This window comes from Falco peregrinus, chromosome 7 (genome assembly GCF_023634155.1).
Source record: "Falco peregrinus isolate bFalPer1 chromosome 7, bFalPer1.pri, whole genome shotgun sequence".
In the NCBI taxonomy this organism is placed as follows: domain Eukaryota; kingdom Metazoa; phylum Chordata; class Aves; order Falconiformes; family Falconidae; genus Falco; species Falco peregrinus.
The window spans coordinates 84833293-84977471 of record NC_073727.1 but is presented as its reverse complement, the minus strand read 5'-3'; the positions used below and the strand labels follow the sequence as shown (position 1 = coordinate 84977471).

At 41.2% G+C, this 144179-nt stretch overlaps 2 protein-coding genes across 9 annotated transcripts; one reads left to right on the top strand and one right to left on the bottom strand.

Moving 5' to 3' along the window:
- The first annotated feature begins 66982 nt into the window (after positions 1 to 66982).
- On the top strand, positions 66983 to 114051 carry CEP162 (centrosomal protein 162). 7 transcript variants are annotated; one of them, XM_055809883.1, is made up of 30 exons: positions 66983 to 67481; positions 67919 to 68004; positions 68841 to 68944; positions 73912 to 74050; positions 77605 to 77715; positions 79642 to 79791; positions 82486 to 82638; positions 82905 to 83091; positions 83986 to 84038; positions 86177 to 86292; positions 87212 to 87242; positions 87628 to 87750; positions 88476 to 88667; positions 88824 to 88905; positions 89768 to 90026; positions 91204 to 91471; positions 93175 to 93314; positions 94110 to 94337; positions 95035 to 95172; positions 96105 to 96217; positions 96976 to 97081; positions 98658 to 98784; positions 99636 to 99799; positions 101270 to 101374; positions 102412 to 102636; positions 103792 to 104462; positions 105095 to 105236; positions 107986 to 108084; positions 111030 to 111164; positions 113343 to 114051. In XM_055809883.1, the coding sequence occupies exons 3-30, from the start codon at positions 68885 to 68887 to the stop codon at positions 113559 to 113561; spliced, it is 4536 nt and encodes a 1511-aa protein (XP_055665858.1). In that variant the 5' UTR covers positions 66983 to 67481; positions 67919 to 68004; positions 68841 to 68884; the 3' UTR covers positions 113562 to 114051. The 7 variants fall into 7 exon arrangements, with proteins under 7 accessions (XP_055665858.1, XP_055665857.1, XP_055665859.1 ...); XM_055809882.1 differs by having other exon boundaries at positions 93172 to 93314; XM_055809884.1 differs by lacking the exon at positions 79642 to 79791 and having other exon boundaries at positions 93172 to 93314.
- A 3096-nt stretch (positions 114052 to 117147) lies between these two features.
- On the bottom strand, positions 117148 to 141282 carry MRAP2 (melanocortin 2 receptor accessory protein 2). Of its 2 annotated transcripts, none has more exons than XM_055809881.1 (5): positions 141021 to 141282; positions 131160 to 131263; positions 129870 to 130019; positions 125116 to 125215; positions 117148 to 119933 (listed from the first exon to the last, which is right to left on the bottom strand). In XM_055809881.1, the coding sequence occupies exons 3-5, from the start codon at positions 129994 to 129996 to the stop codon at positions 119540 to 119542; spliced, it is 621 nt and encodes a 206-aa protein (XP_055665856.1). In that variant the 5' UTR covers positions 129997 to 130019; positions 131160 to 131263; positions 141021 to 141282; the 3' UTR covers positions 117148 to 119539. The 2 variants fall into 2 exon arrangements, with proteins under 2 accessions (XP_055665856.1, XP_027637800.1); XM_027781999.2 differs by lacking the exon at positions 141021 to 141282 and adding an exon at positions 132195 to 132318.
- Positions 141283 to 144179: the final 2897 nt, after the last annotated feature.

Genomic DNA, 144179 nt, shown 5'->3' with positions numbered 1-144179 from the left:
AGAGTTCAATTGTCTGCTGTTTATACAGCAAAGGCAAAGCGAGTGTGAGCAATGGGACCCACATGCAAAGCAAAGGGATTGTGTGTGGTCCGAGTGGACTTTTTTTGTCATCCTGTTTGGGAACCAGTTCAGGATCTGTTTCTGTTGGCAGTTTCCTCCTGTTGTGAATATATTAGTGCATTTCTCAAGGCCTCCGAGCAGCTGAAAGGCTAGTAACTTAAGCCTGGAATATGACAGACAATCATCTTCCATCAGTTCAGACATGGGTGATGGGATGAAAAAGAAGAGATTACATCTCTGAAAACAAAGGAACTAATGCAGGCCAAGACCAGCCAGTAGGCTGTAATCTCTGTTTTACCATAAATGTACAAAAACATCTTATCTCTGGTTTTACAAAGTAGTGTGAGAGCAGTTGCAGCTCTTGGGTGCACCAGCCGGCTCTAAGTGGTGGCTCGGAAAAATGACAAAACTAAAAGAAGCAGTTTAGGGAATGAAAAAATGCACCTTGTAAAATTCCAAATAGAAAAAAAGTCTCTGACCATCATTGTTTGACAAGTTATTTTAAACATTTCACTTCACATTAAAAAGAGATTTATGCAAGACATGAGACCTTACAACACCCAGCCAGTAGAAACAGGCAGCATCACGTTCAAACACCCCATTTGCCACCTGTGCCAATGGATTATGAAGGTTTTAGATTTATGTTAATTCTTCAATGAGCAAAAGTCAAGTGCCAGTTCCTTAATGCAAACCGCATTGCAACGTGAATGTGCCACAAACCTCTCCCACAGTTCACATCTGCAAATACTATTTTATAGAGGAGAGGAAAGAAATCAACTCATACTGAATTTCCACCACGGAGGAGGGTGCTCTGCGTAGCTCTTCTGTTAGCAGATCACTCAGCGTCCCTGGGTTCAGGGGAATAATTTCCTGGCAAACATGGGGACAGTGTCTCACAGGTGCACGGTGAATGCTGCCCCAAGCAGCACGTTCCCTGTCTCTTGGTAGATGTCATCCCTCTGCTTCTCCTCCTCCCTTTTCTTTTGTTTCTTTCCAGTTTTCCAGATTCAGGACTGAAAATGAAGCGTAAATCTTACTGCCTAATAACCACGGCAGTTACTTCAATAAAATGTTACTTAAAAGTCAATGGACTGCACATGTTAAAGACATTAGAGCTGTTAACAGACCATTGTAAAGTAAGCAGAATCTTTAATAACCTGCACGTAACGCGTAGCCCCGCGATTTTCGGCGCAGGGCAGGCTGTGAGCCCGGGCTCTCTGCACTGGGGCTCCCAGCAGAAACCACTCCGGCATTCCTCGCTCCAAGGGCGAAACGGGGCTAGAGACGGTGCTGAACACCGAGGCCCCTGGGCAGGCTCTGAGCACAGCCAAAACCCTTATTTCCCCGAGGCTGGAGGGCTGGGCTGGCCGGAGGGCAACTCGCGTTGGAGGGGCAGCCAAAGATTCCTGACCCTCTCTAGAGCCCAGCCTCCAGAACAGGCACAGCGGACTGCTGCTCCCGCCTGAAGGCAGCACAGTCCTGGCGCTGCAGTGCTTCGCAGGGCATCTTCGGGGGAAACCTTGCCCAGGAACTTAACCGGGTGCAGGTAGCAGCAAAATGCTGCTGAGACCGGGGTGGGGGAGGCAGCCCCCACTGCTTTGCTCCTGCCCCACTTCCATCACCTCCACAGCAGCGGGAGGTGCTGTTAAAGGTGGCAAAGGAAACATCCTTTGAATCAGCGCTGTCCGTGCCGCTGGAGCCTTCTGTCCAGCAGGGAACGTGTGCGCTCACCGACCAGCTAAGCCTTGGACGTGCTACATCTTCAGTATTTTCTGTCTTCTCCCCTTTTTATTTTCAGCCAAACAGTCTTCATACTGCCCACCCCTCCAAAAAAAGACTGAAGCTGGAAAAGATAGCAAATGATTGTACTTTCAAAATTTTTTACAAAATGTGCTTAAGTGGAAACATTTATAAATAAGCCAGAAGAGGATTTATGCATCAGTCTGCGATGATCTGCATGTGTGAGCACAAGGCATGCAGCCAAATTTACACAAGCCAGAACATCCGCCTCCCCCCATCTCTCCACATGCGCATGCACGCATGCCCTTACCAGTGTAAAATGGATGCACTGGCCTCATAATTTACACCAGCACCTTCTTTGGCTCCTTCCAGATGCACATCGGCATTATGGAAATGTTGAAACTGAATGTGCCTAAGCTGTCATCTCAAACAGCCTTTGAAGGATGAGACAAGTATTTTGCTTTTTCTTTCCAACGAGTGCCTGATTACCATGGCTGCTGCTCTTAGCACACAGAAATAAGAGATATGAAGATGAGAGATCCGTTGGGACACCCCAGCTGTACAGAGCATCTCCAGCAAATTACTTTGCTCGCTGTCGTCTCTCATTCGAGTACTCTCCAGGCAGGAGCTCCTCCATTTTTTTTAAGACTACCTCTGTACGCTTCATATTTGGGAAACTGCCCTTATTTTCCACCTCAAGGTTTCCCAGTCAAATTTGGGCTTCTTGTCCCACCTGCAGCCCTGTGGTGTACCCCCAGTTCTGTCATCATATTGTCACATCTTCCAAACCACCTCATCCAATCCCTTAATTCAGGTGTAAGCATGGGTGACCTACCCTCATGTCTCAATCTTACCTCAATCACTTCTGCTGCTCTCCTCTGATGCCTTTCAGTCTGCAGCACATCTGTTCGATGGGAGACCTAGAAATGCACACAACAGATCAGAGTGCAGTTCCAAGGAGAGTATGAGATCTCTCTGTATATAAAATATGACGCTGGCTTTCACATGACCTGACTTTGCTACCTAACTGTGCGGGAAGTGCCGCTTTAATTAGATCTTTCTCAAGTTTTTGTCAGCCAGCATGTGTCTGTCTTAGAAGCTAAGGCAGCCTTCACCACCACCTTTTCGGTTTCTCCTTTAGGACGACCTAGCACAGCACCCATGGTAGGGGTCTTGGAACTGGCTGTGTTCCTGGCAGCCCCCTTACCCGCACCATGGCTGCATCCAGCCCTCTGTAGTATTAACACTTTCCAGGTTTCTCCCTTTCCAGATGATGCTGTTTTAAAGCAAAGCACTGTAAATATTTTTGAATTCTTTCATGAATATTTTGAAAGCTGTCTTTCCGATCTCAGGCAATTCTGAACTGATTTTGAGGCAAGGTTTTATAAAACCCTACATCAAATGCCTGAGTATTTATTATTTGTTATTTATTTTGCCAAATGTCTCAAATGCATCTATAGGCGACAGGCCAGTGCTCTGATGTATAAGCCAAATACCATAAAGCTGTCTCCATGCAATTTAGAGAACTCTTTGATTATGCATGCTTTGGCTATATTTTTTACTAAATAATGATAATTGCTCTAAAAGGTTCAGTATTTGTTGGTTTTAAGTACTTCAAGAGTCAATCCAGTAATTTTTCATGCTTACTTCTCCAGCCTGTGTGATCTGTAAGTGATGGCTACTGATTTCCTTCTCTTTCTCCTGTCCTCTGTCCCCCTCAAAGACTCTTTGTTGCCTTGATTTTGATAAAAACACACTTGTATAAATCCAAATGGAAGAGCTGGGAGCGCTAACAATTTTTTATATACTTGAAAGAATAGACTTCATGCCTTTCTACATCTGTATTTGTGCATATGTTGTATGTGTATACATACCTTTATGTATACTTCTGAACAGTAGTGCTCTAGTCCTGATTGAGGCCTCTGGGTCTCGTAACAAAACCGGTAAACCAATAATTTATAATAACTTATCAATAGTATGCCATGGACATCATCTATAATTCTGACAAATAATGCCTGATTTCAGTTTCTTTCACATTTTGACTGTCTTCTGTTGATTTTTTTCTAGCCCTTTTATGTGAGTTTAGAGTTTACAAAGGAATATGGGAGAATTTTTTTTAAATTAACTAAAAGCCTACATTTACTGTATATTAATTAAAGCACATTAATCACTGCATGGAAAACATTAATATAAATCTAAATTTTTTAGTTGGATTGACTTTCTTATGCACAGGGTCACCTTATTTCCCATAATATCTTATCAGCATGGGATGTGTTGTCATGTTACACGAAGTGTAAGCAGCAGCAGGACTGTCCCCACCTCAACGGCAGCTTCTCTACCAGCTGCAATAGCAGCTGGAGGATGAGGACAACATTGTTTAGCAACTTGTGAGCAACTTGTCCCTGTGACTAGCTCTGTTCAGTGTAGCACAGTTCTTGGTGAGTGTGATAAAATTTGAGGGAGGACTACAGTAAGGCAGTCCAGCAGGAGATGCAGATGTATCACACCCAAGGAGTCAGGCTGGGCCAGCTGCTGGTGCTGCACCAGGCAGACTTGACACCCCCTGCAAAAACACCTTTTGCCCAGGCAAGGTAACTGTCTCAGGCAAAACTGGCACCATATGGGTAGCTCTGAATAACTCTTTCCAACATTACTAGGGTATAATGGGTTATTTGGCCCCTATCACTCCTGATAAAGGAGCGTTACCTGTACTCATATGTGTTGTTGCTTGGGATTTTAGAGTTGTGGTTCCAATGTCTTCTTTACAGTCTATGTACTATTCCATGGAAATGTCAAAAATGCTACATAAGGATTTCAGGGTATATATTATGAAACTAATGTTTCATATATCTCTAAATCTTGCTGCATCTTACACAGACTTTTAAAAAAGGTGACTGCACTCTCATGTCTGGAAAATTATTTTTATATTGTAGTACTTGCATTTCTCAGATTTTGTTAAACATACTGTAATCATCTTGGAGCAAATTCTAGTCAAAAATGTGTAGGCAGCCACCAAAACCCCCTTCACTGCATGTGAACTTGGAACAACGCAAATACTTGACCCAATAGCAATGAACAGCTGAGATGAGGTTTTGACCAGGCTGGACTTGCTGTCCCGGTGCATGTTGCAGAGTCATTCTTTGCTGGACAGGATTTTTAGAAAGTTTTGAGAGTGGGTGACTAGCAAGGAGTTTAACGTTGGCAGGTGGATAGCAGATCCACACAAAGAGACACAGAAAGTACTTGAGTTTACAAAGGCAAACAAAGCCCAGGAGGAGAAGCTGTAATGTTATTTGTCAGTGTTGCTGGCCATGAAGGGTCAAGGTCTGGAAGGGCTTAAGCCTCTCTCTTGAAGAAAGCCCTAAGTTGCCTCCACCACCTTGTTAGAACTTTCATCAAGTCTTTTCTGTGGCGTGACATCCATTTTGTCACTCAGGCAGACAGGCAAAGCCTTCTGTGAAGCGGCTCTGTAAAATGCATTGTTCCATAGGCTCGCAAGCAAACTGCTCTTCTGACTGCATTACACCTTGGTGTAGTCTCATGATTACACAAGCTTTTTCTACATAACTCCTCCCAGAGGAGTTTACTGAGAAAATGAGATCTACCCCCGGGAATGCCAGGATAGAGCATGCCTTGCAGCATTTTGTTTTATGGCATTTTATGGCACGTTGCCTGTGAAAAATACTCCATAGCATGTGAAGGAACTACACTTCCAGCCAGGGAGTTGACCTAGCTATGACATGAACACCATGGGATGGTGCCTCCTTGTCACATTAGTCCACTAAAGGTGCCCTCAGGTTTATTATCAGATACTACTGTGAAAGCAAGTCATGTAAAAAGGGGTGCACAGCTGCAGTTTTGGGTGAAAAAAAATAAAGGAGGTGGCGGCTGAAAGGGGGAAGTCTGGGGACGGTTTCAGCCATGCTGAGGTAAGGCAATCTGGTCAATCTCATCTTCTTTCCAAAACCAGCGAGATCTCCCTTTTGAGCCTCTTTCTGCCCAGGACATGCTCGTAAATGGCAGTGGAGGGGATGAACTCAGTAAAGCTCCTACTTCACATCCGTACAAAACTGCTACAACCCACAGAACAGACTGAATGCCAGCTGCTTCCTTGGGTATTTAATATTACTTACTAATAAAAGGATTAAGTTTAATAGATTAGGGGATAATTTAATGGTGGGATAATTACTGGCCTCTCCCAAGAACTGCCAGTCTAGCAGCCTCACGGGCTGTGCTGCTGCACTGGAAGTAGACCCTGGCTTGCAGGAAAGAGTTTTAATGTCTGTGCCCACAGTGACCTCCCATGAGACCTATAGCCATGGTCTGGGAGACCAGCTGAAGACCACCCATACCATCTTGGCTTTCCTGCTCATCTGGAGCAATATTTGTGCAACTGACTGAGAGTGCTTAAGGCAACACAAAGGCATTTGGATGCCACCCTCCTCCTGGGAACACATATGCAGCGTTGTCCCAGTGTGTCAGCGTGTGTCCCACCGGATAGCATCTATCCATATCTCCCCTCAGTGTGACGTCAGTGCCTGTGTGCCCAGAGAGCTGCCCGATCTCACCCCACAGCCCAGCACACTGCTGGGGCACAGACCTCCTGCCAGGCAGCCAAACACCAGACTCTCACAGAAGAAATAATACGCAGCCACAGCCACAAAATATTTGAATGTAAGAATGTTATTACCTGCAGAAACTTCTTTGGCTTGTCTGATGCCATGTCATTTCATGGAACATATTCCCTCTTCTCTATTGACTTATGTAGGTAAACAAAAGTACCCATCTGCAGTGAAACAGACTTACCATCTTTTTAACATTTATTCTAAATTTTTTCAGAAGGCTAACATAACCTTTTCTTGACCAGATCCATGTTCACTAGTTGGCCATCTGCATAGTTTTCTTTCCATCTCCAATGAGTTTGCAGTCTATGTGAGAGAACAAATATCATTAATTTTGATGGTTTTCATTTTCTGTTCTAAGCAGTACTTTCTGAGCTGGGCACTTTTTTTTTTTTTTTTTTTTTTTTAAATGTTATCCGCCACTCCTACTTAAATGTGGAACTGTGGGAAGTTCCTTGCACTCTTCAAGATAGCTGTTTGATTTTCCTGGCAAAGCCAAGAAACTATAATTGCTTTTTTTCCCCTGGGCTATTCATTCATGAGAATATGCCCCTTATTCTGCAGTTTTCAGCCAGAATTCTTTCATTTTCTTATAAATTTCCAATAAGCCTCTCTTTATTCCTTTTTTATTTTTGCCCATCTGTTATAGATGCCATTGCTACCCCCATGAGCTTTCACGGTCCTTTTGAATCAATGTTAAATGGTCTTCAATACATTTCCCTTCTGTACTTTCTACAGCACCTTCTCTTTTTTTCCTGCTACATTTCTTTATCATTCCACTTTTTTTTGCCCCTGTCCTCCTTGTTTCTGAGTCTCCTGCCATTTGCATCCTTTGGCTTTCCTAGCGGTTTTGGTGGCATTTCAAAGCCTCCCAGTGTTACTTAAAAATGGAAAACATTTCTTTTTTTTTGTGCATATGGGGCCCTGGTAAAGTTCTTCCTGGGACAGGAGTGTCACACATGGCTTGTACCCCATTGACATGAGAAGTCGTTTTTTCCAGCAGGATAGCTCCTCACTTACTGGAAGTGTTTGGCCATGGGGATGTCTTAACAAGATCACAGCCTATTATTATTTCCTACTCCCTGCTCCCTGGGACCTGACCCATCCTCTTTGCTGACTGCACTGCAGCCCTAACAGACAGGGATGGACACGACCCAGGTTTCTAGAATGCAATCATTTATATGAACTTAATACTGACATTTGGAGAAGTGCCACAGCTGTTCTAAGGTAATCTTTGACTGTCTGAGACCTGACTGATCAGCGCCATGCAATTTCTGCAGTCCACTGGTTCTCCTGAGTCCCCTATGGTCTCTGATTTGGTCTATAATTTTTAAATTTCTCTGTTGCATGTAGTAAAGTTAAAAGACTTAATAAATCTTCTGACAGCTCCTAAAAACACCAAGTTAGGCTCTGAACATTGAGGTATTTCATTTAGTCGTAAGTTTTCTGGCTCCTTTTCCATGCTTTCTTCTACACCCTTGTTAAACCAAGTTCTTTTAAAATGCCTCAGCTAGAGAAATTCTTGCCTCTCCAGGCTCGTACACAGTTTTACATTGGTTGGGATAATTGGCAAGAGTTTTAACACATTCCTTATTTATAACTGCTAACAGTTTGTTAGGACAAATACCTAAAGCCTTTTAAAAAATCATTGATCTTTTAAATGCTTCTTTATAACGAATAATATCCCATGAACAGGACAGCATATTTCAGGCATATGAAATACTGCTGTGAGTATCATCTCCTCTTAGTAATTTTTTTGCTATACTGTGGTGGTTTTTTGAAGAACAGTATATACCATAACCAATAAAGGACTGCAAATATTTCTGCTGGTGGGGCTTCTCCATCTGCCTGTCCATCACTCTTCCAGTGGCTTTTGCATATGTGGGCCAGTTTGCAAATGGATAAGAGAGAAGACATGACTGCTTGGCTCCTCTCACCACTCTGGGCAAGGCAGGGACCCTGTGGCCCCATAGCCTAGCTCACGGTACAGCTTGAGGGTAAGGCAGAGAGGGTGCCCTGTGGGTGCTGGGGACACAAGGAGGAGCTCGGTCAGGGACATGGGGAAGAACTGGAAGCACTGCCAGGGGTAGGACCACGGGCACGTAGGGAAGATTCAACAGAGTTACGGGGGACACCTCGGGGTTATAGGGGACAGCTGAAAATATAGCAGTGGACACCAGCAAGCAAAATAGGAAGATGAGGGTAGCTGTTAAAACTACAGAAGGAGTATGTGGGCACATTAGATACAACATATAGGAAAGCAGGCTTGGTTATTTCTGCTCTCACAGAACAATTTTTTAATCTAAACCAGAAAGTAACGCAATAATGGGGTTAGCAAAAGCGAAATCAATAAAAACATGGGTGACTACGGCCTTGGAATCACCAGCTACATCAGAGCATCATGACTTTCTCCAGAGTTTTTCCTTTATTTTTTTAAAGCTTTGCAAACCAGTCATGTCTTTTGAAAGCCTAATCAGTTCAATCTTGGTGCTGCCTGGGGGGCAAAGCTCACATCTGAATACAAGGCTCATACTTTTCTCAAATTAGTGGGTATTTGGATTCAGTCAAGACTGAGACTGAGCTCATCTCTAGAAAATACATCAAACAGCCTGTGGAAAAGACAGTTCACACACCTCATATATTTTAAATGCTCTATCATCTGAGACTGTTAGGTTTTTCCCCCGTTACACTCTTACACCGTGACACTAAGTAGCAGATGGACAGTGGGTGTTGGTCTCTTCTCCCAGATAACAAGTGATAGGACAAGAGGAAATGGCCTCAAGTTGCACCAGGGGGGGATTAGATTGTATATCGGGAAAAATTTCTTCCCCGAAAGGTTTGTCAAGCATTGGAGCTGGCTGCCCAGGGACATGGTGGAGTCGCCATCCCTGGAGGTATTTAAAAGACGTGTAGATGTAGCACTTAGGGACGTGGTTTAGTGGTGGACTCAGCAGTGCTAGGTTAACGGTTGGACTCGATGATCTTAAAGGTCTTTTCCAACCTAAATGATTCTACGATTCTTTGACAGTAATCACCCAGCTATTAATGTTAACTAAAGCATGAACATAGCATTTCAGTTAGTTTTACATATTTATTAGAGTCTGGGAATCTTATTCATTAGGATTACGTCAAACCAGGAAGCAATTTGGTTTTAGTAGGTGAGATTTATCCTATCTAACATCAAAGGAGACTAATAACTCAGTCTAAAGCTGCTTGTGTAATCGGTATGGGAAGAAACAGACAGGTCTAGGGACAAAACAATCTTAGACCCCTGAGACCAAACACTTCTTGGAGCTCCCTCCTCTCTCAGCAGATAACAAAGGGAGCCCAAGTGAATACATCAAACATGATCTTTAAATATCTGAAGCTTGAAGAGATGAAGCTCATTTGTTTTAAGAAAATTTAGGAAACTATGAAATGAGATGACAGCTCATGATAAAGTTGATAAAGTTGCAAGTGAAGGAAACAATCGGGGAGAGTTAATGTATTTTTTAAAACAAGACACAAATTCATGGACCTCAAAGCACACAGACCCCTGGCTAGTACATGCAGCCATTTTGTCATGCCTATATATATATATATATATCTATATATATATATAAAATATGAAAAATTCATCAGAAGTTGAAAGGAAAAAGCAGTAAAGCTGTATGCATTTTCTAGGAATTATTGCATTCCTCTTTCTTCTTTCTCTTGTCCCTTCCCCTTTTTCTCCTTTTCTTTTTCTTCCGTTATTTTTTATTTTCTCTTTTACTTTTTCCCTTTTTCCTTGGCTCCTTTTTTCTTTTTCCCTTTTCCTTTTCTTCCTTTTGCCTTTTTTTTCTTTCTCATCTTTTCTTTTTTCTTTTTTCCTATTCTTTTTCCTTTTTCTTTTTTCCTTTTTCCTTTTCCCTTTTCTCTTTCTTTTTCCTTTTTTCTTTTTCTCCTTCCCTTTTCCCTTTTTCTTTTTTCTTTTAACAGAGCTGAAAGGAGCACCAAATGCACATTCCTCTTAGCATTTCAATGAATTCTGTGGGGGATGAATAGCAAGCATGTACATAACCACACACATATGTATGTATAAATTTACAAGCTACAATATCCAGACATCATGAAGCTCTGCTAATAATTTTCTCAACCTTGCCCAGACTGTAGCTACATTTATGATCTGGAGATTTATTGATTTTAGTTATTTTATCCCTCCCATAATAGGAAACTACCCTCTGGACCATTGACCTATTCTTGTTATAAATATACTTTAGCTTGCTCTCATCATAACACTATCCCAGGCATCTAAGGTGTTGTTATGAGGTGGTAGTGTTATAAGGAAGGTAAGCATAACAGAGTTTCAAAGTAAATCATTTAACTCTTTCAAATGAGTTTTCTTCTGCACCCATTAGCTATTGGCACAGATTTTGTTCTGCTGAGTGCATCAGGGCCCTGATCCATCACGAGGTTCGAGGCGGTTTGGTAGCACAAATAATGCATAACAATAACGGAAGCTGAAATTTATAGCAACAATACAAGCAGGACTAGCCTGAACTATGTGCACATGTGTGGTGCCAATCAGCAGCCTGTGTCTGAGAGGCTTTGCTAAGGCCGCATGCCCCTCGGACCTCCAGTTTCCAATGGCTTCCACAGACAAGGAATCCGGACCCCATCCTTCCCTCTGGCCAAATCGCTCCAGGGTCAGAGCCCCTGCAGGTGGGCAGTGCTCTCCCTCTTGGTTTGGTTAATAGCATAGCCATGAAGAGCACGTATCAGTTCTTTCCATCTCCGAACAGCAACACCTAAAATACTTGCTGTTTAGTATATGATAGTATACAACACCACAGGTTATTCTGTGACCTGTATGGCACTGAGTCGAATGACGAAGCTTAAACACCATCCTGCTCACAGACTTGACAGTGATGTCTCGGTGTCTGTCAGGAGCATGACAACTGTGGGTGGTCAAGAACAGAGAGAGTCCTGCAGTCTCTTAGACAGTTGTCCACATACAACGCTGAAGTTCAGTTTTGGAGCAACAGACAATTACAAATACCAAGTGATGCTCTGGCTAGCCTGTGTAAGGGGTGACTTTGGAAGTCTGTTATCTGCTGGCTGTGCTGAGAAGCTGACTGAAGCTGCATGTGATCAAAGTGGGAAAGTCAGCCTTTAGGCCAATTGCATTTGAGTAACTGGAGCTAAAGACCATGGCTAGGAGGGTCAGTGTGGCCAGGCCAACACCAGACATGCCTTGGAGTCCAGCACGGAGCGTCTGAGACAGTTACAGCTGCTCGAGCATCAGCACCAGGGAGCTGCAGGCTACCCAAGAGAAAGTAATGAGCTAGGCACACATATTCTCATTCTACACTGATGTTATGGCCACTGTTCAAAGTATTTTCCTCTTCCCATAACCTGCATGCCAGTTTTACACAAGTTTTGAGCAACAGCTTTTCAGCCCCGTTATGAGAGCAGTCACGGTTACACATTCACCATGCTAATGCTTTGTTGCTTCATCTTTCTAGATCTTTTATTTCCCGTAGTGAGTAACCCAGCCCCACTTACACTGTTGTGTTTACCCAGCCCCACTTACACTGTTGTGTTTGTAGTTTCACGGTAGTGCAACTACCTCTTCAGTGCAAGAGCACTGCATGTCAGCAATGCATTATAACAGCCAACAAAGCCAACAATCCGCACCAAACAAGAATTTTGATTAAATTAGCAAACTTCTCCCCTTGGGAGAGTAGCAAAGGAGTTTCATTTCCATCTAACACTGTCTTTTCTGAAGGTGCACATCCCACAGCCATAAAGAATTCTTCATTCCTCCTCCTTCCCAACATGACCTGGCTTGATCAGGCTACATCAGTGTAACTGATTAACATTTTGTTGGCTGAGCCTGAGCAGGAATTTATCACCCATCACAAATTCACTGTGCCCCTGTCCTGTGGGTTAACGCACCTGAATTAACATCTGAAGATTAAAATTCTGTGCCGTCAGAGTCCAGACGAGAACAACATCCAGACAAAAGGTAAATTAGCCCTGGGAAACGGGAGGATGGGGCATTCCTGATTTTTCTTCTTTCCCCACCCCCACCCCCCCTTCAATGAAACAAGAATAAACAAGGTATTCCTAGCAGTCACAGTATGAACATGTAAATAGAGAAGAATATAAGGACTGTAAAGAAAACACCTGCCTGGTTTGGGGACAGAGTTTTAGAAGTATATTGACCCAGATTCCAGTCTTGGTTCTGAATGCAATATTGTAGTTGAAGGGTCAATTTGATCTCTGCCATTTGTAGCAGTGTGACAGTTTAGAAGTGGAAAGAATCAAATCCTTTGAATTTACTGCGATTTCTGCTATGCCTTTGTTCTGTTCAGTGGCTTTTATATATTTTCAGAAGTAAATTTAAATCTACCCACGTCCTGCTGAGCACAAAGCATGGAAAGTCCGCTCATCCACCACCTACCAGACTCAAGCCCGGCCAAGTCACTGCACCACTGCTTCCAAGATGCTTATGAAAAAGCTGTGTAATCATCTAATTTATTTTAGAAGGTGTTAGAATAGCAAAGGTAAAACAAATATTATGCTTGGCAGCTACACAGAATAGGGCATTATCATCACCCATGGATAGTAATAATCTTCTATTGATTCAATATATTTGTGGTTTAAAAGTCTAATGAATAGGTCTAGGCTATATTACCTAGTGTAGTGATATTTGTAGGAAAGGGGGGGGGGGGAAAAAGCTGTTTCAACAGAAGAGACCATCAATGAACTCAGAGAAGCATTAAAGCAGATTTTGTCATGTTCTTAACTGTAAAAAACCGGGGTTTAGATAAAAATCATGTTTTAGAATGTGTATGTGGAACTAGTGACTGCACTTCCCCCTTTTAAGGTTAGCTATAATAATATTTTGGAATTATTTTAGCTTGAAAATTTGAAGGTTTAGTGCAAAACGGAAGTTAAGAGAACAAATTACTTCATTAGTTCTTGCCTTAAAAATTTGTTTATACTTGGTGGTATTATTGTTACTTCCAAATTGAGACTTTTGGAATTTCTGTAATGTTATTAGAACACATCTGAATCTTGAAAGATTGACATTTCAGAATTATTTCATCATCCTTTGGGTCTTGTTTGTATTACTTAGGGAAATAACTTTTGATTGAGCCAATTACAGTATGCTGAATGGTTAAATATATTAAGAGCAGTAACTGAAATCTGACATTCCATTGTTTGCACTCTTCCAAAAATACATGAGCCATTTTTACTTGAAAAGTGCAAAAAGGGTTTGAGAACATGCTTTAAAAGAATACTGTCCGTTTACATCTGGCCTAAAACAAGCTTATACCAGACATAGTCTGAAAATAAATGTTTCTGTGGGGCTTAAAAGTTCCCTCCCTTCTTTCTAAGATATGAAAAAAAGGAAAAAAAGAAATCTGAAAATAGTTTAAAATAACATATGAGTCCCTTGAATAAAACTTGCCACTGAGTATGTGAAAAAATCTCCATAATGCACTAAGTAGGAGAGAAAAAATATACACTAAAAATTTAAACATGGATAGGGAATGGCTGGCATCTCACGGTGGGTACATTGAGGAATGAAGATGCAGAGCTGTGGCAATTAGGTCTGCATTAAGCACAACGCAAGAGCATTAAGGGGTGTGCCTTGATATGGTGGCACCAGGGTGGGAGGGGGCTGAGGTCTTGGTAGTCATAGCATGGGGAACTTGGTGTGTTGCATGGTCTCTGCCAAGTGCTGCCTGCTCAGCTTCCCCCACCACACTTCCCAGCTGTGTGCGGGTCTACATTAAATGGAGGATGAGCCTTCCTATCCCTTCCCCAACCCTCATTTTAACAATCTTTTGGAAATCCTGCCCAAATTTAACCTTTTGGATGCCATACTGAAATACCTTGTTGCCTTGACAAAGGCAAAATCAACAGTGCCCAAGTTTCTGAAGATCCTCCGCAACATGTAGAAGCAATGGAGGAAAAACTATAAGGGCTTTTTTTTTTTTTTTCACCCCCTTTTATTCACCTTTCCACACCAGGCATTCTGGACCCAGCAGAATTGTACTTACTGGGTACAGAAATGCCAGCAGCCACCATGCTACCGTGAGCCTCCTAAGGGTGTCTGTGGAGCCCTTCATTATTCAAATATCAACTAGCTTTCTAAAAAAGCAAAGGTTCTAGCTCTTGTGGCTGCAAGGGAAAGCCTGAAAATAAGAATCCTTATTTTGGATGCGTGTGCAAAAGCTTCTTAGCTATTATCCCTTTCCAGCCCCATAATTTTTCTTAATCAAATGGTTTCGGGTATTTGATTGGAGGTTGGGGTTTTTTTCAAAACATTAGAGTTGGTAACATTATTTTCTATTTAAGTATACATTTATTGCCTCCCTATAGATGATACAAAGCACGTTATTCAGCCCAGAGTCTGCTGAATTTAGCAATTCATTTGAAATTCAGTGCCAAATCAGGGAAGCACTGAAAGATCATGCAATTACCTTGCAGAAGGTACCAACGTACCAGCTTTTCATGCAAGATTTCTGCCCTCCTGAGCCCATCTGATTGCATCTGAAAGCAGTTACTGTTTAGCTGAAGAGCCCCAAGGAAAACCAGAGGAAGCTGTACAGCTAGGATTCGGTTTGGCACACATCTCTGCTTTCACAGAGCATCTATTAACATTTGACTCTCATTGTAATAATGGACCACGAGTGGCTTTGGATTCAGATCTGAACAGCAGCTCGACGATACATGGCACCTATGTTATTTAATAAAAACCACTGCAAGGTAAAAGACAGAAAATAAATCATTAGCGCGTTTCTACTCCATTTTGTGCACTTTTCAAGCCAGGCTGTAGTTTTCACATCTGCTTTTGTTAGCCATGCAGTTTTCCTGCAGTTTTCCCTGCACTGGACCATCTTTTGCCATGATGCAATGCAGCTAAAACTCGAGTAGGTGAATAAACAAGTTGCAATTCCAAACTAGGTCACTAGGTGGTACATAACCGGAGAGGCAGTGACGTTAGGATAGGCAAGCGGTGATTAGCGCAATGTAATCATCTGCGCAAGGGCTCCGTTTCATTAAAGATGTGTTAGAGCACACATCCATGGCCATCTGTTTCTGTTTTGCCAGCCCACTTGATTGGCCATCACAAGCATTCCCATGTGTGCTGAAGCATTGTTGAGCACAACATCTGGCAACAACCAACACCGCCGTTAAAAAAACATGATAACAACAGAGGCATTAAAGCAAATATATGTACAATAATTTCATTGTTGAAACCTTTACCAAGGCAGGCCTGTCGTCCAACAAAGTGAACACTGAAAATGCTCCTTTCCTAAAGTTTTGCTTTACTGGGCAAACACTTCAGTAGGAAGACACTTCAGTGGAATAGCTTTTTTTTTTTTTTTCTTGGTCCTGGCTTTTGACATTGCTCAGAAGGCAATCAAAAAAAAATTAAAGCATTTACAAGGGAATGAAAAGCATTAAAGCAAGACTGAACTTTTGACTAATTTTCCTGTATTTAATAGAACATATTTATGCCATATGTTGTCAGAACATAGAACAACTGCATTTTAGAAATGAAACTGAAAAATCAAAACATCTGAATCTTTATCTTGGCAAAATAAAGAATAAGTGTTGAAGGAACCTAATGATCTTTTGGGAGTGAGAAAAGTTGCTGTCACTGAAAATAGATGGAATGCCTCCAGATTTACGCTGATGTAGCTTCAAGAAAAATTTGACCAAAGTTTAGTCAGCAAGTAAATAAATGACTCTATTTACAGCTGCTTTTTGCCATAGATTTAAGTGTAGTGAATAAGCCACTGTTTTTCCCATTTACATTTCTGAGGATAACTTTTAATGAATTATGAAGCACCTCATGCTGAAAAAAACACACAGCTTAGAAAAAGCAGGATATCCTCAGGCCTCCTATCTTTCTTGATCCCTGAGTCTGTCTATTTTCTTTTCCTTCACATAATTTAAGCCCTTCCAGACTAGCCAGGCATCTACAAGAAGACAGACGAAAAGATGGACAAGAGATATATCTGTCCTTAGAAACTGAGCTATGCTTAACATCCTTAAGCAAACACAGCTGACACACTTGCAGTTTGTTTATGCGTTTAAGCATTCACTGCAGAAACCAAGCTAATATCATTGATCTCACTTCTTACATCGTAGTGTGTAACAAAAAGCTAAAAAGCAAGATGTGTGTGCGCAGGCCTGACATCTCCAAGCCCACAGAACAGGAGCAAAGTAAATAATGCCAAAAAAAGTCTTTCTCAGTGAGGCCACCAACAGTATCTTTCAACGAGTTACTTTTAAGTGGAAATGCTGAGGCTGCAGGGTGAAGGACCTGCCTCTGTATGCTGACCAGCTCCATTGGACTGTGATGTTTTACCAACAATTCCTGTTACATGGAACACAAGAAGAAAGAAATGTTCTGCTTCTGCATATTGCTGAAAAGAAGATAATGCAAGGTTTCTACCGTCTTTCTTCTGGACAATACAAGAATAGCTTGAGTACTGCCTTTTCCTGTCCTCAGCGCCTGAGGATGGTCCATTTAATTTGCTAACAGCAACGTAGTTTAGGCTGGCAGCCAGCTGTGAGGAGGGCTTAGGGGAAGGAGAAGGGAAAAGTACCAAGATGCTTCTGCTTATTAACTCTCAGTGCTGGAAGACAGGGAACAGAGTTGTCTTGTACTTGCTGCTGGGGACTGTTACATTAATCATATATGTGCACTGTTGCTGGTCCTCTCCTCCCCTAGCAAAATCCTTTCACAGAAATACAGAATGGTCAGGGTAGGAAGGGACCTCCAGAGATCATCTCGTCCAGCCCCCTGCTAAAGTAGCTTCACCTGGAGCAGGTTGCACAGAGTCACCTCCAGGCAGGTTTTGAATGTCTGCAGAGAAGGAGACCCCACAGCCTCTCTGGGCAGCCTGTCCCAGTGCTCTGTCACCATCAAGGTACAGAAGTTCTTCCTTATATTCAGGTGGAACCTCTTGTGTTGCCATTTGTGCCTGTTGCCCCTTGTCCTGTCCTGGGCACCACTGCAAGGAGCCTGGCCCCGTCCTCTGGACACTCGCCCTTAAGGTATCTGTAGACATTGACCAGATCCCCTCCCAGTCTTCTCCTCTCCAGGCTACACAGCCCCGGCTCTCTCAGCCTTCCCTCACAAGGGAGATGCTCCAGTCCCCTCACCATCTTCATATCCCCCCGCTGGGCCCTCTCCAGCAGTTCCCTGTCTCTCTTGAACTGGGGAGCCCAGAACTGGACACAGCACCCCAGGTGTGGCCTCACCAGGGCAGAGCAGAGGGGGACAATAACCTCCCTCAAAACCTCCCTCGACCTGCTGGCCACGCTGCTCCTAATCCCCCCCAGCGTCCCATGGGCCTTCTTGGCCACCAGGACACACAGCTGGCTCGTGGGCAGCTTGCTGTCCCCCAGAACCCCCAGGCAGTCTCCGCAGAGCTGCCTTCCAGCAGGTCAGCCCCCAGCCTGTTCATCCTACACCAGATCAGTAGCGAGGTCAGACTTTGCACAGGTGCCAGGCTAAGTTACTCTCTGTTCTCAGATAAGCTGGTTGACATGGTTGGCTGGTTTTCAGAGGATATGTCCAAGCTGGTTTAGGGATCCTTGCCAGATCTCCACTGGTATAGACTGGGTCACGTGCCTGCTGCCACTCTGGGGGGAGAGGACCTTGGCATGAGCCATCTGCTCGTCTGTGTTTTGGCTGCTTCTTGGAGGAGATGGTTTAGTTTGTTCCCATAGTTGAGCCTCAGAGCAAGCTACCAGTTATACAGAGGCCCTGAAGTTAAAACAGGGTAGGAATAAAGCTGATGGAGCCATCACACCCACTTCAGACTACCCCAGCTGCTTGGACCCAGCCCCTGTTACTACTTTACAACCTCTGGCTGAAGGATTAGGCAGAGATGGTTTTACTGGCAAGAACAATATATGGTTGTAAAGGAACATTACTGATGCACAAGGAAGAATGGACGGCTGCACTAAAAATACAGTGGTCACAACGCAACTGTTAATAACCTCGGTGAATGTGACCACATTTGCCCTACAACTACCTCCGCTGCCTGAGCACCCAAATCGCTCATCCCTTCCCCTGGTGCTGGAGGCGCAAGTTGCTGGTATCAGCATCCCCCCTTTGCTGAGAACTGCGGTGCCCATGTCTGCCCAGCTGATTACAGGTTGGATCCACCCCTTGAGCAGACAGGAATATTTGCTTCAGAAACATTAATTTGCTACTGGAATAAATGGTTTGCCAAGGTATTTATTCCCAGATCGGTTAGAAATGTTGGACTCTGACCTGTTGCCCTGACTGCAGTGTCCTTCAAGCTCCTCCAGAGGTAAACAGATGCCCTCCTTCTCCCCCTTTGGCTCCTCTGCGCGGCTGAGGTTCCCACATCATTTCTAGTATTGAGTTCCCACATCTTTTTTAGTGCTGAGTTTTGGATCAAGGCCCCTAGTCTTCCTGCAGCTGTAACAACAGCAGCAATTTAGTGGTAAATTCTGTCAGAAGGATTATGAAATTCATTGACAAATGTTCCTTTATAGTGTGTCAGATTTGAAGCATAACTGAATGGGAAAAATAGTCTTACTCCAAAAAGAGTTTTTTAAAAAATATGCAGTATATTGCACAACTTTTTGCTCTTTTTTTTTGCCCAAGGAACCACTTTTGGTTATATTCACATTTCTTTTGTCACTGGCTTGTTGGGCTGGGTCTGGTGGTGGCTGATGGATCTGTTTTTATGACATTGCCAAGGGAGAACAGAGGTGTGAGGTAGGAGTTCTGGCACTGTGGTCTAATAAAAATGAGGGAAAATGCATTTAAAAAATGAATGTAGAAGGCCTAATATGAGTTTGAGAGATGCAATGGGGCTACTTTCTTTTTCTCTTCCCCCTAAGAAACTCCTGTTTATCATGGCCCTTGGGATGGCAAACAGCCCTAGCCACATGATTGTACCCTTTCTCTTTCGTAATTAAGATTTTGGTGTTTTGCTATATTTGTGATCGGCAATGGTTGATTTAAAAAAAAAAACACCAACAAACCAAAACACCACAAAACAACAAAAGAATTCACTCTTTAGTATGTGGAATCTGGCTGTGCCTGCCCCTGAAGTGGGAAGAAGCGATAGAGAGCGTTTCTCTGTATGAAGGCAGAAGAGTAGCTTTCCCAATATGCTGCCAGGGTAGAAGGACCTACAGACACTCTCAAGTTCCACAGCACATTCAAGAAACTGTTTATTTTTGCCTATCTGTTTTTAGGATTTTTTTTTAAGTGCTCAGATTTGGCTTAACTCTGATCCCACTGACTTCAAAAAGAACAGAAATAATCCACTGCTGAGTTCTTCTGCAAACCTCACTCTTAATTGTCATGCAAGAAGGAAAAATGCAGCCTAGGAGAGCAATGGGCCACATAAAGAAGTTGAAATGGAGGATCTCTAGAATCCTAGTTTTTCATTTAGAAAGTACTTAGATCCAACGGTGAGTCAAAGGCATTATAGCAGCAGAGCCTGGTATCATGTACACATTATCGATGCCAACTAATTTTCAGCCAGGGTAAACTGGGAATAGCTAAGATTTCTTATTTGGGAAAGAGAGATCAAGGACTCAGGAGCAGGTCATATTTCACAGAATGGAAATATGCACTTCTGGGAGCAGGCTGCTTTTTCTTTACTGCAGGCAGCTGAATAAAAAAGCTGAAAAAGAAACAGGAGTGGCCAACCTATGACTCTTGCAGCACGTGTAGCTCACAAGCAGTGCAGGGGTTTTTTCCTAAGCTGAGACTGGTGTGCTTGAGCAGCAGCAGCAATGTTTTGGTGGGTAACTATGCTCAGGGATAGGAAGAAGGGCTCCACCAGGCTACAGTAGCTGGTGGTCACCGAGTCTGCTGGGACCCTGTTTGCTTCCTTCCCAGCGGAATGGTTGGACACCTGCAAAGCATCTGCCATCTTGCAGTGTCCTTTCTCCCCTTGGCTTTTTGACTTACATGGTACATACCTATACAAAATTGGGCTTTCCAACTAGCTGAAGAGCTTGATATTCTTACTGGGTCATCAAGGAATGTAGGCAATTCCCATCTGATATAAATCCAACCACCTTGTGGGAACAGCAGGCATAGTAACACCCAGCTGGTCCCCCACTCACCCTACTGAAGACAGTAGCTCCTGCCCTACTTACTGCCCCCTAATACAGATGTCTCCTTGGTGGCGATGTTCATGGCAATACAGGATTCCTGCGCAGGGAGTATATCATGACAGACTAGCAGACTTAACCCCCGCAGGTATATATTCTCCAATGCTTAGAAGAGAGGTCTCCTACATTAGGATACCTCAGACAGAGAAACGTGTGAAAGTGCTTGGAAGAAGAGAAGTACAGGTCTTTCCCTATTCCATCATGCACATTAGACAAATTGACCATAACCTACCGCCTCTCACCTCTGTTTGCTTTCTTCTCAGACAAGCATGATCCAGATGAATAAAGTTTGGAATGGGTATTTGGACCAATATGGAATGGCAGAGTCAAGCACACTGTCTCACTCCTTGATACATCACCATGTATTTTACATCTATAATGATCCTGAGATGTTTTTACCAAACCATGTAGTTGCTGTCAGTAAACTTATCAGGTGAAAATTGTGGGAATTTAGAAATAAAAGAATCAAAATCTCCTTCAGAAAGGTCTTCTTAGGGCTGTGTTAAATTACTTTGCCCTTGTGAACTGTCATTGAAATCAATGCGTTTTTTGGTGGGATGAAAAGGCATACACTACAAATTGTGCAAGCTGATCCAATACATCAGAAACAGAATTTGATTTGGTCCTCAGCATGCCAGCTGTATCTGGGGGCATTAGTCAGGATGTCCCCTGGCTCAGCTGCTTCCAAGTATTCCCTGCAGGTCTGGGAAGTCTTGCTGTTTGATCCCATTATTGTTCCCTTGTAGAAGGTGCATCAGAAGTGGTCTGAGATTCCATTACAAGTCACTTATCCATGAGTCCTTTGGATTGAACTCTATTACTATACTCTTCCTGTTTCACTTGTGAAGGCCCTGAAAGAGAAATCAGAAGCACTCTGTCACCTCCTCCAGCAGGCATATTCCCACCCCATTCCAGCAAGTTGCTCCTGGCTTCCACACCTACCCCCACGTACAATGGGTGCTTTTCATGAATGTTGTCCAAGTTGTCTTTTGATAGGTACAGCACTGCTTTGTGTACTGCGAATGCTTAAGTAAATATATTAACTTCAGATCTGTAACTTCACAAAGCCTCATTATAGTTTGTATACTTCACTGAAACCTTACCCTGTAGTACTTAACATCTGTGATTCAGGGTGTCAAAGTGTTAATTGGCTGGCATGATCAAGATTAAACGAGTAGATTATTTTTATATTCTTCAGTAATATATTAAAAGTGAAACATGATCCATTGGCCCTTGAGGTTCAAGTCTCAGCACATGCAATTATACAAGGAGTTCCCTGTGAAAGTGGTCTGGAGAGATGAAAAAAGTGAGCCCTTCCCAGATGTGGTCTTAGCAGTGGTCCATAATACATGACATCAATGAGTTAAACTAAGGAAACTAGTGAAGGCCAACATCTCGGTTTTACGTTTCAGATGAGGTTTTTGCTTATGCCCACCTCAGGAAATGAATATTGCATTCATAAATTGTTTTTCTTATCCAGGAGATGAACCTTAACATTTTCATTCAGCCCCAGAGTATTAGATTTCTTTAACACTTTGCCACATTAGAATATGTTTTCCATCTGAATCTGATGATGCAATATCTGAAGAAAAAGTTGGCTGAGTGGCATTCCATAACAAGCAATAAAAGTTTATGATGCACAGAGTATGATAATTGGCACAATATGAATTGAATGCTTCCTTATGGATAATATTTGATAAGATATAGCATGTGTAGCTATCATAACATTTCAATCAACCCACGATTGCTACTTTAAACTGTATTTATTTTATTGTCTCCATAATGGATTTTACAGTGCCAAAAATTGGTCTGACTTCACTAGAAAGATGAAAAGTCAGTGTGTTGTTTTCCCTGGTGCATTTATTTCCCACTGAAATCCTTTTCTCTTATTTTCTTCTCATTTTTTTCAACCCACCTCCTTGCCATGAGCTGTTGACATATGATTTGTTGAAAGTCGAAGCTAGTGGACACCAGTGTTTTATTCCCCCCACTCCCCACCCCCCATTGTGGCATTATTTTTGCATAGGGGCTTTTACAAGGTTAATTAAACCATAATGGGGAAATCATTCACGGACAATGTCCTTTCCCAGTTTCCAGATTTTATAAACCTCACACCTGTTTTACTTAGGTTTTTGTGCTACATCAGCCTATAAATCCTCCTGTATTTCCCAGTGTAGTTTCTTATGAAATAAAACTTTTTTCCCTCCATTTGCTCAACTGTTTTCAATACTTGCAGTCATGCCTGAAGTTGTCAATCAAGGAACAGCTTATCAGTCTGAGCTTTTCCTTTTCAAGCTTATGCTCAGTGACTTTTGAGACCTGTCAACACCCAGTTGATTTTAGCCTTAACAATAAAGTCACACTCTATCTCCCACCTAGTAGCTTTAGATTAAATTCTGATGTCATATACGTCATATTTACATAGTTAAAACTCATAACAAAGCAACCCACAGGCAATAGGATGTAATAACCATGCAACAGAGCCATTTCCTGTCCCCTTTTTTCTCTCACACTATGTTTCGTGTAGTTTATTGGATGTGAATGTTTTGAAAATGAAAATCGTCTGGGAGAAAACTGCTAGCCAGGCGTGAGGTTTAGAAGAATTCAACTAAAAGAATATATAGAGTTGTAAATGCTTGGCCACCTCTGGTATTGTAAAATAGAAACTCTTTCAATATTTCTTTCATTTCCACAAGAAGAATAGATGGGAGGCCACAATTATGTGCTCCAGCAGTCGATTTTTAATATCTTTAATTCTGCTCATATTAAAGGAAAACAATTAACTTGGAGTCAGAAAGCCTTAAACACCAAAAGTTTTACAGTTTTCATTTTAAAGCACAAAGGACCTACTTCAAATACAATGCAACGGGAACTTTAACCACGGGCTATGTTTAAAAGACAAATCCACCATGGTACTTTAAACAATCAATTAAGGCAAGTTTAACAATTTTTTTTCTGCCTCACAAAACAGCCCCATTAAAAATAAGAAAATAAAAACCGCTGTTGCTTCTCTCTCTCTCACACACACATGCACACACGGAGTAATCTTTAACCACAGTCATATCAAGAGATTGTGTTTTACCTAAAAATACAGAAAAGAGTGAGCCTTAACCAGTGAACTCGATGTAGAACTGTGCAGTACCTTCTGCAAACCATTTTTTCAAACTGAGGACAACTGAAATGCTCCCATTGATTTGGCTACTGCTAGCACTCTAAGTGAAAAATAAAATATCACTTCAAGCTATTTAATGGGGGTGGGGGGTGGGGGGGTGTTCTTTCACTAGTATTGATTTATTTTATAATTTGAACATAATGCCCAAACAAGAGAATACAAAGAGTGAAGAAAAAAGGCATCAGTTTCTGCTGGAAAGCCAAAGAGGACCCTTCTGGCATAAAGACTCTGTAATTCTTCCCTTCTACCCTAGGCATGCCCTTCTCTGTGATGTTCCAGCATGGATATAAATGGTCCTTTAGTGCTGAAGCGGGGGGCGCTCCAGGGGATGCTCCAACTGCTGAAAACTTACAGGTAGGCTGGGCTTAAACGCACATGTCTGTCTGCATAGAGCAGGGCTTGCATCATGGGTTGTGTGCAGTGGGCTTGCCCAGATGTATGGCCGCCATCCAGTTCTTCCAAACCTCGCTGCTTCTGTTTGCCTTGCTGCTATGGCTGCTACTATTGTTCCAACAGTTTTCTTTGCTACAAAAGCCTGGCCAGCAGAGGTTAAATCAGACTGGACTTGGGGCCAGACAGCTCTTTAGACTTGGGAGAACAGTTTGTTTGTGCTGAGTTCTCCAGTTCTTGCTCAGTAAATAATGGTCCGTTTCAAAATGAACCAACCATGTGTCAAAGCACTGGCTTTCCAGTTTGTCCTGAGAGCCCTTTATTCGTCAGCAACTGGCAGCCTAACTCCCTCAGGAGGGACAGCTTGTTACACAGCAGGCCCCATGGAAACAGGACCCTAATGGTGACCCTGGCTTAGACATCAAATGTGAGCTATTGGTGCTGGGGACTGCAGAAAAAGTGGATGCTGGGGCTATAAACAGGAGCGACATTTGTGAGACATCCTTTGGCTCGCTTGGAGGACTGAGTCCTGAGTCTGGCCTTGGATGCGGCAGTTCAAAATGATGTGAAGGGAGAGACTCAGAGAAAGACAGTAAGAACAAGCAGAGACCAAGGAAACAAGGAGAGAGAAGGAAATTTTCCTGCTTCGCCTAGAAAAAAAAAAGAAAACTGAGATAAGATACGTAATAGGCTTTGAATGCTTTGAATGATAGCTGCCAAAGGGGAAGGACCTACTCTTCTCTTTTCATCTCCTTTTAGATGTGACAAGCAGTAACATGCTTAAATTGGAGCAGGGAAGAATGAGGTCAGGCATTAGGAAAATCTTCTAGCCATAACGATCCTTAAGCACTGGAAGGTGCTTCTGAGGGATGTTGTGCAATTTCTAGTGCTGGCAGTCATCAGATATGGTTTCAGCACAGAGAATCCTGTCTTGAATCAAGGAGATGGGGTAATGACCTCCCACAGCATCTCACACCCTTGTTATCTCTAAGTCTATGCTTGGCCTTTGTCTCTTTTCCTGACTAATTTCATATCAACACCTGTCCCTCCTCCTAAGCCATCCTGCTCAACCCCGCAGCCCCTCCTAAGCAAAGTTAACCATCAGCAGGCAGTAGCACTCACTGGAAATAGCGACCTCTATTCCCCCAGCTCCTGCTGGTGTTTCCTGACAGAAGCTTACCACTGCAGGGAGTGGATGACCAACAGCAGTAGCAGAACAGGAAAGTCACCCAAGGTCAAGCTACTGGTCAGCAGCTCAGCAGTCATCTTGGGCTTCCTGCACCCATAGACTTGTGTATCCAGTGGATCATGTTATGTCTGTCAGTCAACTGGCCTTCAGTACCAGGGTTTGGCTATCTCTACAGAAGGAAAAAATATATGGGTATAGTTAACATGTGTAACTCTAATGCATAACACATGTAGCCATGTATGTAGCCAGAAGGTGTTCATTGTGCTTGCTGGAGTGATGATTGCCTCAGCTTGCACCACATTTTTTGTGCCACTGCTGCATTTCCCCCATCAATTGCCTGTTTGGCCACAGAGCATGAGTGCTTTTTTCTTCTCACATACTGAAACAGCCGGTCACATGCCAGCATCAAACCCACTGTGGACCTCCCTGTACCGCAGGAGACTTCAGGATGTTGTGCAGCCAGTTTGACATTCAGTGTTCCTGAGCTCTTGCTGAGATTTTGCACCATGCACTGAAGTCAACAAGAACAACAGATGTTCAGCAACTTTGGAAATCAAGCCAAAAGCCTTTGCTGGGGTTGATCTGATGGCAAAAGGACCCAATTCTGTGTATGTGATATAAAGCCCAAACTGTAGACTACCTGCTCCTCAAATGGACATGCCATATACAGTGAAATTGCACTCTAAGTCTTCTGACTGCTTCGTTGCATAGCAAGGAGGTTCCTATGAAGCCTTCAGAGAAAATATGAAGCCTACATAATGGAAGACTTGATTAAGTGGACATAGACTGCTCAGGCCCATAGCTGGAAAATTTTTAAGGACATGAGGCAGTCTGCTTTCCTTTCCTAGAGATTATGTGTGCCCACAGAAACACATGAGATGCTGCTCATTAGCTACTGAGCAGCATCTGTATCCACTCCTCGCGGGCTGAGATTAGTGAAAGCAGGATGCAGGAGCTGGTGCCCTTCACAGACACCCCTTTTTATGATACTGTGCTTCCCATCTTCAGGCCTTGCACCAGCCCTGCTGCGTGTCAGCCACAACATTCTGAGTGCCAGCTTTGGCACTGGGGTGGAGGGTGTTGACCACCTGGCGTAAGTTACCTAGAGGTTACCACCCAGTTGCTTTAAGGACTCAGTGGGAGAGCTTTTCAGCTGACCTGAAGTAGCATACATGTATATGTGAGAAACAGCTACTGTCTTTCTCTGTTTTTGATCATTGTATAGGGCAATGAATCTGACAAAAGAGCTGAGTGAGACTCCATGTTAGTGTCTGTGTATTTCAGTCCGTAAAGGCAATCAGTCCCTTTCAGCTTTGTACACAGAATGATGATGCTGAGGGATGCGGTCTCTGCTGCCCTCACAGCTAACAGTGACCTCTCCAGCAGCTGAGGCACTGGCCATGGCTCTGCAGCCCTGACTTTCAGCTCTCAAAAGGCCCTTTTGCACTGCCTTCTCTTCTTACTAGCAAAGCTTTGTCATAATTTTTCAGAGAAAGTATATGTTTCTTATTCACTTTCCTTACCTTTTTGTTTATTTAATCAGAACATTTCGCCTTCTCATTTACCGAGATTTTCATTTGTCTAGGATAGAAGCACTTTCTTTTAACCTGTCACTCCTTTGTACAGTGGCTGACACAATATTGCTCTGAACCACTACTATTCTTTAAATAATAATAATAGCTGTGATGATAAGAATAATAAAACCTTAAAGGCTTTGTATCTCGGAAACATGAATTGGGAGCCCCATGCTTGCAGGAGATGTTGGGAAAAGGAAGCTAGACGTGACTTGTTTAGTAAATGTATCCACACATTTTCTTCTGCGAGTGTTGCATCATACATTAGGCTTTCTGATTCCTTGGTGAATGAAGTGTAATGTGTATAATATGGAAAGAAGACAATGCTCATGAGAAGTATATGATTACAAAGGTAGAAACCAGGGTGCAGTGTGAGTTTCCTTCAACTAGATTTCTACCAGACAATTTAACAGGGAGGAAATACAGGGCTAATAAAGCAAGTAAGAGAGAGGAGTAACTAAATTAGTTGGAGGAACAAAGCAGACTGACATTCAGCTTGCCCAGCTTGTCACTATTAGATGTGCAAGTGATAAATTAATCAGATGAACAGAATTGCCCTAGATACTGCAAACTGTTACACAAGTCAACTCTGTGTGTCACATTAATGAGTATTTATGAAAATTAATATGAAACAATGGAAAAGTTCAGTTGTTAAAATATGACCTGCCAACTGCTTCTACCATTGTTTTCACTGTACCCCATGAAACAAAGAACGTTTGGAGTCCAGGCCTCTGCTTCATTTTCAGCTTGTCCCTAGCTTGTGATTTGTTGTTGCAATTTTGTCAAGATGCAAGAAAACAGTGGCTGTTTCCACCACCAGCATCTTCCAGCGGGCTCTACAAGGCCTTTGCTATGCAGCAACTGCCACACTGAAGTGAACTGTCTCTTCTCAGAAGAGCACTGCATTCTCTTTTGTGGAGCTAAGGGCATTCTCCTGCCCTCAGTTATGCAGGACAAATCCTTGGGGTTTTCCATTGGGAGCTGGGCCCACAGGGCTGGAGCAGACACCCATGTTATGAAATGGCAGAGCAAACGGTTGCAAACCAAAATGAGAGCTCAAGTGCTGCCTCCCTACTGAAGCAAACCAAACCTAAGGACCTCACTCAGTTTCATCAGCACATCATCACAGATCTAGAATTCACACACGAGGATATCTGAGATTAATATGTTTCTTCTTTACACTTTGGCTAAAAGATATCTGTGGTCACAGTGAGGTAATGACTGGCAGACGCTGATTTTCCAGTGACCTGTAAGGATGCTTGCTCTTGATCTCAGTTCAGCACTCCTGCTGGTATGTTTTCTTACCCTTTTTTAACTTAGAGTCTTGGACTGGCTCCCACACATCCAGGCAGGCTTAGTTCTCTCAGGCTACATGTAGCAAACGCTGTCTTCTTTCTGCAAGAGCCTTTTTTCTAAATTACTTTCTGGTCTTCAACATGTTTTACTCTCTTTTTTGTTCACTTCCTTTCTCCCCTGCATAAATCGGCTTTCCCTGCTGAACTGACAGGTTTCAACTTTCCATTCAGCCTTCACTTCTACCTTGGGTTTTCTGCACTCGTTATGCTCTGCCACCCCTTGTCTTTGGCTGGAGAGATCCTCTTGCCTTTGCTGTGCCCTATTCAGGTCATGGAAGGCAACCTCTGAGCTGTGCCGATTCCTCCATACCAGCCCTTTTGCTGTTTTGGACCCCAACCCTCCTCCTTTCCAGAGCAAAGGATGGAAAAATAAAGTAATGAATCATTTTTGTGACTTGGGGGTTTACACATGGGTCCGTATTTGGTCCTGGCATCATCTTATCCATAGTTCCTCCTTATGCCATTTCGGAAGTGAAATAAAATATACAACATATAATGCTTCTTTCCCTTGCTTCCTGTTCTTATCGGCTTCCTTGCTTTTGGAACCCGAAGTGCCAGTGCTCTCTTTTAATCTCTGGATCTCATTTTTCTTGATGCCTCTCTTGGATTTAAAATTTTTGGATGTGCTGTCTCCTCTTTGCCTATTTGATGTAACTTGCAGACACCGCTTGCCCCTCTGAAGATAAACTCCTAGTACAAATACAGAACAAACAACTGAGACGAATACCTGGGCAACTGTGACCAAGTGAGAAAACTGATCATTTGAGAAAAATAATACCCAACACTTTTAAGAACATTTGGCAAAAAAAAATGCTTTGCTTTTTACATAGCTCTTCCTTGCAAAGACAGCTGCGAAGGACAGCTGCAAAGAGAGTGGGGTTATTTTTGTTTGTTTCCCTGGCTCAAATGGTAGATTCATGTGGTCACATGAAAAAAGTTCATCTTGGCTTTAGGTACATTCAGTTGTCCCTTACAGTTATTTCCAGAGATAAACCAGTAACGCAAGCACAGCTCTGAACACAGGTGGGGTCTGAACATAAATCAGACTGCCCAACAATCTCAACACCAGCTCTCCCCCATCTTGAGATCCCATTGGCATCCCCATCACAGGCAATGACTGGGGCTGAAACAAAACCAAGCAGGTTGGAGCCAGCCCTGGGTATTTCAAGAACCTGTTCATATTGCCTTGTCCAAGCTCACTGTCCTTCATAATTGCCATCATATGTTTCTACGTGCAACGTGACTGAAAGATAGCTTTATATCCGTTCCACTGTTTGCTTATGCTGCATCACAGTATATACAGCGGGAGTCTCTCACAGCTGTACAAAAGTCGGGACCAAAGTGTTCATAAACAAGCACAATCAGTAGCCTGGACTAATTTTCACTAATGTGTCTTGTGATGGAAAGTAGCTAAAATCAACTCTCTACTTCTACTGATATTAACTGAAGATACTATTTCCCCTGCTGTAATTGTGTCTCTTCCTTTAACTGTAGTTTGTTTAAAGCAAAAGCAGACTGTATTACATTTTAAAGTAACTTTTCTTTATTTTTGCTCAAATGTAGCAATAATATTAACTTAATATGGCAAAAATAATACATTATTTAATTCTTTAACAGTCTAGCATGAAATTTGATCTATGTACACAATTTGTCTCAAATTGTTTCACACTTTACTGCCAATACTGCTTTGCTTTTTTTTTCAAGTGTTTGTTCGTTTTTAACACTCCCTAACCCCAAAATTGCCACGAGGAAAATTTCACAATTCTGTGTACTCAAGGAAATTTGAAAATGTTACTTCACCAAAGACATTCCTATTTGGAAGCTAAAATGAAACAATTCTGTATGGATGGCAGGACTAAGTCATAAAATGAAAGACAGTGTTGCAAACCTCACAGCCCCATTATAAGTCAGGATTTTTCAATCTCTTAAGTCACAAGATCATCATGGTTCCCTATTTCCTCCACAAATTAAGAATATCCATGAAACTACAAATCTTTCCATTGAAAGGGAGGATTGTCTCCAGGCTCAGTAAATATATATCCAATTACAGAAATGCAGTAATATCAAGAAGATCCAGTGCATAGACAGAGATTAAAAGTATCCCACATTCTTTCATCATTTTACACAGTATCACCCAGACAAAAGAAAATCATCTGAAATCAAAGGACTTGAATTTAGATGGAATCATTTGGAGAAGAATAGTGCATTCAGCTGGGGGATTGGGGACTTGGGGTGCCACCAAAACATTCATAATGCCTATGACCACAAGCATGGCTAATTGTCACTAGCATGCTCCATTAGACAGAGATTTTCATGGGTTAAACAATTATTTTGTTTAACATGTCTACCCAGATCTCCATCTGCCTCTCTTGGTCACCACTTTCTAGATTTCAGCAGAATTGTGTTTTCTTTCTGCATCAAACCATCAAAGGAGGCCAAATACAGTCCAGGAATACATTATAAACCTCAAACCTTGGTCCAACCTGCTAAATATTTATTGAATTTGGAAAAAATGTGAGACAAATTTAGATTGAACTTGCGCTGATTTATTGTGTTTGGCAAAACATGGTTGTTTCGTATGATTATGACTCTCAAACCAGACAAAGCTAAGTGGTTTCATTTGAATGAAACTAAAGCTTAAATCAAAGCTGGAGAGACATTACTGGAACAAAAGTTGTTGGGGGTTTTGTCTTTTTTTTTTTTTTTTTTTGTTTTGTTTTAACAGCAACAAAAGTTATTTTGGTTTGGTTCTTTATTCATCTTAAGCCAGACTCCATAAAATATTTTATCTGGGCCTTTAGTCTGCCTGCACATATACAAATGGAAAATCATGCTGATTTTCAGTACAAATTTTTTTCCTGATCATTAACTACCTATCTTTACCAGAACAAAGGAAGTCCTCACAGTTTTCTTGAAGCTGATTTCTTCACAACAAATACATTCTTCCAGAACAGAGAACTCTTTTTGCCTAAAACATGCAGAGACTTTCAACGAAAAAGAGAGAGAGAAACTAACATTTTTACTGGAGAGTTTAAAACAAATAACTATTCCAAATATTAAATTACAGGGAATAGGCATGTGAAAGCAACAATAAAATAGCAACAGAAAGATGCAAAAAAGATGCTAATTTTGCTATTCTGAAATTCTCATGCATTGCAAAATTTATGGTACTTTCTTATATCATCATCATCATTATTTGGAATCATCAAGTGGAGTGTTGTTTTCCAGACAGACGTTTTTGACAATGTAAGTTGCAAACAGTTTTCTCATTGTTTCATTGATATTTTTACATAGACTTAATTTTTATCTACTGAAATAATTAATTTGAAAATAAAATATGTTCTTATCTTAAAGTTAGAGCAGATACATAGCAAACTCTTCACAAAAATGGATATTAAACAACAAAATCTAAAGAACTTGGGCAGGTAGCACTATGTTTTTTCCTCATATGCTTATAGAAAATAATTTCCTTTCAGGTTTGAATTATAAATTCACTAAAGCAAACAAAATTTTTGCTTTGAATTGCAGATGTTTTCCTTGACAGAAGAATGCGTTTAATTTAATTTGCAATGCAGCTGATGCTGGAGTAAACATAGCAGCAGTTGGACTGCGATTCGTCTTAAGATAGAATTAAAATATATTTAATATTTTCATCACTGAAGGCTAAAGAAGAATATTTTGCTATCACCATGGCCACATAAAGCAGAACATGATGTAATTACAAGTTCATTTGCACAGATACTCTGGCAACAGAAGGTGGAATCAAGGCCTTTTGGGTGTAATTCAAGAAAATACAAAGGTGACAATTAAACCTGAGCAAAACGCAAAAGGACGGCACAGAGGCCTTTAGCACAGAAGATGAACAAAGGTGAGAAAACAAAGTTTAAAAATAAATAGTTTTTTTACGTAGATACCAAGACTACCTACTGTTGTGGTTTAACCCTGGATGGTAATGAAGCACCACGCAGCTGCTCACTCACTCCCCATCAGCCAGAGGGATGGGGAGGAGAATTGGAACGGGATGTAAAACTCAAGGGTTGAGGTAAGAACAGTTTAATAATTGAAATAGAATAAAAATGCAAGAACAATAATAACAATGATGACAATAACAGTTGTAATGAAAAGGGGGAGGGAATGAATGACATCCAGAGGAAAAGGCAGAAGGGAACACGCCGGCTGACTGATGCCCGGCCAGTCCCCAGCAACGACCCACCTGCCCCGGCCAACCCCCCGGGTATATATACCTGGCATGGCGACCCATGGCACGGAATATCCCTTTGGATAGTTCGGGTCAGCTGTCCTGGCTGTGTCCCCTCCCAATCCCTTGTGCCCCTCCAGCCTTTTTGCTAGTGGGGCCTGAGGAACTGACAAGTCTCACATCAAAGCCAAAACACAGCACCGCACCAGCTCCTGAGAAGGTAATTAACTCCATCCCAGCTGAAACCAGGACACCTAGAAAGGCAATGGGTAATGCTTAGGAAAGAGGTAGTGAGAAGCATGCACCTCAGAGGTTCATCCTGGGATTGTTTATCCCTCCAACACCCCATGACCAGAGCATGCCCTTTGCAGAGCTGGACCCTTGCTCTTGGACACAAGCTGGCTGTGCTGCCCCCCCTCCCTGTCCTGCCGTCCAAGACAGATGAGGAGCACCGGCAAGGCACGGTGCTGGGGCAAGGGAAACAGCAGCTGCTCGGTACCAACAAATTAAAGACAACAGTGTGGTAGTAGGGCCGTGCAAAGACCAATGTATAGAAAAATTCTGCAGAGTTTCAGTACAGGAGATGCAGCAACTGCATCTGCTCTGCGGGCAGCTGCTGGCTAACAGCTAGCCCAGCCGGGGGTCTCCCCCTCGCCTTCCCCATTGCCTTGTGTGATGCCATGCTGCTCGGCCTGAGCAACGTTTCACAGCCTGGCCTTTCACAGAGTTGCCCCGAATTAACTGTTCACAGAATAACACAGCAGAAAGGTAAAGTGTGGCAATTTTATACAGCACAAGCACATCTAAAATAATACCCACTCCCACTGTGGTGTGAGAAAAAGGCTAGCTGCAATTAAGCTGCTGAAGTATAGCGCTTTCATTCATTAAAAACAATTCGTTGATTTAGCACACAACACAAAACACCCACAGACCACAGGAAATCTCTGGGCTAATTCTCCTGCCCTTTCACCTCTCACACATTCGAGCTTTCTGCTTTCTTCCTCCTGTCCATCTGCTTTAATCATTAGCAACAGCCTTGTGCAACAGCTCTAGCAAGTAAAGTCAGCTGTCATCAGAGCATATTTAAACTCTGACTGTTAGTTTCCACTAAATCAGCTCTATGCCCACAGGCCCCATTAAGCTCAGAGAAGGGCAGTGGTGCAGGTCCCAAAAAGCTCTAGGGGGAACCAGCATTTCCCAGATGAAATTGTGGTCCTCAGACCAGGTTTATTCTTTCCTGAATTTTCCAATAGCTTTCAAGTCGAAACATGACTGGTGCAGAAAACAGTCGCTGTGTGACCAGCGCAGTAGGGTAGGTCTAAGGATGGTGAGTTTGCATTGCAGTGTGCATTTGAGTGCCAAAATATACTATTGTTAAGAGGGAAAAATAAGCGCGGCTCTTGAGAGTGGTCTGACAGGACAAGTACAGGGAGGACTGCAGTACCAGAGCTGGGGAGGATTTGATTTTGCTTAGGAAATGAGCTTTCCCTTTCGTAACATGCTGGCTTCCCCACAGAGCCATGGCTGAAGGAAGAGAATGAGGGCAATGGCAGGGGAAGCTCTTGATGTCAGCAGCACCTTAAAAGCAGCAATGTCATTCAAAATTAATCCAATAAAATGAAGATGCAGTCTTGCTTTGTAAAATACATTTATCCATTTGGATTACCTCTGCTGGAGAACAGTGTAGGAAATTCGGAGGTGCAATTGAAAGTACCAAGTTAGGCCAATAAAAAACGGGCAACAGGTACTGAGGCAAGCTGAAGGGATACCAGGGCACTTTAGTTTCCATTGTCCTTAGAAGAAGCTTTGGGGTTTTTTTTTTGCTGTGCTCCTAACTGTACATACGCTATCTGCTTTGTATGTATACTATCCATTAGAGTGTTACATCAACCATTAGGTAGACCTAGAGACCAACACATCGCAGGAATAGATTCAACTAAAAAGTTGAGGCATTAGTCCTGAATATCCATGTTAAATGTATGGTTAAGTACCTGTCTTTGGACCACACCCTCAACTGGTGTGAATCTGTGTACTAGAATCAAAGAAAATACAAAGACAGACAACCAGGACAATCGCTCATAGAATCACAGAATGGTTTGGGTTGGAAGAGACCATCTAGTCCAGGGGTCCTCAAACTTTTTAAACAGGGGGCCAGCATGTGGATGAAGTGGCAGGAGGTCATCTGCGGCTGCTTGGTTTCCCCCCCCCCAGCCCCCAGCAGGGTGTGTGTGTGTGTCTGTAAATACTGGGGGCTGGACTGAGGACCCTGGGGGGCTGTATCCGGCCCATGGGCCGTAGTTTGAGGACCCCTGATCTAGTCCAACCCTTCTGCAATGAGCAGGGACATTTTCAACTAGATCAGGTTGCCCAGAGACCCATCCAACCTGACCTTGAATGTTTCCAGGGATGGGACATCTACTGCCTCTCTGGGCAACCTGTTCCAGTGTTGTAACACCCTCATCATAAAAAATTTCTTTCTTGTACCCTCTTTTAGTTTAAAACCATTCCCCCTTGTCCTATCACTACAGGCCCTACTAAAAAGTCTGTTCCCATCTTTCTTATAAGCCTCCTTTAAGTATTGAAAAGCTGCAATAAGGTCTCCCCAGAGCCCTCTCTTCTCAAGACTAGACAACCCCAACTCTTTCAGCCTGCCCTCATAGGAGAGGTGTTCTACCCTTTTGACCATTTTTATACTCCTCCTCTGGACCTTCTCCAACGGGTCCGTGTCTTTCCCGTGCTAAGGGCTCCAGAGCTGGGTGCAGTACTGCAGGTGGGGTCTCACCAGAGTGGAGTAAAGGGGCAGAGTCACTCCCTCGACCTGCTGGCCATGCTCCTTTTGATGCAGCCCAAGATACAGTTGGCTTTCTGAGCACATTGTTGGCTTACGTCCAGTTTTTCATCCATCAGTCCTTCTCTGCAGGACTCTCTCAATCCCTTCCTGCCCCAGCCTGTATTGATACTGGGGGCTGCACCAACCCCAGTGCAGGACCTTGGTCTTGGCCATGTCAAACTTCATGAGGTCCACATGAGCCCACTTCTCGAGCTTGTCCAGGTGCCTCTGAATGGCATCCCATTCCTCAGGCGTGTCAACCGCACCACTCAGCTTACACAGCACCTGCCATTCAAAGAATACTTAGGTTAGGTGTCCTTGGTTCAGAAAAGTGACAGCAGGAAAGTAACGTTACAGAGCAACCAACAGAATTGTAAGTGGCATGGCAAAGATAAGTAAGAAATCATTATTCACTGTTCAGAGGTAGCTGTACTGTCTTTGGACCTACCCTTTACCCTGTGCAACCTGTGAAATTTTTGGGTCCTTAAAATGCCTGTACAGAAGTAGTTTTTAACACTGCATGCACTTAAGTGATGGAAGCCAAAAAGAATCAGATTTATGGGAGGTAGGTCTGTCTAAGGTTATTAACCATAGTGGATATCACTAAGCCACTGATATCTAGAGGCTGGGAAGATGGGTGAAGCTCTGCATGCCTTGCGTTAGTATTCTGTCACTTCATGCCTGCTTGCAGTCACTGTTAGAAACAAGATACTGGGTTTGAGTGATATTCAGGTTTTCACAGTGACATGAATATGTCTGTTCTCCAGAAAGCTTAACAACTCATAGGACATCTTGCCAGGTATTGCATTCAAACATTAAAGTTACAGACTGAAACACTACAAAGCAAACAAATGAATAAGGAGTGAAAACTCACGTTGCCATTGCAGGATTTCCAAATTATCACCTAGTATCTTGAATAGTGGTTTTAATCTCCAGCATACTTTACTTATTAGCTGGTGGAAGGGTGACAAGTCTACAGAGGAAATTACCCTGAGCTTCGGAAAATAAGGTATGCTCTGCTTTAGGGCAGCAACAGATTCAGGTTACCCCAACCATACACTCTTTAAATGACTATATTTAATGAAGTAAGTTCAAATGTTTCAACAAAGCTGAATCACTAGCATTAATAGAAGCATAATTAAAGTTATATCAGCACCTTTGTTCTGAAATTGCATCTTATCTGGTCCGTTTCAAAAGTGTATTTTGGACAGAAGTTTCATCAGGTAAAAACCAAAAATCTGTGCTGAGGTTGGTCCTAGAAAGGCAGCTCCAGAGGGTGCCGCTACACTCGGAGCTCCTGACTTGGGGCTCCAGGGTCCTGCTCTCCACCTCCCTCCCTCCAGAGGATCCTGGAGCTCTCAGAGTGGTTAGAGAGGGAGGGAGTGCCTTGGACCAGCCTCCCAACTAAGGCACCCTTCCACATGTCTGCTGAAATGCATCTGGCTGTTTTCCGCCTTCTTACACCTCTCTAAACGGCCACATTTTAAAATGCACACATCCACAGCGCACACGAGAACATTTCGCATTTGGTTTTTGCAATGTAATGGTTTTGCTTGCTTTGTTATGGTTTCTTGCACCAGATGTAGGAATGCTGAGACATATGGAAAAGAAAATCAGCTACAGCAAGGGCAAGCTACCAGTCGTTGTTGCAGGTTCCTCAGAGACAGGTGAATAGGATTAAAGACAATGTCAACCAACTGGCAGAACGACTTAGAAAACCACTAGCATTTCCTCTTTCCTTATCAACTCCCTCAGCCCAGAACTGTAATGCTGAGCTGTGCTTGTTCAGTTCTTCAAAGAAAGTAATTCTGGAAAAAATCCTATGATGATAGTCATTAAAGATCCTGTTGTAAATGTTGCAAGATGATAGCAATTAAAAGAAATTTAAGCCTCTTCACAGCCTGATTCAGGTCTCTTCACCAAACACTTAGGGAGGTTCAACTGACCTTTAATGAGCAGTCCAGCCTTAGAGATGTTACACAGGACAAACATCACCAAAGTTTTAAGATCTCGACACTGAGGGAAAACTTGGACGTAGGATGGAAAGGCGAGTGAGGATCTGCTTACACCTAGTTTACAATCTAGCCCTCCACTCCACCACAGCCTTATAAAATGTCACGAGTTCTTCACCCCTGTCTGCCTGGGAGCCTCAACAGGGACAACATAGACACACTTGAACTGGCTGTAACCTCACCAGCCTGCTGGACCTGTGGCTGGGGACTGGCACTGCCACAGTAACGGCTGCAGAGAGCTGCATGGGGTGCAGAAAACACCCACAGCTCTGACCTCTGCCCTCCTCGGCTACTGCCGTCCCTGAAGCGACAACATGTGGGGCAATGCCTCTTGCTGAGACAGCTGGCCAGAGCCTTTATGCAGCACACCCCTGGTTCTCCTCCTCCTCTTCTTCCTCCGTGTAGCAGCAGTGCTGCGTTGTACTGCTGAGGAGCTTGGAGGCGGCACGACGTGCACGAGCGGCCGTGGTGGTGCAGAGCGTGAGGTGGCTGACTGCCCGTGGGCTTAGCCAGCCTCTCAGCTCGGTTTCACAGCCCCGGCTGCTGGCCACCTTCCAGTACCTTGTTTCCCAGTACCACCTTGGTTAAAACTAGCTGAAGTCTGTCTGCACTGCACCACGCTTCCAGCTGCACTCGTCCTCCCAACAGCGCCACAGGCAATCTTGGCTCTGGACATAACCCATTGCCTGCATGTCCACGCACAGAAAACCGGTTTTCAAAAGCATTGACTCAACTGTTCAAGCAGACATTAGGATCACTTACAGAAGCATACAGAATACTTTGTTTCAGCGCTCAATGGTCTGTTTGTGTGTTTACCAACTGGAGGGGGTTGTAACATGCAATTTTGCCAAGGCAAAAAGGTGTTCCAAGAAGAGCAGCAGCAGCTGTAAGCAGGCTCTGGGAATTAAATAATGGCATCTTATAAAACTTCACAAATTGAGCCAATAAGTGTGCAATAAGTCAGTTTTGAAATTACTGTCTTATATCAAGTTTCTCTAATAAAAGTCAAATTTGTGCTTAGAAAAGCTTAAAGCCCATATGTAGGAAAACTTTATAACTCTAATGGGAGCCATGATAGAGCAGCATGTTAGTAAATACATGTGTAAGCAGCACAGTACAAAGAGAAAAGTAGCAATATGTTAATTATCTCCCTCCTGTATTATTTTTGGTTGTCACTATGGATGCAACTGCAGCGAAACACATGCACATTCCTGACAGCTGCTCTGTTCCACAAGGAATAAAACGGCAGGAAGACTGGCAATGCGAAAGAGAGAAAACAGAGGCTTTTCTTCTATAAAAATTCATTATGTGTCCATTCAGAGATAGAAATAACCTTTTCCATGTTCTTGGTGACTGATTCAGAGGCAACATTTTTGAAGGAGATATATGGGTTGGAAAAGAAAGCTGTCTGTTGCTGGAGAACTAGTCCGTAGGGACAGGCTCCTTATTAACAGCCATAGGTTCTCACTTAGCTTGAAGTGTTGCAAACAGTCGTGCCAGCACTGACAGAGGGGTAGTCTCTCACATCCCAAAGGCCTGCATGGCCTCTGGCAGGCTCACCCAGTGAGCGCAGAGCCAGCCTGGAATCCAGTTCACCACCAGACAAGAGGTGAGCAAGGCTGTTGCTGCTTTGCGGGTGTGAGACTTGGACACTGTGCAGAAGACGTATCCCACTGCTGGAGAGGTTCCAGCCATGCCGTGCAGAGCACCGCGGAGTGACGGCAACACAACCAGTGGCTAACTGCATTTGCCAAATGGGCAAACATTCTATTGCCCTAAATAAAAGTGGACAAACTCTTTTCGCTTGCATTTTTCCTCAGCCACAGTACAAAGCAGCAACACTTTGTCCCATCCAAATGAGGTAACCATTGCTCTCTATAGGTTGAGGTATAATAATAAAGGTTCAGCTGAAATGAACCGGGCAAAGGCTTCAAGAACAGATACTGGTCCTCTCACTTGAGCTTTTAGAGAAAAAAATCATCGAAGAGAGCGCCAAGATGAAGGACACTGTAGGCCTTTTTCACTGAAAGAGCATACCCTTAAACAGGAAGGGCAGAAAGACAAAGGATTGAGTAGTTTGACAAGGTGGTTGAGTTAATCCAGGAGATTCTGGGATAAAAAGAGTACATTAGACATGCAGTCACCCCAGCATCCTCCAAACCTCACTAATCTATCACCCACAGAATCAGCTTCTCACCTAGAAGACATTAACCATAATGGGGCAAATAAATAGAAACATTACCAGAGTTATCAAACACTATTTTGGCCAATCCACAAAGGTGTGGATAAGTAAACTGAAGATGTTGCGTGGAAAGGGTGACAGTGTACCTAACTCCAAAAGGACATTCAAGGCTACAAGTCTCAAGGAGTCCAGAGTTAATAATCTAATTCCACAGTAGGATGGGTCTTTAAGATACACCTTTCTCTTCATTTCTTTGTTTACATGACTGCAGTTCAACCTATTGGGTTTTGTAGTTTCCATTCTTAGGCACTTGGCCCATGCACTGCACAGCTTAAGCACCAATCCTAACATCTTTATTAGATAATGCCTAAAACTTTGGCATTACAATGCATTCTCCTTTTTATGGAGTTACACTTGGGCTTAATGTAACAGACCTGTTTACATTTACGTTTTTAATAATTTTGAGTTATTAGGCAATGCCACTTCAAAGATTTCCTTTGCCTTTTAGAACAAAAATGTAGCTTCTATAACCTTTCCTTATCACCAGGTCTCCTTGAGACCTACTGTTCTTCAGATTACTGCATGCTGTGCTTTTAGAAATAGACAAATTATATCCTCTTCCTGTGATATGGTGACTAAAACTGTATAAACAAGCATTTCAGATAGCAATGTGTAAACAACGCACCAGGTCATCCCAGTCTGCAAATATAACAGGAACACAAAATTTCCTGGGCAACAGTGAGGGTATGAGCAAAGTCACTCCCCAAATATGCAGGGGCTCTGGCCTCGAAAGCCAGAAAAATCGCTTTACCTGTTGTATTCCACATGACTTTGGTCATCACAAGAGTATGCAAGTATGGAAGCCTCTTTCCTTAGTATGGTATCTGTTATATACTGCTGGTTGTCTGGACAAGAGTTGTCTATATGGCAGTGGTTTGTTTTGCTTGGGCTTTTCCTTTTGTGTTTTGCTTTTTGGGTATACAGGGAGGTTGGGTGTTTTGGGGAGTAGGGGTCACGGATGCACACCCTGCTCATCAGTCAGGTGGTCCTCTTTTCTCATGATAGGTTATCCCATGGACATGGATGGTCCCTGTCTCTGCCATACTCTTCAAGGTGAAGGCAGGCAGCCATCCACAGTTTTCCCTCCCAGACTTCTTAGCCAGTCCTCTGGAAAACCTGAGCTCAGGTCCTGCCTCGTTTTGAAAAGCAGCATCAACACCTTGAACTTGATTCATAATTCAGGGAAAAAACAGTTTTCTTTTACATCCTTGAGAGAGAAGACCTGCTTAGGGCTCCTTGGTCCAGATTTTGGGCAGCCTAATTCCACACAAATCCCTGTGCTTAGGATTTCCTGTGGCTGGCTCTAGGCCTTCATGCATCCAAGGCAATATAAAAACACTAAAAAAGGGGTTTCAGAAGGAAAGTGAGGCTGGCTGAACCTAGGCCTACAGGTTTCCACTCTTGAAGGTAAAGTTTTTTTCCCATGTTTTATTCTACAGTATGACCAAGATGGGCAGAAAGTGTCTGGCTGAGAGCAAATTACACAACAACCTGCTGCAAACAGCCTGAGCTAAAACACTTCACGTTCAATAGGGCTTTCAACTCTAGCGCTCTGGATCCAGCTGCTGGTCTTCAATTTTGGCTGCAACACAGGGGCAGGAAGCTGCAGCCTCCGTTGAGTGCAACAACAGGAGCACCCAGAGATATGTTTGTCAGATGTTGTAAGAAGGGCTAAGGGAAATTAACAGAGTCCCAAAATCCAGTACTTGAAATAGCAACTCTCACCTGCACCTTCCCGGCATTTTATCTGGGATCTTGCAGATTTTTCACTCATCTTTTTGATTTTTTATGTGTTTGCCTGTATACAATGAAATGGATGAAAGTGCTGGAACAACTAGTAGTTTAGTTTCATATAATGATTCATGAAAATCCATAAAGCTGTAGTAGGATTTAACTTGCATTCTATTACATATAGATACAATATACACATATATAATAAATATATGTATATATTATATATATAAAAATAGACAGTGCCTTCAAAACTTGTATTTTCCCATGAAAAGAATACAGTCTAACCCTAGCTTTTGAAGCTCTTTTGCCTTTGAGATAAGAATGCACAAATGTGTAGCCATTTTTCCTAGAATGTCACAACATGCTCTGCTCCTAAATTGGAAAATATCACTGTCTCCATATTTCACTATATCTGGGGAATACAAAGTGAGCTCTTCTGTGGACTAGGGGACAGAGGGGCATTGGAACAGCATGTGCAGGAAGACACAGTGCAACCACTGGGGATACAGTGAGATGCAAAAACCTCACATTTCTACTTACAGTGATATCTGGGAAGCAATTTCACAATAATATAAGAAGATATATGGATAGCCTGACCTATTTTTTTGTAGAGACTCACTGCAGCTGAGTATTTCCTGTACTGACCTGGATCCAATATCATAGAACCTAATAAATCAGTTAATATTTCAGGTAACTAAAATATTAAAAGATGCCTTAAAGATTTAAAATTTTTCCACACATCATACTCCAGCTTAACAAAAAAGGTAATGTGAAACATGTAAAAATTCCCCTCCTTTATTAATTTTTCTTTTTTTTTTTTTTTTAACTTGAAAGCTTTCCAACTAAGCAAGGGGAAGCCATGACCTTAGAAAGCGCTTTTCTCTTTACCAGAGTGTTCAGAGACAATGTGTGTGGCACATTTAAGTGATACACAATCCCCAGTTCTTCCCCTCAGTCTCTAGGGAATAAAGACAGAATATCTTGTTGCAGTAAGAACTATTCCCCAGAATACAGATGTCATCTATTTGGTGCATCTAATGATGTTCAGTTATTAAACATCCTGTTTAGTTCTGATCTGTCCCCAAATATGGGATTTTCTTAGAATCACAGAATCATAGAATCATTTATGTTGGAAAGGACCTTTAAGATGATCAGGTCCAACCGTTAACCCAGGACTGCCAAATCTACCACTAAGCCATGTCCCTAAGCACCGCATCTATGCATCTTTTAAACAAGAACCCAAATTTTCATCTGTGACACATGGGCTCCATGGTGACCCCTCCTACGTATGGAGACTCCTTATAACCACACCAGAAATAAATATACTTGGAATAGACCCAACTCCTTTCACTTTGTTGGACTCTGCTGACCATGATGTAACTGCACAGGCATCATGCTGCTTAGCCCAGGAGAATCTGTCTATTAAAAATGAAAATGAAAAAAAAAAAAAAAAAAAAAAAAGGATTGTTTTTCTAAAACAAAAGGATCCCAGTTTCCTAAAGCCAAGGCTTTTGTATTAATCAGAGAACCTGTTGATCTTCGCCAGCCACTGCATTTCCTGGAAGTTCAAGGAGCTGAAACAGTTAATTCAACACAATCTCTTAGGAAGAGCCTAGTAGCAGAAAAGGGTTGGCTGAAAGCATTTTCCTGTACTCAGGGTTTTAGTTAATTTTATACACAACAACTAGCATGACACACTATTTTGGAAAAGGTCATAATTCATTCCAGTCCACTTGCAAACCAGGAATTCTAGGCTTTGTATAAGTCTTTTGTAAAATGGCCAATTTTATGTAGATCATGCAAACACTCAGAAGTGCAACTGTCAGGAGACAAAATTCACCAACAGCCGAATGGAATTAAACTCAAAAACATCTTGGTTATTGTCTTCTGTACTAAATAAGCACAAGTCAAAATCTAAAAAAAATATGGTTGACACCAAAATAATATTTTGTCACTGATCCATAGGTATGAAGTCAATCCAAAAACTACAAAACTCAAGGCTTCACATTTTTCATGAACCTCTGACGCAGGCTTCTATGCTTTTCAAGTTACTCTGTCTCTCCCAGCTCTGCAGAGAAACATGCAAACTAAAAGCCTTTGGTGTAGCCATAGCTAACAGCCTAGTTACTGGTTTTAGTTGATTTTTCTATTTGCAAATATTCTATGAACAGGTTTTAATTTGCTTATTTCTTTAATGTAAAGTAATTTCATTTTCAGGTTACAGACTGGGCACACAGTATCCACTGCATATATGAAGCAAAAACCATCTAAGATTTGAGCTAAGATATCTGGTAGGTCATCACTGATGAAGCAGTAGACAAAGATGTAACTTTGTGTTTCCATGCTGAAACCTAACTACATCATGTCATTATGTTTACACATATACCTAATGCTAGAAGTTAGATAGTTAATCTCTTAGCTGGATTAAGGGACTTGTCACAGGAGGAACGTCAAAATGCTCTTTGGCATTGCCTTTACTTTAGAATAAAATATAAAAGGGGGGGTTATTTCATTTAGTTAGTTGATTATTATTTTTGTTAATAAACATGGACCTGAAATGTCAGGTTTATGAATGCATAGTTTATGAGCACATTTTACTTCTAACAAATGTCTTATATAGTGGGAAATGTTAAAAAAAAAACCAACCCAAATGCTAACTGTTCATAGTGACATTTTCTAACAAATAATTTTATGTTTCCTAATTAAAATAGATTTAATTTCAAAATATCCTTTCATTTTGTGTTTAAAAAACGCTTTTAAATAAAAGTCCTCAGACCTATAGGTGTCCCTAATGTTTTAGGATTTTAACTGTGTCATCCACCAAAAATCTCCGAATGTTCTAGGTTTGGGTTAACTTGATTTCCCCTCCCCGCTGATGTGCAAACAAATCAGCCATCCTGGAGGAGCTCAACAGAAAGACAAAACAGCCACAAACTTCAGTTTGAAATTGGCCCAAGTTTCAACCCCCCTCAGTGCCGTAAGCAGGGCAGGAGCTGCCCGCAGGCTGGTGGTGGTACCTTCGACTGGCCGCAGCACATGGCTGGGGGCAGGAACCCCTTCAGCCACCCAGTATTAGTCCATTGCCACATGTGAGTCAGAACCTGAAGACTCCCCAGGGCAGAACTGTCATTTCATAGCAACCTTTCTCAGTACGCTCTACATTTGGCCAAGTCAAGCAGCTGCAATCCTACCTTAGTCATTTAGCAGGCAGGTTGGTCCTGAAATTTGTCGAGCACACATAGCAGTCCTTTAATGTAGCCCATTAAACAAACCCTGATGCATGTCAGCAGTTCTCAAATTCAGTGGGAATGCTTCAGCAGCTGAGACATTTTGGGTTTGAGGGTCCCATCCTGGCCAGTACGTGGGAATTTTGCCATTGAATTCCACTGGTGTGGGGGGATACTCCAGGACCAGGCCAACTCTAACAATACAGAGGAAAAAATGCTTTTAGGCATCATGTGTGGTTTCACCCAGCATTGTTCTGCTACAGAAAAGTTTTCTGCATGCAAAATCTGCATTTTCACTTTGTAATGTTACAATTAGAGTCTTTGCAAGTGTCTCCTTGGATCCACTATGAAAGTGGGAGTAAAACTGAAACTACTCAAATTAAAGCTGTTGTATGTTTGCAAAGGCTTAAAATGCCTTTTTTTTCCTAACTCCACACAACACACATCCTCCTGGCTAATCCCTTGAACCCAGGGAACAAAAAGCTGCTTCACACAGTCTGGCTCATCTAGATAATGAAATATCCAGAGGACTTAGGTCTGGGGAAATGCTCTGATTTGCAGTTGTTTAAAGGCAGGACAAGTTAATAGTGTCGCTGGTGAAGATAATCTAAGGAATTTCAACAATAAACAGGAGCTGAAATGTCCCTGGTTTAATGCACAGTTGATGTCACGACTTGGTTGCTTTAAAAAAAAAGAAAAAAAAAAGTCTGCACTTACACTGTCAACAGCAATGGATAAAGCGGACTTGAGCCTCTTCATATCCACCAGACAATCTTATTCTTACCTGACTATCATATATTCTTTGCCTTGCAGTTACTTTTCAATGTATGCTGCTACACATCAGTGCTGATGTACCTGAACTCCGGTGCATGTGGCTCTCGCTGTTCCCAGAGCACTGATAGCTGGCTGGAGGCTCCACTGCGGAGCAGAAGAAAAGGTCACTACTGAAACAGATTTCCAACTACAGGTCCTGTCTGCAGGGGCAGATGCATCTTCTCACACACACCCGGTATCTCCCTGCAGTCAAGGGGCTCCAGGAGGAGCGGACAGGTCTACCTGTATGGAGAAACAGCAAAAAAAAGCACAGATACACACCTGATAGGAGAAATGGGTCAAAAGAAGGGGAAATAAAAGCGCACTGGAATAAAGCCTTGCTCATTACAAGGGTCTGGAAACCAGTTTGGGTGATTTTTTAACTCTGACCTGTAAATGTCTCTTTGAAAAGAAGACATATAAACTGTTTAGTAAAAGTGTATTTTAAGGAAGTAGTTAAAAGAAAAGAATTTGAAGGCAGAACCAGCCAGTCACTCCAGGCAAAGGAGAATGTATTCACCAAACTTGTTTTAATAGCAGAAGAAAACATACCTATGTTGGTCAAGTGATTTTTTCCTGCTGAAGATGGCAAATATATTAATCGAACAACTTACTTGACAAAAAACTCTGGCTATTATTTAGTCAGCTGTAGTTACAGCCTAATTTATGTCTGTTGCTGTCCTCATTGTTATGAGTATCCCTCAGGAGCTAACAGTGTGAGATAGTACAAAATGTTTTTTTTTTATTTTATTTTATTGCCTACACCCAAATGCTTGGTAATTGTACCAGGTTTTCTCAATGTGACAAGAGGAGGAAATGCTGAGTGAGAATTTTAATAGCAAAAATTATTTAAGAAACAAGAAGTCTTGTTTCCCTCAACTCCCACCCTCTTGGGCACCAGTAAATAACTGAGTAGGAAAATGTTACCCAGAAAGAAGTATTTGTGACCCAGCTGGTGCATTAGCTGGCTGTAAGGAGATGACAAAGTACCTTGAGTTCAGCTGTCTACAGCAAATCTTCCAGATCATCAAGGTGGGAGTACTTCCAAGTCATCAAAGTAGTCCAGAATCCATACAGCAAGCTCCGAGATCTCCATTGCAAAGAATCTCTACAACCTCCACTGTGCACGTACACGCAAGGCACACACATAGTTTTTAAAACACCCGGAAAAGCAATCACAGTATGAAACAAAAAAATGCAACAAAGCCAGCAGGTGTTTGAGGACACTGGAGTATTTCCTCCCTTTATTCTTTTGCTTTTTCCTTCTGCTTTTACCCTCCCTCTCCTGGCAGCAGCACTTTCTTTGCTCAGCCCTTAGCCGTGTTACCCCTCTGCTGCATCCCTCCTGTCCCCAGCATGTTCCCATACATCCCCATATGTCCTGCAGTGACCAGCAATGCCAACAAATACTCAGCGGCTGGCCATGGCCTGCCCACCCGAAAGGAGAGGGAGTGATTGAAAAATCCTGCAGGGTATCCCTTAAGCATCACCATCAGGAAACTGGCTGCTGACAAAGGCACGGTGCCGACCCCAGGAATCAAACACTGGCCTGAAGAGCAGGGGCTCTCGCTGTAGCCCAAACACAACTTAACTGTAATCCCTCGCTGCCTCCTGTGCTTATACAATACAGACCTTCTTGGGTTACAAGACACTTTGAAGATCTCACCTTCTCCCATTACTTGTCTTTTACATAAAATGTCCACAGATGTGAGTCTGCTAGCGTGTCGGAGGACTGCGGTTAATAATTTATAAACCAATACTTCCTATAGGGCGTATTGTTTAAGGCAGGGCTGTGTGGCAGAGGGAGGGGGCTGCCTTGCTGCAGGAGCACCCTCTGCTGACTCCCGTGTGGGCCGGCAGCCCTGAGGTGGGGTGACGGCCACCATGGGGACCTGCTGGGGGCCAGCCCCTGGCTGCAAGGGACACTGCGTCTCAGCTTCTCCAGGGTCATGGAGACTGTTAAACCCCTCGCTCTGCAACAAGTAGCAAGGCAAATAGCAAAGCACAAATGAAGTGGAAATCCGCTGATGCACAGTTCTTGGGAACCCCATGTGGTGCACCCCCAACTCGTGAAGCATCGCTTGCAGACAGCCCAGCACTCTTCCTGTGTGCCTGCTCCAGCAATCACACTGAAAGGGCTCCTCTTGAGCCAAAGCCACACGGAAATGGTCCGTACAGCTACACCCGAAAATAGGCCCTTGTGTGTGATGGTGTTTGCCCTGTACTCCTAAGTCAGCCCAGGTCTGAGCGGAGCACAGGAGAAGATGTGGGCAGATATATTTGCCAGGTCAAAAATGACTCTCTGCAGGTGGGACTGATGCTCTGGCCCAGCAGTTGCAGCCTGAGAAGAAGGGTCCTCCTGAGGAGTGTGCACTGGGTGGATCTTCAGCTCCTTATCCGCGGCAGCTCTGGAGCTGGAAATGGCAGTAACAGTGGTGAGAACAGTCAAATGGCATCTTCCTGCAGGGGTGTGTGGACCAGATCATTGTAAATAACCAACGTGGCATAAACAATGCCTGCTCAATAAAGAACCAGTGAGTAGCTCAAGAGCACCGCTGGCGAGTGCTTGCCCTTCTGACTTCTACCACGCCTATCTCTATCAACAGTAAGTCTATTTACTGTATCACTTTTGAAAAATATTTTTGGACGTTTCTAAACACTTTTTAAGTATTTTTTAATGAGTGAACTAATGGTTTTTCACATCATCAGGAATCCTTGAGGGATTTTAAACTGATGATTCCCAAAATGCAGTAAAGAAGTGGTTATAAATGTTTCAGAAAAGCTTTCCAGGGTACTGTGCAATTTCAGCTTGCTTGCAGTTTTGCTTATGTCTTAGGCCATTCTTTTACCAGAAAAGTGATTACAAAACCAAAACATTCACGGCTCTCTAGGCATACCTTTACCAACCTGAGGAAGAGTTTGTCTGCTGTCTGCTGAAAGCTGGTCTGCTTTTTCAAACGAGTGTAATAAAAGATATTGCCTCCTCTTACAAATCTTGCCTTGTTGACTGATCAAAATGTTGCAAATGTTATTTCCAGCAGTGTTTTATTATTCAGTCTAGAAGGGCAGGTTTAAAAACTTATGGTAAAGGCATGTCCTCATTTAGCTAGAAACCAAACTGACATCCTCCTGCCTGAAACTTTTGGCTGCTTATCTCCGGCCTGTGGCACAGGAGCCCATTTTTGCACCACTGGGAAACACAAATGGCTGTTGGCGGCTCTGTGCTGGACACTCTTCATGGTGGGATGGAGGCTGAGGCTTCAGTGTCATCTCACCATGCACCGAAGATCCCGCCTGGGCTATTCCACCCCTCACACCGGTGCCTGCAAGCCCCAGACTGCCCTTTTCTGCTGTCATCATGCCGGGATTGCTGTTGGTAGATGCATAGCAGGAGGCATCACCGGGCAGCCTGGACAAGTGGTGGGACACACGGAAGCTGCTGTGTTGATACTCACGCAGAGGACTGTCACAGACCCCTTCACATGCACAGCATGGGTCCTCACCTGAGATAAGGGCTATCTGTCTTCACATGCGGCTGCACCTCCAGGAACACCTGCAGGGACTGCTGCTACCAAATTTCATTACACTCTGCTTTCTCGGACAGAAATATGTAAATGCCTCTTTCTCATACGACCTGGAATTCGTCTTGGTGGTCTGCTGTTAACAGGGCAGGGATACAGGCAGAGGTGATGTGGTGGGGAAAGCTAAATTCTTTCCCATTCACTCACCCAGGGGGAACCAACACCTTCACAGAGGACAGACCTGAACTGTTGCAAGCACAGACAGTAAACCAAGAGCAACCTCTATCAGAAACACTGTGCGTGTTATACTGGCATGGAGGTGCAATGTATTGAGCTCTGTTTCTGCGTATCAAGACATTTTACATTTTTAAAGGAGGTGAAAAAAATACAGAGAGCCTCCTTCTGCAAAAATGTACCTGGGAAGCGACCCTGGGCTATATTTAATTGGAAAATTGTTCTGGTTGAACTGGCTTTTGGATTTTACTTCCAATTCTGTTAGAATTAGTGCATCAAAAGCACACATACCCTCTCTCTTTCCTCTTGGTGGCCTCCTTTTGTCTCTTTTCCTTGTCATATCTGTATTTTTCTCTTCTGTTCCATAGGGGGGAGGAGTTTCCTCCAAAGAGCCATTCATGACATGGACAGAAGCTTGGCTCTACAAAATACCAGCCTTAAACAGGTGGCTGTAATGTCACTGGGTGGACCACGTTCCTATGAAAAGGCTCAGCATCAGACCCTCACTTCTGTCTGGCAGCAACAGATAAAAGATTGTCAGTAGCAATCTTGAGCATCTTGAATGTCACCCAGTTGCACATGTCTGCACACAGTGACTTTCAGCCTGTTCTTTTACTTGGCTGCTCTTAACACAGCCTTGGGCCAAGGCAATCCTCTAGTAAAATCAGTGGGAGTTCATTTCACTGGAAACCAGGTATATCTTCCTGGGAGGTACCACATTTTTCCACTGCATATAGGGTTCAGTTTTGTCTTCTAGGTGCCTCCTACCTCACAGACTCATCTGTATTTTTACCAGGTTTTGGATCAGAAATAGTTTGTTGTTATGTGTGTGCTTGGTATTCATCCTCATTGTGGACAGTCACTTATCAGGTACAGATATAAAGCAGTTTTAACTACACGTTGTTTCAATAGTGTTTGTTACAAAGCAGCATCTAATAAACCCCTCGGTTTACTCAGCGCAGCATACAAAGAATAAGGCATACGCTGTCTAACAGAGCAACCCCCTTGCAACAGCAATAAGAGGATTTGTTCTGAAGGTCTTTTATTTAGGAAGAGGAGCAAAATGTTAAGAAGTGCCAAGATTTTTCTTTTGTGTATAAATCCCCTCACTTTTTATTTCAGGGGTCATGCACCGCTGAGGTATGTGGTAAGGAAATAGCATCTTGAACTTGCCTTATACTGAAAAATGAAACAGATCTTCAATATTCCAAGGAGAAGAGGGTGTGCATCGTTTCTTGAGAATAAGCCCTTTGTGTCTCCATTATTTTTACAATGCACTTTAATGACCTGAAAGCATGTGTGTGCCTTCTTAAATCATCACATACAAAACTACATTTTGACTGTAAAATATATTAAGACTCTTATAGAGGAAGTTATGCCATGTGTGGGGTTTTTTTTCTGTTTTCAAAGATAGGATGAGTCTTGCCCTTATAACAAGGACAGCTCCAAGAATGAAAAAAATAAGGTGGGAAGGGGAAGGTTGTTTTTTTTTTTAAAGAGTAAATCCTAGCTCTAGACATCAGTGTCAGAAAAGTCACCCTCACCAGATGGCTAATACAGACAAGGGAAAATAGCCAACTTGATTTCAAATGTGAGGGTGATTTTTAAAATGAATGATAGAAACTACTTCAGATTCATTATTTTAAGCAGGGAAACTCATGTGTTTAGCTTATGGGTCTGGTTTGAATAAAAGTTTGTCTTTCTTGAATAGAAATCATATGTGATTCCAGGCAGTGGCCTGGACCATTTGCTAATACTAATTGTTGCTGGTTGAAAGTAGGGTAGAAGATTGTTAAAGTCTTCCCTGGCAGTAACTTGATCTGTGGAAATGTACTTTACAGGAACTGTGATGAGGTTTACAGCTGGCAGAAGCTTGTGACAGGATGGCCACATGACTTTACATCTCCCTTTTAATAACAGAATAAAAGTTTGCATGACACAAGTTTGGTAGGTAAAGGATGGCAGGGGTTGTATAAACTGTAGCAGAGATATATATTTTTATAAACATGTCACATTTTGAAAGATACTTGATGAAGTGGCTATTTTGAAATAATATTATCACAATATGCTGAAGTAAAGCTGGCAAGTTAGAAAACCACCAACTGAGGACAGATGGGCTGTTGAAGTTCTCACATGAAGAATCAGTGGTGAAAAAAAAAAAAAAAGTGTCAGATTATAATCATGTCAGTTTGCCCTTGCCCAGTCTCAACAGAAACCTGGTCAGTTGGTAAATACTTCATTTGCTGATAAAGAAGAGCTCTAACCTTAGATAAATAGATAAAATGTGATTATTCTGCATAATTTACATGTTAGCATCAGTATCCTGGCAAATTCCATAGTGAAACCTTATCTTCCACTTCTGAAATGCCAGGGTTACACTATTTTCAACCTTCAGCCATAACCCATAGTACAGCATTGCTTTTCACGTTAACATCCAAGCTGGCTGCACCTTGCTGCTGCATGAAACACCCAGAGCACGATTCAGCCACCCAAAAATAGGTCTTAGTGCCCTTCAAATTGCCCTTACATGTCTGAGACACCCCCAGTGGGCTGGCAGATGTAGTGAACAACCCACTGCACGCCACGTCCCTGGCCACGTCCCTGCGTCCCTTCCCAGAGCGGCAGCCAGCTGCCTCGGGGAGACACCTTGCGCATTGCAAACAGCACCGAACCCCAAAGGCTGAAGCACTGAATCAGATCCCCTAGGTGTGTGGTGTAAACCTGCTAAACCACCTTGGGATCAGGCTGTACAGGGACTTGTAACAGAGCTGTGGCTAGGAAGCGTAAAGGAGCTGTGGGTATGATGCTCAGGTGGGATGCCACGGCTCCTTCCTGACAGGGAGCGTGCCGGAACTGTAAGAAAAGCTTGTCCCCAGCTGAAGGGATGAGTGACATTTTGTTGGTGTTCATACCGATGCCATGTCACTTGTGAGCTCATCCAGAAGAATTTCAGCCTGCAGTTCCAGTCAGAGAATCACACACTTGTTTTCATTGTACATCCAACCAGTATCAATGTGTTTTTTGAAGCTTTGTCATGCTCGGGTAGACAGAAAGTATTCTTTTCACTAATATTTGTATTGTTCCACATCTGGTTCATAATAATTCTCATGCTATTGTCAGTGGAATTGCTCTGCCATTTCCTTTCATGATGTGCTTGATGGCTGCTCTGGAAAACAGTTTATTTACAGGTTCAAGAAGATGCCGTTGGGTGTATTTTCCATTTGGCAAACTACAAAAGCAACATATACAGTTATAAACACCTGCATAGACTAACAGATATGTTATGTAATTTACTTCACAGAGAGGTGTACAGTGTAAATATCACGTAAACAGCTTTCCACAAGTCAAAATGAATGCAGAAAAACCCGAGACTCTTAGGGAAATAAAAAAATAGAGAAGTGCAATTTTTTTAAAACATTTTCACATTCCTTCCTTCCCAATCCCAGTCATAGTTACTTCACATTTTTCCAGTGACTCTCCTCTGGAAGTAGTGAATATTGTGTACTTGTTCTATATTCTATCGAAAAAATCAAAAACCTTCGCAAACATTGCTTATTTTTATTCATGATTTTACTTCTCTACCCGTTTGCAGAGTAGCAGCTGGCTGTGAAAATGCTCTGTATTGTGTCCTGTTCTGTGTGGTCCTATGAGAAGTTTCAGTAGGCTCCTGGGGCAAAGCTGAGCTCTTCGGTTGAGTCACATCCATGGCAAAGGCTGGCATTAAGTCCTTTCACCTTTTGCTGGCTCTGACCTGAGCATCCTCTGGCATTTTTAGGTAGCACAATGTTCTTGCCCTAAACGGAGCTAGTCAGTTTTCAGACCCACTGCTCAGCTGCAGAGCAGATATATAAATCTTATAATTAATATTCTTGACATTAAAATGTGGACTTCAGTCATGCTGTTGTCTGGGCTAACTTCCTTGTCCTTGATGGTTTGTTTGGGGATTCTTGGCAACCTCTTGTGACGATGACGATAACCTTACAAGTATAGCTCTAAGAGCAGACTCTTCTAATGTTTTCACGGTTGTAAGGTGGAAATAAAGGATGTGGGGTAGGATGTAGAGGAAAGCCAGTATTTCCATTGTTCTGACATGTTTTGAGCAATATATTGCAGCATCGGGTGTGTCTTTCATGGACCAGCCTGCAACGCTGCCCATATAAATACTATGTTTGGGTATGTAATGGTCACTTGGGCATGAAGACTGCAGCTTCCCTGATTGTGGAGCTTCCAGAAGGTTGTAAAAAACTCACAGCTGCCCATGGCAAAAATACCTGGGAGACAATTCAGCTCTTACCCTCATAAACCTGATGCAACTGACTGAAACTCGCTTCTTATCTGCATCTCTCTCAAAAGGAATGGAGATGGCTGTAGGACAGACCTTCTCTGATTCAAAAACCAATGCAGCATCTCACTTACTTTCCTGGCCCTCATGTTCCTGAGGAAGCACACACTTTTTTCTCGATGCCCCTTCTATGTCCCTTAGTACGCTTTCAGCAGAGGACACGGGGGAATCAGGCACAAAAGGTGCAACAAAACTCATTTCGGTGCCTGTGGGTGGGTGGAGCCTCTCCTGCTGCTGCTCCTGCACACTTCAAGGAGGTGCAAAGCACCCCCAGGGGTGTGGGGAAACAGATGGAAGCACCAGCAGTTCACAGCTGTTCACTACGGGCAAGACCGCAGCACAGACCCCTGGGCAGGTTCTTGGAAAGGACTGATTTAACTTAGCTGGGCTTCCAGAACTGCCAAGATTATGCAGAGGAGCACTGAGGCCACCGAAAATGGAGAACAAGATGGACTGGAGCCACCAGAGACCCACACTTCCTAAGCCATGCCTCAGAGAGTTTCTGCACGTGTCAGCCTTTCACAAGCAGTTTGGTGCAAACACTGAGCAAATGTTGGCCTTTGCCGGGGACACACTTCAGAGAACACCATGGGCAAAGGCTAAGAAAAAGGAAAAGCTTTCCCAAAAGGCACAGAAAACAGGAATTAATGGAATCCCTTCCCCAGCTGTAATTCACGTGTATTTTAAGTACTATTAACGCAGACAAAAACAAGTTCTCGGATAGTTCCTGTAATAGCAAAAGCAGTTGCTATTGTAACAGGTTATGAGTCAATGTTTCATTTTCTTTTATGCATTATAATCTACCTCCAGCCATCTTTTAGCTGACTCTTTCACCAAGTTCTGACTCCCTGTTAAGCCGCAATCTCTGGCACTCATAACTAAAGCAGCGAGACCAAGTCCTTAAACTTATCCACTAAATGTGTTGGCTCTGAGAGCGTTTTCCAGAATTATGTCAGCCCTCCACTTAGCACTTATCTTCCTACCTCCTGCAAGTGCCCCTATTCACAGCACTTTGTACGTAGCCTGGGACTTCCAGAGACCGTCATGCAACATATTAAAACCATTCTAATCTGCTGCTTCACACATAACCCCTCAATCACAGCTCATACTGATTCCAACCATCAGGCTCATAATCTTTGTAGCACATTATCCAAAAAAAAAAAAAAAAAAAAAAAGGGGAAAATCCATTTTCATTCTATCTTATCCACAACATGTGCAAATATTACCTCATCCATCCTTGAGCTGGCTCCAGAGATTAACCCAAAGCTGACATGATAGATGTCTAATTTAAAAAATAGTCTGTTTCCTGGCAGTTGATTTTATTGTCAGTTTTGTTTTAAACTTCAACTTTGGGTGTGACATTGCTACCAGAATTTCATATTTTTAAATACCATTTCACTTTCAAAGGCTGAAGCCAAGGATGATGTCATGTGCGCTAGTAGCTTAGCACATACCTGCAGTGGGAGCTTGGAGATTAAAAAGAAAGTTTTCCTTGCAAAAACAAGAGCGGGACACATTGGAAAAAGATTTTTGTAGGAAAGCAATGTGACACTATTTAACCTTCTGATTAGGTAAAGCATTACATGAGCCTTTTTAATTGGGGGAATGTCACTGCAGCAGTTCCCCGGGCAGGAAGTGGCGGCTGATGCCTGTGGAAAGCAGGCTGCATGAGGTTTGAAGCAGCACCCTTTGAAGTGAATGGAAAGAGTTTTACTGAGCTCAGCGGAGGTACTCTGCATTTGTACTAATGCAATTCTGAGTACAATTTGACCCATGGGGATGAAGGGCACTGGCTAAATGAAAAAATAGCATGAATCCTTTGTTTATGTTACAGAAAAGCCCATATTGTATGCAATATTACTAAGAAATAAAATATCCTTTGCAGTGAAACAGTTTGTTCTTCCTAATCCAGTATTATTGTTACGCATGTGTTAAATCATAGGATACACATGGTTGTAAAAGCTGATTTATTAACTAACTAAAAATCAGAGGCATCCACCCAAGCGCCACCCAGCATCTGCTGGGACTAATGTCCCTCAAAAACGTCCCATATGTCAAAGGAGGGTATAGGCTCAGAAAAAACACTAATCCCAGCTGGTCAAAAGGAGCAAAAGAAAAACAGGTTTTGCTTTATAGACTACAGTATTTTGTTTGTTTTCATTAAACACTCTTACTGATTTTAAACATCTGTATTTGTTAACTTGTTTAGCTCTTTCAAACTTAAGAGTACAAACAGGGCCATATGTGCTCACTGCTGGCATTTCTGTTCCCCACGCTAACATTGGCCTCCAGAGCCAGGCTTATCTCTGACAACTCGGTAAACATGGCTCACGATGAAATCTGAACTATGCGAGGTAGTTTCTGCCTGCAGAAGGCAGAAGGGACACGTGGAAACCTCCCTCTTAAAACCGGCAGCACCCGCTGCGGCAATGCCGGCTGGGCTGAAGCAAGGCTGACATATGGGGGGCTGCATGGGGCCGGCTCCACTGTCTCTGGTCGTTAGGTTTCTCATCGTTTGCATTTGCTGGTTGGAGTCCGCGCAAGCAGGTGGAAGGGTAAACTCCAGTGACTTGCACATCCCGCTGTTACATTGTCGTAGAGGCTGGTCTGGAATAAAACGAGTAGCTTCCCGCGGCTGCATGAAGCAAGTCTGCTTGCCTCCAGTCACAGCTGGTCAAGAAGAAGATTAAGAAGTGGTTTGGCTTCAATGTATTAGTACTTTCACAGAGATGAAATAGAGTGCACTCCAGGGCTCTTTAATCTAGCAGAGGATGGTCTCACAAGTGGAAGGTTCAAGCCAAACACATTTAAGTGATGAATTAGATAGGTTTTTAACAAAAGGAGGAATCACCATTACAGACCGGAACCAGTTACTCAGGAAAGCGATGTCTTTATGGCTGCTTTCCTAGAGGGCAGGTCACAGTCGGATGAGTTACCAGCCCCAGTCCCACAATACCTCCGATGGACGGGAGATCGGACTACACAGCCTGTAGTCATCTTCACCCTGTATACTTTGGGAACCCATGGAGCTGTGGATGTGTCACTTGCACTCCCCAGAAGTGCAGGGAAATTACAGTCATGCTTCATCTTCCACTATGGGAGAAAAAAATTAATCCCTTATATTCTTCTAATTTTTGGCAATTGACAGCTATGCTTAGGAAAAAAAAAAAAAAAAGACTCATTTAAGGCATATCCCAGAGAGTGCTCTCACTTTGAATATTCAGGTCACTTTTTGCAACTACTCATCTAATTTCAGGCCAATCCAGAATAACTTTCCCAGAATATTTTTACTTCGGCTTTTTCCTCCTATGATTGCCCTGTCAAGTATAATTCCAGTTTCTAATATATGCCTTTGCAGTAGGTGTATAATCTTGGAACCTGGTCTGGAATTATCCAACCTAATTTTTGACACCCAAGTTGCCTGTTGAATTCTTAATACAAATGGGCCTCTCTTTAGCAACGATTCTTAGTTTCTTTTCCTCGGGTAGTTTGCCCCTTCACACAGACACCATAGATACTGTCATTAAACATTCATCTATATTTAGAATTACAGAAACATGTATCTCTTTTGTCCTCAAACCCTGTCCCCTTTGCCTTCAAGACCTATATTTCATTCTCGGTCCTTCTCTAAGGCTTTGCACCCAGCCCGTGCTCCATGCTATAGAGGTATGAGTCCATGCTCACTTCTCCTGGCTTATTCTCCATAAGCCAGGCATCCATTCGGTCCTTGAGACAGGGGCGCACCCACACACAAGAGCATGTGCACGCACATACGTGTGTTCACACACATACACTCATTTTTTAAATACATGCAGCAACTCTGCCTGCCCCTTTGCAGCAGATAACATGGGAAATACTGATACTATATGAAAGCTAGGGGAGCAGAAGCAGGGAGAGAAGGTGGTAGGTACATGTATGCATACATTTCTTCAAAGGAGAAGAGGAACGGTTAGTGGAATACATACATGTGTGTGTTTAAATGGGAAATGAGGGGGGAGAAGCAAAGGAATGGCAAAGCTTATTTGTCAAAGGCTACAGAAGGCAGAAGACAGACAAATTTGGTTTGTGGATACAGGAGAACAGAGGACAGTCTCTGCTGTTCATGTGCAAGTGTGTACACATGTTGGGGTGAGGGAGAATCATGCTGTGAACTGAGGAAAAGTTCTCCTGATCCTCTCTGGACACAGCCCATGTGAGCCTGACTGCAGCTGTATGAGACTACTAACAGAAGATAAGGGCAGGCAAGAGCTACGGTGGTCTTGGTTCATTGAACACTTCCAAAGGCAGGAATCCAGCATTAGGAGAGGTGCATTACAGTCCTGCAGAAGTCTCGTAAACAATCTGAGCCACTGAATGCCACCACTAGTCCTAGAGACTTTCGGAAGCCTCTCTCAACATTTCACTAACAAAAGTGTGTAAAATTGTCTGTTCAGCCCTTGTACACTTCCCTACAGGAGGCACCAGCAATATGAGCTGCTCAGAGAACACACAGGTTTCTGGACATGAAACTGATGATACCTTTTTACTTGTTCCTCTTTTCCCTGCAACATCCCTTTCACTCCATTCTTTAATATGTATCTTTTTTGATTATTAACATTGGCCCCCAGGACAGCTGACTCTTGTCACACCTGTAAGAATACACATGTTAATCTGACTAGACTCAAAGTCCCCTAAGAAGGCAAAAAAGCATCCGAGAGGGTTATCAAAAGCTTCTAGACAATGGAATATCTCAAGAAAACTGGCTTTACTCTCCTGGGTGTGGACTGTGGCTTGTACACATTTTTGAAATCAAGGGCAGGTGTCTGGGAACGCTACCGCAAAGAAAATACACAGGGGGGTCTAATTCATATGGCTTCACATCCCCTTCTAAATTTGCACATCTTTCCGTGTCCAACTATTGGGTGATTTTTATCTCTTACTACGTTTTGACCTCGACAACGTGAAGATCAAATAAGCAGCCCATCATCAATTAACTTTCCAAAGCAAATACTTCAATATTCACAACACATATGCATCACAGGCATAGATGCCGGGCTGTGTGCGCCTTGGTGGGTGTGTGTGCACACGCAGAAGGAGCCAGGGGAATGGGCTGCTCAGTTAACACACAAGTTTCGGAACATGTGGATTATACGCTCTCCTTGTACCTCTTCTCCCCACAACATCTCTTTCACTCCGAATGCAGGCAGATACACATACACACACATGCTCACCTTTGATATAAAATTGGGCCTGGCTCTTGCTGTGAATGTAATTTTCATCTGCTTAATGTCTCTCTTAACGCTCTTCTGTAAGTGGTCTGAGGGGGCCACCATGTCAGGAGAATTTTGGCCCACAATGTTTTAAACCTCATCACACATTAGGGCCAGAAACAGCAATAGCTTCTCATTGTAAATTGTGCCTGTTATTGTAATTTATCAGGATCAAACAGTTGCTGGCAGCCCTTTCCATAAGATCCGGTTGCAGTGTCTATATCAGCATCAAGCAAAATCAAACATGGCTTGCGAACAGAGGTTTAGCGATAAATAAATCACTCAGGGAGCTTTAGAGAAACAAGTCTTCACACACACCAATGTTATGGTACTTGTCTTTATTTCTCTTCCAGCTTTCCTTTCTTTTCTTTTCTTTTTTTTTTTTTTTTTTTTTAATTTGATTCACAGTGTTCGGATGACATGTGTTTTGCCTTATTCAGCCATTTGGAGTACAGGTGCATGACTGTGTTTTTGATGGAGTGTTGCTATTCTGGAGTGCTCCATCCAAAACACAATCCCACACATGTAATCCAAACTGCCGAAGATGAGTCAACCATCTTCCCTTTGCCATGATAATTAGACACTTCTTTTCATTCAAAGTCTCATAGCCTTTATTATTAGTTGCAGATGCCATGCTTGAACAATATTGTTGAATCTTAAAAGGCTTTCACACCGGGCTATTTTATCCCTCAGAGTGGAGGAAATTAACAAAAAGCCCAGGCTTATCCAAACTTAAATTAAATCAAATCAAATATTATGACACTGCAAGAAAACAGTGACACCTAAATACCTTTAGCACACATGTAAAAATCATAGCTTAATATTCTAGTAAGTAAATACAGCAGCTTGCTGGCTTTGTCATAATTAGGGGATTCACGGAACAGCAGCTTCCAGCCTTACTAATCCAGGCAGGCCACACATTCAAGTGTCTTTTCCTTGAAAACATTTCAGTTTCTTATCACATTAAGAAAATGACCACTTCCCAGAAGCCTGAAACAACAAAGAACCTCAGTAGGTTTAAAATCCTTAAGCTAGGTATTATTTTCCAGACAAATGCTTGCAAAAGGCAGTTTTCACAAGTCTTAATATATGCTGTCTGAACCTTGGGACTGCTGGTGTTTATTTCTGGTACCTTAGGAGCTAAGAGGCGATTAGTGGGGTAGATATGGAGAGAAAGAAGACATGGGAAAGCAGGTGACATAGTCCTTCAAGACTAAGCTTTAAGGACTATTTTAGTCCTCTGACAAGCCGATCTCCTGGTGGCATTTTTGGTACTAGGTGGGTGGCAGACAGACACCAAATGTTCAGCTGCTGGAAAACTAAGTAATGACAGGTTGTATCCCTACCTAAAGAACTGTTTATGGGGGGGGAAAAATATCTTCTGCCTGTCCACATTTGTGAGATTCAGAGAGGTGAGGTTTCCCTTTCCATAGTACCTGTCCAGCTGGCTTTTGTTTTCTGTACTTAAAACATCAGATTAGATTATCTTTATTTCCAGGTGTGAAAAAATAAACCAAAAAAGGAGGACACGTGCTGACGCCAGAAAGCTTGCTTTACCTGATGGAGGATGAGACCTCCTTGTCAAGTGCTGCCAGCACAGGGCAACAAAGGCAGCGTGCTACAAATGTGCTGTAGGTGAGGGATCTGCACCGAGCTGAAATGGCCCAAGCAATGCTGGAGATGTGGCAGTAGAGGAGACCTCAGATTTCTCTGACTTCCCCACCCCCCGGCTCTGTACTAACAGCATCTGTACAAACAGCATGGGACCGGGCCCTGCATCTCCACGAGCAAGGATGACGAGTGAGACAGCTAAATTAAATCGACAAACACATGAACTTGCTTCACACAGAGAACAGACTTGTAGTAGTCACCCTGTTCCCCCATCGATACCAGTTAACACATCCCAGGGTTTTTGTTACTACATGTGAACCTGAATTCTGGGGGGTTTATTCCTTAACTGGCCAAAGACAAAAAAGGGTATCCATGTGCACTCATCTACTTTTTTTTTCACTTATTGGAGGAAAAGGGCTTCCTACACATTCACCTTGGCAGTCCGTGAATCAGCTGGCGGAGCAGAACTTGCACAGGCAACAATTCCTGGCAAGGATCTGATTTTGTCCCCCCAGCTTTTAAGACCTGATGCTCAGTTCCCTGTGCAGGAATGTAAGACTAAACCTCACAGCACGATTTCAAAGAAAATAAAATATGTGGAGCAGATTATCTTAGGATAAAATTATAATGAGAAAAAAAGCTTGAGGAAAAAGGTAACTGGAGTAAATTTTACACTCCAGCTCTCCTGTCCAAAGGTACACTGTCACTACCTTTAGCCTACTGAAAATGCCATAGGAATACCACTAACAAGCCGCTTGGTTCACAGCAATACTGTTTACAGCAGACATGAAGTCAGGAAAACTGTGCAATACATTATTGGTTGAAAAGTTAAATCAAACTCCTGGCAAATAAATGAATGCTCATTCCAAATTTTCTTTCTAAAAATGTAGGCTAGTAGACGGCAAAGTGAGTGATCCATTAACAAAGTAATGACCTTTCAAGCCAGAAGACGATCTTGCCCAGTAACTAACTGCTTAATGAAATTACTACCTCAGCAGCATAATTACACGTCCTTTGACAGAAGCCGCAGAAAGTCGAGTAGACCGTGCCCATCGAGCTTGAACTCCGGTGCTTACAGCTGCGCTGCTCCATTTCAGTGCAAGGAGCCACGCAAGCATGCTGAGCGCCCTCAGCCCGGCACGGGGAGCTGAACCACCTGAGCAATCCAAACTGGAGTCGGAATACCATTAGTTATCACGTGTATGCACCTGCCACTACGCCCCACGTGTGTCCCAGGGCAGACAGACCTAGAGTTAGCAGAGAAATGCCAGCAGTTACACACAGGTGAAGAACAGGTTGGAGGGGCTGTTCTCATACACCTCCAGATGAAGAACAAGCACCACGCTGCCCGCCTGTAGCCATCACCGGTGGTGTGGGGCATACCTAGCGGGGGGCTTCAAACAGAGAAGGGTGCTGGCCTCTGACAGAGGCAAATCTCAGCAACATTTTGACTGATTTCCCTGAGAAGATGCACAAATCTTTCTACCTTTTCACTTCGGCAGAGACTCCAACCCAGAATAAGCATCCTGTGCTGAAAGCAGGGAAGCACGATCCTTGGCCAAGTGGGTGTTCCAGGTTCCCCCCACTCCAGTAACAGGTCATTTTTAAATCAATCCCCCCCAAAACCTGAAGACCTCCCAGTTGCACTAAGCACAACAGTTTGATAATTTTTCAGACAGTAGGATAAATGTGATATAATGACTAGCTGTATTTTAGGGAGAAATCTCCTCTGGCAATCCTAAAACTACCTTACTTTCAGAGGAAAATGCTGAAAATTGCAAATCTATCACTTAAGAGTTTACGCTGTGTCTGTACCAACAAATGTAATCGCACTTGCCATATGGTGCTTTCTCAGATACTTATCTGCAGAGAAATGATGTTCCCCTAAAGTAGCTTTTTAAGATAAACACACATCCATGTGCTGTTTATTGTACTTTAAAAATACACACACACAAAAAAAAAAAAAAAAAAAAAAAAGGTTGAGCACAGAGAAATTTCTTCAAACTGCATTTGGAGAGTGACCCAAGATGTGGGAAAGTTGTCTATTGCTTATGTTATTTTTTCACCCACTTTTGAGTGCTTTGAGGCTACATTTCCCCTGAGTTATGACAGATATTGCCACCCACCTTAGTTCTTCCTGCCTCTGCCCTAACAGAACCTCTTTGTTGTTTTATCTAATCAGATTCAGAGGCCCTGCTAGAGTTGGCTCTTTCAGACTGTTCAAAGCGGTTATATTTCTTATTTCCCAGGCTTCAGAAGAACTAAAAATAACCAAGTGAAAATCTGAAATGCAAAGCTAATATTCTTGCCAGTGTTAGGCAGATATGTCGTCAGGACTAACGAGAGATTTTACAGATCTGAAAAATTTTAATAAATCAGGACACTTAGTTTTTGGAGTTTTCTGAGTTTAACCTTTCCAAAGCCACTAAGAATTTTTTGTAAAAATATTTACCTTTTTTTCTGAACAGAAGATATGCAGTGTGTCTTCATGCAAAGAGATAAACTTATTATAAAACTTCCTACATACAAAGAAGAATATTCATGGCAGATGACAGTTTACAGTTCAAATGACTTCGGGGTGAATGTAACCCAAGTTGTTTCTCAGTCCCTGTGTAGAGTAGGAGTCGTAGGTGTGTCGCCTGATGCCAAGTACTGAGAATTTTCACTGGCAAAGGAGCTGCAGCAGGCATAGGGCAGGGCAGTTAGGCTAGTTCAAAAGTGCTACAGTTGTTAAACCAGCCCTGTCTTTGCCCAGTAATTTTTCCAGGATTTGTCAAAAGCGAAAGCTCCTAACAGGAGGGATCTTACTCCGCTGGCTGGATTATGTAGTAGAGGAATGCTTCCCAACAAGTTTATAGAGAATCAGCAAATGGAAGAAAAAGCAGCATTAATTGCTGGCAAATGCACTTCTTTTGAGAGAGTGAGAAGCAGCTATAATTATTGACTGCAAACATTCACCCTCTTAAAGGAACTTCTAACTGCTTACATTTCCTGGTGATAGTTTTCTCTATGATGGGGAAGGGTTTACTCCTGCAGCAGTAACTACAGCAACGTTGCGCTCCCCGTCTTCCAGAGGAACTGGAAAGTTGGCAGCACAGGGCACAACATCAAGGCAACTAAGCACTTACACAAATGAGCCAAAGGGAGGATCTGTTTTCCAAAGGTCTGAGAGCTGGTGCATGTTTGCTAACTTCCAGAAACTGGGAAATAGACAGCAATGTGACAGCCCAGCTTCCAAACCCCCAGCTCCGTCCAAGGGATGCAAGCTTCAAGCAGAAATAAAATCAGTGACTGGCCTAAGCCTCTGGAATAATTTGAAACACAACACAGAATTTTGTTCTCAGCCCATGCAGAAACTGCAAGAGGGAAAAGGTGGGTGAGATGCTAAGCTGAGCTCAGGCTAGCTACCGTAACACAGTCAACCATAAATCTGGCCCTTGAGATCTGAGGACTATGGTTAATCAGTGGCGAAACAAAATAAGACCTGCAGTGAAACAAAAGTGAAAGCATATAAAAAAAGTTTTTTTAAACTGAAATTATAGTTGAGTGAACTATTTTATAACTAATCCTAATTTAACAATGCCAGACTACTGTTTTCTCTTGCATAAAATACAGTTCCACCTCATTTTTCCATTTTCTATGCAACTTGTACTTTTATGGAAGGCTCTTCCTTTTTCTGATGCATATACTGGAAAGGGATTTTATTGCATAGTCATGTAAGGAAGCATTATCACAGTGGGCATGCCCAGAGAATGCAGTTTTAACTTCTTAATTCACCACTGTTTGTTTGCTTTTCATTCAGTATGAAACTGTTAACCTTTAAAAAAACAAAACCAAGAATATGGCTAAATATTTATTATCATAATCTCGTATTTCACATATTTGCAAGTTCAGTACTGAAATACTATCTAATGCAATGCCTCAGCCAAAGTGGATGTGGCAGACGTTTTGTTTCTTTTTTATTTGATGTCTTTCTCCCCATTGACATTTATGGATGATACGAATCTGAAATCAGATGTGCAAAAACAAAAGTATGGATATTTTATCCCTTTTAATATTACCATTAATTGTTTGAAATTATTATACTAATACGTGAAGCCTTATATTTTAGCAATTTTATCACGAAAAAAATATGTGTTAAGTGTACACGACACACATTTAAATGAGACGCCAATGACTACAGCGGCAAAATCTGGTTTCATAGAAGTCAGCAAAGGATTCCCACCCATGTCAGCAGAGACAGAATTTTACTTTATAATTTGGGGCTCTGTCCAGCAGGACCTATTTCAGAACTTGTGACCGCTCTTTTGCTTTATCAGTGCCGACACCCAAATTGCCATGTTTCTGGCTGAAATTCATGGCTAGCCCTGCTCTCCGTTTTTGAAGCTCCACTGTTAAGAGCTCTTGAGAAAACTGCTCCAACTGGTTGGCATTAAAAGGAAATGAAAATCTTTTAAGTGGCTATTGTGCATGTTATTTGAATGCACTGGATGACATTTCAACACCAGGCAATGCCTCCACCACCACAGTCATCAAGAGTGGTTTGGGTTTTTTTTCCTTCCCATATGGGCACTGAGGTTTCCAACAGCATTGATCCCTCTGCACATTTTTCTATACTTTGTACAAGCCTCTTTGAACATATTTCTGCAAACAGAAATGGGCAACAGTCTTTTAGCAGCTTGCAGGACTCAGCCCTTGATGTGATTATTTGATTATATATAAAGTAACTCTCGTGATCAATGAATGATGTCACAGCTATCACTTTGAAGTTAGCAGCAAAACTTGCATTGGCTTAAATCTGAGCGGGATCAAGGCACGCAGCATCAGACTGACACCCCTTAATTAATTTCCATATTTCTCTCTAAATGCTCATGCCTCACTCGACGCTTTTTCATGAGATGAGAGAAAAGAGCAAACGCTGGAAACTGATGTTTTCACCAGCAGCAAGCTGTCACGCTTAACAAATCGTTCTAGTGTATTAGTTTATGTGGGCATCCTGTCCTTGATCAGCTCCCACATTTCCCATAGGCAGCAGCAGAAGTTGTGCACAAGGACAAAAGAAATGACCCATGCTTTGCAAATGGAAAAATAATACTCCATCTGCAGACAAAAGGCCTGATTGACAGAATTGCTGCAGCACCTTTAGCAAAGTAATTCCTATTGAATTGGGTGGAAAATAGAGAGCCCGTATTTCTTTGCTTCTTTGAATTTAACTGTAATTTATACTCGCATAAAAAAATCTGGGATACATAAAGGCCATATTGGAAGCATGGTCTTTATCTCTCAAGCTAACAGGAAATGAGAGCCCATAATAGGGTTTTAACTAGTTTCTCACTTGTGATGAGCATCCAACACTCGCCGAAGAAAACTTCCTTTCAAAATCTTTTCATTCCAAGTCAGCTCAACAGAGAATCAAAATGTGTGTGCGCATGTGTGTGTGTGAACAATGTTCATTTGTATTCTTAAGTGAGCTTGTTTTATTTTGCCATTTACTAAATGCTGGTGTAAAAATTCCTAAAGCAACGTGACTCTCACAACAAACACAACTGACAGACCCTAGCTGGAGAGCACATGCAAGCACAGACTGCAATTGTTCTGTGGTTATTTGAGAGACAGTGGTCAGGGAAACAGGGGTCATTAATTTCTCTGTGTATTTTAAACATTTCCAGAGATGTGCTAAAATGTATTAAAAGCACAGCAGCAGACATCTAAGGCTGAAACATTAGAAAAGCTTTAGAAGGGGATTTCTGCGCGAGAGCAGAAGGGATGGTTTGGGTTTGACCTTTGCATCAGGGAAGGCAACGCGCTTTAACCCTTCCCATCTTGCTTTTCCAGAGGATCAGCTGGGCGACTTCTGGAGGAGCGCATCCCTCAGGAACCTGAGGAAGAGCTCTTGGCTGCAGGTGGCAACAGCGCTGGCCCCACGGGCTGCGTGAACAGGGCCACAGGTGGTCCCCTGCACGGGCCCGGCGCCACCGAACGGGGACACGAGCTGCACTCGGCCTGCGCGCCCGCGCCTCGCCCCGGGGCTCCCGCGCGGCGCAACAAGGCGGGCACGGGAGACCAGGGAGCCGCAAGCTCGGCACCGACGGCGGGGAGGAGGCCACGGCCGCGGCCCTATCTCTGCCCCGCCGCCGCCAGCCCGGGGGCAGGCGGCCAGGGGGCCTCAAGCCCGTCCCCGTCCCTGCGGGGCCGGCACCCGCCTCCCCCCGCTCACAGCCCCCGCTCGCCGCAGGCAGGTGCGCCGGCAGGCCTCGGCCAGGGGCTGCCGCGTTATCCTGGCGTGACCCCTCACGGTGCGAGCGCCGAGCGGCGGGGCCCGGCCTGGCCGCGCTCACCCGCGCCCGTCTCCACCGCTGCCGCCGCCCAGCAGGCGGCGCCGTTCCGCACGCCCGGCAAGCGACGCCGGGGTACGTCACCGCGCGGCGACTTCCGCCTCCAGCCGCGCGGGCCGCGCCGGGCCCAGGCGACTTCAGCCGCCGTAGCCATGGCGGCGGGCGCGCTGCTCGCCCGTCACGTGGCCTCCACGCGCGGCGGCGCGGGGCGGGGGCGGCGCCCAGCCGGCGGATGTGGCGGCACCACGTGACGCGGCGCCCCGCGGGCAGTTTTGGCGGGCGCGGCGGCGGCTGCGGGGGTTGCCTGGGCAAGCGCGCCGCCTGCGGGGAGGGCCGCGGCCGGGGGGCGGCCCGGGTGCGCTCCCGGCGCCCCGAGGCAGGGCAGCGGGCGGGCCGCCCGCCCTCAGCGCAGCGCTCGGCTCTCAGCCGCTTTCCGGAGCGCGCCCCCGGCCCGCGGAGCCCAGCCCTGCCCGCCGGCCCGGCCTGGCTGTGCCTCGTCGGGGGCGGCTCTCCTCCCGTCCGGCCGCTTGCCTCCGACCCCCGAGCTGCCGGGGGCCGTCGCGGCCTGTCGCCAGCGGTCGCTGGGCCCGGGGCGGGAGAGGAGGGGCTGGCGGTGGGGAGCACGGCCCCCCGGCCCGGGCCCTGCCTCTGCTTCAGGGGAAGCCGGAGGAGGAGGCGGCACAGGTCACGGCTGGGATGATTAAAAGATTACGTGAAAGGTGTTAGGCTCTGTAAGCTTTCCTTCATCCCTGCAGTCTAGCCATACCTTCCCAAAACCTGCTTTCTGCGCTGTGTTGCAGCATCTATCCCAGCAAGTGACTGCTTTGGTTTATGTGCAGCCATTTGTGAGCCTCCAGTGCTAAAGGTATGGCTGTAAAGTATATTTGCTAAGGGTGATGTTTGTAATCTTCTGGTATGGAAATTGTCTGGCATATTTGTTGCCCTTTGGAAAAATAAAGTTTTATATTGTTTTATGAAAGCTGTAACTGGAAGCTGGAAGTACAGATAATGTCAGAAGAATAAGTTTGTTTTTTCTGGTAGAGGCTGGAATTATGTATTCTCCACTTGCTGAAGTGGTTGGCACAGCTCGTAAACCGTTAGAGCATCTAATGTTTAACATCTAGTGTTCTTTGATGTAAAAGTATAAAAGGATACTGGATTATGTGTGTCATGAGAGGTAACATTCTTAATCTTCTTACCATGTTTTTGGAGTTATTGTCCAAGAGCTTACATAAGGATATCTTACTCAACTCAGTCTGGGCAGTCTGCTATAATTTCTTTTTTTTTTTTTAACTTCCAAAGCCAAAGAGTCGGGTGGTCTATGGATGAATAAGGAGTGAAAGCAGGAAGCAGTTGTCACAACTTGCCTGTCAAAATCAATTTACTAGGTAGGTAACAGTCCTGTGTACTGAGAGGGCTTCATATTGGGAGAAGTTTTATTTAATGGTAAAAGCATTTCTGCAAATGTTTAGCCCTTTTATACATTACATACCAGTTCTCAGCCTGGAAGATGCTAGGGTAGTTTAATGCTGCTCTACATAGGCAGTTTTGGAAGTAGCATATGTGTTGAGCAGTGTGATATACAAAGGCTTTGTTGCATTTTGAGTGTGGGGTATATTTTATACCTGAGAAGTTCACACACGCGTTAGGGAATGGGAGAGGGCAAGTGCCATTGGCTTTCTGTCTCAGGGCAGACCAAACCTAATGTCATCCTGTAATCTTAAAGACTTTCATGTATTTATTGTTTACTGAGTCCTAAGCACAGCAGAGGTGATGAAACAACTTATAATGCCAGATGTCTCCCGTTTTGGGGAAGAAACACAGAAAGGAATAAAAGCTCTTAAAATGGCTGAGAAGTATTACTGCAGTGGATTCTTGTTTGATCATTGACAAAATGCTTAATTGTGGGTAACTGAGAGCTGTCTTTTGGAAAAAAAAATGAAGAGAATAATATTTTATTTATCCCTGAAAGTTTTTAAATGCTGAAACTGTTATTTTGGCAATGCGTATTTTGATGATAAGAAATCTGGGTAATCCAGGTATGTTTGCATGGATTGTCTTCATCCTGTAAGTAATTTAGATTAAAGGTGGGAGGAATGAAATCTGGCATCTCTCAAAGTTTGGATTATTTTTGCTTATAGCTCTCTATGAAAGCAGCAAATCGCTAGGTTACCTCTACTTTCAGAATGCCTTTAATTAACTTTATTTTTATTTTAAATCTTAGTCTTTAAACTCAGTTGTTTGGAAGGTAACACCCAGCTGGAGATTATGGCTCATCGATTTTCAAAAGAAGAGTTAGATGAGCAGTTTGAAGAGTTTCTGAAAGAGGTATGTTTCAGACCAAGGTCACATCCCTTTATTAAAATACAGGGGGGGAATTAAGCATGGAAGAACATGAAATGGAAGATGCAGCTGTGCTTTTATCACATTCACATAGCTGTCTTATGTGTGGGTCTTTGCAAGGTTTTAACTTCTTCGCTATACTTAATTCCTACTAATCTGCTCTATTGAAGTCAAGAGAACAATTTTGTGATCAAATATTTTGTCACTGCTAGCTTATATCTTCAGAAAGAGCACTTGCTTCTTGACTGTGTTTCAGTTTGTGTGTTATTTAGTAGCAAAAGCTTCAAATTGATATATAATTGAAAATGAGATTAAAATTTTTTCCTGTATGTAGACACAAGTTACATTATAAGAATTCCCTTATTTTTCTGTGTAATATCTAATTTGACTGAATTCTATTTAAAAATTCTTGTATTAATCCTAACAAAATGATGTATGTTGTAGTGATTACAAAATTTTTATTTGATTCCTTTTTATTCCTCGGGGTGCTTGATGATTTTGAGTACTGGCAAAATCATGCAAGTCTGTGGGTAACGACTTAAGCTAACAATTATTGGATGTGGTCAAAATGCCCTAACTTGGTATGTTTTTGTCACTGCATGTAGACCTGTAATTTCAAAATTTACCCTCTGGTCTGTCAGACACACAGTGTAGTAACCCTAAGATATAAATACTGCATACATAAGACCTTTAATAGGTTATATGACTGTATATAAGTGTAGCTAATGATGGCCGAGGATATTCTTGGGATCTGTTATATGTAATATATGCTTAAAGTTTTTTTTAATGTAGAGATTGTGCTACAGTTTACTTACAAAAAATGTAGGTGCTCAATTCTATAAAAATTGCCACTTGTACTATGTGGTAAAGATCTGTAGTAACCAGAGGCTTCTTTGTAAAGAAGATTTAGCTTCCCCAGGTGAGTCTGTTACACTGCCTCGACTGTGCAGCTTGTGTGTTATTTTTGCAGATGGAGAATAAATGTAACTTCACAGAGCAATACTAAATTGAGAGTACAGAAAACTGAAATGCCATCTGAAAGTTAAGATTCACAGATAACTTAAAGGTAGATTTTGGCCTTTAATTTGGTGATGTACTTGAGTTAGCATTCTTGAATTACAGAAATTGTTCATGTTAGTAAAAATAGAAAATTGGGCTCTGCATTTCTGTCAAATTCTTTACTTTCTATTGTTATGAAGGGAGTTGCTCTGGGGAAGAAGAGGAAGAGGTTTATTATTTTATTTATTTTGTGAATCTTGTCAAAATTCCGCATATGGTTGCTTCTAGTATTTTGTTCCTCATTGGATATGCTGTTCTTACTCCTCAGCTATTGCCCGTGTTGAGAATGTTTGAGTTAGGAGGAAAAAAAATAAGAAAATAGCTGTATTGAATTATTATAAGTGGTATTTGGCACGTTCCAGATAATGTAACTTCTAACAACTCATGTCTTTCATGTTTTTTATAATTTCAAACTGAAACTTTTGGAAAGTTTTAAGCTTTCTTAGACGCATATACTGCCAATCTAGTCATTAAAAATATGCGTTCTTTTATGTTTTGCTAGCTAGATACAGACCCAAGTAACAATGACGTTATATACTTTCTATTACTTTATATGTGTGCATCTTCTGTTATGTCCCTCCCTTTATTTTTGTTGTTCATTAAAGGTGTGTACCCTTATAATGTTTGAAAAATGAGAAACTGTTGTGCTCTGTTCTTTGAAATAACTGTGTAGGTGATGTTTGTGTTGAGAGTATAACAGTGGGGGTGGGTGGGGGAATAGCAAAAAATTCATTAGCTTGAGAAGACAATATTGCTTAAGAAAATCTTTCAAAGAAGAAATGGAACAGGATGGTTAAATAACTCAGTGAAACTGCCTTTGGGGCAGCGTATCTATGTTTGCAATTAAAACATACAAAGTTGAAAGATTGTATATACAGTTGGATGATGCAGGTCTAATATGAGGATTAAACCAAAGTATTTTGGCATATGTGCTAAACTTTAAAAGCTATCGGCAGAGGATTTTCTAGGCTTTTATCATACAGAAGGAAACACAAATGTGTAATAACAATTACTCCATGTAGGATAGGTCTTTTAATGATTCCCTCTGCCTGGTCAGGCTTATTCCCAACGCCTTGCCAGAACTGCCTGTTGTCATCCATGATTATTCTCTTCCTCCTCCATTGTCTTTGTGTCTGTGATCTTTCTGCTCCCCACCACCCGTATCTTGCTTTAGCATGCTTCCCTTATTGTCACTTTAATTTCCCTTAAGCATCATCTGTTATATTGGTATAGCTCCTAGGTTTTCAGAGTAGTGGCTGTAAAACTCCACTGCAGTGTGAGGAGCTCTTTCTAATACACAGTGCTTCAATTAGTTGTTTTTTTAAATGACACTTCAAGCAAAGCAAAGTTATGAAAAAGCCATTGTCTGCTTCTAGTCTTCTAGGTTGACTTTTATTCTACTTGTTCATGGACAGCTGAGAGGGAAGGCTTTCAAAAGGAAAGGCTATACCATATTTATTAGAAAATCTGTATAATGGTACCTGGAAGAATAACACTACACCTTAAACCACATTTGAAAAACTTTGTAAATTTTTATTAAAAGATAAAATGTATTAAAATACTATTTCGTACTGAAAATGTAATCTGGATTAGGCTTTACTTACTGAAAAATACTTGTTTCATGAAACAATTACAATGACTAGTCATGAAAGTCCTGAGTGTTTTAGATCCAATCCTCTATTACTTACCTACTTTAAGTTCTTTCATGTGTATAGGAGGTGGTAAGCTGATTATATGCCATGCAGTTGTCTCAGTTCTTAAAGCTGACTTTTTTGACTTTTATTTAAGTTGAGATTAAATAACTGACACTTTTTTTTTAATTATTATTTTGGTTTGGGGTTTTTTTGTGTCTTTTCCTGAGAGGCTGACAGGCTGTTTTGTAAAAGGAAGAAATCAGTGCTACTTCCTGGTACTAAAAAGCCATTGCAGGTCCAAAAAGTTGATAGATGTCTATTTACTTTTTTTCCAAAGGAATTAAAAACCTGTAAGTTTCACTTTTGAGACAACTGACATGTTGGGAAAAATGCACTAATATTTTTATGTCAGCATTTCTTTCCCAGCTGCTGCAACTTCACTGTCTGCAGTTGACAAGATGGCTGAACGTAGAAGGTTTCCAGAACTCAAGAACAACCTGTGGGAGTTGCAGTTTCTTTAGTTACAATACTCTAAGGAGTATGAGCATCACTGAAGTTCTGCTTGCAGAGTAGAGGATACTGTTAGTCATAAAAGAAACAGCAAGCGATAACAGAGCTTGCATCAAGCCTGTCAGTACTTCTAGCTAGCAGGAGGCAGCCCACCCTTCAGGGACAATGGCACTAGTACTTGTGTTGTAAGGAAGTTGTTATTTATAGGAAATTTATTATGAATGTGAAAGTTTTGTTCTGTGTCACTGAGCCAACTTAAAGAAATTGCGATACATCCTGTTGCCTAGCAGCTTCATAATTCATTAAAATTGTGTCTTATTGAAGTGCAAGGCACAGAGCACTTAAACATTCTTTTTGAGACTGTATGACAGGCATTTAGTTTTCTCAAGTGAAACTGTAAGCTCTAAAGTTGTTGGTCAGAGATACTTGTAAGAATATTTTTTTTTTTTTTAAATGGTCGTTTTGGATAATTGGCATTTGATTTATGGATGTTCTTGTTAGGCCTGTGTAAATTAAAGTGTTAGATATATAGTAAAGGTAAGCTTTTATGGTAGTGCTTTTTAAGCAATAGGAATCAGGTAGTAGACTGCAAAGGCTTGTTTTAATATAACATCCTCTTGTGTTTTACATATTAAATACCCACAGTCCTGTTGTCTCTAGTATTTTAATACTATCACATTTTCTTATTTGTGTCTATTATAAAAGTGAAGCTTTTGAAATTGTCCCATATGATGTGTTTTGTATGTGAATTCTTTGTTTCTTACGCTTTATGGTTTTTGCTAACTGTTCACTGTGTTCTTTGGGACACTTTGGGACAATTGGTTTCAACAGTTATGGCTAAAAGATAAAAATAAAAGTATGCCACTACCCTTAACCCAATGTTTACTGAGTTCAAGCACAAAGAATACGTAGTACATGAGGTTGCAGTGCACTAGCTTAATGAATATATTTCCTTGTTCAGTGTCTGGACAGCTAATTGTGGCTTTGAGCCTGCTGTAAGCCAGAAAGAGCTTTATTAAAGGAAAACAGCAGAGATTTGTTTGTTTTTTAAAAAAGCTGCATCACTTAAAAAAAAAGTTGTTGTCTTATGAAGTATCTTTAGGTCTTTTCCTTCCTGTTACTCTTCAGTAACTTCAATTCATAGAATGTTCATATTCGTAGACTTTTTTTCCTCCATTGATTTAAGCCATCAGTCAAAATTGGCATGGATGACTAACACACACAGAAGCTTAATGCACAGAGTTGGGTAGGAATGGCTCTGACATTTCTACTAATTTCCATAAATGCAAAGTATAAAATTAATTTCTAAAGTCTGATTTCCTGGGAGCTAGAATGTTGCTTGTGAAGGTTTATTTTTAGAATTTTAATAATGTTGTTCATGTACAAAGCAAGGCCAAGGCTAAACTTTCTGCTGTACTTCATTATCTTCAGGGATGTAGTTGGGATTTTGGTTCTTACATTTTGTAGCTAATTGAAAAAGGATTGATTATGCTGTTCCTTTGTACATATACTCTAACAAGTAGTTAACTTTTAACATACCCAAATTCTGGCAGTGGGGTTATTATATTATGCCACATTAATATAGTTATTGTTTCTTAGTCAACTTTGACATGCATGTACAAAAAAGGCAGGCAGTGGGGAGTGAAGAGAGGCATCTGAACTCAGAAGTCTAGAACTCAGTGGCTGAAAGACAGTTGAACAATGCGAATATGTAAAAGCTGTCTTTAATGTTGTATGCAATTGACTCAGTCTCTTTCAGATGATTCACTTGGAAATTCGAAGAAAAAATCCAGCGTTCTTGAGACATTGGGACAGCCCAGGAAAAAAGAAACGAAGAAAAAGAATTCAGTGCCATGGTGGATATCTGAGGAAGATTCAGACGATGGTGGTAAAATAATGCAGTTTTGCAATTTTTTGGCCACAGGGGGTCAGGCTAGTACTTTCTTAGACTTCATACAGGCCTGGTTTCAGGTTAAGTTGGTGCCACTCAAGTCTAGAAGATTACAGTGCGAGTTTGTAAAGCATTAAAACCCAAATGTAATTGTTGGGGTTGTTTTTTTTAAAGGATCATACTCAAGCTGTAAGCAAGCTTTCTGCTGCTTTTTCTGTAGCTTTCGAGTTATTAAAACTTGTGAAGAGTAAACACGTCATTAATAGGAAGATAATTAGAAAATCAAAACCATGAATTCTGCTGAAATATTTGTGGGTGTGTTTTGTTACCAGCATGTTCCTTACACTGACCTTTTATAGATTTCTTTTGTCAAAACTGGAGAGGAAAAAGACCCATTTGTGTAATCTTACGCAAATTAAGTATTTGTAATAGGTTAGGGAAACGCATAAAAAGTTTTCAACAGCAGCTGATTCAAAGATGTGTGTCTGTCAATATTCTCAACATTTCCCTTGGCAAGAACTCAAGGGGAAAAGGACTGTGATTACATGATTGCTAGGCCAGTATTGACTTAGTCACATAGTTCTGAAAGAAAATACATTATTGTTTGTAAGGTTTCCACCCCTAGTTTTCCATGTCTTCGTTGCTTTCTTATTGGGTAGTAAAGCCTATGAGTAGTTTCCACAGAGTGATTGCCTCTTGTGCTTATAGTAATTGGTGAAGTCTTATTTTCATGATTTGTATGATTTATAACTGAAGCTTAACAGAAGGTTCCAGAATCAGTTTTTCACTTGTCAGAGTTAAGATACTGCTGGTAATCTCCAGTTTTAAGCGTAGCTCTGTCCTGTCAATGTTGTCATAGTTAGGAGTCGAATCTTAGTCAGCATTTGTGCCATTTAGGCATAACCCTAACAGGTGTTGTCTGGACGGCTTATCTGTCTCTAACCTTTTAAGATGTTGTTGGAAAACTCAAATGGATATGAGAGAGTTCCTATCATGTAGTTATGAGATACTACGATTTCCTTACAGCTTTTCAAAAACTGGAAGGACAGAGTGTTCTTGCTGGGCAAAGTGCGCGAATTAAGCTGTTAGCATGACCTCATTTTTCTACATAATATCAAAGTTTTCAGGTGTCTTCAGAAGTTAAGCATTCTTCCATGGTTTTTCTGAGATGCTTGAGGCAACCCATAAAGCACTTTGATGCTTCTCATGCTGCTTAAACCAGAACACACTGGAATAGGTACTTAAAAGACAGGGTGATTACAAATTTTAGAGGACAATGCTTGTGTGGGTTAAGTACAATGCAGAGCAGAATTAGAAGAAATAATGGGATTATATCAAGTTGTTCCAATTCTATCACTTTTATTTTTTCAATTAAAAATATCTTATCAGCTGTGTAATTTAACTAGAAGTAAAGCTATTAGGACTGAAACATACTTGATCTGCAGTTTATTGACGTATAAAATAAAAAGAGTTCTGGTAAACTTCTTAAGGTCTCAAAAAATGCTTCTCCTTTTAATAGGAAAACATTCTGAAGGTGAGCCTACCCAGTTTTGCTGGTATGGAATACATTTACTTGGAAAAGAAGCTAACCTGTTCATATTCATATTCTAGATGAAGGGGCTGGATTTTTTGGAGGAAGTTGAAAGTAATCTGTGTGTAATGCTTTTTGAATCAAAGCAAAGGTCCAATGTGTCTTGGCAGTTGGACATAATAAAACTCAGAATACGAACGTGGGGCAGATATGCTACATCTGTGTGCTGAATTCTTCCCCATGCACCATTTTTGCCAGTCAGATTGTTAGGATCTGTACCTCTGTTACCAGTTTCTGCATAGAATTCTGTGCTTGTGTGACATACACAGTAAGCCATATCCCACCACCCATATGCCACCTAGGAACAAGTATTGCCAAGCAGAGGGGCCTTAAAATTTTACCAGAGGGCTTTCCAGGCTCTGTCTTGGCAAGAAGAGGACAGCTGGGTGGTGTGAAGCAGAGCTCCTGGTTGTATCATCCCATCAGGAAAGGGCTGTATTTGTCACACCGGACACTTGGAAACGGTAGCAGCTGTATTAACGTTTACTGTGATAGATGAGGAGCTGCCTAGCACAGAAGCAATCTGTGTTATGATGAATGCCATTCTGCTAACTAGTTGTAGGGCAATTAACTTCCAGTCAGAAAACAGTCATTGGCAGAGGCCAGCTTGGCCACCTTCAGTATAAACTTGAGTTTTCCTCTGCGGTTGTGAAAGTACATAACTTTTATGTGGCTATAACTGAGAATGATGAATCCCACGCATAAAGGGTACACCCTACAAACTATGCTATGATTTTGGTTCATGTAGATACACTTGCAATATTTTAAAATGACAGGTCAGGTGACCTTAAGGAGCTTGGTATGGATAGGCTTCTAGAACTGCTCGTTTTTTCCTCTCTGTGTGTCTGTTTGTATTTGACATAGTACTTGGAAGCATGCAAGACAATCTAATGTTTTCCAAGAGATGTATGTTGTGTAGTACGTTGTTCAGATGTATTAATAGTGGATAAAGGCACAGAAGCATTGCAATATTAGTTACTGCACAGGGTGACTAAGAAGATTATTTAGATTTGTAGCTTTGTAATGTTATTAAGTGTGCCCTAAATAGTAAAATAATTGTCCTGCAGGAAAAAAATAATATTGCTGTGATGATAATAAAGAAATCAGCTGAATTTAATTTCTGAGAAGTGTAATGCTGACATGCTTTGTAATTTTATGGAGATCCTTGTATATTCTTCTAGGCTTGAACCTTCATGTTGGTTGGAGTTAGGACTTCATTAACAGGCTGTCAGCTAATAAAATTATTATTTTTGAAGTGTTTTGTCATCATGGACCAAATTTATGTAAATGTGTAAGTCTTACCTCCACCCACAGTGAAGCACTGCGTTACAAATTTGTGTTCCGTATATATGAATTGATGTGTTTGGCACTGTATAGAGATATTGTTATATTAACAAAGTATGAAGTCTGGGTAATCAGCTTGAGTAATACACCAAGCTGATAAATTGTTTCTGATTTGAGGTTTTCATTTTTAGTTACTTCATTATCTATCTATACCATGCTTTCTCGGAAAGGCACAAAGAGAGATGACTGGAAGACTAAATACACGCTATGCATTTTTTTGTTGTTGTTGTCTGATTGTTTTTTCCAAGGCATCTTGTTACAGAAGTGCCAGGAAATAGAGATTTAAACCAATATCCGATTTTCACTTGGTTTTGTAGATTAATGGTAAGCAGCATAGACTATTTCTGTTTGTTGGGCTGAGAAGTATAAAGTATATTTTAAAATATCTCAGCTTGTTATTCTAGGCACGTTGGAACTCCTTGTGCTTCAGCTTTAAACTGAAATGTGCAAATATGATTCAAGATACTGTCTTCCATATTTGACAGGTTAAAGACCTACCTCTAATGTCCTTTCTATTTGCTTTTGTCATTTAAATGCTGAAAAGAAATTGGATAATAAGAATTCTTGTCTTGTCTTTCTTGCCTGTCTGTTTTTGCTGTTTGTCTTACTCTTCAAGATTTTCAAACAAGATTTGTTAAACTGGGAAAAGAGAAGACACTGATGGAAAGCCATGCTGAAATAGTGGAAAATAGTGAACAAAAGAGTCCCTATTCAGATTCACAGTCTGGTATTTGATTAAATATGTCTTGTTATATTTATTCAATATCAGCTTTGTATCACTAGTGCGTTTTCTATAGAAAATCCTTTGCAAATTGTCCATTTGACCATAGCGCTGTCACTGAAAGCAAGCTGCCACTTACTTCATTTGTCATTTCCAGAAGAAAATAACAACGGTGTGAGCTTCTGCTCAGTTGTCATTAATGTCATTAATCACTACATATCTGATGTGGGACAGACAGTATTGAATGTAAGCCGTGGGGGAGAATAACTCTGAAGATCTGAACAAGTCAGAACGTTTAGTAAACAGAAAATCTCTTACACTTTTCTATTTCATACTCAAGAAATATTAATATTCACTGTCCTACTTTTTTTTTATTGATGTGATTCTTTTTCCCCCTGCTGACCAGTAGGCTGTCTGGTACAGGCTGCTCCTGGAACAGAAAAAATACAGTTGGTGTAATAATGACAAACAAAGTTTAATCTACAAGATTATTTTAGTCAGTGTCACTTCAGATTCAACCTTTTATGTGAAGTCACTTTTTATGCTATCTGAAGAGATACTCTGGAGCTTAATTAAGAATTATAAACATAGATCATGAAATACTTTTGTGTACAGAACAATAGCAGTTACCTTGTATCTACTAGTTGAAATGTGGCTTTGGTGTTAAATTCAAGCAGATCAATAATATTTTGGAGAGCAATGACAAAGAAATATTTGGCACCTGGTCTTTAGGTCACGTTGGTTTCTGCTATGTAGCCTGTAGAGCATTTCTCTGTGTTAGCTTTCTAGAGCATATATGCTGACCTGTTTTCATAAGCCTCCTTTGCATAGAAATAGCTATAAAGCATCTTGGTCTGGGAAATAAACACTAATACTGAATCTGTTTCTCGAATTAGGCTTAATATTTGAAATAGGAGCAATAGGAGGACTTCGGTAGTTATTTCAAATTACTGTTTTAAAAGGCATCAGGTGTTTGCATTAGTTATAACAGAAGGCATGCTGTCAACAGTTTTAGTTTCCCAGTAAATGTGGAAGAATATAAATCCAGAGAAGTGATGTCTCACTAGTGGACTTGGATGTCAGTTGAGGGAATAAAGGACCCAGGTGTTGTATTGGAACGGATATCTCATCACATATCCTCATAGTCCTGTTTCTGGATAGCAGAAGTATTTGGCCCAATCCCCTAGATGACTCTTGCTCTCTCTTGTGTCAAGGTAAATTCAGAAGACCTGTAACTAAGAGTTTTCTCTGAATTAGCCAGTTTAGAAGCACCTTCCACCCTGGACAATTTGAACAAGGAAAAGTCTTAACAAGTGCATCTGGGTAGCTTAAGGGGTGTAAAGTGTGCAGTGTGACTATCACGTAAGTACCATGAGAGAGCACAGTTTTCAGCATAGGTACTGTTATTTAAACTTAATTCTACTAATGTGAATGGAAGGTGTTTGGTTGTATTTGCTGCTAAGCGAGTCCTCACAAGGGTCTGAGCGAAGAACATGCAGTTCTTGTACCTGACAGTGATAAATTCACACTTACGTACCTATGTTTTTCTACTTTTCTTTGAACCAATCTAGATAATCTTTCAAAACTTGTAGTACAGAACTTCTCATATTGTTTAAGTAGTTTTACTAGTTTTCTTTGATTTCAGGTATTATATTGAGGCACTAGAGCCGTGTATTTGAATGCTAGGTACATGTAGAGTAAGAAGGAATTTGTCTTTTTTTAAAAAATAAGGGGGGGAAAGAGTTTTATTCTCAGAAGTTAATACTTGTAACTCTAGTTGTAGATTGAATTATCTATAATTTTCTAGCTATAAGAAACTGAACTGCATTACTTTTTTCAGAAGTGTCAGTCTGAATTCTCGCATCTTGTTTTCCTCTTTATTCCCTGTCTGTTTTGTGTAAAAACTTATAAATGTTTGTGTACACTTAAAAGTAGTTCCCCCTAAACCTTCTTCCAGTGCATCTTGCAGCAAGGCTTTATCTAAATTCAAAATGCTGGAAAAATTTCATAAGGACAAGAAAGATTCATATTTAAACAAAGAAGAAGGAAGCCTCACTTCTGACAGTCCAGGCAGTTCTGAGGGTAACAATTTTACTGTGTTTTGTATGATGTTAGAAAGGTAAAATGGCTCAATTCTAACAGTCCTGGACAGATTAAGGAGAAAAGAAGTTACTTTTTTAAATAGATATTTATCGTTGTAGGTTTGAGTACTTTGTATTTATGTTTTTAAACTTTTTCCTGGAAGTGTGGTAGTTAGAAATGTTTTTCTAAGTGAAACTCAGGCTCTTACTTAAATTAATTTTGAGTGGCAGAACTTCAAAAAAGAATATTATATATCGTTAGCCTTACAAAATATTGCATATGAAGATATAGGAGTTCAAGAAGACTGCTACTTCAAGAAATTTGTATGAAAAGTAACACCACACCCCACTCCCCCATGCCCCCCAAATAAATCACTTCTGCAAGACCCACACAAATCAGTAGGACTGTTCAAACAACCAAAAAACACACTGAAAAGAGACTTTGAAGTCCATCCAAGTGGATATTTTTTCCAAGTTTGATAGGTTTCTCAGAGTTCAGATTGTGTAGGGTGAATAAAAAAGACATTCTTGCCTTCATTAGCAATGGTAGTATCCCCTGTAATCTGGGGTGTGTGGCTGGGAATTGGAGTGGCAGAATTGCAAAACTCAATGACTGAAAAACAGTATTTGACTTTCAGATTATTATGGGACATGCTTTTTAAAAAAAAGCTCTGGTCTGGTTTGACAAACTTAACAAAAACTTAGGAAATATTAGAAAGCTTGCATAAATCCCATGAAGCCTTCAAGATCAATGCAAGTCTGTTCAGAAAGTTCATTGAGCTTGAGATGATTTAAATAAAGCAACTCAGGAAAACATTTTTCTCGAAAATTTTGTTCTGTTAAATGTTCTAATTGTCTTTTTCCCATCTCCTTTGTTAAATATCTTACATAGGAGGGCAGTGACAGTTTATCTTTGATTATGATAGCATAGTGCCATTGAAAAATAGGGTGTGGGAGGTCTGGTGAGATTATGGCTAATCTAAAGCTTTGGGGGGAAAAAAAAATAAAATTGTGACCCAACTGCAAACAGTCCTGTTGGCTGTCTTGGTAACTAGGATAGGGTGCCATCTGGGTAAATTACCTTAAATTACTGCATTAAGTTACCAGAGAAATGGACTATTCATATTTGTTCACTCCTGTTTAGTGTTTTGAGCTTTCCATTTTATACTTTTCAATGCAGTAGCAAAATGTATTTATTCAGGTGTTAACTTTGTATACGTGTGGAGCTTGACCTTTAGTTGATGTCTCTGACATTTATTTCTCCCATATAAGGCAAGTCAGTCAGATCTCTGTATTGAGGATGGAGTTCAAGTTAGATACAGGAGTGTGGAAGTAATTTCCAAGATGTAGGGTGCTTAGCCTCCCGATAAAATGTGCAAGGGGACTTTTGCCCCACGTTACATTTGCCCCATGATGAACTTTAGGTTTGTATGTTCTACTTCTTAACAGGGAGTCTCTTATAATCAGAATGCACGTGCTAAGGGCTGCCTGTAGGGAAGGAGGAGGTGTTCAGGCCCTTACTTTCTGCACCCTGCCTCACCCTGGGTACATTTTCAGTACTGAAGGGAGAAGATTCTCCATTGTCATGATATAGGCAAGTATGGCTTTTCTTAGAAAGGGCTTGCTTGGACCTGTGTAGAGGACAGAGTAACAGCCCAGAGCTGAAGCACTTGCTCAGCACATGGAAGACTGGTTTAGTGTTCTTGGTCTGAAGGGTTGTTGATGTACGCATCTCCTGCAGTCTCCTGCCAGCAGGAAATGAGTGTTGTCGGTGCTTCACCCCTCCCGCTATGTGCGCTACAAGGGCACAGCTACAGTCTAAACATCATTTGGCCAGACAGAACAAAAAATTCTGCGTTTATTTTACCAACTGGAGATTCATGTTGGAAAAGACAGACATGGTTTCTGTTCCCTTCTGTGAGAACTGTTAAATCATTTCATATGTCATTGGATTAAATGCATTAGCAGCTTTTCTCCTAGCCCTTCTCCTAAGAGAACCTCTGAAGAATCTAAATATAAATGTGTGTGCTTTAGGGGCAAGAAGGGACTTGGCACTGCTTTTTAACTAGTAATGTCCTGCAATATTTGGGTTTTAGTTTTCCATAAGGAAGTTAATAAGGCAGCATTCTATCCAAGAGCAGAAGTCACACAGAAAGTTGGGTAAGGTGATGTTGAACCCTCACAACAATGAAATTACAGTAAGGAGAGCAGCTGCATGTTGTAGTTGCATAAACATACAGAATGAAAGAACTGGGTGTTCATCGATGGCATTTCAGTAACTTTGGTTACTGTTTTTTACCTCAAAGCATTTAATTTGCAACAAATGAAATGTAGCTGGCTAAACTGATGGCTACTATTTTCAAAAATTTGCCGTGCTTTCTCTGGGGCTGGTAGATCAAACAATACGAACAAACTTTTAACAAAGAAGTGTTCTGTATATGGTTTTGTCTGCGTGATTGTTTTCTGTGAGTAATGTGACAGTAAGTCAGTTTTTACAAGCCTATTTAACTAATTAAACAAGATCTACATACCTCATAATAGAAATGGAAGTTAAATGAATGTGATTTGTGAGACCGTATCTTTGCTGTTGCAATATGAGATTAAAATTGGTGGTTGTGGAAGATGACTGGAAGACTGAAATACCGTACAAACAGCTTTTAGATGATAGTCAAGCATATTGCAACTTTTTTCCTAGGAATGTTTGGAGCCAATGGAAGCTTTGTCAAGATACGGAACACTTCACAGCCTATGGGAGAAAGTAATGAGAATATGCATGTGGAAAAGATGCAGCTTCAGGAGAGTAACGGGGTTGCTGTATCCTTAAGTAGAGACAGCCTGGAGACAAATGGTGAGAACAGAGAGCACAACCTTTTCATTAATTTAGCTAGAGCTAAATAAATTACTATTACAAGCAGTTTACCTTAATTCATTGCAAATCGGGATTCTTCACTTCTGTCAGTTGCATCTCGTGAACTGAAAGCTCCTAGTACTAGTTTGTGATGATATGATACTATTAATACGTTATGAGTCTGTAGTTGTTGTTACTTATTATGACTATTCTACATGGACATACAGCACAGACACAGTTAGTTTAATCTTTGTTTTGAAATTTAGATTCAGTTTTAGCTTCTGGGCCTAATCACAGTATCATGGGAGTTGGATTGGATACCTTGGAAGAACAAAAAGAAAAAGAGATCTTCTTTGCCAAACTTGAACAAGAAGCTTCCTCTACTATTGATTATTCAAGATTAAATAAAGAGCTGGATTCCAGTGATTCTGTCATACTAGCACCATTTGTACGGTAATTTAGAGGGAAGAAAAGTTGTGGACTGTTAGTGGTAATGGGCACGTGATGGATGTATGATTTCAATCAGGTTTCTGTTTGTTGTGGTTTGGGTTTTTATGAAGGCAAGGACAGAAACGAGCTTATTAAATGAAAGTAAGATGAGAACATGACTTTGTTTTAAGTGGACATAGCTACAGTCTTGTGCATAGCTTAATAGTAACTAGGATTTAACATTCTTAATTGTAAGGTGGAACTAAATAAAGAGTTAACAACTGATATAGATCAGGAAAGGTTCCGTGTCCCCTTAGACATGGTGTTACAAATGAATCTAGAGGAGAGATACAAAATTTTCATAGACTAGGGCAATCCATTTCTAATTAGTTATGTGAAAATAGGTTCAAACATGTATGAGAGAAATGGGTGAAGGGGGATTTCAGGCTGCTGCTGCTAAATATGCTGAGTGCAGAGGAAAATTCCAATATGAAAGCAGTTGGAGGGTCAGAATTCTGGAGAGTTTTCTGTAAGGACAAAACTTTACAAGAAAAGGGGAAAGCAATTTGTTTGTGGTTTGGTTTTTTTTTTTTGTTAACACAGAATGAGAAGGTCGGAAGACAAAGCAGACCTGATGATAAAAAGCTGTTCGAGAAACTAATGTAGATATTGGAGGGAATGCAGAAAGGGAGTGATTTAAGAGTTAGATTGAGACTTTTAACTATGAACAGTTGTAAACTTAAATCTTTAATAATTGCTAACATTTATCTGCCTTTCTTACCTATGATTTGATACGATGGATGGATTCAGGTTTTTAATTCTATTGCTAATTGTAAGAAGTATTGAAGTTTGGAGTTAGGAAAAAGTATGTTTGTTTGCTGTCCAAGAAGAGATTAAAATTTTCATTTTGTTTCTCAGAAATGAACAAACTGGAAAAGGAGCAGAGGAGCCCGCACATGAAGAGAAATCTGGTAATACCATCTTTCTAAATTGTTAATTTGAAAATTCTTACCTTTCTTGGTTTGTCGTGGTGGTTTGTTTTTTGTTTTTTAATTGCTGTATGTACACTAAGAAATGCAAGAACTTCATTAAGAAGATTAATAGAAATGGAAGTGTGGATTAGTGCTCCAGTTCAAATGCAGAGTCTTCAGAAGATGTCATAGCAGGGTGTCAAGAGGATGGCGCAGGATCTTCATGTTTGTAGTGGGATGTAATTTAAAGGTCTGGAAGTAGGAAACTGTACTACAGTCTCATAGTTTCTTCTAGACTATGTGTTGCCTTTGGAGCTAGTCAGAAAACTTGACTTTTTTTAAGTTTCAGATTCATAAGATGGTCCAGCATCCTCACTGAACCTTTTTGTTTTGAGTAATATGTAAACCAGTTGACTTCTGTTCCCTTATCACCACTGTTGTGGGTAAAGCTTTTTTTATCTGAAAAAAATATTTTATCTGTAGTTCTTACATCAAGCCTTTTAGGCTGCCTTTGCATTATGACTGTGCAGCTGTTATTCAAACAGAGGGCTTTGTTTGCTTTTAGTTTTGTGCCCTTTTTTTAAAAAAGTGGATTTGTAATCTAGTGTGATATAAAAGACAAACAGGAAAAACAGAAAAACCTGAAACCCAACTATCAATCAAAAAATGAAGAAAAAATTACCCTAACAGTGAAATGTGTTAATGTTTGAGTTACTCCAGTGTCTTAACTATCATCTGTATTTTTGTACCATCTTTTCATGCCTGAGTTTAACCTCTGTAATCTGCAATATTACTCTTACTTGATTTTTTTCCCCAAAAATTTCCATGCTGCACTCCTTTCATCTTCCTTTCACTTTGTCATTTCTCTTTATTTCACTCTTCATTGCTAGCATATGATAAAGAGTGTATTCCTGTAATTTAATCAACAGATTGTATTTTCAAATTTATATATTTAGCTGAACTTTAGAGCTGTCCTGTTGTCAGTCTGGAATTTCCCAGACATAAAGAGGCCGTTTTGTAAACCTTATCCCAGGAAATCTTTTCTCCTTTTTTCTCCTTGAAAGCTTGATTACTCTGTAGACTGCAACAGATCACAATAGTTGCAGCAGAGATGCTATAATATTTTAGCTTTATTCCTAACTAAGGGGTTGAAAATGCCTAATTGTTATGGTCAGGTTTATGAAATTGACACTTCTAATTTTTAGGAAACCTGTTTCTGTGGAATAGCTGGAAATAACCAAGCTCTGTGTTGTGTGTGTTTTGGTTTCAAACTGCTATTTCATCAAATAGCAAATGAAATAACATCTAATACATGTTCAGGAATAGCATAAGCACTTTGTGTGTCTTAAGTCAGAATGAGAAAGCTATTTTCAGCTGATCTCACTTCTCATGGTCCAAACCCAAAGAGAATGCTGAAATAGTGACTTCTTTTCATAGAGTAGTTTTTACATATGAGTTAAACCGTGTGTCAGTTGTATTGGTGACAAAATACAGAGAGAACACTATATAAACCAGTATTTTGCAATTCTTCTACATTTAAGCGTTACAAGTGATGCAGACATTGAAGCCTCTCGCCACAGGAGCTGAGTGGGGGAGATGTGCAATAGGGAATCAGAACTTGTGGAAGGATCTAGGTAACTGAAGAAAAAACATACGGCTTGCTTGTAAAATTCATTCTTTTTGACACACTTGTGTTTTTAAATAATGCTTACTCTTGAAAGTAGCCGTTGGGCCCCCAGAGCAGGTCAGAGGAAGCAGAATTACAGGTTGTGAGCCTAAAAACTGCTGGAGCTGTCAAAGTGGATATGCAGAGTACTTTGCCGACTAGGGGGGAATTAACACCGTTTCACCCCTCAGTGACAGAAAATTATTTAATTCAAGTATGCCTGGAGGAGACAGAGGTAAAGTATAATTGATCGTAAGAAAAACTTCATTTGAATTTAGAGATAATAAGTGTGACTTTGACTGTGGTTTTATTACAACACCCAGTCTTGAAACCTTTCTGTTGCTTTTGTGAAAGGAGTAATAGTGGCAGTACCTGTTCTTAGACAATAGATCGGGGAAAAGGAAATGGCTTTCCCTTACTGCTTTGTCTTCCTTGAATATTCGTTGTATTTGATGTTTATTTTACTGTTCAGGCAGCTACAGTGAAGACTTTGAAGAAGAAACAGATGCTAATCCTGCCTTTAAAACTGAAGGAAGCCAGATGAATGAGAACATCATGTCAGGATTTGATTTAAGTCCCCAAGAACAGGTATACCTTACCAAATGTTTATATTACTTGCATGATTTGTAAAAACTCTGCAATATATAACTGCAGATATAGTAAAACTTTATATAATATGTACTATCTTAAAGAAAAGAATATAGTCATCCTGCGACTGGTTTGTTCTATTAAGGATACACGCTTTCCTATGATAAATCACTGAAAGGATTGAGTTCTTCACAGGGTTTCGTGTTTACTCCTCCTTCGAATTAAGAACTGTGGATGAGCTCAGGTTGGAGCCTCAGCTTCAGAATACCTACTGGTTAATATCTTTCATGGAGCTATTAAGGTGGTGTCTTCACCAGCAAGTGACACAGACTGAGGGAAGTAGTTCTGTGAAACAGTTTGGACAGAAGACCCAAAATCTACACTGTCTGAACTTTGAGGGTATTTACTGTCAACTAGCTTAGTCAGATTTTTTGATGTGGAGCACGTGTTCTGATTTGGTGTTTTATATGAAAGGATTCCGTAGAGCAACCCCGTGTTCATTGGTAATGGGTAACTGTGGGGTTTTTTTATTCTTTTTAAGTAAATTTATTAAAGTAATATTTCTAATAAATGTTTGAAAAAGACAAATAGAATGGAAGTGTAATGTGCTTACTGCTACATTATTTTCTTTTCTCAAATTATGATTTAAGAGAACCAGGAAGGTGCAAAAATATTATTCCATTTATGCGGAGTAGCATTTACTTCCTAGTCACTTGTGAGTGGAGAGTACAGAATGCTGAGGACTTTCTGGCATCCTAAGGAGAGTTTTAGAGAAGTGCATATTCTTGAAGCATGAAGAATTGTTAATTCTAACTTCCAAGAACTATTCTTAGGTTTTAGGCCAACTTTTAAAGTTCACCTAGATTTTTTTTCCTGTGAAATTCAAACAGTAATATTGTTTTCTCTTTATTTTTGTTAGAAAGAAGCAAATGCTGGCATGCTGGCTAAAGGTAAAATATACTTTGATTAGTAGGAGAATATTAAATGTAACTCTGAAACTTGCTTACCTGATTTTTACTATTTTGATATTTTTGACCTGGTTTTATTATGTTCTGCTGAAAGTGTGGTGGACTGAAATGGTTAAAAGTTAATTTACATATTAGCACTTCAAAGTGATCATCAGTGTAATTCTTTATTTTACTACCTCTAGTCAGTACTCAGATTTTGATGCTTGCAATCAGAGTTTACAGTTTTTACCTTTAATGGTGTTAGAATATATAGCTTTTTTTGCATGTTTAGGACATCAAGATAAGCTTTGGTGTACTTCTAATTCTAGTGTACCCAGTATAAATAAGAGAATTGTGTTTTCTTTAATACCTGTCTTCTTGGGTTTAGTTGTATTACTTGATTCACAAGATTCAACTACAGAAGTTCAAAAGGCTGTTGGAACATCAGGCGTAGCTCTAGTTGAACATCATCTGCCTGAAGAAGTCAATAGAATTGAAATGAATGAAGCAGGTAAGAGTTGGGTTTTTTAAAAAAAATAAACAAACCAAAAAGCAGCAACAACAACAACAAAACCACAACAAAACACAACCCCCAGAATCTTTCTTTAGTAGATTTAGGTGGCTTTGATGTCTGTCTTCATTTGTTCGTAGGTTATCAGTGAATATGAAGGCCTTGGCTTTTAGTAACAGATTGTGAAAGGAGGAGGAAATATTTCAGAAAAAAGTCATGTTTCTGCTAAAAAGACACCTTTTTACGCTTGTTTTTTGTAAAGGTGCTTTTGATGTTGCAGTTTGATTTTTAAATACTATCTCCTTTTGTTACTCGTTGTAGCCAAAATTCTTCTGTGACAGCATTGAACACAGTTAAAACATACATTCTTTTATCAAACTTAGTACAACAGTGTATGCTACTTATATCTAGAGTATGGCTCTGATGGCATCTGTTAAAATAGTTATATATGCTGTTAGTGTTAGTACTGATAAAATAGTAAGGTGGGCAAGGGGGGTGGAGAGGCATGCAAACTGTAGATGAGACTGTTTAGTATGTACTAATGAACTTGGCAACTATTTATTTTTATTGTAAAATTGAGATTAAGTTGGGTTTTTTTTCATAACTGAAATCACTGTTCTCAGCACATGACAGACCAAGCTAGTAACTGAAACACGGGCTCCTTTGGGATGTTGCCCAAAATAGATAATCCTGTAGTGTCTCTTACGAGCTTGCATTTTTCACAGGCACTTCCTATGGACAAACCACCAGTGACATCGAAGCATTACACCAAGCATACCAACATATTGATCAGTCTTTGGGTGACACTGATGAGCAAAAACTGCACGATTCTGCAATGGCAATCTCAGAATGCTTAGTGCAAGGTGTTTCACAAAATAGTGACATCTGTTCAAAAAACATGTCAACTATTGAATCAGGTAAATACTAAAGGCAGGCATGTATTGTACAAGCATGTAAAATGAGTGAAGTAGTAATATGTTTAATACTTCATTTATGAAACATTTTAAAATGTTGTCCTTTTTAAAAATACTTTTTTTCTAAGGTTCTGTTTTGTTTTATTTTGCACTAATTAGATTTACCTACTGTCGAAGAATTGATGAAACCAATTAAAGGACATTCATGTAATGTCAGAGGGTTTGATGTGGAGCCTGAAAGGTACTTATTTCAGAATGCATTGTAAAAATTGCTCTAACTTAAGTCCAATAATTATTTGTGAGAAACAACTTACTAAATAACTCATCACTCTTTTTCCTTAATTAAATACTGAAATTTCTTTGTCTTGCACCAGCATTATGGCATTTGCAGCGAGTTTGTACAATGCAGGCATTTGTAAAATGAAGATACAGAGCTAATTGGTTTAGACCAAGGATTCCCAAACTTGGAGTGAGAAGCGTTGATGTTGATGTTTGTCAATCATTTGGAGCAGCGTTCCTCGCTCACAGCTACCGCAGGATCTCTTCTTTCCCAGTCTTCTGCTGTTTCCCTTCCCCCGTACATGGATTTCAGCCTACGTCCTATCCTAACTCTCCAGCCTCTGTAATCTAAGATCAAATCCTCTTATTCTGCTTACTCTTGTGATTTTTACTAACCTGCGCTCCATACCTCTTTCTGAGTTGCTCCAGCTGTCGTGTCTAGAGCAGAAAACATAGGCCCTGGAACTGTCAGAAATAGGTTATGATTAGCAAATGAGTTTTGGGAGCTTATCGTGTACCTACACTCAGCGGAAATTACCATTCGTTGTTTTATTAGCATTAATTGCATGCTGCAGATGTTCATCTTGTAGCTGAGTTCGGTACCTCCACAAAAACAGTCACTACTGGGAAATAGCTTTTTGTTCCGCAGTGTGGGCGTGAATCTGTTTACATCTGCAGGGTTGCTCTTAAAAGGGGCCTAGTGGCGCTTTCAGATTCAAGCAGTCTTTACAGCTGATACCTAAAGGAGTATCACTTTTCCAGAGCGACAGAAAAGCAAAGGGCAAAAGTCTTGTTATGTGTGATTTTATTCCTTTCTCTTGTAGTCCTGTGAAACTGTTAAGCAGCGCAGCAAATGACCTTGTCAGCCACTCGCCCTTTGAAGAGCACCAGGATAATACAGTTTGGGAGACAAACTTACTTGAAAACAGAGAAGAGGGCATCTTTCTGCAGACAGGTGTGAATGGTGATAACTTTCAGAGGGTGGCTGAGAAAGAAATTCAGACCAGTGAAGTACGGCCTGATGTACTAAGAGAAAAAATAGTACGAGACTTTTTGCTTTCAGAAGGCAGCAAAACTAAACAAGTAAGTAATATCAATCAGATTTTTATTATATGGAAATATATTTAAAATGTGTATGTTTTTACACTGTCTTTCATTTGATTATGCTGTGACGTTTAGAAATTGAGGCTGTTTTTGTTTTTCTTGAAACTCTCACGTTACCATTGCTGCTGTTAAAGGTCAGGCAAATCCACTGGACTTTGGGACCAGTGGGATTCTTCCTATCCCAGCCCAGTATGTGCAAGACAGCTGCAGTTCCGTGTCCCCAGCTCGAGCTGGTAGTGGGTCTAGGCACATGTTCCTATTGAGGGAGCACACATAGGCTCAGAACAGAGAGCATATCTACAGAGGACAGTCAGAAATACAGTTCAATAAGAATATAGGAGACACTGCAATGATCGGTGTTGGGCTTTGTCAGACAAATGTACTGACCAGCAACCCGGTCATGTCACCACCTTCTTTAATCTTATTTTCCCTCTTTATTTCCCAGACTTGTTCATACTTGATCCACCTTAATTTCTCCCTTTATCTAGTTTTTATCCTTTCAATAAACATCCTGTATGTTTTGCACATTCTCACAATCCTCTCAAACACTGCATAACACGATTTGCGCAATTCCAGATCTTCTCCCTGCATCCCCATATTCTCTTCTCCCCTGCATCCCTTAAATTAGCCCCACACTTCTTTAGGCAACCACCTCTTCTATCTGCAAGGCGTTGCAAGGAGAGAGAGTTGTTTGTCTGATTTCTCCTGGTGGATTTCCCACCAGGGCCAGAGCTCAGCTTTCTTGTTTGCTGGTCTGAGGAGTTGGGTGCTCTGTTTTTGATGATCGAGTTTGGCAGGGTTCCTCTGCCTGCCACTGTTCCTTTCTTCATCGCTGGGCTTCTGTGTGCACTGTGACTAGCCTTTAGTCACAAGCTGTGCTTTTGGTAAGCTAAAGATCCTGTAATGTAGTAATAACTTCCCAGAACAATTAAACAGAACCAGTACAAAATACCTGCGTTTCATATATTTCTGAAGTAGTAAAATTCTGCAAAATTACATACTATTAATTCAGTTTAAAATAATGCTTCCCACTGCCCCAAGTCTTACAGCTGTGTAATTCTTGTAACTGCTTCTGTGTTCTTTTCAGTAATGGAAGCTACCTTCAGATTACACTAGAGCCTAACACTTGTTCTAAACGCGTGCGCTCTTGTCACAGGCTCTTCAGTCTGGTTCCTTGAAGAATGAAAGATCAGAGTCAATGACTACTAAACCAATGTTACACAAGAATATCAGAAGTCCAGCACCTTTACATAAAAAGAAATCTTCATATGGTCCACATGGAGTGGTTAGAAGTTCTGGGTATGGGAGACTCACTTCAGTCTCAAAACAGTCTTCTCCAGTTAATGAAAAGAAATCACCAAAAGAAACTTTCAAAAAGACGAGCATGAAAGCCAAAAGTCCTGCAGACAGAGCAAGATCTAAAGGTAATTCTGTTGCAAGAAGTATTGAGTTTTAAGAGCCAGAGAGCTTTGCTGTTCATTCTTCACATTAAAAAAAACAAAAACAAAACCCAAAATGTTGGAGAAAAAATCTAAACCCAAACACAATTAAGTACTGAGTTTTCTTCAATATCAGCACAAAGTTGCTGGAAGAGACTTTTAAATAAAGCTTTGCACTGTTGTCTTGTTTCATTTCTACTCCCGTATACCACCACTATGTTTGACACTTACCTATTGTTCACCAGTAGGACCAAAATAATAGAAGAAGCTGGTGTTCAAAGTATCTACAAATTACATTTTTCATTACAGTAAATGCAGGGATTTGCTGACACACTAACTTCTGTGTGTGATGCCGAATTTCTATTCTCAGCTGCTTTTTTTTATCTTTCCTAGACTACAAAGAAAGCACTAAAAAGAAAATCTTATTTTCTGTTCATGTCTCTTGTAATGCTAAGGAAGGGAGAATAATAGCATTGTAGTCCTGTGGAAGCTGAGTTGCAAGTGAAGGACTGAACGTACTTATTTTGGGGTGAAGCCTGAAGAGTTTCATGAGATAGTTCAGCATCTTTCCAGATATGTTTGCTGTCTCTCAGGGAAGCAAAAATAACTACAGATGCCCAGGTTTTAGCACACTTCTAGCATGTAATGCTTTAAAAAAACATACAAGTAGTGTTGGGAAAAGCAATTTAGGATTATGTTGCCCGTCTTGGGGAGATGCTTTAGTGGCAGCTGTCAGACTAAGGGAGCTCAGTTCCTCAGCGCGTTGCTGTGGCACTCCCTGGAGAAGAGAAGGGTGTACAGCCAGATGGAGGTGAAGTGAATGAGAGTCCTGAGAGTCCACTAGCCTCATTCAAACATGTTCTTCCTTCTCTAGCTGTAACCATTCTCCATAGCAATTTCAGATGACTTCAGAAGTTAATCCACCAGGATGCATTCTGCAGGGACCTCTAGCTACAAAGAGAATGGCATTGAATCAAGCAATGCCCTAGTCGTCAGTGCTAAGGGAGTACCTTTGTGGGGGGATAGTTTTGAGAAATGTAAAAAGTATTAAATTCAGAAAATTATCATTGCCTGCTTGATTTCCGGTATAAGATTCTGAAGCAGGAGCTCTCAGCTTAAACTGCTGTAGGCAGAAGGGAAATGTCAGTTGTAGTTACTGTCTGTTTTCCAGAAGACTAAGATGTGAATAGTTCCATGTATGTTAGTTACTTTCGAGGGGGAGCTTCCCTGATTTTTAGTTTCCAGTCATGTTGCTATTTGATGCAATAAGTAAATGTGTGTCTTTATGTGCTGTCTGTACTCCAAAGTCCATCTTGAAAATTGCGGTGGCTTGGCTTCACCATAGCTTGAAATACATTGTATTTCTGTATACTTGGGTAACCGGTCACAAGTCAAGTAGAGACCTGAGGTTAACCTTATTTCATGAAGGGTTTATTATCCACCTACTTGTTTCAGTTGTTCCCTTGGGTTTTGTTTTATTTTGTCATCAGTTCCTTACTTAAAAAAAAATACATTTTCTGTAATGTTTCATTGCTCTTAAGTTTTTGTATTTAATTCAAAATTCAGGTTGTAGAATACTTAATTTATCTGCCTAAGAGGTAAATCACGTGAATAGATTATTTTTTTTAAAGGACATTACATTCTGAATTTAATTTTGTTCTATTTTACTTTCTGCCTAAACGAAGTAGCCTTATTTGCTACTAGGATAATAAGATCTGCAACAAATGAACCAACTTTGGAGGGAAGTGTTAACAGAGTTACATCTGGCCACTCAGTTGTTAACAATCTTGGACACCAGGCTGTGGACTATGGCAGACAATATCAGCATGTAAGTAATAATCACTGATGCTCCTAATTATAGTATGTACAACTTGGTTTGCAAGCTTATTTTGACAAGCTTTTTAATAATTTTATTATTAAAATTAATTAAAATCACAAGATTGGCAAATGCTGAAACATTGAATAGACTTTCCTTTACTGAAATACTAGGTTTTGCTCTTAAAATATACAGGTATAATTATATTGCTTTTCAGTTGCTTGGATAATTCTGTTGCTGGGTGGTTCTGTGTACTTTAAAGTTGGAATGCTTATTGATTTCTGAAAATTACTACTTTGTGATAGAGGGGAAAATCTAAAATAAAATTATTCTGTTATGAATGTTTAGTGCTACTACTGGTTGGGATTTATTTTTTTCTACTTGTATTGCATTATATATTTAATAGTATTTTCTGATTTCTCCAATATGACTGAATTTGCAGTACTATGATGGATTTTCCTTCTTCCTTATCAACTGTATAAAAAATTTATTCGTTCAACACCTAAATTACTACTGCTTTTCAAAAAGTAAGAAGCATAATAGAATAATTCTGGTGGCTGTTATATGAGAGGTGTTTGTTTCTTGTTGTTTTTGGGCTTTTTTTCCTCCCACATACTTCAGAAATGAGAAAGTAGCTCATTAAAGTAAATGCAGGATGTTTTGCTGTGAGAATGGTGGGGTTTTTTTCTTGTCAAGTGCCTTATGTGGTTGCTGAGAGCCAGACAAGCCAGTTAAAATTGATGAGTGGAATTTTTTGTAAACAGTCAGCTCAGTGTAATGTTTCCCTGAATTTCTTCTCTTCACTAGGATTTGTCATTGTCTCCTATCAGAAGTTGTGATAGAGAACTGTATTTGCTGAAACGAGTACAAGTTGCAGAGGAGGACCTGAATGCAGCTCGTGATTTGATTCAACAGCTGACAAGCACAGTTTCACAAAAAGAGAAAGAAATAGAGACAAAGATGGGAGAATTGAAAACACAGCATGAAAAAGAGCTTTCTCGGCTGGGTCAGGAAAACTATGTTCTTCAGAGTAAGGTACTTTATCATCTTGTATCCCATTACTATAGAATAGGAAAAACATTGCTTCTGAAAATTAAATTAATGCTGTTTTACATGAGTTGTTAATGAAATCCAGATTTACACACACTGCTAGTTTGTAAAAGCATACCTGCTGTTACATTTATTGCCCATAAGCCATGATCTTTTTTTTCTACAGAGATAAACTGTTACCCTCATTTCCATTAGTCTATTTTGAGACTTCTGCATCATTTTACAAAAATTTAACTTGCTCTTATGTTAAAAAAAAAAAAAGCGTAAGAGATTAACAGATACACTTGTTAGAGATAATTACTTAGCTGTTGAGATATTGCTTATTTTAGAGATAATTACTTAGCTGTTGAGATATTGCTTATTTTTTTGATGCATTGAAAAATGTAGTGTTTTGTCTGTATGGCATATTTCCAGGGTTATTCCACTACGCCCTCCTGTCTAGATACATAAGAACAGAACAGGGAGGGTAAAACTCTGTTAACTTTTCCCAAACTTTTTTATACTTTGTTCCCATTTTGTGATGCTTCTGTAAAACTCCAATAACAAGATTGGCTCATTGGTCTGCTTTCATATCATAATGAAATGTTGATCTATTTACATTGTAAAAGTGTAGTGTTGTAGAGAATTCCATGTTGCTAACAAAACTTTCTTATTAGTTTTGTGTCTTTTTTCTTTCTGAAAGTTAAGAAGTATGGAAGAACTGACTCAAGAGAAGAGATGGACCCATCATACAGCAATAGCTCCTGTCACCGAAGAAAAACTGGCACAAATACAAAAAGAAATTGAAGATCAAGAAGTCATTATTCAAGGTTATCAACAGGTATACCACGCAGCATATTGAGCTGTGTTCTAGCCAGTTTCAGAAACAAAATTTTTTAATGGTTTCTGCTTTTCTGTTGAAAACTTGTTTCTTGCTACCTAAAAAGCGGATGAAATTTAGATGTGAAGGGCAAACATGTATTGCACGTTTTAGAAGTACTTCACACATCTAGTTTGGGTTGTTTGTCCATGATTCCTTGTAACTGTTCTAAATTGTCTGACAGTGACTTGTCAGTTGAGAACTGGGAAAATACTTTATGGCCAATAAAGAACCACAGACTTTTTGCCCCAAATCCAAAAGAAAACTAGTATTTTTAAGCATTGTTAGAAATCTGGGGGGTTCTATCTTGCAGATGTTTTTCACAGGATCTAAGCAGCTGAGTTCAAGGAAACCTTATTAGTGTGCCTGATTTTTATTACTTAGTCAAACGTAGAAACAGATAATGCAAGCTCAATAATCCTTTTGAATGCTTGCAGCTATAAAACCAAATGGGTTAGTTTAGCCAGCTTCCAGCTGGTGCTCAGTGGCCTTTCTTGGTATGGGCGCACTGTCTTGCCGGAATGGCTGTGAGCATCTCAGATTAGTGATGATTTGTGTCCACAGTATTGGAGCATGGGCAGGCTGAGCTCTGATCTGTCGGCACCCATCCACATATGCAGTTTTAGAATATAGTTGGGGTAGCTTTGCAGAGGAACTGGCCTAGGATTTCCAGAGTGAGCAGGCACTTGGGCAAGATTGTAGAAGTCACTGTAAACTACTCTAGCATAAAGATAATGAAAGTATATATCTATTTTAGAACCTTAGTAATAAAACAGCTAATGTTTTCTTCCACTGTTGCAGTATGCAAACCATGCAAGGCGTAGACAATTGTTTTTGAACTGGACAAAACAGAAATTTATGAACATTCTTTAACTTTGTGTGTCTCAACTTAGGAAAATGAGAGGTTGTACAAACAAATGAAAGAGCTACAAATCCAAAACAAAAAAAATGAGGAACGGATGTTTAAGGAAAATCAGTGTTTAATGTCTGAATTAGTAGCCCTAAGGTAGGCTCATTTAAACATCTGACCTAAAATCTCTGGAATTTTCAGCTGTGTTTATTATTTTATTTGTGAAGAATCACTGCAGAGTCTTATCAGGTGCATGTTTTCCAGTGCTTCTTGGGTTTGTGGTTTTGTTTTTTCTTTTGAGAATTGATTTTTGTTGGTGGAAACTTAATTTAGTCGTCTTGCTGATGTTGCAGACCTGTGGGAAGACTGGAGCCTTCCATTTGGGGAATAGTCCAATGCTAAAATTCAAATATTTTTATTCATATCAGAATGTGATGTATACTACATTGTATACTACACTTGTTCTGGTATTACGGCTCTGCTCATGGGTCAGAATGTTTTGATACTGTTGTAAGATACACAGTGGATCAGGAGCCACAAGAGATCCTGGTAGTGGTGGAACCATTAGATTCACTGCAGTGTACGTATCCTTTGCTACTAATGAGGAAAAAACCTAGCAATTGCATGTACTCCTATTTTACAAATCTTTGCTTGGGAGAGACCTGTACATGAGTTCCACTGATGCAGAGTAGGTTTTGTTTCACTCCCTTTTGTAGTCCCAACAAACAAGTTTGTGCAAGGTGAGAAGGTTTTGCCTTACAGGTGGAATTTTTTTGGTGTAAAGATGTACTGCATAGTTGCTTCTTTCTTTATTTTGAGACTGCACGGATTGACTTCATGGTACTGGGTGGGGGCTTTTTTTTTAGTATGCCAGGTCACCACATTGCATAACTGGTTTTGCTGTTGTCATTTAGAGAAAAGATAGAGAAGATTAATACCCAATCACAAATCGTGCAGGATTCTGAACCAGCCAGAAATCAGAGTTTCACAGAATTGATTTCAGAGCTTCGAGCAGCACAGGTAGGTATATACCAACCTTTTTTCATGTGTTCTTACAAAAAACACATAACCATCCATATTGTAGACTAATAATGTAAATCTAGTGGATCATGCTTATTTGCCACACTTTCATATCACAAATGTCTCATCAAATGAACTTTCAGAAGTAATCCCCTGAGACATGCGCTGAAAGAAGTGCAACATTGCCCTGTTTACTGGCAATTCTGAAATGTCTTGTGAGAGCTTGCAGGAAGTAGTGATACCTCTATCACTTTCCTGCATAAGACAAATCCAGAAGGAAGTTTATCCCTGCTCTTACAGAGTAAGTTCTAGAAAAGAATGCCAGAGTGAGAAGAATCTTCTGTTGACTCATGTAACTCTTTTTGTGTTCCTGCAAATGCTTGTGGTTTTGAGGGTGGATGTTTAGTAAGCTTCATGTTAAAATTAAAGGTTTTCAGGTACTTCCATTGCTCTGCTTACTGCAAGTAGGTTGACTGTTCTGGTACATACTTCCTCTGATAGCTAGACCAGAAATTAAAAGATGCTTCTTCTGGTTTAGTTTTTGTGGTGGTGGTGGTGTGTGTGTTTCTTTGTTTTTAAAAAAAAAAAAGACAACAACTGGTTAGGTAGGTCATAAGGAAGATCTGGATCCAGGGAGCTTCAGGACCAGCGGAGGTGTTCCTGGTATTCCTGGTCTGATAGTGCTGACTTAGAGCTCATAAGACTCCAGGGCCATCCCTAGTTGCAGCCTCATAGGTGCTGTTGCTACACTTCCCAGCCCTTGGGACCAGCCAAGTAATGAGACTGGACACAAGATCCAAGGATGGAGAGGGACACACACACCACACTAACATGGTCAGGCACACAGATAGCAGGGAGAGTAGCGCCTTTGCTCGCGCCGCAGAAATGCAAGCAATACTGTTGGAAACACAAGAAGCTTCTGTGGCCTGATGCTGTTCAGCAGATCAGGACAGGAGTTTGCTAGCAGTAACACACATCTGTGTGCATGCTGGCCCTAGGTACTTGGCCTGTTTACTGGCTGGCCCCAAAATCTCGGTCCCCCAGTTGTGCTTCCTGTTGTGTCCCTAGGACAAGGGCCTCCATCTCCAGAGGTGGCACTGGCACTGAGACCTTTCATCCTACTTAGACTTGAAGTGTGCTACTGATGATATATAAACAAACAAAACAGAGAGTGCATGCAGAAAATGGTGAGAAATAGAATTTAGTAAGATGAACTGTTGGACAATATATCTGTTCATTTAAGCTACAGTCTTGAGTCTTAGAAATAAGTAAAGCTATTTTCTTTATTGACCCTTTCAAAAGGCAGATGTTTTCTACTTCGAAGACAGTTATGTAAGACTTACTAAAAAAAGTAATTTTCTAATGTTAAGCTAAGTTTTCCCATGCTGTGCTATAGCAAGGCCTGGAAATAATAGCAACATTAGGAAACCTCATTGCTGGTGTGGTCTGACGCAACTGTTGTGATTTAATCGTTTCATGGTGAAAGAGCCTATTCATTTCTTTTGCATGACAATGTCTGTTCAGTTTTACTAAACAGTTTAGTTTTAGTTGTCTTACTGTTTTCTCTAAAACTCAGAAGGAAGAAACTAAATTACAAGAAGAGATAAGACTTCTCAAACAAGATAAGCAAGCTCTTGAGGTAGACTTGGGACAAGCAAAGAAGGAGAGAGATCTAGCAAAAGTCCAGATTGCATCTACATTAGGTAAAGCACCTTCATTTTGTTGAATAATTTTGCCTACTCTCTGCTTCGCTAAATAAATAACTAAAACTTGTTTCTTTATTAGAGTATTACTTAAGTCAAATGCATCTAGACCATTTCCAAACATTGTCTAAACCTCTCATAAAAGCATACAGTGAAGGACATGCTGCAGTACCTTTGGCACTCTATTAGAACGCCTTTTCTTGTACCTAGCCAAACTTACTGTTGCCTGTTAAGTTTGATTTCTTGCCCGTCTTCCACTGGACATGGAAAACAGATGCTTCCATTTATATGGCAACTCTGTTCATAAGAAGAGTTTTACTATGTTGCATTTTGGTCTCCTATTTAGATCTTGCCCATTTTTTACCTATAACTTATGCCTTGCGACTTTTTTCAACATTCTTATCAGAACTCTTTCCAGTTTCACTTCAGCTTTCTTAATGAGAAAGGGCCAGAAACTGGACTCTCACTTCCAGCATGTCTCTTCTCAAAATGCCCTATCCCTCAATGACAGGAGTATGATCGATCTATATCGAAGCATGTATTTTGTATTGTAATCCACGTTGAAAATTTGTTTACTAGAATTGTGATCAAGAATAGATCCCCCTGGGATTCTGTTTTAAATATGTTCTGTGGTAAACTGTAAATTGTTGAGTACTTCCATGTATGAGAGGAGAAAGTTTGTTTTTTCAAATACTCTTGCATTTGAAGTCCTAATTAGGGTCTAGTTTTAAAACTTTACTGCGGTAACAGGATTGTGAAAAGAGTAAATGTATGAAATGTGCTGAGGATAGTGTTGGCTAATTCTTCAATACGTAATTACTAATAATACTAAGGATGTTATATTTTTGTAGGTGAGAAGTCTTATGAATTTAAAGTTATGGAAGAATCGTACAAACAGGAGATTACTCATTTAAAAAGAAGACTTCAGTGGTATGCAGAAAACCAAGACCTTCTAGATAAAGATGCAGCTCGTCTTAAAGATGCAAGAGAAGAAATTGAGAGACTAAAACTAGAGGTGATAATATCTAGCTTTATCTTTAGAAGTCGGAACTTTAAAATTATTTCTTAGTGATGAGTATAAGGTAATCCTGTTCATAATAATCCCATTTTTTTCAAGAAAAAACATGTAAATCTTCATAACCTTTGAATCAAATGTGGATTCTACAAAATTGATATTACTACTTATGCAGTGAGAGTTGCAAGTGCAGAATGCTTAAAACCTGGTTTTGCTTCTACTGAAATCTTGACGATGCTTCTGGAAACAAAAGTAATGTGTTTCCTTAAAACCTGAAAAGCTATTGACTAAGAAAAGGAAGTACATTGTCACATTAACAACTTGGAACAGCCCTCTTGTCATTCTCTTTTCCTTTTTACTCCATGGTATCATAGGCAACACTTATTTATTCTCTTAAGTACCGTTTCCAATACAAATTATCTGGTTGCTGTAGTAAGGAAGAAAAAGCCAAGACGCTCAAATTATAAAGCAAGCAAAACTAATATATGAACAGACTGGAAATAGTCCTGAGATTTGCACTGCCTACTTATCAGATTTGATTTAGGATTCATAGAAATAAAGAATTTTACCAATGATAAAATATAACTGATCTTGGAATTTTTTCACAGCATTTTATTAGAGAGCTCACAGATTAAAGGGGTGCTTCTGAACAGCAGCAAGGCAAGGAAGTCCCTTAAATGCCACCATATCCAACTTTGATCAACATACCATCGCTGTGAAAGAAAATATTTTTATTTGCGTTTTCTTTAGGATGGATTGGTGTTTAAAAACAATGATCAGATTAGTCAAACTATGCTGGCGTAAAAGCATTACTTATGCTAACATTGCCAATATGAGCAAGAAATCAAGATAGCAATACTTCCAACTATAAAAGGTGTAATAACCCTGTACAGTGATAATAGTGGCTGATAAAGGTAGGAAATTCAATTTTAGATTAAAACTTTGAGTCTTTGTGGCCAGGCTTTACGGGAGTGCAGGAGCGTTAGCTATACAGTTCCTTCCCCTGATCCTGGGAGTTAGCATTTATTTGGGCACAACACAACATTGCTTTTTGGCTGTTTCTGTTTCTCATCACAGAGCATAGCTTTGCAAATCACAGTCTATTTCCTTAACTCACCCTGAATTCATGTAACGTGCTGTAGGACTTTATATTACAGCTTATTAACCAAGCCTGTATACTGGAAGTATGGAGAAAGAGGCAGATTTACTGGTCTGAAGACAAGAATGTGCCAGAGCTGAAGTTCTCTTCTCAATTTCCATAGCTAGTTTCAGCTCCTTTGTTCTTAAGTGGCTTAAAGAAGCTGTAACTTAGTTTAAGAACCTGAAGAATCAGTTAGTACAGAAGTTACCATTACCAGTTTTTAAGTTGCAGAATAATTCCACTATATTGTGTGTGTTTGAAATATTTCTGTACTACAGGACAATATCTGTGAATATATGTTTCGATTTATTTTCTCATAAATTGGATAGGTTGAGAAGCTCAGAGCTGAAGCTGGAGATCAGTGTGTGCAACAGAAGAAACGTTTGCGAGACAGAGCAGCAGACACTAAAAGAATTCAGGATCTTGAGCGACAAGTATGCAATAATAGAACTGTGTTTCGTTTAACCTTTATTTCAGATAAGGTCTCTTAAAATACTTACCAGCCCTTTCATAAGGATAAAGCATTAATTGAAGCACTATGATAAAGTAACTTTTGCTATGGAATACTCTTAACACAAAAAGATGCAATTACTAACTTCCAAAGAGCTCTTCTGCTACTATGTTCTAACAAGCTATTTACTGATAGGCCTTTTAGAATCCCTTAACATTAAAATAGTGTTTAGAGTTGCTTGGAAAGAGGCAAGAGGGCAAAGGCACACACAAGCTTGCTGTTTTATCTTTTGAGGCTGTTTCTGTCTGTTTCAGTAATCCCTTAACGTTATGATCAGTTTCAACCAAGTTGATTCAAGGGTAGGGGTTTATGTTTTACTGGTTTCCTACAAGAATCATGAAAACTGGGGAGCAGAGACCTTGAAATCTGTTTCTACTGAGGAAAACTCAGATGGAAGTGGGCCTTTCTGAATTTTAGGAGATGGCAGCTGCATTTACTAGGGATGTGGGGCAAAAGGAATGAGCCTCTGCAGTATTCTGATGTGAAGAATATGTTATCCATAGATAAGAGAGGCTTGTTATTAGCCTTGCATGCAAGGTGTTAGTTTTATGTTATTGCAGACTCCAAAATAAAAGCCATATAGTCTGTTATTGGGAGAATAATTTCAATACTGTTATGAAATATCTCCCTACCAGTTGGAAAAGTAGAACGTGAATGTAAGTCCAGGAAAAAGGCAGATTAACAGCATTAAGAGGTGTACAGCTTAAGTGCTAAGAAAATAAATAAAAGGTCCATTTGATGTAAGACAGTCTGAAGACCAGAGCAATATTTTAAGATGATGTATAAGTCAATCAGTAATAAAAGTAAAAAGTTAAAAAAGAAATTCTTAACATACGCTTCTCTAGATTTCATTCTTTACCCAGCTTAAGCGGATTTTGCTAACATTTTGTCACTATTTCTGGTCGCTTTTCATTAGTACTTTATTCTTTTTGACTTCTGACTGAATTTTCTTTTTGATAGATCAGAGAAATGGAAGGAATTCTAAAAAGAAGGTATCCAAATTCTTTGCCTGCTTTGATTTATGCTGCTGCTGCTGCTGAGAAAACTACTGATCTTTCAGCTAAAACAAACACGGTTGATTTTTTGGAGAGAAGAATAAAAAAGTTAGAAACAGAACTTGAAGGTAAAGATGATGAAGCTAAAAAAAGTCTCCGTGCCATGGAACAACAATTTCAAAAAATAAAGGTAAAAGTTGGCGGCTTGTTGAGTAGTCTTCTCTGCAAGTAACAGCCACAAGGTTGCTGAGGTCTAACACAGAGTAGTGGTGAAAACTAATGGCAAAGACCGCATTCAAGGGAACAAAATACTCAAAGAATTTATAACCAAAACTTCAATAGCTTCAGGACCCAAGATAAAAAGAGGATTAAAATTGTTACAGTATTGAAACTGGGAGGGCAAATTCTTGAGGCATAATAATTTAATTCTTACAACTAAGATAAGTGGGTTTCATTCTGTGGGTCAGAGGCTACTCTAAGGCTACTTACCTGATTCCTTGCTGTACCCAAGGCTGTGGCTGCAAAGGTCTGCTGACTTAGCGTTTCTGCAGAGAATGTCTGGGAACACTAAACATTCTATCCCAAAATTACGTGATAGCGAGTGTGAAGACTTTTGTTAGGAAGCACGGAAGTCTGGCATTTTATTTCAAGGAAGAGGTGAACTGCACAAGTGCTTTATGATCAGGAAAGGAAAGCTTTGGCCAGTTGTTCCTCCTTTTCTCCATGTGAATAACTCACCGTGCTTTCCTCAGAGGCTACCCAGGCTATTAAGAAGAGTTAGGTTTTCCGTAGCTTATTAGGAAGAAAGAATCTGTGTCTCTGAATTCATACTTATATAATAAGATCTACCCTGTAAAAGAATTTGTTTAAAAATGTGAAGTACAGTTTTGAGCATGTGACATTAATGTTTGAAAACTTACACATGACAAATACATAATGACAGATTTTTAAAAAATTAAATACTGCTTGCTATACTTAAATAAGATGTTACTTTGTCTGAGTTGGTAACACCTGAAGAGAACTCAATTATATAAAAGTGAAAGTTTCTTGTCAATTTAATTTTCTTTCCTATAGTTACTGTATTTATTGTGAGTGGAGGATTAATTTGTAGTAAATGTTTTGAGTAATTCTGTTTTGCATCAGGCTTAAGTTTGCTTCACGTATTTTATTTTTTTTTTACTTGTTAATTTCAGAACTGATTGTCGGTAATACTGATGCATATCCTGTCTTGTGAAATCTTGCTTCAGATGTGCAGTAACTTTAAATAATAATAGAAAGAGCTAATAATAAAAGTACACTTGAGGAAACTGCTTTTTCTTCCCCTCCTCCCACTCCTCTCCCTTAGATACAATATGAGCAAAGACTTGTAGAGCTTGAGCAACTACTTGCCTACAAATTTATGAGTGAATCACCAAAACTGAATGGTGATAAAGCCAGTTCTACAGAACTTGAACAGGAGCTTCTGAATCTAAAGACGACCCATCAGATCACCGTTAAAAACCTCCAGGCAGAAATTGAAAACCTTAAAAGTCAAAATTCCCAATTACAACTCAGAAGTAAGAAGGATTGTAAAGACTTAGAGTCTACCGGCTCACAAATGAAACAAGGTAACACAAAAGACAGACTGCTAAAACTAAATGAAGAACTGGTCGCCAAAAATAGAGAAATAGAAGACCTTACAAAAACTGTGGAGACTCTTCAAAAAGAAAGGATGGTGATGTTGTCGGATAATAATTTAAGAAATAAAACCAATAATAAGGGAAACTCTGCAGACATCTTGAAAAAGAATACCTCAGTAACAGATAAAAGGATTTCCAGCAACAGTGAACCCTTCCTAAGCATTTTCAACGATGACAAAATATACCAACCACACACCTTTTCTGATCCTAATCTCTCAGAAGTTCTGCAAGAAAATGCACAGCTGAAAGAGGAGCTAGAAAGATTATCACTAGAAATGAACCAGCAGAGGGTGAAGTCTCAGGCAACACTGGCTTATTCTGAAAATAACATACGAAGGTAAATTCTCAATGTGTTCCTCTAAAAACCTTGTTAAAATGTTGGCTGATACAGGATTGAAGTGACATATTAACATGTCGCCCATGTATGAAGCTAGGTTATACTTGGCCAATGCCCTCCAGAAATTTTTATTGTATAGCGTTAATATTTGGTACACATAAACTGGGGTATGCATTCAGTGGGATTTACTTGACCAACCGTAGAAACTTTACACTTCGCCTCATTTCCCTTAGATCCCTTCACAGTCAAAGTAGAGGAAACTGGCATATTTGATTGCAACACATCCTGTTCTAAAATAGGTACCTGAAACAGGACAGCTGCGTTCTGATTTAAAAGCACCTATTTTCGCTCCTTATTTTTCATAAGAGGAGCCAAAAAAAGATTGTGTGAGTTTTCTGTATTCTAGCTGCCTCTAATTAAATGAGGCAAATAGCCAACATTGTAAGCTTCCCACCCTGATGTCCCTCCAGAGCAGCAGAAGTAATGGTGGTGCTATCTTGCAATATATGAAATTTCAAAGGTGTGCCACCTTTAGCACTTCCGATATGTTATGTGTTCAAGTGAGAAAATTTGCCACGTTTTTGAACTGTAACTGCTTTACTAAATCTTTTTTTTTCCTTCACTCTGTTCAGGATACAGGAAGACACAGCAGAATACATTGCATCTCTGAAAGCTTCCCATCAGAGGGAACTGGAGAAGATGATTTGCCAGCATGCAAAGGAGCATTCTACTTCTAAAGTAGCTGAACTAAACAGCAGAATTTCAACACAAGAGGTAAGATACAGTAGATACACTCATTACGTATAGATAATCTATTAAAGTTTTTTCTTTCTATATTACTATAAACTTTAGCTTTCTTTGAAATAGAATGTTGTTTTAAAAAAGGGCCTGTGATACAGTATTCACAGAATCACAGAATGGCTGAGTTTGGAATGGACCTGTGGAAGTCATCCTGTCCAACTCTCCTGCTTAAGCAGGGTCATCTAGAGCCAGGTGCTCAGGACCAGGTCCAGATGGCTTTTGAGTATCTCCAAGAAGGGAGATTGCACAGTCTTTCTGGGCTTAGAAATCCAAACAAGCGCTTGGTCACCCTCACAGTGAAGAAGTTTTCTCTGTGGTCAGGCAGAACCTCCTGTATTTCAGTTTGCACCCTTTGCTGTTTCTTCCGTTGCTGGATACCAACTGGAAAGAGCCTGGCTCTGTTGGCTTTGAACCTTTTTCAGGTATTTGTGAACACTGATGAAAACCCCCAGAGCCGCCTTTTTCTCCAGGCTAAACAGTCCCAGTGCTCTCAGCCTTTCCTCATATGAGAGGTGCTCCAGTTCCCTTCATTGTCTCAGTGACCCTTTACAGACTCTCCAGTAGCTCCATGCACAGTACTCCAGGTGTGGCCTCACCAGAGCCGAGTAGAGGGGAAGGAACACCTTTGTCCACCAGCTAGCAGCATTCATGCAGCCCAGGATACCATTAGCCTTTTGTTCGAATGGGTGGCCAGCAGGACACCCAGGTCCTCTTCTGCAAAGCTGCTTTCTAGCTGGGTGGCCCCAGCATATACTGGTGTCTGAGGTTGTTCCTCTCCAGGAGCGGGAGTTTGCACTTCCCTTTTGTTGAAGTTCATGAGGTTCCTGTCAGCCCATTTCTCCAGTCTGTCGAGGAGCCTCTGGATGGCAGCACAGTGCTTTGGTGTATTCAGCTTCCTTCATTTTTACGTGGTCAGCAAACGTGCTGAGGGTACGCTTTGCCCCATCATCCAGATCATTAATGCGGATGTTGAACAGGATTGGACGCAGAGTTGACAGTTCTACACATCGCATCCCCTGAGTTACTGGCCTCCAGCTAGACGTCATCATGCGCATTGCCACCCGCTGGCCCAGCCATTTCAGTCGGTTTGCGATCCAGCTCGCTGTCGCTTACCCAGCTCGTACTTCACCAGCTCCTCTGCAAGGGTCTTACAGGACACGGTGTTGAAAGCCTGACTGCTGAAGTCCAGCTACGCAATGCCCACTGCTCTGCCCTCATCGGCCAGGCCAGTTGTGTCATCGCAGAGGGTGGTCAGGTTGGTCACGCGTGACTTCTTCCCCTTTAAGAATCCATGCTTACTGCTCCTGATCACCACCTTGTCCTTCGTGGGCCTGCTAGGTTTGCAGGGTTAGTTGCTCCATCACCTTCCCAGGGACTGAAGCAAGGCTGACTACCCTGTAGTTCCCTGTGTCCTCCTTCTTGCCCGTTTTCACAGTTGCTGGCAGCACACATCGTTGCATCCCGTCATGGCCGTGGGCTTGCCTATGTGCAGTTTGCATAAATATTCCCTGACCAGGTCCTCTTCCCCTAAGAGTGTATCTTTCTCATTCCAGACTTGCCCCTTAGTCCCTGGGGCGCTGGATTCCCAAAGGCCAGTCTTGCTGGTAAAGACGAGTGAAGGCGGCGTTCAGTACCTCAGCCTTTCCCATGGTCTGGGTCACCAGGGCCCCTGCCCCATTCATCAGCAGGCCCACATTTTCCCTAGTCTCCTGTTTGCCACCTGGGTACTTAGAGATGCCCTTCTTGTTGCCTTTGCCAGTCTGGCCAGGTTCAGTTCTAGGTGGGGCTGGGCTCTCCTCACCACATCTCCGCATGCTCAGTGTCTCTGTATTCCTCCCAGGTGACCTGTCCTTGTTCCCACGCTCTGTATGCTCCTTTTTTGTGTTTGAGTTTTGCCAGGAGTTACTTGTTTGTCCACGCAGGCCTCCTGGTGGTTTTGCCTGACTTTCTGCTTGTTGGGGTGGACGTCCCCTGAGCTTGGAGGAGGTGATCCTTGAATGTCAACCAGCCTTTTTTGGGCCCCTCTTCCCCCCAGATCCCCATCCCATGGGACTCTTTCCAGCAGGTCTTTGAAGAGGCCGAAGTCAGCTCTCCTGCAGTCTGTGATCGTGCTTTTTGGCCTGCTTCCTCCTCTCAGGACCCTGAAGTCCACCATCTCATGGTCACTGCAGCCAAGGTTGTCTTTGATGTTCACATCCCCCACAAAACCCTTCTGTGCTTGTGCGTTCAAGGCCCAGCAGAGTACCCCTCCTCACTGGCTCCTCTCTCGCTTGGGTCAGGAAGCTGTCACGCTTATGCCGTCCTCTGTCGTTCCTTCAGGAGGTATCAGGGTGGTTGAAGACCCCATGAGGACCTGGGCCTGTAATTATATTCGTGCATGAAAATTTTGGGACAAGTTTTACACGCATCGTATGACGGTAGAAAGAGCTGTTGCATTCAGATTATTTCAGAACTTTTTTTAACTGAGGAAAGTAAACTTAAGATTGAGACTTGTTTTCATACACTATATATGTACGGGTGTGCTCTTTAACAGTCCACACAGAGGGTCGTTAAACAGTGTGCATGCATACATGTTAGAGGTATTGCTAATACATGCATCGCTTATACCTCTGGTACGACAATACTGATTGTGCTTTTGGTGTCTTTTTCCTTTTTGCACAGGTTTTCACATGTTGTCATGGGTATTTATGTTCATGACAAACTATTTTTAATCTTTTTGTAGATACTAATAAAACATCTCCAAGAACAAATCGGCGAACAGCAGAGACATCAGGAAGCCCTTTTAGTTTCACAGATGCGAGAGGAACTCCTACAAAAAGAGGTACATTTGAATTTGGATTGGGTGTACCTTGCTGTAACAAAAGACTTGTCGCTTTCATCCTTGTAGAGCCTCAAATAATTAGTAAAATAAGTCTTAGAAACAGTATCTTGGTTGCTTCTACATCAGTTATGTTTGGGAATGCAATATATTTTTCTAATGCAAACAAGAGAACAAAACAGAACAGAAGGTGGAACTTTGACCTCTGATTTTTTTTTTATTATTTTTATTTTTAATTAGTTAGACATGTCTGACATCTGTATGAAGACTGATCAGCAGGTTAATCCAAGCATTCATAGCCTCTGAGAGTTGTGATGGGTAGTAAATAGACCGCAGGACTTCATTAAGAGGATATTTCATTATTGCTTTCAAATTCTTTGTTCAGATAAAGCCTTCCTTGTTTCATCGTTAATTGCCATGAAAGTGACTTAGGCAATTATATTCTTGGTTTTCTCCTTCAACATCTATGAAACTTAAGGTCTTCCTAAGAAGAGGTTAGTTGTAATAGCTCTTCTGAAATTCACTGGTATTTGAGAGAGGTATTTAGGTTTTCCCTAATCTTCTATTAATAGCATATAATCTAAAAATTATACTTGTGTTTTCATTTTTGTCTTAATATTGTGTAAAATTGCTGTCTGTGTTTTAGCTCAAGCTTTTTGAACCTATCGGCTATACTTCTGTTCTTCAAGTGCTGCCAATTTTTATTTATTTTTTTTTTATCACCTCCTGTTCAGGCAGAGGATATAGCTTCTCTTAGCATTGTGCCTACAATTAATTCGCTATCTCCTTGATGTATGAAAATGGCTAATTTTAACTTCATTTTAATAATACACTAATTAATGTGCAAGAGTTATTAAAAAGAATTCTCCTATTCAGTAGGGGACTGAGAACTCTAGACACTTAATCTTGTTTGCTGCCCTTATTTAGAAGAAATGAGAGAAGCATCAGTATGTGTTTAGTACGTACTTAATTAATCTTAATCTCACTAAACTCGTTCAGTATTTATCTTACCCATGCAAAATTCCATGTCTGTTGTTAAATATTTATGGCAAAGTGAGGGTTTGTAAGGAGAGAAAAAAAATCTATTAAACAAGCTCTTTATTTGCAGAATAAAGGCTGAGGCTTTGGGTTCATATTATGATAGCTGCTGCTTTTCCATACAAAGCTTGTTTTGCTCCAGTGAGCCCAGTATATACAATAGTTTCTCCTGGGAAAACAGGGCAAGAGTACAATGAGACAAATGTTATTAGTTTGTTTCTTCTGTGACTGCTTTGCAGATTATTAATGACAGTGATGGTAAAGAGAATGATCATCCTATCTGATCCATACATTACAGGCTGAGTTCAAGGTGCTGGCGTTTCAGAAAATGTAATGGAGTGCCTTTGTTACAGAAATCATTGCAGAACTGTAGAGAGAAATGTCAAAGTAAAGCCTTGCTTTTCCCCTCTAGCACGATTGCTGTGCTGCTTATAAAATACATTTTAAGCATGAAGTGGTTAAATAAGTTGAGCTGAAAAAAAGAAGGTAACTAAACCTGCAAACAGAATTAGTCACGGTAGGGAAAAGCACTACTATTTGTAATAGGACTGAGTTCTCTGTCTAAAATGGTGGTACCTCAAAAAAGACAAACATTTTTTCTGAGGCTTTCTGGAAGATTGTTACTAGAATACTGACTTCGGGAATGCTGTTCATGGATGTTTTCCATTAACTATACACTTCTTTGCATAACAACTTGCATGTAGCACACAGCTTTGTATTTAACACGGTTCTGTTGCTGGCAAAATATATGGAACCTATTTTCTCCTGGGGCTTTTTTCCCCTCGTAACATCTTTCCTGCATGAATTTTTCTTGTATTTAATTATGTACTTGAGATCACACATCAGCAGCACTTCCCGTCAGTGGGGCAACTTAGCAGCCACACAGCAGACACGACATTTCACAGACCTTACGAAACAAGAACTTCTGAAGCTTGTCTGACAAATGTGGCTGAAACTGCCCCGCAGGTTCAAAGCTGCTGGAGTAATGCACAGGCAAAAATGTAGTAACATAGGCCTTGCTATTTTAGAAAACCACGTTAAAAAATGGGAATAGTAAGCCGTCTGGGAGTCACTTCCCAGGAAGAGTTGACATCTTACGAAGACCCAATGCTTCCAGCTACCTGAATCGGCAGCAGAGAGCCAAGGATGGCTGCGTGCTTCAACAGGGTTAGAAGTTCTCAAATATACTGGGTACGGGAAGCTAAGGGTTATAAAAAAGGATAAACATCTCAAAGCTTTCACTTTCGTTTACTTATACACATTAAGGAAGTGACCAAAGATGACTTAGGATGTTAAATGAAGAATTACCGAGTTACTTAAAATAGGCAAAGAATGAGAATAAAACAGCAGGGCTTTATAAGAAAGCTTACCTGAATTTATTGAGGATCAGGAAATCAGTTGTAAGTCACTGGTAGAGTTGGTTTGATCTGGCAGTTGTTAGACCAAGTGGGGTTTGTAATCATGTCTGACAGCAGCATGCCTTTTCTTAATTTATTCCTTAGAAATACACTGGTACATTTTAGATTCAGTCTTTATCCAGGGTGTGAGAAGGGATTGTGTAAGAACATCTAGTCATAATACTCTCAATTAATTTTTTCGTATGTTTAGAACGTAAAAATTGACTGTGAATAAGCACTTCATAATTCATTATGAACAGGATTGGATTTATCACATAGGAGTAGATTTTCGTATCCTCAGGCCACTTATGAATGAAAGATCATAATCAAAATCCCTGAGCCCCTATTTAAGCTTTCTCTTTTTATTTTTTTTAAAGATTTCTCTTTTATGTCTTCCTTTATGCAGCTTTTGAATGGAACGATTAAACAATGCAAATATACTTTGAAAGGAATCTGTTTTATACACTGCTTAACACAATGGTAACAATTTTCATCGATTCTCTCAAACTGTAGGTGACAAAATTGTTGGAAGAGCTGAGAGAAGCTAAGGAGAACCAGAGTCCTGAAATGAAACATTTTTTGTGCCTGGAAAAGAAAATCAAGCATATAGAGACCAGACATGCAGAAAGAGAGCAAGAAATTCAAAAGGTACACCAGAGTCTCTCTGCATTTACTTCTCAAGAGCAGTTTATCGGTTTAACTGTAATTTTACAGTATTTGCACAGGCCGGTTTAGCTCATGCTGCAGGGGGGCAAGTACTTTGTGATAGAGCCGTGGGTTTGTCTTCGGTGCCTGCTGATACAAGTGAATGTAAATGCATCCTAGTCAGCGCGGCCTTGCTGTGGCAATTAAGATTACTTGTGCATGACTGGCGTACCAGGTGCGTAACTTCCTCGCAACCTGATCTAAAGAGGCTTTGCTTTTGCAGAGGGTTGGACCGCATGACCTCTGGAAGTCCCTTATACCATTAAGTTATTTCATATTTCAATTACGCAGTAGAAACTAGCTGTTGAAAAAATGTTGTAATATGTGAGAGTTTGTAATGCAGAGTTTGTGAAGCTTGATATACTACGCCCCAACTAAACTGTAATTTTATTTTCTAGTCCTAGAAATTCCATTCAGAAAAACTGCATTAAAAGTGTAGAAACATCCTGTAGCAGTCTACCACATACTGGTTTTAATACCCCAAACAATAAGAACAAAAAAAAGGCTTTATCCTCCACAGACTAAAAATCTGGATTTCGAAGGTTGGATCTTTGTGATACAGGTTCTTGGATCTGACGTTTGTATCCCTTGAATAGGAGAAACAATTTTGCATTGATCCTCCCCCCATCTTATGTCATGGCCTCCATCCTGATTTTTCATTTACTGGGGAGGCTGCTATCATCTGGAAAGTTTTCTAGTTCATATAGATATTTTTTTTCCTTAAAACTTCTATCACTTAAATATATGACTGTCTTTTGTTAGTGTTTTAACTTTGACTTCATATATTTAAGTAAAACCTAAGAAGGGCAGTTGGACTAGAAGATCATCAGCCTGTAGAAGTTCTTAGTTTGTGGAGTGAGTTCTACAGGTCTGAAGCCAGATCTCAAGGAATACACTTTTTACGTACAGAATTGTTTACGGTAGAAGGTTTTATTCTCATGTATTTCTACATCAAGCATTTTAATTTTCTTTCCAAAGAGCTGTGCATAAATCACTGGATTAAGAACAAACCCAGCTGCCCCTGATGATGTGACTTTGTTCACATTCTGTCCTGTTGAAGGCAGCTGTAATAGTTATTTTTTTATACTATTCATTTGCTTCTGTATGTGAGAATTTCTTTACAATTTCTGCAAAGTGCTTGCTGCTGCCTAGTCTGTGATCTATCTCCACTAATCCATTACCTGACACAGTATTTACTAAGATGTTTTGTAATGTATATTTAAAAAAAAATAGAAGTAATAATATACCCAATAATTACTACTAAGTGATTTCATCTTTCCTGGGGCTACTAGCCTTGTTACGTATTAAGCTTTGGGTTTTGTTTGTCCTAGTTTTGTACCTTTAATGATCTGCAGTGGGGCACCAGACAGTTCCCCAAACGAATGATAATGAAATGAACAACGTAGAAAAACTAATTGCTGAACAAGGAAATAGCACATTATCCTTCGTATCAAACCACAAATATAATAATTATGGCCTCTAAGCAATAGAGATTTTTCTTAAAAGAATCTCTTACAATTAATAGTGTTGTGGAGATTTTGATACCTTGTGATGCTTTTTATTTTGGGTAATTTAATAGGATTAAGCCATGGATTCATGTCAAAATGAATTCAAACTTCTATCTGCAGCAGCTTCAGATCTTTGTGACTAAAAGTTATTTTCCAGTAATTCATAGAACTTGTGGTTTTTAAAAAAGTACAGCAGTAGCCCAAAACATGTCATTTAGATTTGGTTTGTTTCTCTTGCAGAGCATTCTTTTGAATTGCCGTTTAAATGTGTTAATTAAAAGGTTCATTTTGATTACAGATGGGTTTATGTTATGCTCAGCTTTGTCTTAAGTATTCAAGCTTTTAAATCGCTGCTTTGGAGAGGACAAGTTAAATTCTCCTGAGGATCATTAGTCAATAACGGATCCTACCCTTCTGTCGTTAATGCAACTATTTAAAGGAATAAATAAACGATTTCTTGTAATATTCAGAACAAATTGTAAGTACTTAACATGAGCACTGGGCTTTCAGGCCAAGCAGCAAATACAACGAAGTGGCATATTTTGGCGAAGCGGGGGTGGTGGCCGAGTATTGGATTAGGAAGTTACAGCACCGACTTGCTTGTACTTTGCAGGCGGCCCGACTAACGCACCATATTACTGAAGCAAGGCAAAGCCAGGAGGTGGAGAAGTGGCGAAGACTGGCACAGCGGAAGAATCAAGAACTGGAGAAATTTCGAGTGGAATTGGATTCAATATTAGATGTTTTACGTGAACTGCAGAAACAAGGAGTTGTTATTCCTGCACCTAATTCCAGTGCATTCAGCATGACAGACAGCTGTTGGAAGACATGATTAGATAGGAGTTGATTAAAGCAGAAATTTGAATATTCAAAGTTATGTATAGAAAATATTACTGAAAATCGTTAGTGTAACACTTGTAAGTTGAAGTACATTCTGATCTTATCTGGAATCTTGCCTGTCCAAAGGTAGATTTGCATTTAGCAACACCCCAGTCATAGTGTGGTTTACATTTTGTTAGTAATAAAGTTACATGCAATTTTTAAAAAATATTAGGAATATTGAGGTTATTCCATAAATTCAGTTACCATTGAAAAGCTCCATGATGCATTTTCAGATACTGTAGAATATGCCTGAATATTTTTAACTTGTCGTTCTAACTTGTCTTACAATTACTCCTTTGTGAACAATTTGAGTAATATGCTGCTTGGCTTGTATTTTTAAGTGTATAGAGTTACTATTTTTCATTTGACAGGGCATGAAAATCTTCTTTTTCCAACACTTTGCTGCTCTTCCTCCAATTCATAAAACATTTCTTCCCTTATTTTTTAAGACCCCATTTGACTCAGAGTGAGTGGAGAGCTGGAGCAGAGCAGGCATTCTCTGGTGACGCTCACATTCAAACTATTCATTGCTTGCTTTTCAGATACTTCCAACTGTGCTGGTAAGAATGATGGCAGAGTGGTCTAGCTGAATTGTTACGGGGCAGATAAAAAAAAAAAAAGTCTGTAAAATACAGTGTGAAGTAATTAAACAGTAATTAAGTAATTAAGTGCAAGAATTTTGTTTTGGTTTGTGTGTACACACACACGAATATAAAGTGAGAGAGCATGTGTACACATATAGATATAAAAAAAAATGGTCACCTGGCCAATTAAAGTAGTAATCTCGGTTGTTTCACATTTGGATATTTTCAGTATGGGTATTTTGTCCCTCAATAATGAAGTATTAGTCTGTATTCATAAAACGTGTAAATATAGTAATGCTTTGTATATAAAATAGCAGCTATGTGTAAATATGCTCTATTTTCTTGACTTGGGACTGGTTTGCAAATGAAGAGGATAAAATCAAATAATTTCAACTTACCATTTATTTCCTGAACAATTTGCTACACGGGTAATGCTGTATTATAGTGTGTGACCTGAAGTGCCTTTTTTTGAAATTGCAGCCCCCGTTCTGTTCCCAGAGAGGCCGGGTCCTGGCTGGTCGGTGTGCTAGGGCACTGCCTAGGGGAAGCAGTTCTGGTTGCTGGCAGCTCACGCTCTCAAATGTATAATGCTCGGGTCAGCAGGAGGCAGGTGCCTTAGTGTTCATGCAGTTCATTCAGACACCTTTTAAAATTCTTATATTCAGTTCTCAGCAAATGCTGGTATCTTGCATAGTTTGAATTAAATTGCAATTAAATTCTCTCTCTGAGTCTCTTTTACTGAGCAGGGACACTGTTACTGTAAGCTGTAGTACGGTTTATACGGTGTTCCCACATGTATTTGTGTATTCCTACAAACACTGAAGTATAATCTTTATAGTTTGTAGGTATTTTCTGTGAAGTGGGCATTCTACACAGTAAAGAGACTGTCTCTGGTCTTGAATGGCTGTAGTAATGGTGTTCGCTTTGGAGAACCAAGGTCCAAGTTTTAACTTCTCTGCTAAGGTTGTTCGTTTTTGACTCTCCAGCAACATTAACAGTACAGAAGGGGGAAAACGCCCTAAATGGCCCAGAGGCCGACACAACAGGTCACTAGCTTTTACTGTATTCCACTGAGGATTGGAGTGGGGACTTTCAGAGAGTTAACAACTATGTATGCCTCTTGTATGGTTTTCTTCTTGTGCCATACTATTTCATCACACATTTCCAGGAGAAACTACAATGGGATGAATTAAAAGAATGAATCTTAAATCCAATTTCTTTGAATCACTAGCTTAAGTTTAGCTGGAATTCATTTGTTTACAGCAAAGCAGCTGGAGCATAATAATTTGAATTTGCCAGCTTTGAAGCTTTTAGGAAATCAACTGAGCAGCTGGCTGGGTGACTCAGTGACCTGGACTAGAGAGAAGACATTTTGGTCAAGAGAGGAAAACAGGGTGTGCAGAAGAGTGTCAGAGCTCATCGTGACACTTGTGGCAGAGACATAACATGAACTAGGGCACACTGCTTCTCCAAAATACATGTCAAAATTCTTCATGTAACAAATTAAATGTTATAATGGATAAAGATTTTAAAGTCTGACACTATCCGGTATGTAAGCTATTCTGAAAAAAAACCCAACCCAGATCTGTATGCTAGCACTAGGTGTGCAAATCCAGCTCTGCAGGGAAGGGGGGCCATGCATCAAGGGCTACCCTGACTCATTTGAACAGAAAGTCCGCCAGTAACTTCGTATCATGATGTTTAGCCATACAAAAGGCTACCTACGTACCTCTTGACCAAAAATGAGCAAGCAGGGGCCTCCAGCTCTTGCTCTTGTTGGAGAACCCGCGGTAAAAGGCTCTGGGTCAGTGCTGTCCTTGCTACCTGTCAGTACCTGAGGCTACTGTGTAAGTTCAGTCCCGTTCTCCAGTATCTCGAGCTGACTTGTCATCTTTCACCGCCAGCAGGATAAGGCGGAGTAGAAGGGGAAAAAGCACACTTGAATTCCTCCTTTGCTAAGGCTCATGGAGGGGTTTGTGGGTTCTTTTTATCACGGAGCGGCAAAAGGAGTCATTACTATAGTACTCGAAACCTACAGCTCAGGTGCATACAAACTCAACTGCATGACAAAACCACATCATTTACTTCACCTTTTAGCCTCGGACTGGTGTATCACTGGATTGTGGTAGAGAAGTTCATGGGTTCAATTCTGCCTTTCCTCTATAAGCAGGTGTTTACATTACCTTTTTTAAAAAACTAACAGCCACCAACTGCACACAAAATTTGTTTACACAGAAATATTCACCTTTGAAAACTGGAATAAATACCTTGACCTAGTAAGTTCTTACAGAATACAATACATGTTTATGTTACCTTAGGGAATTCTCTGTGAAGTTAAATCTATCACAGGTGATGTGTTGATAGTGAGTTTTGAACAGAGGCTCTGAAACAGACAGCCCAACCATTAAGAAAACTTGCAACAACTCCATTTTCAAACACCATTAAATTCCAAGTACTCCTTTTGAAGGGTTTTACCCTGGTCAAAACTTTTCTGTTCACAGTGAACTGACTCACGTTGATTTTCTGGGAAGAGATTAATTTTTTAAACATATTACATAAAGTCAGTTATTATATCAATCTCCCTTGAGGTAAAACATTGTGTCTATTAGTTCTTAAAAAGGAGAAAGAAAGAACAGCTTTAAAATAACTGCTTTTGAAGGCTGGAGAAAGCTTCCGCATTTGCCTTCGACTCTGCTGTAATGCAGAGGCAGAGCAAAACCCTGAATCAGACTGTGCTGCTGGCACGCTGCTTCTGAAGCCACGGGGGAGCTGTGCAGTGGGGACTGCCGGGTTATTTTTCTGTGAAAAAGCAGCATGAAGGACTTCAGCGATAGAGGGGAGATAAGGTGAAAAAGGAAGAACCATCAGGGAAAAACTGAAGCAGGAACCAAACACAGGATTAATAACATTCTTCAGAAGGACACTAGGAATACAATTCAAATGCACTCTAAGTTAAGTTGGCATTACCTCTTGCTCACTTTATTAAATACCTTTCATCTAGGCATTAAGTGTCACCAGTATTCTTACACATGAACACTTCTTTCTCCCTAACGTAGCAGTTCAAAAGCCAAAAAGATTTAAGGTAGCAGAAGGAAAACTTAGGTTAGCCCACGGGTAATAGCAAGCTTTTATTTTTCTAAAACCAGACCTGCATTATTTTGAAATGCAGTTTTAAATGCTTTAAAAATAAACTTCATTTTTTAATTGCAGAGGAAATGGGTTCTACACTGATTTCCCCTCATTTCAGCAGCTCTTCTGTTTTCAAGCATGGCAAAGGAAAAACAGATGAAAAGAACAGATCAAACATCACTGAAGGCAGCTCGCTCACCCTGACACAGGCTATAAAAGCCACATTTAGTAGAAGTCCCAGAGCTTGTTAGCAAGAACAATCAGACAAAGCTTAACCATCAGATAGTTAACAATTGTTTGAGGTGCCTCAGCGGGAAGCAGTTGCCACATTCAGATTTTTCAAATTTCTTAATTTGGGAAGAGAAAAGGGAAGCCCACAGCTAACAGCCTTCATACTTGTGGTTAAGTACTTAGAAGCAGCATACTGGAGACCTCCACTGCAACCCGTGCAGCTAAGCTCATTTGTAACGGGGTTCACATCCGTCTTCTCTTGGGAACTATTTTCCAACAGTAATCTGCTAGCTTTAAACAGGCTCTGCTTTAAGTAGAATCCCATTACTTTAAACACTAGGAAGTAGTGCAAAAGTTACATTTGACAACAGGAAATTCAGGTATAAATGGTTTATAAGGTTGTAAGAGATAAAACCAAAAGTTTTCCCCCACTCTGTATTCTCTAACTGCATAACCCGTTCACTACTTTTTCTATTTGTCAGGTGAAAGAACAATGAGTGTATCAGCATTTAAGTGTCTGAAAAATGTATCAGCAGGCCATTGCTGCATTTTCACTCTGACTCAAACACCTATAACAAAGCAGGTTAGTTTCAAGAAAACCCAGTCAGGCACGGTATGTTGAATCCACTCGTTTCATTTCAGTTAAGAGCTTCCTGCAGAGCACTCTCACTGGAAGTCCAGCAAAGGGTTTGAACCTGGTTCCTCTGCATCCTCTGTGCTTGCTCTAAAACCATTTGGCCATTAGTTACCATCTTCTGAAGAAAGCTGAAACATGATTTCAGTACTGGCTAAGGTTCAGAACCTCACTCCTCTCTAAGAAATAAATTTAAAGGTTGAAATTTCACCAATTCCTTAACAAACCTTTCCCTGGGAGAACAGCTGTGGTGGCAGCACCATCGCAACTGACTACAAAAAGATGGAGGAAGTGCAGCTCAGCTATGCTTTTGGAGTTGGTCCTCTCAGCAGCGCAAAGCCTGCCAGCCCTTCACTGAGCCCACTAGTCAATAAACAGCCATTTATAGAGCCAAAAAACTATAGGAAGGTTCAACCTACGCATCTTCAACCTCAAAACATAACACCAGCTTAGCATACGACCACCATTTGCATATAATAACTGCTGGCAAAAGATAACAGTTTCCATCTGATTTCAGCTACTGAATCCTGCACTTACCGAACTGGAAGTTTGCATCACCAATCAAGAAAAACCAAAAAAAAACCAAAAAAACAAGCCACCCCAAAACAAACCAGAAAACCACAAAGTGTCAAATTACTCTGTGTGTGTGTGTAGAATACTAATTCCAGGTGATCACTGGGCACCTATCAGAATGTCACTGTGAAGTAATGTAATTACAGGCACCAGTTTGCTTTTACTCAGCAGCAGGTGGTGGTATCATTTCGTAAACTTTGTAACCAGTTTAAAATGCAAGGTACTCCCTCTGGAAGCTTTGTAAGTTGGGTTTAACCTGCACTGGAAAGCAGTGAGGAATCAGAAACTGGTGTTAATGCCAAGCAGATATGCATTGTGCTGAGTTTTAGGTGTCCCTTTTCGGGAGCGGCAGAAGCTGTAGAACCTCCCCAGGGGCTGCCTGTTGATTCCTTGCTCCAGTCTTAACTTGAGGTTTACACTTTTCTTGGCCAAGGAGTTTTCGTACACCTCGAATGCCAGGCTCCAGCCTTCACAGTCCCCATAATATTATTATGGTACCCTTCAAAAGCTGGACACAAGCAGTCATTTAAAAAACACAGAACAAAAAAAGAAATTTAAAAAGTATCAAGAAGCAAAAATAATGCTGAGCAAAAGGTTTAGACCACAGAAGGCACCAGAATAAAGCAGTGTTTTACTTCTTGTCTAAACAGAGTTCTGTCAGCGGAGCCAGTCTTGCACACAATACAAAGCACAGGCCTGAAATGAAAATAACAGAAGGCCAAGAAAGGCTTCACACTGGACAATAACAGGAACATTTACCTTAAAGTAAAAGACTTTTCAGTCAAGGATCTGATGGGAAGATTGAATGACCGATTTGCTTTCTAAAATGATTGGTGGCTCTGAGATGAGGAGATCATCCTCACCTAGTGAAGAATTCTGCTCAGTGTTCACAAAGTTAGGTATGTTAAATTTTGTAAGACAATGCAGGTCCTCCTCAAACATTCCACTGCTCCTGGGAACTTCCTGGAAGTGGGTATTACTCTCCAGACCTGGACCCTTCTGACTTTGTTTTGCTTTACCCAAATGTTCCACTTCATTAATACAGAAATGGAAAAGTGACTGGGATTCTTCAGTTATTTGACGAGAAAAGACCCTCTCCGACTCCAGAGGTCTTCCAAAATCTGCCACAAAGCTGTTCATACAAAATCTTTTTTCAGAAGGTTCTGCATTGCTAGGGAGGAAAAAGAAAAATACAGTAAGCACAGGAGTAAAGCTATTTGAGATCTTAACAGCAACTAAGGTTTCAGCAACCATTATGATCAGGAAGAAAGAAAACCCTACACTTTGACTACAACAGACTTCAAAAGCCAGCATTGTTTATTATTTTCTGATGAAGGTATTTTAGTTGTGATAATTTTCCATGAGCATGTTATCGATGCCAGCACTCCTAAATGGCACTCCGAGTAATCAATATACCGTAATAATCTACTCACTGAATGCACTTAGAAATACTCTTCAGTATTTCCTCTCAATATCAAGTAATAACAAGTTTTTTAAGATGGCTTGCAGAACATTTTGAGAAAAATCTTTCCAAGGCCTAGACAGCATTGCTGTCACTAAAGACATGATTAGAGTGCCTGGCTGTCCAGACCTCACACCATCTTTTCCACTGACTTCAGTCAATGACATGCAGATTGCCAAATTAGGACAGCTGGAGCTAAAGACTGTCAGGTAGGCACAGTCTTAACCACTCGGACACGTAGCCCGGGAAGGACATCTTAACATCCTTCTTTGAGTTTTCTAGGAGCATTCACTCAAACTAGCTCCAATCTGCACGGACTTGTGCAGGAGCCAGGAACAGCTGGGCATGAGAAAAGCTCAAGCCAGACAAAGATTTTTGGATAGTAATACATTCTTTGCAAGGCTGAATCGATATGCTGTCATCACAAAATGCAAGTTATTTGCATCTGAAAGGCAGTAGAGGTATTCAGAGGATGAGCAGGGAGAAATCTAAACATATTCTCAGAATGTAAGTTTTGTTAAGTAAGAATTAATAAATCTTACCATTTACATATGAACATGTAGCCAATGACACTGGAGCCAGACAGCTGGACACCTAAAGGTGCACACAGCACTTAAAATTACAGTGTTTCTCTGAAAAATCTCTTAATTCTTTCAAGGCTGCGGTAGGAGGCGAGTGCCTAACATGCTTTTGAAAGCCTTAGATGGCACCTTCAGAAATCTACCCCTAAAACCTTCAAGGTCACAGGATACCTACCATTAGTCTTTTGTTCATAGTTAAAGATCCCTGCTTCTAAAATGCTGATTCACTTCCATTACATGACACAAGAATGCTATCCTAACAACATCAGTTACACCAGCCTTCAAATCAAAGTACTCCTCTAGTTTGTCAGAACTGTATTGGCTCATTCTGCATTTCAAAGCGAAGCACGTGGAAGCATAACGTTTAAATTGATGCAAGACAAACCAGTAACTAAGTAATAGTCTGCTGTATACACAGCAGGAGACAAACACACTGGAGTAATAGTGCAGTAGCCTTCAGAACTGATGACTAACATGTAAGTATTTCTAGTACAACAGAAAGCACCACTGAATGTATGCTGCATGTATAGTTTTGCGAATCTGGCACCAAGAGTTTTATGTAGCATGGTGGCACAGACAGTGGAGGTGGCAAGTAAGCACAGAAAGGACAAGCACTGTAAGCCTTGGAAGAAGTGACTTTGGAAATAATCTTGAAATGCATCCACTAGAAAAGTAAAACTAGTTTATAGGTGTGGAAAGTGCTTTATAATCTAGTGTGCTGTGAAGGAGCAAAAGCTGACTGTAACACAAGACTGGAATGGCAACCTGATCTAAATGGAAGAATAGAAGATGCAGAGAAATCTCCTAACAACCCACAAGCTTGAGGGTAGGTGACAGAGAACAATCCTGTGCTCAGCATGAGTAAGGAACACATGATCTAATACACAGTGATGGTTTTGGATTCTGAAATTCACAAATACTACCTGTATTTTGGGGAGGAATTTTTTTTTTTTTTTTTTAAACTAGAAACTCACACAGTCTTGCTCATTACAGTATGCAACTACACCTCAGCGTCTTAACTTTTCAGAACACTCAAAATATGAAAAGTAGCCCTAGTTTTGCTGTGAAAGGGGAGCACTGCTACCTGGGGGATGAAATCCATTGTGCTATACTTGGGCCAACAGGACCTCCTGAGCCCCAGAAGCTGCCAACAAAGACAGCAAGAAGGTGAATGCCAGACACCTTGAGCCGCATACACACCGAAAGCCACTCAAAACAAGCAGCTGCCAATGAACTAACCCAGGCTCCCTTTTCTGGGAACCTTCCAGCCTACCATGCTCAGTTCTGGTCCACTGGATTCAGTATTAAGCTCTGGACTCTGCCCGCTGGACTTGAGTGCACTGTCAGGGTACAGACCACTTTGCCCAATATACCCTTCCAGCAGGAGCATAGTGGTTTGGAACTGACGTTTGAGATCCCCATCTTAAACACCTCTTCTCTCAACACTCCCTGAAGTGACCTGGGGTACTTGGCAAACCATGGAAAGCGGTAACTAGCCAATCCTCCACAATAACAGGAGTTGGCATCCCAAAAGGAACTCGGGGAGATCTAAACAGATCCTTCGCACCAGTCCAGAAGTGCTACCCTGAACCTGAGAAACCTTCCTGATTAACATCGGCAAACATACACATATATCTGTAGAAGTTTTTTGTTTCAGTGGATCTGCGTTTCTCTGAGTGGATTTCACTCCAGAATCCTTAACCAAAACCAAATGATTTCTTAAAATTATCAGTCAATTCACCTTTACTGCAACTAGTTGTACAACCTGCCTCAATAGCTGCATGAAACTTTGAGATGACATCAGCCAGTATTCTGTACAGATAGCTTACATGAACACATGCATTTGTTGCACAAATGCATTAAGGATGTTTATAAACACAGAAGCAAACAGTGTAATATCTTCTCCCAGGTGATGAATGAGAGCACTCTTCAAGCAGAAATTCAGAAATCTTGTCAACAATTTTTTTTTTTGTTGCATAAGCTAATGTTCTACAGATACTAATATGTAAGCAAACAAAAGCACAACAGACATCATTTCCATAACTAATGAAATTTCTACCTCTCCCCATCATATTCTGACCATTTTCTTCTGGTCTGAGAATGTACTCAGTTCTGAACATCTTGTACAATTTTGAAAAGTACATGCTATCATACTTTATATTGAGCCAAGAAAAGCATAGCGCTAGAAAAATCAGAGTATTCTACTTTGGATCCATCCATCTGAACACAGTTACACTTCTCTCTCACATTAATGGTACTTCAAAGAACAGCTGAATTGACTTACTGAAGTCAGAGACACGTCCATCAATCAGGCTGGCTTTCTCACAAGACCTAGGAATCCCATTAACATCCGTTTCTAAAGGAGGACTGCAAGACAGCCCACCAGTGAAACGGTGAGTCATGAAGAATCCAGTCAGGTATCAAGACAGAAGATTCAAGCAAACTAAAGCCACAGTCTGCACTGGTTTTACAGGTAGGCATTTACGTTCTCCAGTTTTTCCCTACATGTATCAAAAATAAGAGGAAAAAACAGTATTCGGTGCCCTTAGCATATTCCTGGATGATCTATTTCCAGTACCATACACATCTGGTTATCAGATCTCAAAAAAAAAAAAAAAAAAAAGCTCAACTTTGTTCAAGGTGCCAACTCAGCATACATAGTACATGGGCAAGCATTCAAACACACAGCTCCCAAAGCACCATAGAAGTTTAAGGCAGATAGAGAACAGAGTCACTGGGCTCACTTCAGCAACTGAAGGAAAATGATATTAAGATATAGGTGGGAAGGGACTTCTGGATGTCTCTAGCCTAACGCCCTGATGAAGGCAAGGCCAACTCTGAATTCAGTTCGCATTACCTGGATGTAGAAGTTGACCAAAGATGGGGGTTTCACAAACTCTCTAGGCAACGTGTTCTGAGAAAATTGATGAATAAAGCAGAAAACCAGTGGGTGATGTCAAGCAGGCCTCTGCTACCTGAAAGTGCATTTTTACAAGTGTACAAGACTCTTGAAAAATATCCATATTAAATTCCCTTCGTTTATATTTGACTTATCACTTCTTTCCCTCTCAAATTATTCACGTGGGATACAGACTCAGATGCTTACCTAAAAAACAAGATCTCCAGGGAAAAGAGGCAGCACACCGACACTTGAAAGGACTTCAAACATACTTGAGAGCAAGGTCTGGCTACTTTATGACAGTCTGTCAGGCAGGCAAAAATACCAGTCTCTCTCTCTTTCTCACCAAAGCAAAAATTCAGGAGCACAGAAGAGGCTCACTATATACGTATTTCCTCTCTAAAGTGGCCCTGTCTCTAGAGATGTGCTATTACACAAAATTTCAGAGCCACTCTACATATGACGACTAAATAGCAAAGGGCCTTCAGCAGGCCCAGATAGACAGGCTGCTTTAGGAAATGACAAGCACTACCAATTGCCTTTCACAATCAGCTTCTCATCATTGCTACCTGCCTGCAAGCGATCTCACTCTCCAGAGAGGCTTTTTACTTCTACTTTACGGCACACAAGCCAGAGAGGAGATGTGGGTTCAGACTTTCTCAGAGGAAGGGACACTGACAGCCTGCATGCTGTGCAAATGCAGATAAATGGTTGAGGCGAGGCATGGTCTGCACATACTTAACAGCCAGAAAGAACAAGAAAAAATGTTGGTTTGTGATTTTCAGGGACTCTGGTGTTAAAGGTGGAGCCAATCTGTACTTCAGCATCTACTAGAATTTCTCAGCAGAAACTAAGACACTCAGACTAGGGGAGCTACAGAGTTAAGGGAAGATTTTGTAAATACTACTGACATCTGCCTTTTGGACTTGAACACTCAAGCATGCAGAAACTCACCAGACTTCAACCTCCTTAGTTTAACATGTGCACTGCATTTTATTTGTATATCTGTCAATATTCACATTTCTCTGTTCCACACCGTAACATAAGCCTACCTAGAATGACCCCATTTATTTGCAGAACAGTACTCTGAACCCACCTGTTTGGCAGCCTACCCACAGAACTTCCTTTGAGCATAAAAATGCATACGTGCAGCTATTCCCCTCTCTGCGTGCCTACTGACTGTGTGCTAAACAGGGAACGGGTTAATAACAATTCTCCAGAACTAGCGTCCTAGAAGTGCTTGGAACAAAGACCTTCTGAACAAAGACTGCACCTTTTCATAAGAATGGACTAGAACAAGACATCGCTGAGCCAGTGCAATGTCAGCACTGTCACTGCTTGTTTGGGGGCTGCAATAGAACAGACGTGCCACTTCGCAAGCGGTATTTGTTATCCCAGTTTTCAGACTCACTCTTGATGTGGTGCCCCCGTCTTTGTCAGCAGGGTCAGGACAAAAAACATGAAGATGACAAAAACTGCAAGACCAACCCAAAATCCAATCACAATGGAATCTGGTGAAAAAGAGAAAACAAGATGATTAGTATTTAACCTGCACTTGCAGAAAGTTTCCTTCCATATGCAGCATGACTGCAAATCCCAAAATACTTTATTCCCAACTGACAAAGAAGAAGGATGATCAGATTTGTCGTTACCTATTTTTAAACAGAAAGCTGCCACTGAAGCTCTCGTTTCGAGTCCAAATTTTACTGATGTCTGGACAAACCAGAAACAAGGTGAAAGAGGAGAGACATTGAAATCTCTTGATTAGTAAAATAAGATCAGCTCCCTTTGTGATTCCTGGCCCATTTCCAAGTATTGCTTTGGAGACAACTTCAGTACTAGAACTCAGAAGAGAGGATTATTTGATTTTCAGAAAAAAACCCCCACCTGTCCTTGTAGAATTGAGCCCCTGATATTTTAAATTATTTCTGCCCCAGACCATTAGGTTTCTAGGTATTGATAGATCTCTTTGCCATAATAGGTTTAGGAAGATCTAGCTTTCTTTCAGTGGTAAGATAGAGGGTTCTCAAATAAACAGAACCACAGATAAAATGATTTGCTACCTCAACAAGTACCAATAACCAATATACAACACATTTTTTGAATAATTTTTAATTTGTGTTTCCAACTTGCATACAGAAAACTGCAATAAAAAAAAAAAAGTCAGAGGAGCCAAATGCATTTGAACAACAAAAAGTCAAACCACCAGTTAAGGAAAACACCAATGCAAATACAGAAGCAATTGGGAAAAGCATGGCTTTTTGGCTGTGTGCATAAAATGTACCTACTGTTCTCATTTATAGCCAGTAGACCCACGGACAAATCACTAGTCCTACTAAAAACAAATTTATGTCCCCTTATGACTACAAAGTTGGTCCACAGTTGCTCCTGAAGGGATCCCAAAGCTTCCAGGAACTTCATTAAGAAGGGTCCAAGTAGGACAAATATTTCCAGACATCAGTTGATAAGCATGGTCCAAAGTTACAGAGCATCAACTCAAAATATGACCTGGTCCAGGACCCACAGTATACAGGCACTTTTTCACCTGTCATTTCAGTTGGTTGGTTGGGTTTTTTTTAATGCAAATATTCAAAATGTCCACTATAAGAGTTCAAAAAACCTTAACATACAAACATGCAAGAGGAAAGTCTTGGTCAGGACAGGTATTCTACCTACCCTTAACCTCTCATGACACAGCTACTACTGAACCTCAAAGATACTCACTGGCTGTAAAGCTACGTAACAATTTGTCTGACCCAGTACAGCAGGCACAGCACAGAACTTCTGCCAGCCCTTTGGATCTCCTACAGGACTTATCTAAAGACACCAGAAAACAAGGAATCAGCTATCCTGCCTGTTTCTTGACCCCAATGGTTAATCACACTCCCACTGTGAAATACCTTCCATGCTAAAAGCCAGATCTGGGACCTGGAAATCAATTCAAACCATTTTCTCTTTCTCCGTGAAGTCAAATTGCCTGCTGCACTTGAGATTTTCTCCCTGTGAAAATACTTCATCACAATCAAGTTGCTCCTTAATCCATTTTCTGGTAAGCTAACGAGGTTAAGTTTCAAGTCTCCTGCTGCAATGTTTACTTCACCTCTCCTCTGCCACATCTCCCCCTCTCAACACCCTTTGTAAAATAACTACAGGGTGGTTCAAGTATAGGTCTCCATGATGCGTGTGTAAGTTTGCAATACTCCGTTTTGTTTAAAGCATATTGATACAAGTTTATTTCTGTAATACCATGCATTATGAGCCCTAAATTATTTTCAGAATCGTTCTGTAAGTATAGCCTGTATGCAGTGGTTCAAGATGCATCTTTGTGTTTGGCCTTACTAATACACAACAATAGCTCATTATTATCTACCACACTACAGGACTTTGTAGTACCTGAAAAGAAACACTCCCATTAAAAAATTTACCACTTAACCATTCACAGCTACTAGTACCTACCAATTAGTTAGACGTGCTTCAATCATATGCAACTGCATTGATAAACAGAATGTAAAGTCTGATCAAATAAGATGTCTAAAAAAACATGCATAGATTATATTATTCAAGCTGCAAAACTGAACTCATCAGCTATAGAAAAAAAACATAAAAGCGAAACATGTTAAAAAAAAATAATCAAGATTCTGATAAGCTCTACTACTCCCCACAAAAGTCACACCACCAGCACTGCATGCTGAATAACAAGTGTCTTGTGGTTTGTTTGGTGTTCACCCCCAGCAGAATTCCAAAGTATACTGAGCTTAAAGCTGCATTTTCCTTGCTTTGTTGTGGCTCCTGACACAAATCCAGCCCTCTGCTGCATCTATTACATTCTTTGGCTTTGTTTAAAATTAAAGCAGGCGGCCCAAGTTCTCTTCAATATTTCATTTAGGTCTCACTCATTTAAGTGCAAATTACCCAAACCTACTAACTTCTAAACATTTATTAAAAATAAATTGTATATAACAAAATTTATTCAAAAAATATGGTATATATGACCATATTTATAATGCTGCCCCAAGTTACAAATAGATTGGGAAAATATCCCACGACTTTCTCAAGTTGCAGTATCAACCTTCCTTTCCTTTGTCGCACAGACTCGTAACATCCTGGCAGCAGTTCTGGCTCCCTGATCATTCCTACGTATTTTTCCTCCCTCTAAAGTTACTGAGGTTTCTTCTGTTCCAAAGGCACAAAAAAGGACTGTTCTTATCTCTGCCAGTCACAGATATCTCCTGGCTATCTTTATCTACTTACTTTTTAAAGCTTTAATTTACAAAACATCTGGTGCCTACTCTTCTGGATTTTCTCATTTCTAATTCCCGTCTTGGCTACTCCTCAGGCAGAACACACTTTTTGCTTGTAAAACAGTTGGGTTTATTTCAGTCATATATTTTGACAAGTCACTGTGGCATCTGAACATCTCATCTTCTCTCCACCTTCCCCCCACCCCCCCCCCCCACCCCCCGAAGTGTATTTTTGTGTGTTACATTGTTACGTGAACATTTTTCTTCACAGGTCACTTTGCATTAATTTTTTTTTCCTCTGCTTTCAGAAAACAGGCTTCTGAATTACTTTGTATATACATTAAATTTTTAGAAACCTCCCCAGACCTACTACTAGTACATCAAGCTCCAGCTGAAAAGGAGTTGTGACTTCTGTCCATTCTCTAGGAGGAGCTGCCCAGAACCCTCCTGCTCTACAAACAGCAGCCAGGCAGCAAAGCTGAGCTGCCACACTTAGCACAGCAATCACTTCAATGGCAAGCCAAGATTTTTCTGTTTCGCATCTTTTACAATCCAGAGAATTACCTTTTTTTTTTTTCTTCACATCACACTCTTTGGTACACTGAGCTAAAAAGAAGGCATGTACATAAAACTGCAGCTAATCTTTGTAATCAGTAATCTTTGTAATCCCATTTGGTCTCTGATTAAGTGGAAGAATGGCATTTAAATTAGAAACATGATAAAAGCTAACCTGCATTTTTCAAGTGCCTAACATTTGTAAAAATACAGACAGTAATAAGCAGGCTTTTGGGGGAGGTGGGGGAAGGTAAAGTACGATACAGGCTAAAAAGAAAATTCTGCTCTAGTTTTTTAAAAGCATTAATAACTTCAACCAGTTTCTTCTGTCCCTTACAGAGCCTCCCCAAAACCTCCTGACCGTGCAGAGCCAAGGGAGATCAGCCTTTCTGGGCTGCTGTTTGCCACTGCAGGCAATTCTCTTTCCTAGTCTGAATCCCTACCACGACAAATGATGCAGAAATTACGTATCCCACACTGGACCAGTGCTCCAGCACTGGATGGAGACCCTTCCCCAGTACTCTGGTGTTCAAAACCTCTCACAGCGTATCCAGCTCAGAAATAAAGAAACAAGATGGTTTGGTTCTCTTTAGCAAAGCACTTGCAAAACACTTCCAATTCTGAGTTAGTCTGTTACTTTTGTTTGTTTGTTTGTCTTCTACTCACAACCATCTCCTCCTAAAAAAAAAAATTTTCATAAAAATCAAAGCCATTGTCCAGATTTTATATAAATGTTGGTCCAGCTGTACTAGCTTGTCCTAGGTAAATTCCTCTCAATTCCTATCCGTATTTTTCATCTCTGTCATCCCTGTCCTCCACTTGTTACTTCTGCGGTAAAACAGCTCCAGTATTAACAGAACACTGAATTTAGCAAATTCCTCCTACAAAGAAAGTCCAATGATAAAACTTTCTTCAGAAGGAGAAACTTCTTTCATTTAAAATCTTATAAAAGCCTTAAATTTATTTTCTATGAATGAAAACAAGAGCAGTAAGGCTGCCCACCACTGCCTTTTTAGCATTAACAGGAACAAGAACAAAGCAATGCTGATCATGCCAAGTTGTTACCAGAAGCAGAAGCATCTGTATTTCCTGTTATAAACTGTTCCTGATAGCTGGGTATTCCTCAGTATTGACAAATTTCTACTACAGCCAAGAAATCCATGGTTTTCTCATGCACAAGAAAAGCAGTCAACAAGAAGACACAGAATAATAAAAAATTACAGTAACCTAATGAATAAAGTAATGCTTCTAATTGCCGAGAATCCAAAAAATTAGATTATTTTTGTACAATAAACCATTACAAACGAAGAGCAGGAACCTTAAGGTGGGGAAGCTCAGCTGCAATAATATATGTCTCTACTAAACTTACATTTATGAGCCTTCAGGCCTTCAAACGACACCGGTCCATACTCATAGTACTCATACTCCCAGGTGTAATCAGAGTTAGACAAGGCTTGCTGGGAGGTTCTGTTAGAAATCAGCCTCAGGGCAGACATCTTGCACCTCAATAAATATATACCTGTGGGTACAAAATGCATTACTAGATATTACATACTTCTGACACATTATTTGATTTAATTGAGAATCCTTCCCTATTTATGGGATCTCTTCCTCATCACTGTTCCCAAGTGCAGACACTCATGCTTACAAAGGTGCTCTCTCAACTGTTCCTTTAAAATCCAGTATCCCTGCCTCATCAGACAAGGCTATCGCATCCCCTCCTGTTCCTTCCCCAGCCTTGGCTGGCCAACCGCCAGTCAACACTGAGCTTCTTGTCAATGGAAAGAGAACCTACGTTCACTCCACAGAGATGCCTGTAACTATACAAAACCAGGCTCTTCCAACGGAATAAAGCTTTTACAGCTCAAAAACAGTAAATACCAAAGACTGCCAGCCTCAGCAGCTTAGGATGAATGCTGCCGTGAAAGTCTGGGTGAAGAACTGGCCAGACTACCAGGCTCAAAGGGTTACATTACCCATACAAAGTCTTGTTGGCAGCTGGTTATCAGTGGAGCGCACTCATAGCAAGTTCACAGATTACGTGAGGGATAGTCAAGAGGCTGGAGGGCAGAATGCTACTCAGAGGGACCAGGACAAGCTGGAGAAAGGGAGTGACAGGAACCTCATGAGGACCACCAGTGCAAAAGTAAAGTCCTGCATCTGGGAGGGAATAACCCCATGCAGCAGTACAGGCTGCTGGGGAGCAGCTCTGCAGAGAAGGTCCTGTGATGAACAAGCTGAATGTCAGTCAGCAACATGCCTTGTGTACTGGGCTGAATTAACAAGACTCTAGCCAGCAGGTCAAGAGAAGTGTTTACTCTTCTCTACTTACCACTGGTAACACTATATCTGGGGTACTGTATCCGGTTTTGGTATCCAAAATAACAGAAAGATATGGACCCACTGGTGCCAGTCCAGTGGAAGGCCACCAAGATGGTCAGGGAGCTGAAATACAGGATGCATGAGAGCCTAAGGGAACTGGGTTTGTTCAACCTGAAGAAGAGAAGGCTCCACGGAGACCTTCATGGTGTCTGCAGTAACAGAGTGCACAGAGATTCCAGAGCCAGACTCTGCTCAGAGGTGCAGAGTGAAAGGACAAGCAGCAATGAACACAAATCAGGAAACAGGAAATTTAAATTAGATACAAGGAAAACTTTACCTGATTTAGTTGAACATGCTTTGAGCAGGAGGTTGGACCATGCGACCACCAGAGGTCCCTTCCAACCTAAATTTCTCTGTGCTAGTAACAGCTTCAATATGGCACTAGGGAAGGAAGATAAAACAGGAGTGATTTTCTCCACAGATTAACAAAAACTGCAACGCAACATTAAACATCATTGAATTGTCTTGATAGATATTGCTGTCATTACCACAACACTGCACTAGGGATTTAGGTTTTGCAGATTAGGGTTTTTTTTTTTTCAGAATACTAGACAGTTTTATGCACACCAAAAGAGAGCACATCTCTACACAACACATCTGCTGCAGCAGCTGGAGTCAGGACATTCAACTTGAAACATATTACAAAATACTTTTTGTAAAAGCAAATCGAGCTTTGGGTAATTTTGCATTCAATTAAAACCCAGCAGAGTGAAGACTTCATGTGGTTCATAGGACTATTGCAATCAGTTGTTCTGTGGACAATGAAACTTCTCAGAACACAAACTCAAATCCAGATAAAATTTCTTGAAAAGAAGGGCCCTAAATAGTCACATCACTCAAAATACCTGAAACTTCAGTCAGCCCTAAGATTAATTAAATTGACTAAGGCTGTGCAAGGAAGGCATGTTGTTCAAGTGCTAGGAGGGCCATACCTAAAGAACAAGAATCCGGCACAAAACGAAGAACATAAATGCACCCAGGCAATATGAACAGCATTTCAGATATGTAAAAAAGTTATTTCTGCAACTATTTTGCCATGAGCAAATGGTGGCAGAAATGCCTCAAAACAATTTTAAATAAATAGTGAAGTACACCTGAAGTAAGCTTCATACCCAGTTACAACATTCAGAACATTAAACACATACCAAAACCTGACTAGCAAGTGACAAATCATTTAAAACAAGAAGCGGGTCTATTTTTCAACTTAAATTGGCTTAGTTTACACAATAAGCAACTTGCTAACAGGGGCAGGGAGGAGGTGGTGACCAACCCCATTCTTGGGTCAGGATAAGGAGCTTCAGATTACCCTCACCTTCCCTCCTTTAGCCACTCAGAAAGCTCCCAGTGAGAACAAGCAGCCTGAAGCACAGAGGAGGAAGAAAAAAAGATGGCTGTAATGGACAACCCAGTTCATGGCTGAGGATGTTTCCCAACCCTTTAAGAACACGACAGAAAGAGGTAAGTAACTTTAAGTGCCTGTGTTAACAGTGAAGTTCCTCCTTTGCTTTCCCAGTGTCAAGAAAACCTTCTTATTTCCTGGAGTCAAAGAAAGAACGTCTAATTAAGCTTTAGACAGAGTTTTTCTTGTTTTAAATCAACCGAAGTGACTAATGCCTCTGGGAGAAGCAAACAGCACAGAGGAAAATCCAAGATTCCTGTCCTAGTTTGCTCCCATCTCAGCTCTGTCAGATGCCTCTTACAAGATTTTGTGTTTCATTTTGTGAGTGGGCCCGAGGAGACTACATGGTGCAGAAGGTTCCCACCATCTTTTCCCCCCGGCTTCCTCTTGATGTTTTGTTGATGATGCATCTCTTGACAAATTTTATTAGCACATTCCTGTTTAATTGTATACTCTTCCAGAGGAGTCTTTCATTTAAATATTTCTTACATGGCATCACCAATGTTCACTGTCACCTCCTCACTTTCAGCATTATAAAAAGAGCTGAACAGGAATCCACAGAACTAAAACTACAGAGTAAGGTATATGAACAATCCAAAAAATGTTTCTTCTTGCACTTCAAGTGCAGGTAGATGGGATTAGCTGGCGCACACGCAGATCTTTCTCCTGATCTAGTCACTAGTGTCCATTTATGATTTATGGGGACAACAGCCACTTCTAGGACACAAAGAATCTGTTTGGGTTTAGTCTTCAGTTAGGACTAGAATCTCCAGTGTTTCACCACTGACTACAAGCATTTCTAGACTTCCTTTCACCATAGACAAGCCACTATCAGAGGGAGAGGTGCTTACTGAAACCTGGGTCACCAGCTCGCAGGCTAAGCTGTGCCTCAGGCTTTGCAGGACATACAAAATACACCTCTAAACCATTCAGTAGAGCTAAGCATAAGCGTTGTCCCAAACTAGCTTACAGCTCACTTTGGACGAATGTCTCCAAAACCTCAGCCTGAAAAACGTTAAAACAAACCTTTTATTCTACTTGAAAAGCCAGCCTAGTGTGGTGGAAGAAGGACCAGCACAGCTAAAGCAGTGAACATTAAGACCTTGCATCTCCTGAGGAAGGGCAAAGCAGGGTGAGCTGGCATGCTAGCAGCCTGCCAGGTGCATTTGCCAGGCTGCACCAGGTCACGGGAGGACTGTGGGGGCCAGATAAGGGCACTTCCCTTCAGGGAAGGAATTCTCCCAGGAGATGCACTCAAGCGCTCTTTCTGCCAGGAATGGACAGCAGTGATTCATCCCACAGCTCTGAGGCATGACAGAAAGCCCCTCTAATTGACCTTGATGGAGGGGTTTTTTGAGACCCACAGGAACTGGTTAAGGCAAATGCAAAAGCCCCTCTGTTGACTTTGACGTGTATGAATGCAGACAGCCTTTCCTCATCCTGGATCATTTCTTTCGAGAGCAAGTAAGGGAGCAACAAAAAGCTTCACTTTGATCACTCAAGAAACCCCAGAGCAGGGCTATGTTCAGTGCTGCCAACCAGGAGATTCAGGCAGGTCACTCCTGGAAACCACAAAGGGCAAGTTTTCACAGCTGCCTTCTGGCACATTGGGTTGCTCTCGGGCAATAATGTCAACAGTGTCCTGGTTTCAGCTGGGACAGAGTTAATTTTCTTCTTAGTAGCTGGTGCAGCGCTGGGTTTGGATTTGGTGCAAGTACAATGCTGACAGCACACTGATGGTTTTGGCTGTTGCCAGGTAGCGTTTATACCAAGTCAAGTACCTTTCAGTTCCTTGGGCCCCACCAGCGAGAGGGCCGGAGGGGCAAGGGAAACAGGGAGGGGACACAGCCAGGACAGGTGACCCAAACTAGCCAAGGGGATATTCCATACCAAAGTGTCATGCTGAGTATATAAGCTGGGGAAATAGAAGGAGGGGGGAGACATTCAGCATTATGGTGTCTGTCTTCCCAAGTAACCATTATGTGTGATGGAGCCCTGCTGTCCTGGAGAAGGCTGAACACCTGCCTGCCGATGGAAAGTAGCGAATGAATTCCTGGTTCTGCTTTGCTTGCGCGTGCAGCTTTTGCTTTGCCTACTAAACTGTCTTTATCTCAGCCCACGAGTTTTCACGCTTTTCCAATCCTCTCCCCCATCCCACTATGGGGGGAGTAAGCGAGCAGCTTGGTTGCTTGACAGGGTTAAACCCACAAACAGGTACCCAGACACCCCCCATGGAGACCCAGCTGCAACTCCTGAAGTTAAATTATACCTTCATTAGAACTCGCTTGTAACCTGTGAGAGTTTGTAAGGTCACAGCTCACACCACCACTGGGGCCACAAAGCCAAGTCTGGTTTTATGTACAGCTAAAACTGACCTTGTAATGTAACCAGCAACAACTACCTCCAAGCCTGACCTGACGCACAAAAATAAATTCATGTGGACTGGTCAATGTACCTACTGTTCATTTCTGGAGCAAAAGAAACTACCAATATGGTAGACACAAGCAACCTGGTAAATTTTCAATCAAAACCTACATTTATTTTCCACATACTTCCATTCTGCTTACTGCCACAGAGTCTAAGCACTTTACAGTCTTCATCGACTAGATGAACAAACTGTTGGCCCTGTTCAAACTGTGAAGACCCCAAAAGCTAGGCAGGGAAAAAAAAAAAAAAAGTAGCAGCATTTCAAACTGTGGGAAGCACTAGCCTGAGAAACCTTAGCACTACGCACTGACACATCAGCTCCATCAGCCAGGCAGTACAATTAACCCAGAAGTTGTTGGCTACGAGAAATTAACAACTCAGGCTGTTCCCATATCCCCTAAGTCCCCATACCAGCAACATTATTCTGCATGGCAGGAAGAGAGAACCAGCCACCACCACATTCCTTTTTACTTCATCCCAAAGATAAAGAGATTAAGTCAGAGGAAAAGTAGTCAATGTAAAAAACAAGCACAAACTTATTCACTCTGCACTGCATCAGCTGAAAGGTAATACAGACCCCATCTTTATACAACCCTACCACGTGTCTCTTGCTTTGAACAAGCCGTGCTACTCCCAAGCACCAGCAAGAAGCAAGTCTGCAGGAAATACTTAACCAAATGGCCCTTGCTTCTTGCTAATTCTCAAGATCTTAGATAGGCAGGAATTGAGATCAAGTCTGTGGTCTTTTCAGGGGAATACCCAATCTTCCCACCTGCAATAAAAGAGAGGAAAGCATACTATACAAACCAAGTGAAATTTAGCAAGAAAAATAGAAAGATATCTGAAAACTGACTGTACAATTAAAAATCAATCATATAGGCCAACACCAACTGTGTGATACCTGGGACTTTTCTTGGAGAGAAAAGAAAGTACCAATGTTAACAGTGGTTATGTTTGATTGATGCTCACAAAGAGCATCATCTGCATGAGCTGTTGTACTAAAATAACAAGAATGATGTTGAATTCATCACAAAAGGACTTTATAACAATGCTAAGGAAAACTGTTGATTTAGTCACTGCTTTATCCTGGGAATTAAGAATGAGAAAGGATGAAGTTCCAGACTCATACTACTGTATTACACATCATATAACATACCTTTTTATCCTTATAACTATACAATGTAAACTAGACCCCAACAGTAAACTTCTTATACTCCACACAAATTCTCATGAAAGTGTCTTATTTTCCATGTACTAATGCTTAATATCTTGCGCTGCAATGCAGTGTAAAAGGAGGTCTCCATACCATTGTATACAATTTGGATGCTAATAGAGTAGCTACTGTTTGTACTTAGTTTAAAAGCAATGACACTACGACTTTAAAGTAAAATTTAACAAATAGAAGACCAAAACAGTTTGCCAAGTATTTTCCTAGAGATAATAATGATATAAGTAAACACTAATGCCCACTTAGTACTTCACCTCAGTAGGGGCCACCTAGAAGTTAGGCAGAAACTAATATGAAATCATACCTTACAGTGAGTTCACAGACAACTACATGGATTTGAAAATAGACAGAGCAAATACTATATGAGCTCACTCATAAACCTTGTCTGAGAAGACTGCTGAATTATACTTAACGTAGCATCACAGAAGCTTTGTATTTCTTTTGCTCTCAAAAAGTTTCAGTCCAGCACTGACAGTAAAGGAACATGAACAGTTAGTACAAAGCTACGGGGACTTGCTCCCAAAACACACTGAAGCAAATAGATTAGCCTAAAAAAGCCTTGAAAATCACAGACAGAACATAGAGTCTTGAGACAGTATTATCTACAAATAATAAATGGAATTATGGCTAACATATCTTCATTTCCTGCAGCTAGGGCAGAATTACACAATCAATTCATCATCTGGCTTCAATGTACAAAGGTGAGCTTCAGTTGAGCTCAGAAAACATTTCATTTTGACATTCAGGATGACAAAAACTGATACGTTACAAGAATTCACCCTTCCACCCAAATAATACATCTCTATGCAGGAAAGCCTCCACAAGTTGATAGTTGTTACAGTCACAGTAGAAAACGAGACTAAACCTTTCTTCTAAGTAAAGAAAAGCCTATTTTTTAAGGAGAAAATAAGTTCTAAGTTTCTGAGCATTTTTTAAAGCGGGAAGATTATATTTTCAATAGCCTTCTCCCAGACATGCCCCAGCTGAACCTTTGCTGAACCTAGTTCTGAACATGGCTCGGGAACACTGTTACAGACGCAGCAAGGCTGTGGTCAGAAGAGTGCTCTGGGTATTGCTGAGCCCATTATCCTCTCCCATCTAAAAGTCTACCTCCTCTTTGTTGTGCAGGTATGGCAGCTTCAAAAGCCAAGTTCTCTCAAGACCAACCAGACTAGAAGAAGCCCCATCACTTTTCAGTCCTATAAGGTTACAAATGCTGAGATCAATGATACAATGTAAGTACAGTCAACACTTTCCAAAAGAAAGGCTGCCTTTCCCTCAGGTGTTTGTAATACTGCCAATTCTAACCTTTCACATAGAAATTCTTAACCTTTACCCTTTCAGTAAATACCACAGACAGAGGTCCCAGGCTGATTTGTTACAGAAAACGGGAACTGGAAGAGCTCTGGCATATCTGGCTAATGACATAAGAGTAAACCACAAAGCAAGTTTGCAATTGGCCTGCCCCAAACGCATCTGCTTTTGGGCTGCACTATTTCCCTGAAATTTCCTTGCTTGGCAAAGTAGTCACCTTCTTTCTATTTTATTAAACGTCTCTTTTTATTAGTTTTATTTCCACAGAAATCTCAGTGCCGAGATTCCTTGCTAATCCTAAAGTCTGTCAATCCAATGCCTTATTCTGAATAGAAAGAAAGGAAGCTTCCACATCTCCACAGTCTTGATCAATGATCAGCCCATTGCAGGTCAACTGGAATGGCAACATCAGAAGACGAGTTAGCTGCAAGAGCTGTTTATAAAGTACCTTTTATCTATTATCATGTTAGAACCTATGGAAAAAAAACAAACAGCCTCCATAACAGGGACAGAACAAACTTTATTTTTTTTTATAACTAAAAGATGGCATTACATTTGAAAGCAAAAAAAATCTCACTGTGAAGAGAATTTATGTCAATGCATGTTACCCTATGCATAGGGTTACTAGACTAGATTTACTCAAATAAGCTAGTCTGCCAGTCATGAAGAAACACTGGAAGCATAGTACTTGGTGTAGCCAAAAGAACAACTGAATCCAAGAACAGAGGCAGCTGGAAGCATTTCAAATAACCACACCTAAACCAACCATTTATAACAAGGGCAAGGCTGAAAGAAGGAATTACTCCTTCTGGGAAATTCAGCACTGATTAACAGCCAGAATTATCTGGGTTCCCTTCATGTCAGTTACCTGGGCCTGAAGACACCCTGGGCCACGCAGCAGAGGTGCTGCTGCTGCACAGGCCACCCACACCAAGCTTGCGCGGTGCCCCATCGCAACGTGCTGGCCCCCGGGTTCAAATGCAGAGCAGCTCTTCATAGGGTTGCACAGCCCAGAAAACGGATGAGTGGGTTCAGGCCTTATTTCATAGATCTGTTTTGGCTTTGCATCAGTGAAAAAAACACCAAAGCACTGGGGCTGACAAGCAGAGTAGAAGCTGAGTACATTTCCCCTCTCCCATTACAAAGCATGACCCTAATCTTCATGTAATGTCCATCTGGTCTAAGTACAGACCACAGCATGCCCCCATAGCACCTCTTCACTTCTCAGTGATTCTCCCCACAAAACAGTTTTGTTCCTAATCTGCGCTGAAGCCGGCAGAAGATAAACCTGCAGAGATGAAAAAAAACATCCCAGATACAATAGACCGTTTGTTCAGAGCAACTCCCACACTTGGATATCTCATAGCCCCGGTTTGACTGTGCTACGGTGGAAATATCTTTATTTTCTGCTCTCACCCACACAGGGTTTGTAAAGCCACGATCTCTCAGATGCAAAGTTAACGCTCAAGCTTTTCAGTTTGAAAAGTCAGTTATGTATTATATTTCCTCAAGAGCTAACAAAATAAAATGTAAAAATACAGCTTTTCTTGAACACTTCCACACTTGAATGACCAACGTTTTCTGAACTTCTGTAGTTAGCCTACAATTTGATGCAGAAATTTTGCCTTAATTGGTTCAGTGAGAATTTCAGTTGCTGAAATGGTGCTGTTTATTAAAAGTCAAACTGGTCTGGGATTTTTCCAAACCAGAACCGTTTTTTTTTTTCCTGTCTTTAGATCTAATTATTCCCTCCAGTGCTGCTGAAGCAGCAAACAATTTATTGTAGCACCTCAAATACAGATTTTATTTCAGGTAAATCAGACAGCAGCACACATCACAATTTTCCCATTCTTAATCCCTGCCACACATCTGTGTTACATCAGGCTACAAACAAGCAACTAGAGACCAAGGAAACATCATTAGAACAGTACAACCAAGGCCCAACGCACTGAGTATTCAGAATATCACCTTCATTTATTTGTACTAAAATTTGTACTACAATTTTGCCAGTAGTACTTCGTATCATTCATTCAAAGACTGGAATTTTGATCTAAACAGTTGAATGAGCTGCAAGAGCACCACCTGTGCTTCACCTTAAAAACCTCTTCTACCACACAGCGTACACTGACAGCCAGCAAAAGAATAGGCTGTAAATTACTTTGTCCAGCTCTAAATATTGTGAATTATACTTTTTTTTTAAAAAAGGGGGAAAAAAAGATTATCTTTTTGGTTGTGATTGATACACCCAGAATGTCTCATTATCTTCAGCAAGAATGGAGCCAGTCAGTGGAGAGCTGCCGTTCCCCTGGCATCTTTCCAGGTATTACTCCTGTGTTAAAAAATTATCTTGACTCTCTGATTAGGAACCTCAATAGGAAACCACAAATGGACCAGAGAAAACCAGCAGTATTTGAGACTATTACCTGATTATCTCCAAGCAGAAACCAAAACATCTATTTATTTCCACAGCAGTTATGTAAATCTGCATCCCTTGTATATAGTCTCTGGGGGGCTCAAACAAGAGTAACAGACAGGAGCAGAGGCAGAGGCTCCCAAACACAGCAGTAGGCTAGGAGACACCTGGAAATACAAGTGCCTCAACGTTCTCACAAACAAACCCCAGGCAGCCTCGCCAAGGTAGTTTGAGACAGCATTGCTACTGCTGTCCCATTGCTCTACCAGCTACACCTGTCACAGGAGAAGTGGCAAACTAATGGCATGCCTACGCTTAAAGTCACCATCCAGCATTAAGCACTGGACAAGGTTAACATGCCAGGACGAGCAAGGCAAATGTCAGGGAACAGAGACTGTCCAGAGGGATCGGGGTCACTGGGGTAATCATTGCCAGCAAATGGAAAGGCAGAGGGCTCAGAAGGGACCTCAACTGCCTACTACACCAGTCACTGTCAACAGAGGCTGCTCACCAGAGGATGAGGCTACTAAGTAGGCTGTTAAAAAAGAGACTTTTAAGGGAGAAGGAAGAAATGGGAGGAAGAAAAAAGGAAAAGATAAAAAGAAGTATGAGAATCAGCAGAAGACTAGGGAAAAACACATGGGGGAGGATAGGAAGAGGGCAAGACTGTATAGGAGAAGCAATCTCAGGCTGAATGGAGGACAGATGTTCATCCCTTCAGTCTGAAAGCACAAAGAGAGATATTATCTGGAGAAAAGAAAAAAAAAGAAAAAAAAAGAGAGAAACCCCACCACAACAAACGCACCATAAATTTACCTTGTTGGTTGACGGGGGGGGGGAGGGAAGGTTACAAACATTTTAGGTTAAATTTTTAAGTTCATTCAAATGCTCGGCATTCAGTGCAAGACACAACAGAGTCTGGGGGGACTGAAAAGAATATCTACGTATTCCAAGCAGCACGGGCTTTCCAGCTGTTTTGATTTTGAACGCAGGCTTCTTAACACGGGAAACAATCACCCCGCTACGAATTCAGGAACGTGACACAAGCTCCTGCAGGGGGCATTTTCCAGACCGCCCGCACGCACAGTGCCACCTCAAGCGTTTTTTAAATAAAATAAGAATTAGAGGAGTACTTCGGACTTCAAGGCTTGCCAAAAAAGTCGGCAGCTCTCGGTTTCGAACCACCCAGCCGTCTGGTAAGGCAGGCTGGGCTACCGCCGCCTGAGGGGGCCGCACCGCAGGTCCCACCGCGGGGCAGGCAGGGCCCGGCCGGGCCGCCCCGCTCCGCTCCCGCTCCCGCCCCCCGCTCGCCCCCCGCCCCCGCCCGGCCTCAGCGCCGTCCCCTCACCGCACTTACCCGCACCGGGCCGGGCCGGGCGCGCCACCAGCCCCCTGAGCGCCGCGGCGCCCCGAGGCGAGCGCGGCCCCCCTGGAACGCCCCGGGACGAGGCGGCGCTGAGGGGCCGCCGGGCGGGATGAAGCCGCCGGGCGGTGACGCGCGCTCCCGCCCTCCTACCTGGCCGGGCGGCGGCACCGCCCGCGCCCCCCGACGCCGCACGCGCGCCGCGCCGCGCCGAGCCGAGCCAGACCGCGCCTCGCCACAGCCAATGAATCAGCAGCAGCCGCGGCGCGCGGCCCGCCCGGGCGGCATGGCACGGCCACGTGACGCGCGCGGGCCAATGGGCAGCGCGGGCGGGAGCGGCGCCGCGGGCGGCGGCGGGCGGCGGGGCCGGGGTCCGCGGGCGTCGAGCGGAGCGGAGCGGAGCTGGGAGCTGCACGGCTTCTGCAGGGGCGTAGCACCAGCTGGGAGTAACCCCGCTGTGTCAGTTGCCTCGCAGGTGCCAAGGGGGAGCGTTAGTTGTGGGGGCAGAGGCGAGCCGAGAGGGGTGGCTTGCCCGCGCTGGGAGGGGAGGGCCTGGCACCTTTGCACAAGGGTAGGCCCAAGGTCCCCGTGGGGCAACGTTGCAGGTGGGGCAGCCAGGCCCGCTGGCACCAGGCGGGAAGGCTGTGCGAGGCCCTGCCTCCGCTGCCAGGAGGTGAAGGGTGATGCCATAAACCTACAGGAATTGTACAGCCTCTTGCACCGTTTCCATCCCTGTCATCTGCCACTGCTTAAAACAAAGAGACCTTTAAGAGTATGTGAAATCGGTACCTCACTCTGCTGCTTGCAATTGTTAAAGCACAGGAGACAACAGAATCTTTGAGCATTGGTAGGACATCTGGAGATCATCTAGGCCTGCTGAAACGGGGTCACCTAGAGCATCTTGCTCAGGACATGAGTTGCGTCTTCAGTATATTCAAGGATGGAGGCTACAACCTCTCTGGGCAACCTGTCCTGGTGTTTGATCACACTCACTACAAAAAGACATTTTTCTCATGTTTAATGGAAGTTCCTGTTACTTCAGTTTGTGCCCATTGCCTCTTGTCCTGTCCATGAACACTGCTGGGAAGAATCTCACTCCACTTTCTTTGCTACTGCCATCAGTTATTTATACATATCGGTAAGAGCACCCTGAGCCTTCTCTAGGCTAAGCAATCACAGCTCTCTTAGTCTCTTCTCATATGTCACACACTCCAGTCACTTCACCATCATTGTGGCTTTTTGATCAGCTTCGTAGCAATCAAGCACTGTAATGCATGACATGACCTAATTTTTCAATCCAGCACTAGGAAACAAGTCTTGCACCCCTATCCAATGAAGCCACCAGCTTGCTGCAATACCTGCCTTCAAATGTTATAGAAGTTCCTTGCTAATGCTCCGGCACTTGTCAACATCAGCCTCTCTATGTGGTTGATATTCATTTGTCTTCTTGCATCAAATGCAGGTCATGTGCAAGTTAGGACATCTGTGAAACCACTGGTTTTCACCTGTTTCTTTCCAGGTGAGACAGTGATCTTGGACAGTGTTGTCGCTCTCCAGCAACGGTTATAAAAACTATCAATATAGTCATCTTCATCTTCAAAAACATAGAACTGATGCTTATGCATTGTTGTGGTTATGATCAGAAAACTGAATAAGCACAATGGCAAGTCAGGAACCTCCTATCTCCTGCTAATTCCATTGCTGTTGAAAAGGCAGCATGACTCAGGCTTTTGTTCATTTTTCTTAGCCTTAAAAAAAAAAAAAAGCACTCAAATTCCCTCCAAAAGAAAGAAGCCTCATGTAGCATGACCACTTCCACCATATCTCTTGTGCTTTGTCCTTTAAGGAAAGATTTTAGAGCTTTTATACCAAATGCAGAAGCCAAACAAAAACAAACCACAGCTAGACTAATGAAACAGAATTGAGGCATTTTCTCAAGATTATTTATTTCATTTCTAACACTTACTAGTGAAAACGCAGAATTAATGACTATTCAGTAATAGCAACATGGCTGAGATTGCAGCAGCAGAAATGCAGTGTTCTTTCCTGATGAGATGTGGAACTGCAGGTGCACAAACACCAAGTGTAGACAAGGGTGATGCACAATCTTTTTTCCATTCCTCCTGTCATTTCATTTTCTGTCTCTTCATGCACATCATTAGTGTCTCGTCCTCCTAATAGAGACAGCAGTGAGAATTTTCAAAAGGCAAAGGAGTTCAGCAGAGGGAAGAAGAGAGGCAGAGCAGGCATTCACATTGCGGCTGACCAGAATGAGGAAGGAGCTTCATCTGCAGCAGCTGCCCTCTTACAGCTCAGCAGCTGCGGCAACAGCCCAGGGTTTAGTGACACACAGCTAGAGACTGCATTTACAATTAAAGCACAATTTTTGCAGAAATTCATTCTAACAGTCCTTCTCACTTGCCAAATCTTTAGATTCATGTGTAGTTAGTAGCTGCCTGGGGTTTAGCAGCCATCTAAAAACCAATAGCAAAGAAAAAAAAAAAAACCAAACCCACAACCTCTTCACTGTAGCTTGGTTAGAATTGACCAAAAAAAAAAACCAGTCTTGAAAAGAAGCATAGTTACAGAGTTAAGAGCTTTGCAGTTCTCCCAAATGTGTGGTGCTTTAAATGGAAGGCAAAGAGGGTTTTTTCTGCACCACTTATGACAAGTAGGACTATGTTACAAGAGTGAAGCTGTTTGGTGGTTTCATTTGTATGTTAATAAAAATAGTATAAAGAAACAAACCAGCATATTTTCCATTTTTCCGTATTACACTCTCAAAAAAATCTTCTCAGGGTTGCAGATCCTTGAACAGGATGCCCTAGTCAGTTTCCCAGTGCTGCTGATGGACAAACATACTTACAAATTAAGGGTTCAAAGTTGCCAAAAGTTGATTTTTATTTTCTCTCAAATTCTGTTGAGTTCCTCTGTTTGTCATGTTTTGAAAGAAATCATATCATAGGAGAAAGCATATTTTATATACCATACAACATGAAACTAAATTAAAAGCTTAAACTAAAACATACCTGAATGGACAGTGAAGTTTTAATAGAAGCCATCCATGCAGGTTAGACACAAATCTGCAGATACACGTAACAGTAACAAAAGTGGGTAAGTAATGAACTTTGTTCATATCTTATGGCTATATCA

What these genes read in the sequence shown, in the direction of transcription:
- CEP162 (XM_055809882.1), top strand. Translation starts at nt 68,885, where the DNA reads ATGGCTCATCGATTTTCAAAAGAAGAGTTAGATGAGCAGTTTGAAGAG. An exon ending in TTATTCAAGGTTATCAACAG is followed by an intron (nt 95,173 to 96,104) that starts GTATACCACGCA and finishes GTCTCAACTTAG; the next exon opens with GAAAATGAGAGGTTGTACAA. An exon ending in TTGAGAGACTAAAACTAGAG is followed by an intron (nt 99,800 to 101,269) that starts GTGATAATATCT and finishes TAAATTGGATAG; the next exon opens with GTTGAGAAGCTCAGAGCTGA.
- MRAP2 (XM_055809881.1), bottom strand. Translation starts at nt 129,996, where the DNA reads ATGTCTGCCCTGAGGCTGATTTCTAACAGAACCTCCCAGCAAGCCTTG. An exon ending in AGGCCTGAAGGCTCATAAAT is followed by an intron (nt 125,216 to 129,869) that starts GTAAGTTTAGTA and finishes CTTTTTCACCAG; the next exon opens with ATTCCATTGTGATTGGATTT. An exon ending in ACGGGGGCACCACATCAAGA is followed by an intron (nt 119,934 to 125,115) that starts GTGAGTCTGAAA and finishes TTTCCTCCCTAG; the next exon opens with CAATGCAGAACCTTCTGAAA.